The 121,896-nt window shown below is 48.6% G+C and overlaps 2 protein-coding genes across 2 annotated transcripts; one reads left to right on the top strand and one right to left on the bottom strand.

The window, feature by feature from the left end:
- Nucleotides 1-18,116: 18,116 nt before the first annotated feature.
- NR5A1 (nuclear receptor subfamily 5 group A member 1) lies at nt 18,117-50,240 on the top strand. The gene is made up of 6 exons (XM_056860397.1): nt 18,117-18,221; nt 21,376-21,517; nt 26,030-26,682; nt 41,331-41,450; nt 42,214-42,361; nt 49,982-50,240. The coding sequence occupies exons 1-6, from the start codon at nt 18,120-18,122 to the stop codon at nt 50,227-50,229; spliced, it is 1,413 nt and encodes a 470-aa protein (XP_056716375.1). The 5' UTR covers nt 18,117-18,119; the 3' UTR covers nt 50,230-50,240.
- A 4,825-nt stretch (nt 50,241-55,065) lies between these two features.
- Nucleotides 55,066-108,127, bottom strand: ADGRD2 (adhesion G protein-coupled receptor D2). Its single transcript, XM_056860108.1, has 27 exons — nt 108,092-108,127; nt 107,252-107,447; nt 106,910-107,040; nt 105,650-105,713; nt 103,890-104,120; nt 102,234-102,872; nt 96,871-96,969; nt 95,002-95,087; nt 92,443-92,727; nt 92,223-92,334; nt 88,821-88,955; nt 88,400-88,514; nt 86,648-86,759; nt 84,509-84,564; nt 81,904-82,030; nt 81,704-81,807; nt 80,322-80,424; nt 79,899-80,052; nt 77,733-77,866; nt 76,263-76,378; nt 74,402-74,522; nt 68,921-68,962; nt 67,645-67,698; nt 65,120-65,273; nt 64,950-65,008; nt 62,399-62,429; nt 55,066-55,257 (listed from the first exon to the last, which is right to left on the bottom strand). The coding sequence occupies exons 1-27, from the start codon at nt 108,125-108,127 to the stop codon at nt 55,250-55,252; spliced, it is 3,504 nt and encodes a 1,167-aa protein (XP_056716086.1). The 3' UTR covers nt 55,066-55,249.
- Between the last annotated feature and the right edge of the window lie 13,769 nt (nt 108,128-121,896).

A 121,896-nucleotide genomic window follows, 5' to 3' on the forward strand; every position in this document is an offset into this window, starting at 1 on the left:
GGGGGGTGTGCCTGCCTGCCTGCCACACAACTGATGGCAGCAGTATTGCCCAAGTGAGCAGCTGCTCCCCACCCATCCCAGCTTCCACAGCCTTCTTCCAGGCTCTTCCCTACATCTAACCCAAGTTAATGGATCACAGAAATACATTCAGACCTCTTCTCCCTCCCCCCTCCCCCCGCAGTTTGCATTCAGAAATTCCCACTCACTCCAGGTCAAACAGTTAATTCACACAGACGTTATATGTGTGCCTTCTTTTCGCAAACACTAAAGGCTCCCATCACCTTTCCATTACTCTGGAACCATTTCCCCTGCCCTGGGATGCTGAGCTTGATTGAAAGGAAGGGGTGTATTATGTCAAGCCATACTTGGAAGGCCCTGCACAACAAAGTCCTCATTCCCTGTTCATTGGGAGAAGCTTGGCTGTTTGGAGAGGCACGGTAGTTAGCCTGCTTCCCCCGTCTGGCTGATCCAGATTCTCCTATCTGCAATCATACAGCCCAAGTCTGCGTTGGTCACTAATGGCACGCTTTAACTGACCTGTGGAAAGCAGCAGTGGAGTCTCCCATCTTGGCAGGAGACTGCATGGCTTGTGGGACCACACAGGTTGAACAGAGTCTGCTGCTTCCTTGAATAGTCTGCAAGGGATCTTAAGGAGGCCCAGCCCCAGTGGCTGTTCTATCCAGCTGCTGCATTGGCAGAGGACAGCAGCAGCCTGATGGTGGTGGTAGGTTAGGTTTGTTTGGTATGGAGAGATGGCCGATGTATGGTTATGCTTCCTCAGACTCTGATGGGATTCCCTTGCTGAGTTAAAGTATCCCAGGCAGAGGGTGAATCCTTTTTCCTTGTAGCAGAGGCAGGGAAAGGCCAGTGGAGAAAATGCCACTCCCAATGTAGCTTTTGGATTTAGGAATCTGTTGTCCAATTAAATGGAAATTCCATAAAGCCCTCTCCGGCCTATCTAGGCAGGGCTTTCAGAAATGGTTCCCCTGACAACAAGGTCTGCATTAGAACCATTGCCATGGAGATTCAAGTCCTCCTTTCTCTTGGTTCTCCAGGAAGCATTGGTGGCTGGCCCCCCAAATGTACCATGTAATAATAACTTCACGCTGCCAAAAGCTTCAAGCCACTCCTCTCAGTCAGCTCTTCCTCTCTATGGACACATTCCTGTCTGTTGTGATGCTTTTGAGCTAAAAAATGTTCTCAAAGTTCCAGGTCACCTGAGAATTTTGAAAGAGGATCCGGATTGTGTGAACTGGAGTATTGGTCAGAGCCATTTGTGTGCTGGAACCTCAAGCAAAACTTGCCGGTTCCCTTTGCTTTTTCAGCATTTGGACAATAGTTGAAGTAGGATCCTGACTTCATTTTCTTTTCACACAAGTGATGGCTGTTTAACAGAAGCAGCAAATCTATAGCCCTACTCCCTCCCTTGAGTGGGACACCTTGTGCAGGTGAACATTCTCCTTCCAGCAGTACCCTCCATCTTTCCAGCCATCACAGAGTAAAGAAAGTCTTCAAGAATGTTGGGGGTTTGCTTTTCCCAAGGCTAGTTTACAATCCTAAGTGAATTGAGAGGTTCTGTATTTGCTCTGAACTTGGAAAATTCCTTGTCACTTATGCTATTTTTTAAGACAATCCTTTTTTTCTGTTGTAAATGTTCTGGTGGGGAATTACAGACAAAGGAGGTAGGCAGGATGATGCACCTTTCTCACTTCCTTCAAAGCCCATTTCTATTGCACAGTGCCTTTTGGTCCAACTCCCCTTTCCAGCTGATGCAAAGCCTAAACACGTCACTGGAATGAAGCATATTCTTCTGTTCATCGTCACTTCTCCTAACCCTGTACTGTATGAGGTTATATGCTCTGCCGATGTGCATGGCTCTTCACAAAATACAAGTCAATGCATACTGTGCCTCCAAAGGACTTGCATGCCAAAACTTAAAGATAATGTCAAAGGGGAGGAGGGAAGTGTAAGTGGGGAGAAATTGGGAAGAATTTGCACGTGCTTAAGCTGTCTGATACATTATTCTGCCCTTTCTCCAAGATGTTCAGGGTTGTACATGTTGAAGTCAAGACATAAAAGTCATCATCCTGGAGTGTGACTCAATTCTCCTGCTTCAAGATGAATTTGCAAGATCTCACCACTATCCATGCTCTTTAGGCTTGTCTTTAGCAGCATGGATCTGCCTGGATGCTTCACGGTGGACCCTGGCTTTTAGTGGTCAACTTCCATTGGGTCTCTTTAGGAGGCAGCACAGAAGTGAGACAAGACCCCACACTCGTAATTCTCCTTCTGCCATTTACAGATTAGAACTCTGTGTTGCTTTCGTTTGGTTGGAGACAGCAGCCATCCGCACATTGCAGGGTGCTGGCGCAATGGTTTACTGCTGAAGGCCGCTGGTGCTGTGATTCCCAAGCCAGGGGGTGAACAAATCAAGCTGTCACCCGTGTCAGCCTCGTTAACCTGATCTTTGGTGGATCACCAAATGTCAGCATTGCCTGGAACATCCATTATCGTGCCCAAGGACTTACTTGAAGCATTTGTCAGGTTGTTCTGTCACGGGCTCATCCTCTGACCTTCAGAGAGGAACTTTCAAGGAGAGGCAGCTGGGGAGGGGGGCATGTTTGCCTGGTGGTCTGTTCCCCCCGTTTCACCCAGCTAGCCTTTCCACCTGGCCAGTCTTCCTCATGGCCAGGGTATATGACTCACTTAGGCCTAAGTTATAGGTGATGATTTGACAGACAGTCTTACAGCAGACTGATTGCCCCAAGAGAACTGAGGAAGAAAACAAATGGGTCCCTTCCTTGCAGGCGAGGTTTTCAGGAGTGGCTTTTCACACACAAGACCCAAAGACCTGTGAGCCACCCAAGGGGTTCTTGTTTCCCCTCTTAACGGCAGCCCTTTTTGTTTCTCCTGCTTTTGAAATCGAAGAAGCTGCCTCAAGCAACTGCAGCCTGGGCTGGGGTTGGCTGCTCCAAGGAAAAAGTAAAAGAAATCCCATTGAGCACTCACTGGCCCAGGCACCTCAGTCTTTAGAACCCTAACAGACTGTCTGCAACAGTTCAGATAGACCCGCCTCTACTTCCAAGGAGGCTGGGTCCATCCTGCCTATCCATTTCACCCCACCCTTCCAAGAAGTTCAGGAATATGTACAGTGTTCTCTCTTTCTCCCTGCCCCAAGTTGTCCTCACAACAATCCTGTTAGGTAGGTTAGGCTGAAAATGGTCACTGTCAAGTAATAAGCTTCAAATATCTGCCTGGGGATTAGAACCCCGTTCCTGCTAGTTCTAAGCTCTACCAATCCACTGTGCTTTAAAGTACAGCTGAGACACCCGTGGAGGAAGAGCTATCAACACAGTGGATATATAACCATATTGGAATTCAACCATCTAGCAGAGAGGAGAATTTTTTACCTCATGTTGGAAAACCAGGAGAGCAGTGGAATTCCCCTGACCAGGAGGGCCGGTGTTGTAGCTTAACCGTGCAGTTGTGTATTTCCCTCTGCCTCCAATTAATTATCTGTGTTTAACCATAATTGTTCAAAATACAGGATGCCTCAAACTTAAGGCCTCTCCTCAGGAAGGAGATGAAACATCTGCAGGCCCAGGAATCACAAGGCTGCTGGCCTGACCCCTGGTGGCTGCACTCCGCTGGCAGCAGCCAAGAAGAAACTTGAGCAAAACTATGTAGCTGATACGTCCGTGCTCCCTTGGGAGCAAGACCACCAGCAGCAGCCGGATAGGGCAGCACCTAACTACGGGGCCTGGGATGCAGAAGAGACAGATCAGCCCAGCGCATGCACCTGGACCAAGGCTGTGGCATCTGGAGAGCCTGCACAGCCTGAACGTTATCACCAGGAGGTCCCAGAGTCAGGGACCCGGGCCTTGGCAGTCAAGTAGTGTGAGAGTCACAACCAGTAACGTGGGCCACACCTGCTGCAGGCACGCTCCAGGAACGTGGCAGAGGCAAGAGGCTTGGCCCTGCCAGAGATAACTGAGAGAGGATGACGATAGGCCTTATCTATCTCCCTCTTGGGCTTTGTGAAGTATCAAGGCTGCGAGAGGCGGAGGGGCGGGAATGGATCCTGCCAGGCCCTCCTGGAGGCTTTTGGGAGATTGCTGCTGAAAGGGCTTTGTTTAAGTGCATCCACAGACTAGGGGAAGGGTGTATGCTTCTGAACGTATGCAGAGTGCATTTCCCAGACCAGTTACCAAGGTATTGTTTTATAAAAAAAAACAGCATCAGTGTTGGTCTATACCAAAATAAATGCTAGGTAATACCTTTTTATTAAGCAAGACAAGCCAAAATAACAGCGTGTAAGTTTTCACGTTCTCTGGAACTGTCTCAGGCTGAATATTCAATCAATTGTTATGTTTCTAGCTTCCATGTTTTGATTCTTGTTCCCAGCATGCCAAGGACGTAACCCAAAATTGGCCTCATTTTGCCCACCGAAGTCTGCAAAACATTATATCTAGGATGCTGGGGGGAAAAGACCTTAAGATTGTGGTCAGAGAGATTTCCTCTCCCTCACTACCTTTAAACATACAACCTGATGCAGCATTCTGGAGAACTGGAAAACTTACACAGTGGTATTTTGGTTGGCCTTCATCAAATGTATTCCATGACTTTTGTTCACGGTACACTTGGAACTCAACAAGGGCTGGGAGGTAGAACTTGAGGAAGTCCATGTCCATGGGACTAGCAGGGGCAAGTAAGGTGTCTATGCAAGGCCATCTGCATAACTAAAGTAAGGGGCCCCCTTGCATCTCCTGGAATTAACTTCCAAATGCAACTGGAGATGGGGAGGAGAGATTTCAGCCTGGTGCTTCCATATTGGGGGCTGTTTTTTTCCCTGGAGAGACTTGTAGAAGGAGAGTGAGACCTTACATAATGTAGCATTCAGACCCCCAGTCTTCAGTTCCTTACCTATGGCAGGCCCACTTTAAATTAGTATAGGGTGAGAAGCCCAGCACCCCCTGGGAGCCTGCAGGACGTGGACTGGCTTTTCCTCCACCTGGTTTGTTGATCATGACAGGAGTTTGGCACTGCATAAAATACCAAGAGTCAGCCCTACACCATTCTGTTTCTTGCACATGCTTATACCCACCCTCCTGATTATTTTATTGCAAGCTCTCCTATAGTTGGACGTCCCCTTAGCTGTCCACAGAAAAGCCACAGCTGCAAATCTCCAGCAGCATTTGCAGCACCCTTTCCGCCCTACCCCAAGAGGCTGGGGTGGGGGTGGCATTACTGCACTTAACTTCAAGGGCTACCTGATTATGATTTAACCACTGAATGGCTGCTAAACTGCTGCAGCTTACCCAATTATGAAGCAACACCCATTTGCATCTATACAATGGTCAGTGAGGGATTGTGGTGGACCCATTTAGAACCACAGCAATGCAGCTTTTTAACATATAGAAAAGGCTCCATGCTCCTATACTCTGCCCAAAACATTTCTGCTGCTCCACTGTCCACCTGTTTTTGCAGCCCACGCTAGCTGTAGCTTTCTTTGCCACATGCAAATCCCAGGAATCTTATCAAGGGCCATGTAGGGCAAATGCCTCCCCCACACCCCCACCCTGTCCCAACTAAAGTAAGCAAGTTGAGCATCACCTGGCTGAGGAATACAAACTAGATGCTTCCTTCTTGACCGGTGTTTTGGGAGCAAGACTCATCCAACCAGACCCTCATGTTTACAATGTCGAAAATAGTGCCCCTGAGTGTGTGCAGCCTGTCTCATCTCAACAATGAGAAGCCACAACCCCAAGAGGCATGGCTTCTACCCAGCCTCTCATGCATTCTTTCCAAAGTTAAGGTCTAGTAGCCATGAACTGAGTGCAGCCCTGCTAGGTGGAAGGGCTTTTCTTCCCTCTGGACAGCCAGCCAAGTCCTTGGAAAAGGGAAAGCACTGAAGGACACCAAGGACGTATTTGCCCCCCAAAATCCCTCATTTCCAAAAATAGTAGGCGGCTTACAGCCTGGCTGAGGAAGTGGCCACTTTGCTTAGGACCTTCCCAGCTCCTGCATACTCTGCCGAGCAGCTGAGGCAGCCACACCCACCCCAGCCGAGGCCTTGAACCTGCCAGAGTTATTTCCCATGACATTGGCATCGTCTTCGAACATCTGGCATTCAGCTGATAATTGCCTGCGATTCTGCCGGAAGCTCAATTCTCTCTCCCTTCAGTGAGGCAGCCAGAGAGAGGCCTCGGGTCCCCTTTTCTCGATGGTTTGCAAGCTGCCAGAAGCCCCTGCAGGCTGGGAAGCTGGCGATGGTCCTCCAGTAAGGAGCGCAAGACACTCTGCACAAACTCTGAGGCCCTCTCCACCCTGGCCAAGCTGGAGCTACAGCATTTTCAAAGGAAAATGGATAATACCAACAGGAGGCTGGCTCAGCTTTGCTGAAGTAATGGTTATCAGGGAGCAGGCAAAAAGACGGACTTTGCGAGGACAGCACAGGCACAGTGGAAAAGGGGTCCAAACGAGTTGGCAAAGTCTGACCAAGGAGAGGTGTGGGCGTGCCTTGAAACTTTACACAGAAAGCAACCATTCTGCTGTCCATAAGAACATAAGAAAGGCCCTGCTGGATCAAACCAAGGCCCATCAAGACCAGCAGTCTGTTCACATAGTGGCCAAACCAGGTGCCTCTAGGAAGCCATGAACAAGATGACTGCAGCAGCACCATCCTGTCTGTGTTCCACATCACCTAATATAATGGGCATGCTCTTCTGATACTAGAGAGAATAGGTATGCAGCATGGCTAGTATCCATTTTAACTAATAGCCATGAATACCCCTTTCCTCCATGAATATGTCCACTCTAAAAGCCTTCCAAGTTGGCAGCCATCACCACATCCTGGGGCAGGGAGTTGCACAATTTAACTATGCGTTGTGTGAAAAAAATACTTCCTTTTATGTTTTGAATCTGTCACCCTCCAGCTTCAACAGATGACCTCGCGTTCTAGTATTATGGGAGAGGGAGAAAAACCTCTCCCTGTCCACTCTCTCCAAACCATGCTGCCCTGTGACCCCGTCCTTCACAACAGTTCGCCTTCACTGGTGTCCATTTATTTTATTTTTTTAATTCTACTTTTTATCCGAATCACAAAGCAGCTTACAAATATAAAACCTCAACTAAACTTTTTTTTTTTTGCCGTCAAGTCACAGCTGACTCATGGCGACCATGTAGGGTTGTCAAGGCAAGAAACGTTCAGAGGTGGTTTGCCATTGCCTGCCTCTACATCATAACCCTGGTATTTCTTGGAGGTCTCCCATCCAAATACTTCCCAGGGTGAGAGTGTGTGACTAGCCCAAGGTCATCCAGCAAGTTTCCATGGCTGAGTGGGGATCTGAACCTGGGTTTCCCAGATCCTAGTCTGACACCTCAACCACACTGGCTCTCAAAACAGCATAATATACCTAACAAAATCCCCAGCTAATCAATGGGGGTTACCGCACTTGTATTCCCAGCGATGTATTAAGAGTTTGAAAATGTTATAAAAAATACTGTTCGCACTTTCTGTGTATTCCCACCGATTTATTAAGAATTTGGAAACATAAAAAATACTGTTCGCACTTTGTTTGGCCCCTTTAGCTGTGAAGGCGTCTTCCAATCTTTATAAGCCATTGTATCCGAAAACCCTTTTAAAGTGATGTTTTTTATAACATTTTCAAACTCTTAATACATCGCTGGGAATGCAAAGTGCGATAACCCCCTTTGTTTGGCCCCTTTAGCTGTGAAGACATCTTCCAACCGTTTATAAGCCGTGGTATCCAAAAACCCTTTCAAAGCAGTGTTTTTTATAACATTTTCAAACTCTTAATACCTCGCTGGGAATACAAAGTGTGGTAACCCCCAAAAACAGCAGTAGAGTCTCAGCCCTGCAATAACTCCCCCTCCCAGCAGCTCTAGCTCTACCAAGCAGAATGGTCTTTATTAGCCTCCTGAAGGACAGCAAGCCTTGCAGGGGTCAGACTTCCATAATCCTGGTGACACTGCTGAGAAGACCCTGTCAAATGTGGTGAAGCGCAAATGCAAGGCCTCTTCAGATGGCTTTGGTATGCAAGCACGATCCTAGAAGTAATCTGGCCCCAGACCGTTTATGCCCTTTAAAGGTTAAAAGCAGTTCTTTGAATCAGAAACAGACTGGGTCAATGAAGATGCGTCAAAATGGGTGTAATGACCATCAGACCAGCTTGCCTCTTTAACAATGTGGCAGTTGCATTGTGGACCAGATGAAGTTTCTGAGAAGTTTTTAAAGGCCCTGCAGAGAGTACTTTACAATAATCCAGCCTGGCTGTCACTGGCATATGTATAACTGAGCCCTCTAGGTCTCAGATTTCTCCAGGATGTTGCAGCTGGTATATCAACCTGGTCACTCTCACCATACAGGAGTGAGGCTGAGTCTATCAGTACAGCCCAGCTCCATCCAAGACAGGCTGCATGCCTCCTTCAAGATCAGCTTGGTCTTGTACAGTCTTTCCATAGGGACAGGAGCTAAGGAAACCCCTGGTTCCATGCTCAGCTCATTGGGACTGGGTGGCCTGAGACAAGCCTACTGCCCCTCTGCTCAGCTCCCTGTTCTGGGAATAGGGGGTAGGAGGAGTTTGGGACAAATGTCTCCAAAGTGGCTATCAAATAATAATAAAATACTACAGATTAAAATAAATCCCACAAAGGAAACTGCTAATAAAAGCAGAACAAAAGCAGAGCCAACCAGAGCAGACAAACGCCATCAGCAGCAGCACCAATTTCTTACAGTTCTAAACAACACAAAACACCCAAAATCCCTCTGGAAAAACTGCCTTGGCTAGCAGGAAGTGGACTCCCCAACAAGGAGAATGTCACAATTCCAAGGTCTCTACCAAAAAAGGCACATAAGCCACCTGCCATGCTTCTGACAGCAAGGATCAGGGCCTCTCATGCATATATGCTAATCAGCAGCTAGGTTCACATAGGAGGAGGAGGGAATCCTGGAGAGATCCTGACCCATACCATTCAGGCTAAAATTTGGAACTTCAGGCAACTGGAAGCCCGTCAACAACCTGGCAGTCGTATTTGGAACCTCCTGCTGCTTCCAAACACTCTTTAACAAGTGGTTCTGGCAGGTTTTGAGGTGATGGGCATCGAATGCTTAAGAAACAATCACTATAAAAGCCAGGTATTAAGAGCTAGCAGAATGCCAGCTAAACTATGGGCCAGCGACTTTGTCCCCCAATCAAATCTTTTGCCATTAATTCATTAGGTAGCCTTACCCATCAGCAGGGTCTACCTTTCAGTACTGTTGTAAGAATGTAAACTTGCAAGGACAGCTTATTAAAAATCCCTACTTTCAAACAGCAAGCCTGTGCCTTGGTCCAGTTTCTAATGGGTAGGGAGAGGAGAACATTTAGCACATGCTAAATGGTGTTGCTGATGGAGCATCTAAAGGCCACCAGAGCCAAGAGATATCTCTCTTGAATACCCCCAGTTCCTCTCTAGCTGCAAATAGTTGGTCCACTAGGGCTGCAATTGGACAGGGCTTCTTTCTGACCTCAGACAGCCCCACCATGCCCAGCAAGCAGAAGGAAGGAGAACGTGGTGCTAGCCACAACATGATATCTAGGGGCAGGTTTGAACAGGACACGAGTCAAGTCTTAGAGATTCTGGGGCCCTGGGCAAAAGTCCAGGATGGGGCCCCAGATAATCACTGCCACTCTACCCTGTCCCCAACAGGGCAACACCAGGCTTGAACAAGAAGTGGACCTTGCCCCATTCAAGGTGGGTGGGTGCCCGGCAGCTGCACTGTCTGAGCCCCAGGGGTGGTGGGGGTGGCTGCAGCTGCTGCCTCAGCCCTGGGGAGGGCATGCAACCATTGCAGACACTGAGCCAGCTATCCAAAAACCAGAGCCTGCCTGCTGTTTTATTTCTTTCCCTTCCGTTAGAGAGGTGGGCCTTGGGTGGTCAATCCCTGCCAGCCTGGGGTATCTGCCCTGGATGCCGTGTAGCTAAGACCACTCCTAGGTCTGAGCCAAACCACAATGAAAGCAAGCAGACCACAGCCTGCGCCAGCCCTGACAACCTAACCCTTTCTAGAAAGAGGTGAGTACATCAAGTTGTTCTGGGACCTTCACATGTCAGGAATTGCCACCTCTGGGAGGCTTTTTAAACATACCAGAGCCACATTTTTAAAGGGGCATAGTCAGGCCTGTCAAAGGGAAATTGTGGCGCATACATGTAAATCTGCTCTAGTGTAACCACTCCAGATTAAGTCACTGGATGGGACCAAACTACATCTCTCAAGGGAGCAGTGTGTGTGTGTGTGGGGGGGAATTGCTGTGCTGCAGGGGAGATCTCCTTCAGCAGGGCCAGGCAATAAATCAGGGACGGTCCCTCTCCCTCCCTTATTTTTTTAATGAGCCCCTTCCCTGGCCATGCGAGGCCCCCTCCCCAACCATCCTGTAGCAAGTTTTCTTCTTCAATTGCTCTCTCTATGGCAAAGGTCCCACATTATCTTCTCAGCTGCCACATTCTAAAACTGTGGTGTGTTTTTTTTTTTAATGAACAGCATTTTGTATCTTAATTTTTTTATGTGGTCACGTGGACACAGAAAGCCAATGAGGCACCTGGTTTGAGCCCATCTTGACCACCATTTGGAGGTAGGGAGTGGCTGAGAGTCCAGCAAAGTCTGTGACTCTGGACATGGGCATGCCCACATTTATACAGTTGGGTGAGAACGGGAAAAAGAAACCACTGCCAGAAAAACTCCGCTCCTCTGATGTGACTCCATCCCGATTAAGAATCACGTCCAAGGATCTGTCGCTTGCAGTTCCTACAGGAGACGCATCTGAGAGTGCCGTGGATAGAGAGACTTTCCAAGTAAGTGATTTATAGCGACAGCTGCCAACCTTTTTTTCCTGCGGTTTACTTCTACCACCCTGCACTCTGTCTTTAGATCAAGAGAATCAGCAAAATGTTCCGATCGAAGTTATCTGCGTGCCCCTTACTTGGAAGATCTACCCCCCCTGTTCTGAACTATGCTTGGAGGAGCCCTCCTGGGTTATCTTCCTTCCCCACACGTGTGTTTATCTTGCCACTTTCCTACAGTCTTTGCCTTGGCTGTACCTTTACTACTCTCCAGCAAGACAATATGCATGTGGGATTGGGGCCATGAAAAGCCACCTGGTCTGGTCCTTTTCTCTGCAACAGATGTTGGTCTGAGCTGCAGTGTTCAGCCTGGAGCAGACTGTATAGGATCAATCTCTGTTCCTATCAGGGCTGGATCTGAACAGGGGCTTAGGAGGGCTTTGTTCCTACAGTTGTTCTCGTACACAGTGGCCCTGAACAGGGCACCTGCCTAGCCACAATCAGCCCTCCCATTTCTGGGTATCCAGGCAAAGGGCTTAGAACCAGCCCCTCTCAGACTCATAGGGGGCTGTAGCAGCACAAATTCTGGGGGTTCATAGCTCCAAAGTAGCCCATCTTGGGAGACTTCCCCCAATCCATTTCAGTCTCTGGTGCCTTTTCTTTCCCATGTCACATATTCTGTGTTCACTTCCTTCCCTGCCTTTCCTCATTTTAAAGAGAACAATATCTAGGCATGTGCAGAGTGCAATTCCCTCATCAGAATGGCTAGGGCTTTCCTCTGTGCATCTAAGTTTAGGGGAAAGGGCTTCCAGTTGAAAGGGTGAGCACTGTCAGCCTAACCAACTATCAGCTGCCCTGTGGATGCAGGAATAAAAGACTTCTAAACAGAGAGGTGCTGGGTCTCACGTCCAGAAGCCCCATCTTCTTAGCCAGAGCCTTGTTCCAAATTGCAAAGATTGGTCATGGCTTTGCAATATCCTTCTGGCCTCGAAATAGATTATTAATCAGGAAGCTGAGAAGACATTTAGAGGACTTCTCTCAGTGCTGCACTGGGTGATGTTCTCTTTTCCCCTGTCCCAAATGTACAAGACTGGTTGTGTTTATGCACTGCAAAGATGAAGCATCCTGCATATTTCCAGAAATCCTTTTATTATAAAGACTTTAAATGGAAACTTCTTCTATGTCAGGCCATGGATCCATCTAGCTCAGTATTGTCCAAGCTAACTAGCAGTAGCTTTCTAGCTGAGAGAGGTGCATTAGCTAGAGATGCCAGAAATGGAACCTGGGGCCTTTTAAAGGCAACGCTGGTACTCTGCCGGGGCTGGTCCCAGTCACACAAACGAGGGCACAGGGGGAAACTGTTGCTCATGAGTATATGGAACATTTGTCCCATCCAGCTCAGTGTTACCTATGCCTCAGACAACAATGGTCTTTCCCAACACCTAGGATCCTGCATCTAGGGATGCCAGCAATTGGTACTGCTGCATGTAGATCCATAACTCCTCCCCTTCATAGCGTGTATTTCATTATTCAAGCTACCCTTGGCATCCTCTGTAGTAATGGAGCAGTTCTGCTCCCTCTGCAAAAATGGCCTTAAACTCTGCTCTCCACATGGGCCTAGGGGATTCCTACTGCTAGCAGTGCTGGCTCCAACCAGTAGCCACTGTCCAGTCCAGTCACTGTGCCTTGGAAAGGCCCTGGACAGCCATTTCCCTCCAGAAGACAATAGCCCAAGCGCCACAGCTATTCTTAGACGCAAGAGGAATCCCTCCCTCCCAGCAGGCGTCTGTTTCCTGCTTCCCAGTTTGCACCGATGGCCCGTCCCAAAGTGGAGGAAGCCACAGCAGCCCAAACCTTTGAATTCCCCTCCATGCTTCTGGGCACTCACAGCAAAGCCATATGCTCAAGCTTTCCTGGAACATACCACTTCGTCCTAGAGGCAGTGGTGTGTGGCTTTGAACGCTCCCCCAGTGAAGAAGCCTTCTTGTACATTTTTAAAGCACTACCAAGTCAAGGAGAAGTTTAGTTTATGACAGGCAGATTTTTGTCCTGTGTTGTGAACAATTCAAACATTCAAATCCTTTACTCTTCCACCTCCCTCCCTGAATGCCACCATCCTGGTCAGCTCTACCATATGGTTTTGCCCATTGTGGAAAGTGACTGCTTTAGGTTTCGTGGCACATCGCCTTGTTTTTGCGCAGCCTCGGATTATGCTGCTGTCTCTGGCTCTGGAGGCTCATGCAGGTTCCCCCCTTCCCCAAAGTCTGCAAGGCCTCTCTTTGTAAAGGATTACTGCCCGCCCGCCTCCCCAGTTCCATGAGCTGAGAGAAGACCAAAGTTTCAACATCTCTGGCCTTGCTGGATTCCGTGCATAGAGCAGCAGCCACCTGGCTTGCATTGACACCTGCCAGCCACAGCCTGCCTAGGGCCTGCTTCACACATGCAGAAGAACCAGGAGGCAGAAGGGACTGCGGGGCTTCAGAAGGCAAGTTGTGGATTCCTGCTCTGAATAGTCCTTTAGTTAAAACAAAAAATTATGCAAATAGAAACCTTTCTTCAATTTATTAGCTTGCTACCCTAATTTTCTTTCCCCCCAATATTAACATAGGGGACTACCCTAAAATATGGCCCTTCACTTGCATTGGTGCAGTCCATTCTACCCCATCATTCGCTGGCTGTTTTTTAATTGTTGACCTCCCTCACTTTTTGGCTCTGGGGGGGGCTTGCCGGTTTTGCTTTTTACTGATGAGGGAGCAGCTGCGGCTCAAACACATGCAGCACCCTGTCTGGGAAGTGCCTGGACGGGGGAGTTCCTACACCTGCCTGCATCTGATGGCTTTGGAAGAACTGGCATTCTCGCCTCCCGCCCCTCACCTGGGGAACGGGCTTCGGAGGCGTCCTGCCAGCTCCACCCCAGTCGCTTGGGACGCCTTCTCCGTGGGAGCCCCCCTCGGCTGCCCCTGCTCCGAGGCCCTTTCCGCAGTAGGAGAGGGCCCCTACCCAGCCTGCGCTCTCCCCCCCCACCTGGGGACTGGAGAGGCAGTGGCCTAGCCTGAGCCTACGGGGCGTCTCCGCAGCAGGAGCACAGCCAGGCAGGGCTAGTTCACTAGGCGGTTGCCTAGGGCGCAGACCTCAGAGGGGTGCAGAACTGGCCTGAGGGGCAGTTTTAAACCGATTAGTTTATTGAAAAAAAATGCAACTGTAACTGTAAATTTATATTTTTTATTTTAAGATAAGTACCACAACGGTGCTATGGAATATAATTAATTATAATGTCTTATAAACAGTTTTATTTTTCTACAAGACATCTGTTTTTGAACATTGGATAGTCATGGAGGGGCACAAGTAGTTAGCCTTGCCTAGGGCGCAAAAAGGACTGGCACCGGACCAGGAGTCGCTTTGCACAGGGAGATCAAGCCAAAGGGAGCCGAAAGGGCGGCCGGCCGGGGGTCCGGCTCAGGAAACCCACCAGCGCTTCTAGGGCGCGTCAGTCGACCAAAGCTCTTGGCGCAACTGGGCTGGCCGCAGTCCTTCCAGCAGCCCCGTGGGGCACAGGGCAGGCAGGGGTGGAGGCTGCGAAGGGTGCCGGCCACTCAGGCCAGGGCAAGGGAGTAGGCAGGCCAGGGTGAGCTGGGAAGGTCGAGGGGTCGGCCCTGGTTAGTCCTCCGGTGGGAAACGGCCAGGGAAGTCCCGCGTCTCCCCCGCCTCCACGCTTGCCAGAAGTCGGCAGCGACTCGAGGGCACTCAGGCCATTTATGCACGGGAGGTTTTGCCCTGGATTTGCAGTTGTCTAGATGCACATTTTCCCCCATCCGAATTCTCAAAACTCTGCACGGGGGCTTATCGTTGAGCTCTGGGGATTCGGGTGAGGAAAATGTGCATCTACAGAGCAGCAAATCCAAGGCAGAACCTCCCGTGCGTAAATGACCTCAAAGACGTGAGCTGTGGCTCACGAAAGCTCCTACCCTACCAGAAAACATTTTCGTTAGTCTTGAAGGTGCTACTGGACTCTTGCCCTTTTCCACTACTGCAGACAGACTAACACGGCGACCCACTGTAAATGACCTCAGTTAGTCTGACAGGAGACGTTTGATTCGGGACCTCTGCGCTGAGCCCCCCAGAGTCTGCAGCAGATGGACTTCGAACTTTTCTATCCCCCCGGACACAACGATTCCACGCAGGCGGGAGAGAGGGAGGGCGTGGGCGACTGGGCCGGGGGGAGCCTCGGAGGAGCCCCGGGCGGGATGTCCTAGCCAGGCCTGGGGGCAGACTCGGTGGGGGGCGGGGGCGGCGGCCCTGCTCCGGCTCATCGTCCGGCGCTCCAGCCTCCCAGCAGCTCCTGAGCTCCGGCGACACCCTGACTCCGGGGGGCGCGGGAGGGGGACGAGGCTGTTGACACGCACGGGAGTTGACTGCTGTGGTACAGCCCCCCTGAGGCGGACGCGAGGACTGTACCACGTCCGCCTCCAGATGGGGCGTTCCCTTGCTCTTTCATAGGAGAAAAGCTCCCAGGTACCTAGAGGAACAGGGAGGCCCTTTGTCTTAGGGGGTTTGCTTGGTTTTGTCTTTAAATTGCGAGGATTAAAAACAGTTAACAACAACGGGCGCTTTCACACAGGCTGAATAATGGAATTTCATTTCACTTTCAATGCACCTTAACGATTGTTTCCAAGTGGGTTTTGCCATTCCACACCGTAAAATCCAGCTGCAAAGTACATTGAAAATGGATTGGAAGTGCATTATTTGGCATGTGTGAAAGCGACCACAGGCAGCTTTCAAAGAGAGCGAGCGCCCTTACCTTGCCTGCTCACCTTTGCACCTCGTTATTCGGCCGGGGCCAGACCAGACTTAAGTGCTGGCTGAGTTTAGGAGCAGAGGGAGATATTTGCGGGGGTGGGGGGGAGAGAATGACTCCTGCCCTCACCTTCCTAACCCCGAATGCCTGAGTCAGCTGCCACTCCCGGGGGTCAGTGAAAGGCTTTCTGCCCGGGCTCCCGCTTCCCTAGCGATCCCCACCTTAGACGGCGGAGGGAGCAGATTAAGCCCTGGGGAGGGGGCTTCGAATGGGCCTCCTCCAGGGCAGCGCAAGCCTGTCTGGGCGGAATCCCGACAGAAGGCACCGACTGCCCGGGACTTTAGTCTGGGCGGCCGGGCAAGAGAAGCCACCCCGGCCAGGCTTCCCTCCTCTGCCAGCTGGCGGAGTCCTGCTTGCCTCGGATCGAGACCCACTAAGCACGAGGGCCTTGACCTTTGAGTCAGGTGCATGGACTTCCGAGGGGGTTTACGGAAGAGGCTCTAAAGTTCCGCTGTCAGCTAGTGGGTAGAGTCTCTCTACTTAGCATCCCTGCGCATCATTGCAAGCAACAGCAAGGGATCCCGGTCCCACTGGGCAAGTGTCGCAGTCTTCACGTCTGGACGCGGGTGAATTAAACACTCGTGTTCTAACTGTGAGAGCCGCGTTGCTTCGACTAGAGAGAATACCCCCCCCCCACACACACACACACACGATATTTAATAAGGCTTTGGAGAAAACGCGTTGCGGATTGAGATCCCTCGCCACGCAAGTCCTACTTGGCCCAGCTGTTTCGAGTACCACTGGAATACAATTTTCCAGGCTTCGGAAACGATTATTTCTCATAAATATTTCCAGGTAACTTTTTATTTTCTCCAGTACAAGCACCAATCCCACCAGAGTCCCCCCCCCATTAAATATTGTTACGAATCCCCCCCATCTCCAATAATTTGTTGAGAGGGTCGGTAGAATTTAAACAAAAATCAGTAGGATTCGTATACAATTTGATTCTTCACTCCCGATTTACTCCCCATTCTGGGATTAAATTCATGCGGCCGAATTTTTGCAGGAACACACCCCCCCCCCTTCAATATATAAAATCAAACTTAAGAAAAGGTGTCCCTTTTAAATTGTTTACGTTTGTATCCGGAACGACCAGGACTGCCGGCCCTCTTTCTGGAAACCGGGGGGGGGGGGAACACATCGGGACAGCCTCTAAACAAGAAAGAAACAATTCTGGGGTGCTGGGGGTATTTCCCCCCTCTTGCAAAGATCTCTCCCCCTTCTCAGAATAGACGGCTGTGGCTGGTTGAGCGCATTTTACTCGAAAGCAACTCCTCAGCAAGGACGTGTTTGCCAAGGGGGGGAAAATACTGAGAATTCCAGAGGAAAACCTGAATATCTGAACTTCAGTTGCTTGAAAAAAGAAGGAAACATGTTGACAAGCCTCTGGGATTAACGCGGTTCTTCGGCGGGACTCCAGAAAGCAGTCGGGGACTTTTTTCCTGCCCCTCCACCGCTTCTCCCCGGCCTCAGGGGTACGTGTGTGTGTGTGGGGGGGGGGCAACCTCCACCAGGGGGGTGGGTAGAATCCGGTTAGGAAGGGAGGACGGGCTCAACAGTCTTCCGAGCGCAAGGCCCAATGCCCCCCCCCCGGCCAGAGCAGACTGACAGGGGCTACTCTTGGAGGGAGGGGGGGGGGCTTTATCCTCCGCTGAAAGTCTGTGCACGGTATTTTAGGGACCTCCTGACCGCTTTATCCCGCCAGCGCGCGGTTTCCACGGCCCTAACGCAATCCAGGGCTGTTGTTGGGGTGGGGGGAGGGAGCCGACGCCCCCAGAGAGACGCCTTGCTGGAGGAGGGGGAGGAGCAGGAATGGGGCACTTCAGACGTGGCTGCTCCTTCTGCGGAGAACAGGGGTGGCTGTCGAGGGGCCTCCAGCTTGCACGAGGCAGAAACCCAGTAGTAACTTCAAGTCTCTCCTCTCCCCCCTTCCCTTTCCCCTACCATTCCTGCTCAACCCCCAGGGGTTCTGCTTGGCAGCCATCCGCCCCGTCGAGGCTTGGGGGGGGGAAGCGCTCTGAAACCGGGTCCAAACTAGACTAGGGGAGGGGAGGCGTTTATCCGCTTGACATAACAGGGAGGGAGGGAAACTTCTCCTTAAGGGCTGGCTGGGGGGGAGGGGAGGAGCGCTGCCCCAATGGGTGGGGGTCTGGATCCGAGCAGCCCCACCCCACGGGCGCAGAGAACTAAGTAAACTCGCAATTCCCTCCTTCCTTGGCTGGTGTCGCCCCCCCCCCCCCCGCACATCGAGCCCTCCACGCTATAAAGGCGGCCACTGTCCGCGGCGGCGCCTCCCTCCCCTGTCCGCCGGTCGGTCGGTCAATCGGTCCGTGCCCGAGCGCTGCGCCGGTCGCCCCCCTTCCCCGCCTCGGTTCTCAGGCGCTGCCCGGCTCTTTTCCTTCCCGCAGGCCCGGCGGAGGTGATGGATTATTCCTACGACGAGGACCTGGACGAGCTGTGCCCCGTCTGCGGGGACAAGGTCTCCGGCTACCATTACGGGCTGCTCACCTGCGAGAGCTGCAAGGTAAAAGGAGGAGGAGGAGGAGGAGAAGAAGCCGCGGCCCGACGGGGCGAGCAGGGCCCAGCGGGAATTGGGGGGACGGCGGCGGGAGGGGAGGGGTCAGGGCAGGTGAAGGCGCCGGCTGCTGGAGGGTCGAGGCGGGAATCATCCCCCCGCTCAGTCCGACAGCAGGGCGGAGGCCCCCCTCCCCCGAATATTACTGGACGGACATCCACCCCCCCCCCCGGGCGCTTCCTTAAACGGAGCACGGGCTCTCTTCGGGGAGGGGGCGAGGGAAAGGGTCGGATGCCAGGTCCAGGCGCTTCCTTTCCAGCCTCGACGACCCCCCCCCCAAAAAAAAGGGTTGAAGACGGCAGAGGGGACGACCCCCCCTAGACAAATTAAATCGCCTCTCACCAACCTTCAGACACAAGTAAAGAAATACTTGGAGCCCTGTGGAATTCAAACGGGTTTACTTCTGAGTAAACCTGTGTCGGCTTGGGCTGCGTGCCGCCTCAAGCAAGGACCGCCGGCCGAATTGTCTTAATCGCCGGTGGCTTGTAGGCAAAGCGGCAGCCCGTCCCGCACCGCGGAACCGCCGGCCTTGTGCCGGAACGGACCGCGCTCCCTTGCGCGGCCCTGCCGGTGGCGGTCGGGGGTCGGGAATCGATAATGGTTAGGCAGACCACCCAACGAAACGGTGAGGAAACGGGGCGTGTGCTTGTGCGTGTTAGGAAGCGCGCTGAACCTTTGCACAGCTATGGTCATAAATAATGTAGATTTATCACGACAGCACCAGAAGACGCGGTTATTACTGATAATAACGCGGCGCAACGCATCATAATAATTACTCTTATTACTAATAATAAACGAGGCCGTGCTATTTATTCGAATTATTATTCGGAATCCCGGAGTCGGCGGGGAGCTCTGCTGGCTGCTCTCTGCGGCGTTTCCCGAGCGGGATTGAGCCCCCGAGCCGCTATTGCCCGCAGCCCCCCGGGGGGCGCGCAGACCTGGGGCCGGGGGTCCTGCCGGCCTCGGGGATCCGTCGCGCCCGCGGCAGGGAAGCGGCTCTAAGCGCCCTCCGCTTGGCCGGGCTTCGGCGCTCGTTGGCCCGTCTCTCCCGCAGGATTTGAGGATCGCGCTTTCCCCTCCCCGGCGGTTTCCTTGGCCTCCCCCCACTCCTTTCGCCCCCAAAACTGTTTGAGTTGACCTTCCCCGACAATACTCCGCCTCAATTCGTTTTGGGAAACGGGATCGCGAATCAAAACCGGGTCCACTCGAGTCCAGATTTTAATCCCCGTTTGAGTTTCGGTTTGTTTGGGAGCCATTGAAACGGCAGCCGCGCCAAATTCGATGTTGCTCCGGTTCTTAACTGAGAATTGTCACGAAACGCGCCGGAGCGCTGCAAAACCGCCGTTCCGGTTTTGTCCTTCTCTGGCAGCCCTTTGGGCCACGAAACCTCTCCGAAAACGAGCTGCACAATTTATCTAAGGCATACGCTAAGCACGAATTAGTTAAGAATATAAATAAATCGGGAATTGGTGGAGAAGAAATGGGATCAGTTCCTTCTCTCCCAAAGCCGGACAAGCGGAGTAGGAGGCGGCGGCGGCTGTTTTCTTTCCAGCAGAGAAAATTATGTCGAGCAGGAATATCTTCGAGGGTCTCCCACCCCTCCACCCCCACCCATATTTTTGTGAGCCGATTTCCAAAGGAGGGAGCCGCGGGGAGAAGCTGGAGTGCATCCGCCTCCCGTGCTGGGCTCGGCGGGGCGAACCGAAAGTCGCCCCGGACACATCTGGCCCTTTCGATGAAATCTCGGGTGGGATGGGGAAGACACGAAATGGGCTGGAAGAGGCCCGCCAGTCGCACAGTGGGATCTCCACTGGCCGGACTGGGAGCTGTAGCCTCGCGGGGCCAAACATCTGCCAGATGTTTTGCTCAGCCAGGGCCCCCCAATTCTAGCAGAGGGTGGGGGACTGGCTGGGTAGGGGAAGCCCCGCGCAAAGACCTACGGAGACAGGGGGTCGGCCGAGGGGGAAGGGGGTGTCAGGGGCTCAGGGGTGTCAGGAGGCGGTTTCCCTTTTCACCTTCCAGGAGGCTACTGCCGGGGGGGGGAGGGGGGAGAAGGATACCACCCGCCGCACACCCCTCTTCACAAATCAGAGGAACTGTAGGCTGACCCGCTTGCCCCGTGTGGTTTGAGGGGTGGGGCTAGAATAATTAGACGGGGGTGCTCGATTTTGCTATTTCTCCCAAGGTGTACGACCCTCGACCCCCCCCCCCAAGCCAGCTTAAGGGCTGATTTATTAACCGAAAGGATTTCTCCAGCAAATAGGGGCGCTGGGAAGTTGTGTCTCCCTGAGGAAGCCACGGGTCACTTAGCTGCGCGGCGTCAGCGGGGTGTGTGTGTCAATTCCCCATATCTCCTGCTTGGCCTGACCCTCCCTCCCTCCCGCCTCTGCACGGTGTCTTCATTAATTTCTAAAGAGAGTTCTGAAAAGCCCCCCCCCCACTTTGCAAGACGAAACTATGTACACTGAATTGTGCTCTTTGCATTTTCCCAGAGGAGTGTCTCCGATGCCCTGCTCCCGACTACTGTGCGAGGGAATGGGGTACAGTGGCGCAGAGGTGAAGGAAAGGCACCCTCTGTGCATGGTCAGTGACCCTTTTGATTGCCAGTTTACACTGTCTAGGATTCAGCCCTAGTAAGGGAGCCACTATACTGAACCCAGGTAAACGACCCTGGCGTGTGTTTTGAACGATTTCGCCAATACAAGACCATGTGCACTGAGCGGCTGTGGAAAGCAGGGCATTCCCGGCGCCCCATGCCGCCAGGCTAAGGGCGTGAGACGGTTGACAACAGCTCTGTGAGGTTGACCAGTATCTTCATCTCCGTAGTGTAGAAACCAGAGAGAGAAGCTACACAGAGAATGGTGGAAGTGAGGTTTGGACCGGTGGGAAGGGATGGGGTGCGAAGTTGTTGTGCCCCCCCCATCCATGGGTCTGAGCACATTCCAGGAGGGCAGTCATGCCCTGTCGGAGGCTCCTGGGCTGGCAGATTCTGGAGGGCGGGGAGAGCTCTTCTAGTCCCCTTGATCGCAGAGAAGCAGCCGCCGCAAACCTGCGAGTGACACCGGGCTCTTAGCTCAGCCGCCTTTCTCCGTCTCCCTGGCAGGGCTTCTTCAAGAGGACCGTGCAGAACAACAAGCACTACACGTGCACCGAGACGCAGAGCTGCAAGATCGACAAGACGCAGCGCAAGAGGTGCCCCTACTGCCGCTTCCAGAAGTGCCTGACTGTGGGGATGAGGCTTGAAGGTAAACACGCGTGCACCCCCTGCCCTGTATTCGAATGTATAAAGTATCAGACTGCAGGTGGTCTTTGATCCGGAGGAGCCAGGCCACACAAACCCAGCGCCACATTTTCTTTTTGCCCCGGGGAGGAATTTTCTGTGTGAAGGCATTCCATGGGACCTACATATAATATTCAGGGCTTTCCCCTTTGCCCGCTAAGCTTGCTTATTTTAAAAAATTATTAGACGGGATAGGGACTGTACTTCGATGTTTCCCTTTTTCTTTTAAACCAGTTTCTCCTATGTTGACCCAGAAGGCACCTTTTACAAGGTTTCTCTTCTGCTTTGCAAGGATTCACAGGTTGGCAAAACAAATCCACGCAGCCTTAAAGGGCTTTTCAGCGCAATGTGTGAAAACACCTATCCTGTGTTCAGGCCACGCTTTGTTTATGCTGGGCCTCCTCCCACTAGAATTCGCCTCCCGCGATGCTGGGAGAAGCACAGGGTAGCTCTTACCTCTACAGGAATATCTCTGGCAAAACACAGGTTGCCAAGAGCCATGGAAACAAGCAATGGGGAACAGTGTGCAGATGCTGCTGTTCGGAGGCAAACTAGAATTTTTAACACACGCTTGCGCGCGCGTGCACACACACACAGAAGATTTGTTTTGCCTGGGTGTGTGTGTTTCAATTTGACTCGGGTCTTCCTAGGGCTTAGCCCCAGAACCTGGTTTAATTTCCAGGGCTCAGGCTGGGAAACAGCTCCTAACAAAGAGAGCATCTTTGTACATGTGCAAAGTGTCTTTCCTTCCCACAGTAATGAAAACCGAAAGGAGGCATTGCAGGATGGAAAGCTGACTTTCCGTTCACTTTGAACGCCCCCCCCCCCGCACACACACGCACACCCCTCCAGCTCCTCTCAGGTTAGCTGGTAAACTCAGACGTAAGAAAATATAATTATAATTAAATTATATATGTAAATATAAAATAAATTGGCATCAAAATGTGTGTGGGGGGGACGGTTGCTGAGGAGACCGGCTTCCGAGGAGGTGCTGGAAGGATCCGGTTCTTTGGCCTGGAACAATAGAAAGTGAAAGCGAATTCCTAGGCGGGGGGGGGGCGGCGCTCGCAGCCGGGGAGAGTCGGCTTGTCTGATCCCGGTCGCGGCCCCGCTTTGCCCCTCCGAGGCCTTTCAGCCAGACTGTGGCGATTGCGCGGCCCTTGGGGGGAAGAGACGGAGGGTCTCCCGGTTGCCTGCAAACCAGACGCCCAGCTTAGGCGTCCCAGGAGAGGCTACTGCTGGGCTGGCGGTGCCGAACCGGTCGGCGGTGGGGCTGCAAAGGCACTCTGCGCATGATCAGAGGCGCACCGTCCTAGGCAATAAAAGAAGGGCCGAGCATTTCCCACTCGCCCCGATTCCAGTGAGGGGAGAGACAGCCCTGCCGAGGAGCCTTTGGGAGCCCGGCGCCCTTTGCCTGCTTCTGCTGCAGGCTCCAGGCTGCGTTCTGCGGGGAGGAGAAAGGGCCGCGTGGCAGGCTCGGTCGCCGCAGAAGCGCAAAGGGCTCCCCTGGCCCCGTCGAGCCTCGCAGATTGATGGGAGCAGAAGTCTTGGTCGGCTCCGGCCCAATAAATCTGCGAGCCTTTAAGCCTCCGAGTGCCACGAGATTCCCGTTCGCGGTTGGAAAAGGGACCGAGAGAAAACGCCGGGGAGGACTGGGCTGAATGCGGGGCCCGAAGAGAGAGGAAGGGAAGGAAGGAAGGAAGGGATCCGGCCAACCTCCCTGTGTCACCAAGCAGAGTTTCTGCCAAGGGCTGGCTTTCCTCTTGGCCACCACGGCCGGCCGCTCCCCGCACCAGATCAGCCCCCCGCGTCGGAGCGCGCCGGGCCAGGGTCGGGGTGGGAGGAGCGGCAGGAGGCGGGGCCATTGCATCACCTGTCCAGGGATGGGGGTCGGGGCATGACACCCCAGATCTGGCCGGTCTTCTTGCCTGGAGCAAACGGGGGTGTCGGGCCATTTGTGCCCGGGAGGTTTTGCCTGGGATTTGGCCCTCTCTAGGTGCGCGCTTTCCCCATCCAAATTCTCCAAAGTCTACACCGGGGCTTAGTTTTGAGTTTTGAGAATGTGGATGGGGAAAATGCGCATCTAGAGTGCTGCGACTCCAAGGCAAAACCTGCCGTGCACAAATGGCCCTGGGGTATTTCCTGGGCAGGCAACTCCGAAGCCCCCAGGCAGAGTTTCGAGAATTCGGATGGGGCAAACGGGCCTCTAGAGAGCGGCAAACCCAAGGCGAAACCTCCTGTGCGGTTTGGCCCTATATTGGGGGAAGGCTTGGGTTCCAATGCAGGCTTAGTCGTAGGCTCCCTGGGTAGTCTAGGCACCGCCCTCTTGGAGGCTCAGTTCGTCTCTGTGGAGTGGGGTCAGGCCTGTCCTTTGGGTCAGTCGGGCTGGACCCCTTGGGGGGGGGAGCCCGCTGAAGGGAGAGTCCCTTCTGGCGAAGGAGGTGGGCAAGCGCAACGCCCGGAGCTGCGGGGGCTCCCGGCCCTGCTGCGCGCTGCTCGCTTGGGAAGAATGCGGGAGGCGGAGGCGCGTCCGGCTCCTGCCTGCCTCGACGGGGGAGTCTCGCCTCGCTGGCTTCCTCCTCCCTCCGCTTTCGGCCGGGCCGGGCTCGGCGCTGGCGGGGGAGAGGGCGGGGGGGGCGACTTCAGCTCTCCCCCCAGGAGCCGGAGCGCGCAACCCTCCCGAGCCCTTGGAGGCTGTCCGGGGCCCCCCAACCCAAGCGCGCTGCAGAGAAGCACCTGCTCCCCGACTCCCCCCGGACACATTCTGGGGCTGGCCGAAGGAGGAAGCCGGCAGACTCCGGCCAAGGGGGCCGCATGGGCTGCAGGGTTGCCAGGTCCCTTTGCACAACGGCGGGGGGGGGAGGCTTTTGGGGCGAAGCTTGAGGAGGGCGGGGTTTGGGGAGGGGAGGGACTTCAATGCCATAGAGTCCAATGGCCACAGCGGGCATTTTCTCCTGGGGAACTGAGCTCTATCGGTTGGAGATCAGTTGTAACAGCAGGAGATCTCCAGCCACCAACCCTACCCGGGTGGGACCCACAAGGCCACGCGCTCGCCCCCCCCTCCCCACGCGACCTGCGTTCTCCAGCCTCCTTTTCCTCCTCGCTTGACACCCCCCCTTCACTCCCCAGCTCCAGGTCTCCTGGGTCGAGAAATCCTTCGGGGTTGCTAGGCAACTTCCAGGAGGATTCCCAACCAGCGGGTTGCCTGGCAACCGCAAGGCGCTTCCTTCCTCCACCCTCCCCAGAGGACTGTCCAAACTAACCCGCCAGCTACGGACATTGGGGGGTGGGGAGAGACCAGGGTGCGTGTGAACGGAGTCCACGAGATACACGCCCCTGCCAGGCAGGGTGTGAACGGCGCTGATGATGCAGAAGGCCGCCTGGGGTTGCCAACCTCCAGGTACTAGCCGCAGATCTGCTATTTTAACTGATCTCCAGCCAATAGAGATCAGTAACCCTGGAGAAAATGGCCGCTTTGGCAATTGGACTATGGCATTGAAGTCCCTCCCCTCCCCAAACCCCGCCATCCTCAGGCTTCGTCCCAAAGACCTCCCACCGCTCACGAAGAGGGACCTGGCAACTAGGGTTGCCAACCTCCAGGTGGTATAAAAAAGGATATTTGTGCTGAAAGGATGAGTACAGCAAAAAGGAACAGAACAGTGGCCAAGGAATAGAATATCAATGACAATGCAACAAATCATGCATATATAACACAATGTATTGAATGAGCACAACACTATGCCAGTTGTGCCAATATGTAAGTCCTAAGCTAAGCAATAAATGAGCTAACAAGCATGTCAAAGGACAAACAGTAGAGGGTAATATACATATCTTCACCAATGATGAATAAGCAAACTTCCATAGTGTGAAGAAACAAAGGAACAATGTCCAAGAAGGGACACGAAAGAACGAATGTCCAATAACAGACGCAAAAGGGTAAGGCTGGCTCCTCAATCCCTTTCCAGCCATAAGCTTCAGTTGCTTTGAGAGGTGAAATTGACACGTACCTGTTCTGATAGTTAAGTAAATTTCCATATAGGATATTTAGCACTTAATGCCACAAACTGAAAAAAATTTAAATTGCAAAAAACCAAAAACCAAACAAAAACAACAACAACTATGTTGGCCTCATTCAATACATGTTGGTGTTATACATGCATGATTTATTGCATTGTCATTGGTATTCTATTCCTTGGACACCGTGCGACTCCTTTTTGCTAACCTCCAGGTGGTGGCAGGAGATCTCCTGCTATTCCAAATGATCTCCGGCCGAGAGAGATCAGTTCCCCTGGAGAAAAGGGCCCCTTTGCCAATTGGACTTTATGGCATTGACGTCCCTCCCCTCCCCAAACCCACCCTCCTCAGGCTCTGCCCCCCACACCTCCCGCCAATGGCGAAGAGGGACCCGGCCACCCCAAGGCCGCCAGAGCCGTCCCGGGGCCCTGCTCTGATGCCTGGCTCTTCTCCCTGCCTGCAGCCGTGCGCGCCGACCGCATGCGAGGGGGACGGAACAAGTTCGGGCCCATGTACAAGCGGGACCGCGCCTTAAAGCAGCAGAAGAAAGCGCTGATCCGGGCCAACGGCTTCAAGCTGGAGACGACGGGGCCGCAGATCGTGTCCCCGGTGCAGGCGGACTACGGCCTGCCAGCCGCCCTGCACGGCGTGGCCCACCCGGCCTCCAAGGGCCTGCCGCCCACCGCCATGACGCCCGTCGACTACGAGCGCGGCCCCTACGGGACCCCCGGGGCCATGGGCGTGCCGCTGCCGGCCCACGGGCCGCTCTCCGCCTACCACTACCCGTCCTTCCCCAGCCGGGCCATCAAGTCGGAGTACCCCGACCACTACGCGCACCCCCACGAGGCCGCCCCGGCCTACGCCTACCCGGAGGCCTACCCCAACAGCTCGCCGCCCGCCGCCCCCGACGTCCCCGACGTGATCCTGAAGCTGGTGCAGCTGGAGCCCGACGAGGCGCAGCTCAAAGGGCGCATCCTGGCCTGCCTGCAGCAGGAGCAGGCCAAGGGCCGCCACGACAAGCTCAGCCCCTTCGGCCTGATGTGCAGGATGGCCGACCAGACCCTCTTCGCCATCGTGGAGTGGGCCCGCAGCTGCCTCTTCTTCAAGGAGCTGGAGGTAAGGAGCGGGGCCAGGCGGGAGGGGGGGCTGCCCGCGTGCTGCTGGGCACGTGCAGAGCGCCGCCGTGCGCCCAGACGGTCCCGAGGAAGCGAAGCGACCTGTGTACGGCCATTGATGGATGCGAGGGTTTGCCTTGGATTGGCCGCTCTCTAGGTGCACATTTCCCCCCTCTGAATTCTCAAAACTCTGCACGGGGGCTGATTGTTGAGCTTTGAGAATTCAGAAGGGGGAAATGTGCATCCAGAGAGGGGCACATCCAAGGCAAACCCTCGCATCCATCAATGACCTGTGTGTACGTTAGGGCTGAAAGGCGTGCTTGATGCGTCTTGTGTCTTGATCCGTTTTTGTAAATTCGGGGCTGGCTTTCTGGGTCCCACGCCCGATTGGGAAGCGGTGGGCAAGTCAAGGGCCGTTGATGCACGGGAGGTTTTGCCGCTCTGCAGAGGCACCTTTTCCCCATCCGAGTTCCCAAAACTCTGCACGGGGGGCGAGTTTTGAGAATCGGGATGGGAAAGTGTGCCTCTAGACAGCGGCAAACCCTCCGGTGCGTAAATGGCCAAGAGGCCAAAGCAATACGCCCGCGCTTTCCCTGCCTGGCTAAGCGTGAGCTGCGGCGGAGAGACAGGCCGCTCGTGGTCCCTTGGGCAGCGTGATAGATTTAAAGCTTTCTCCCCAGCGGGGCCCAGGTGTTGCTGCCGCCAGTGGCGCTGGAAGCCGGAATTGAAAGCGCAAGAGTTACGGCGCCGACGCACGTCAGGCTCGCAACGCGTGGCCATCAAGACTGATGGCCTCGTTGCCTGCCTGCGTCATCGGCTCGTTGGGATGAATGAGCCCCCCAACGCAACCCTCTCGTGCCCCTGCCCCCCCCCCTCTGGTGCACAGGCTCTCACCAGAGGAGACCCCCCCGCCCCCAACCCGGCTCCTTGGATTGCAGCGTTCTGGGTGTGCCAGAGCGACATCATAACATACTTGCGCAAAGGAGATGGGAGGGGGTGGTTAACGACTGTATGTGATGGGACAGGAGGGTCGAGGTCGGTGTGTGTGGGGAGGAAGGCCTTCCTCCGTCTGATTTGAATATTTAGATGAGCGCAAAGAGTGGAGGCGCTTGGCCTTTGGACGGCATTAAGCATCGTTGACCTGATTGGCGCCTCTGGGAAGAGCACCATCCACCCCCTGGGAATGGAGAGTGAACTAAACCCTGATATTTTCTTGTTCGATATTGGAATACTGGACTGGCATTCGGTCTCGATTAGGAGGGTTCTCTCTAAGAACACAACCAGCAGGGTATTTTTTATTAGGCCTAACCGAATGACCCATAACAGAGCAAGCTTTTGAGTTCACCAGAGCTCTTAGTCAGGCAATAATATCGGTTAAAAAGGATTTGGGGATGGGACATAGTGTTAAGCCCTGTTAAAGCCTGCATTGTCTGTCAGATGCAGAGCAGATTCAAATGGAGCTGGTTTCAAGCTACTCCAAGCCAAGAGGCAACGCAGTGAGTAAAGTTCTTTGCTAAACAAGTCCAGCAGAATGTCACTGATATCTCTCTAAACCAATGAGACTCAATATCCCTTTTTGGAAGAGAGACTCAAATCACTTGGCAGTCAGGGTATTAACACAGATCCTATGCAATGGACAAGATCATTGGTTGATTTCAGTCCTTTCTTTGCCACAGTCTCATTCTTCCAACCTTGAGCAAGGTGCTCTTTCTTGCTGGTGCTTCAGGTGTGAATTCAGCCTGAGCAGATGGGGATTGTCCAAGGCCACTCGCTGAGCCGCATGAAGCTACAGCCAAGCCGAATTATTTGTGGTGGGTGGGTTTCCCAATATTGTGTGCAGCAATATTGTGCACAATATTGTGTGCAGCAAGTAGCAGACTTTTGGTTTCCTAGAAGAACAGCTGAGTTCTCTTTTTGGTCCGGTCTGCTCTCATCCAGACTTCCTTGTACCATAAAAGACAAGTGACTCACCTGCGCGTTAAATTAGTTAAATGAACTCTCGCCAGTGTGGCTTTTACAGAGTCCCAGTACAACTGCTAGCAGAGTATACAACTGCCACCCCAGCAATTGATGGGCAGAACTCATTTGAAGTAGGACTAAGTGTGTGCATCTGTAGAATGGGCAGAGGGGTTGCTTGCAGCTGCCAGTTCCTCTTTCAAGCTGCAAAATGCTGCCTGGTGCCAGGTGTGGGCTGGGGCCCCCTTTGCGGTTGGCTCAACTGTGTATCTCTGGCTGCTAATTCAGGTCAATTCTGTGCTGGAGGTGCATCCATTTCTCCACCTTAGCAACCCATGGAATTTCATGTCTAGTTTGGAGATACTATTTTGGTGCTCTCCATACAGTGTGAGCAAAGGGCATAATTTAGTTCAGAGCAGCTGTCAGGGTTTAGGGGCAGTATCTGTAATATTAAGGCTCAACTCTTGAACGTGCAAAATTGCAGTTTAAAACACATCAATAAAATTGCAATTAAAATACATGAAACTGAACTCTATAGTACAAAAACCTAGACCAAGAATAGCCGCATAAGTCGAGCTCAATAATTTACCTATTCCTTAGCCTCCTAGACCTGAATAACCTAAGAGTTCCTCATAAAAAGGCCAGCGTCCAAATGGTCAAAGATGAGAAAGTAATCTAGCATCAAAAAAATGAAATCTATTGATCAGATGTCACACCCTGGAGTCCTGTTGGAATAATGCCACCATGTAACTTACTAAATCTTGTTGGAGATGGCATTCTATTCACCTTCTCTGACAAGGCATATTCCACAAACTAGGAGCAATTACAGAGAAGGGCGTGGCCATAACAGAAGACAGAGGAGCCTCCTGAAAAGAGGGAAACGCTAACAGATGACATTGTGCCAATTTTAACGGGTGCGCGGGCTTATATCAGGCGAGATAGTCCTTCAAGTATTACGGATTTTGTGTATTAGCTCCCATTAAAAATGACAGTCACTCTCTGACAGCAGCTTGTGTCATTTCCAGACTCTGGTTATTTTATTTTACTGGGGTACATGCTAGTAATCATGCTTCCTTTTTTGAAAGAGAATTTGTTCCTAACAAGTTTGCAGGAAAATGCTTGGTTTTCCAGAAAACCCAAAACGCAATTAGAAAATTTATATTTGCTCCTCCCTAATTGTTGGTAAGAATGCTTTGAAGAATGATACATCCAAATTTGGGAGAGCATGTGCACCCTCCTTCAGAGTTAAAAATCCTGTAGAGTCAGACTTTTCCTACTGAGTGTGTGATGTTTATGCTTCCTAATTTTGTCTGGAAGATTGTAGGCTGTCATAGATAAGGGGAAAAAATAAGGACAAGACAGATGAGGTTCCTCTTCAGTGATTGAAGGACAGTAGGGCCACTAAGAGCCTTTCTGGGGCCAGGAACTGAACTTTGAGGTTCAGATAGTTATATCCCAGCCATAGGCTAAACTGCTGCGAGTCCCTGTTTTTTCTTAACTGCTCAGAGGGAACACGTGCAGTAGAAGGTTGACAGTGCAGTGTGGAGGAGAGGGCAGAGTATGACCTAATCTGAAGAGAAGGATGTTCTGTGGAGAAGAGGTGACTGAGGCAAGAATATGGAAGGACGATGGGTGATGTGAAGGCACTTATGGGGCTAAAGGAGTTAAGGAACTATGGACATTCGGATAGACCTTGGAAGCTGTGCTGGAGAGCCAGAGGGGCATGCAAGGCACAGTGGGGTTGAGGAACTGTTGCACGTGTTGATTAGAATGAACCTGATAATCTGGTGGTGATTTTATTCTTAGCCGTGCTGTAGGAGCCAAGGATTTTATGTTCTTTATTTACAACATTTATGTCCTGCCTTTCTGCTCAGTCAGGATAACCAGGGCAGCTAAGGATGAAAGTTGTCTTGGACAAGAGTCAGAGCAGTTGACCATGGGCCCTCCTGGCTGGTTCAGAGGGGCTCACTTGGGGCTCTTTTCCTGACAACCCTGCCTGATTGCTCTTTGCCCCAGGGACTGCAGCAGCATCTCCCCATCCCTAAATTCAGCAGTGGCACCAAACTTCCAGGGGGATGTTGACAAAATCCCCATGGCTTCCCACCCATAACTGTTGGTGCTCTATTATGAAGGACAAGGGAAGAAGAAAGAGCCGAACTGCCGGGGTCTAATTGGCCTCTTGACATCGGTTCCCATGTATTATTTGCCCCCCACAAGCCCTAGGGCAGCCTGATTGGAAACAAATTTAACTTCCCAGATATATCGTTTCATTTAAGGGCTAGTAATTCTGTCAGTCCCGGGCTGACAAACGAGAGCCTGCCTGCCAATCTGCTGGCAAGAATGATGCGCTGGAGTTCCTCTCGTGTCACCTGGCCCGAGAGTTACAGGCTCCGCTGGCCTTCGGAGGCAAGACTAATAATGCAGCCTGGCCAGAGGGGGATTTGGAGGCCGCTTGTTTATGGAGGGAGGTGTGTGGCGAGGGCAGGCGAGCTGAAGGGGGAGAGGTCAGAGCTGACACCCATAAATACCGACTCTAAGTGAGTAGAGATGAGATGTGTCAAGGCTCCAGAGAAGATTTGCGGGCAAGAAAAGTCTGGGCAGGGAGGTGAAATAAGACTGCCTGCTTTAAGCTACGTTGCTTTTCAGCTGCAATATTTAACATATATAGTTAATTGCATAAAAGCAGATGCTCTGGGCAACACAGTAAGGATGGACTGTGACGTTGGATGGTGGAGAGGATCAACTAATTGTTCAGGCCGCTCCATTCTGAGCCTCTCGTTCCCCCCAAAATGTGAACGGACAGCTCTTTGTAATGCCTCAGCTCCTGTTAATGCTAAAATCCTGTTAGTTGAATTGCACTCTCAAAGCAACAGCATATTAAGACAAATGTTTAGTCGAGCCACCTTGAATGACAAGGAAAGGTGACAAGGAATGACAAGGAAAATATATATTTTAATAAATAAATAACACTAAGCCGCTAACAAAAAAAAAATCAGTGCTGAAATCACAAGCCCAGCCCAAATGAAAGCATCTTTCTTGCTGTCGTCTCCTGGATATTTACTACTCTGAGGAAGCAGATCTTTCGACAGGGCCCCGTAGCCCCCTGTGCAAGCACCAAGGACACACTCGTTCTGTACAGGAGACAGATCTGCATTCAGAGCTCCACCCCCCAGGCACAGCTGGAGAAACCAAAGGAGTAGCCACAAGGGAGTCTTGGGTGGGTGGTGCTCTTAGTAGGTACGTGGAGGATTTAAAGAAGGAGGGAAGTAACGTGATTGGAACAGGAGAAAAGAAAATGGTTATCAAGGATATTATTAAATAACTAGAAGCAAGTCAGCAGGAAAAGAGATCACAGTAGCCTCTCAACTAGGGTTCCCACCTCTGGGGTTGGGAAATACCTGGAGATTTTGGGGGTAGAGCCTGAGGAAGGTGGGGTTTGAGGAGGGAGATCAGTGGGGTATAAAGACAAAGAGTCACCTTCCAAAGCAGCCATTTTCCCCAGGGGAACTGATCTCTGTCACCTGGAGATCGGTTGTAATCCCAGGTGATCTCCAGCCACAACCTGGAAGTTTAAGCAAGAAGTGCACTGAAGTCAAAATGAGGAAAATTCCTATTCAGGAAAATTAATTATCAGCGCACAGCCACTAATTCCTGAATAGGAATTTTCCACAACCTGGAAGTTGGCAACTCTACACTCAACCAAGAGGAGGCCAAGAGGTGGGCAGCTGCTCTGGCGTTGAATTTAGAGGTCAGCCTTCTCGGTCTATGCTGACTGTAAACAGGCGTGATGATTGCGTTTGTTACCGCTGACAATTGTCATTGCTGAGTTCTTGTCACTGTTCTGTTTCTCTTTAAATGGGATTACTGGGCTATGTTATGATTTATTTATATATTTCATTTATATCTCATCTTCCTCACTAAGCCTCAAGGTGGTTTAAAAATATAAATATTTAGTCAGGCAGCATAAGACATCCTATAAACAGTGCAATAGGACTAGGATTCCACAATTTAAAAACAATGCAAATGGGAAACCATCTAAGGCATGACCGACCATTGACAATGCAAACCGATGAATACAAACGTGGAAGATGCTAGTGGTTGGCACAGAAGTGATGCCAGAAAGATACCACTGCAACCACTGCCAGAATTTCCAAGGAGAGGGGCTGTGGCTCAGTGGCAGAGCACCTGCTTGGCATGCAGAAGGTCCCAGGCTCAATCCCCGGCATCCCCAGTTAAAGGGACTAGTCAAGTAGGTGATGTGAAAGACCTCTGCCTGAGACCCTGGAGAGCCGCTGCCAGTCAGAGTAGACGATACTGACTTTGATGGACCAAGGGTCTGATTCAGTAGAAGGCAGCTTCATGTGTTCATGTTACCTGGAAAGCTGGAGCCTTGCTGTAGGGATTGCTCAGAAGCCAAGGCAAACTGCATCAAGTTACCCAGCATGCACTGCTAGCCTGATGCCACTTCCTGGCTCAGGCAACGGTTTCGTGAGATTGCTGTGGTTGGTTCCTTTCCCCTGCAGCTCCCATCATCCTGCCTGTAGCCATTTTTTGATTTGGGTCATCATGACCCCGATTTCTGATTCGGTGCCAGGGTATTTTTGGCCGCTGCTGTCACTACATGGAGAAATGGCTTCTGGCCTGACGTTGCCGTTCTGGTAACCAACCACGTTGCCTCTTTTCTCAGTAAACTGAAGCTTGTTAGGAGGAGCAAAGAGCATCCTGGGAGGAGTTGTTGCTTTCTGGCAAAGTTCAGTTCCCAGGCTGCGTGAGGGCCACGACCTGAATTAAGAATGGCTTCTTTGCTCCACCAGTAGCTCTGCTCAACTGTTTTGTGACTGCTCTTCAAACTAGCCAGTTCCTGTCCTCTGCTGCTTTGCCAGCTTTGTTAAAATTCCAGCTCAGCAGAGAGATAATTGTGCAACAGTACAAGAAAGGGCTTAGGCCATGGTGAAGATTGTTTGAATTCTGTGCCCTGGACATTTCCCCCTGGTTTGGAGCTAGAGCTTCAATCAGAAGAGCTCCTACCACTGTAGTATTTGTGGGCGATGACTGAGCTAATTCTGCAAAGCCCAGCCATAGGTTCCTACGGATTTCCTCCCCCTCACACATACATACCTGGGTTTCAAGGATGGTTTAGGAGAAGAGTTATCTTTACTTTGTCCGGAATAGCTGGTGAAGGAGCTGTGTTTTTCTTGGTGTGAGGGTCACATGAACACATGAAGCTGCCTTATACTGAATCAGACCCTCGGTCCATCAAAGTCAGTGTTGTCTACTCAGACTGGCAGCGGCTCTCCAGGGTCTCAGGCAGGGGTCTTTCACATCACCTACTTGCCTAGTCCCTTTAACTGGAGATGCCGGGGATTGAACCTGGGACCTTCTGCATGCCAAGCAGATGCTCTACCACTGAGCCTTCTGCATGCCAAGCAGATGCTCTACCACTCAGCCACAGCCCCTCCCCTCAGCTATGAAGTCTCAGCTATGAGACTTCTACTCTCAGCACAGGGCTCCAAACACAGAGGATCTGTGTGTGGTTTGGTTGAGAACCAGAAGAGTGCTGTGGTTCGGGTGTCAGACTTGGATCTGGGAGACACAGATTGGAGTCCCTGCTGTGCCATGGAAGCATGCGCCTTGGGCCGGTCACACACTCCCAGCTCAACCTATCTCACAGGGTTGTTGTGAGGAGAAAACCGAGGAGGGGAGAATGATGTCATAAGCCGCTTTGGCTCCCCAATGGGAGAAGGGTGGGGTAAAATAAATAAGTTAAAATGTCACACATGAGTGCCTGGTAGAGAGAGAGGTTGCCAGGCCAGGGTTTCCAGTTCTAGCCCAAGTTTCCTCCCCTTGCCTCTGGGCTTTCTCTTTCCAGAAGGAGGAGTAAAATCTCAGGATGTGGAGCCAAACTCGAGGAGAAATCTTAACTTCTGCTTCACCTTGGGACATTTGCTACTCATGTCCTTCTGGCTCTTCCTGAGAGGCACCAGGCACTGATTCAGGCTTTTCTCCTGATCCAACAGGTGCTATTAGATTCTCTTATCTCACTGGCTCTGCCCTCTGATGTGCCAGGTGTCACCTCTTAGCAGGCTTCTCCCACGATCTTTGGGGCCTGAGTCTTAGCAGATCAGGCAGCCTTTAATGGAGAACGGGACAACTGTTAGTAAATATTAATTTATACACCGGACTATCTACCACAAGAAGTGGAGACAGCCACTGGCTTTGTGGGGATTTCCACAAATGCATGGATGGCAGGCATAACTCACAGTGTGGAGACTGGATCCCAGTTGCTGGGGGGCAGTCAATGTGGGGGGGATTGTTGCCTTCATATCCTACTGGGAAATATCCCAGAAGCCTGTCTGGCCATGGGATGCTGTATTAGATAGACATGTGCTCTTATCTGTCAGGACCCTTCTTAAGGCGTGAGTATAAAATGCAGTGATTTGAAGGTACCAGATGAACTTCAGATGTATTGGGAGCAAAGTTAATTAAAATGGGAATCTTTTGTTGTTGTTACTTCAGGTAGCAAAAGCCTTACCTTTAACCATGCATGTTGCAATGCTTCAAACAAGCTCAGAGACCCAGGGAGTTGCAAGCCCATGTGACGATGAGCTGACAGCTAGGCAATAGGCAATTAAGCCATTGCTGTCTTCTTGATTGTCTTGGGGGAAGGTGGGGCCCATCACTGTGGCATCTAGAAGGGTTGGGCTGTTATTAACACCTTCAACTTGTGAGTGATTCTGAGTGTTCTCTCTTGGTCCTGATCTTTCCCTTCTCAATTGTCAAGGTGACACCTCCAGTCTTCACCAAATAATTGTGTCCCCTCCCTCCAATTGTTGCATTTGTAGCCTCTTAAAGGGCTTGGCGAGCAAATTCATCTTGACTTAAGTGCAGCGCGCAGCCACACAACCAAACTGTGCCAGCTGCAGTCTGACACGCAGTTACTTGAAGGTAAGGTCTTTCCCAGCTTGGTGATGGGAAAGGCTATTTCTGCCAGTCAGGTGGCTGTTAAAGGTGCAAGAACAGTGCAGCGACCTGGTAACCCATTTCCCTGATCAAAGTTCTCTGTTTGCACCAGTTGAGTGAAGCAGGCCTGGTTCAAATGAGGAGCTGCTGAGTCCTTGGGGACAAAGCAATAGGGAGAGCTCTATTGCCAGCATGCTGACAAAAGCAGGGGATTCCACTGTGCACCCTTTCCTTCTCACTTCACATCCGGGCTGTACAGTCATGTCTGGGAGTGCGCAAAATGCTGCTTTGTGGAGGCTGCTTCCTTAATTGTCCAGTCAAAGACAGCCTGCCATTGTTCTATCAAGTAAACCTGATAAATGTACACCCTCCCCCTTAGTTGTGCACCACAGTTATTCTCAAGGTTTGCACATCTTGTGTTGTTCTTCTTGAGCAGTTTGTATGTTGGGGAGAGAACCTCCTCCTGCATCAGTTTTGAACTCCTTTGCCAGCCAGTGCTTACAGTCGACGACCCTGTTATCTGGGCCTCAAACCAATTTGCACCTCTAAATAGTGACTCTGGGCCCACTGGTCATTTGTTAGAGGTGGCTTGTGCAGAAATAACTTCTGCCCTTCCTTCTGGGGCTTTGTGTTGCTGAGGTCATGGGTCACTTTTCCCCTTATTTATTTATTATTTATTTATTACCCTCAGCTTTTTTTTTTTTTTCTTGCAAGATGTATGCCAAGCAAAGAGCAATTATGTTAGCTCCGCTTATGGCTAACTGTCTAGCCCATTCTGTGGGATATAATCAGTTAAACCTCCTTGTGGGGTCTGACAAGAGGGCTACAAAAACAGTAGCAAAATTCATTAAAACATCATGACCGAGTCCTGAAACTACCCTGACTGAGTGGGTTCAGAGGACTGATCTAATGTTGATAGTGGCCTTATTGATATTTTATTTAACTTTCAAAATGTATTAGTTCCATCCTTGTAAGATGTAAACTTTTCAGTTTGACATGTGTGCATCTACACATTGTATTTCACTGAATGTCTGTATTAGGCCTAGCCTGAGTAAGTCCAACAGGTCATTGCACTTTAGGGACTAATTTTATTGAGAATAAACTGGAGGAGAAAAACCAACCTCAGCTTAATGCAAGAAAGATGCTTTCTATAATTGTGTGTGCAAAGTGCCTTCAAGTCGCAGCCGACTTATGGCGACTTTTTTGGGGGTTTTCATGGCAAGAGACTTAACAGAGGTGGTTTGCCAGTGCCTTCCTCTGCACAGCAACCCTGGTATTCCTTGATGGTCTACCATCCAAATACTAACCAGGGCTGACCCTGCTTAGCTTCTGAGATCTGATGAGATCAGGCTAGCCTGGACCATCCAGGGCAGGGCACTTTCTATAATTGCCAAGGAGCTAATAGCTTGTCTGCTTCTAGTATCACCATACTAGCCATGTAATGGACATCACTCCTTGCTATATTGTTATCAGGGTCGTGAAAAGAATTCAGGAAAGACAGTGTGGTCTCGAGCCTGGTTTACACACTTCTGCAAGACAGCGGAGGCGCCTTTCTGGGCTGTCCTGGATCTGCTGCCAGGGAGCACATAATCCCCTTGGGCTTGACCTCTAAGCAGTCCCCCCTCCCATCCAGCCCCCAGTTCCTCCTGCAGCCATTTTCCAGGTCAAGAGAGCATTTGATAGGCCAGCTCTGTTGGGGAGCTCTAATGTTTTTGATACCCTTGAAGTGATCCCTTTTTTTTCCACCTCGAAGAGTCAAGGCTTTTTGCCTAAAATTATGGCACACCTTTCAATAAAGATATTTTGAGAAGAACAAAGGAGAAGAGTGGTGTGGACACTGGGAAAATGAACAGGCATTATAATGACTTTGGAAAACAAATCTGTTTTAGTGGAGGGGGGGTGTAAGAGCTTCTAATTAGCCTAGGGCTCATTCTGAAAATGAGAAGCAAACAGCAAAAGACTATATATTCATCCCATGCAGACTCAGCAGCTATATATTCATCCCATGCAGACTCAACAACGTCCTTAAAATTCAGTTGAACAACCATGACTTCACTGAGTGATCTGAGATATGAACATTTTCCCCTGACTCAGTTTCCAGGATGTAAAATAAAAACAATGGAAGTTCAGCTTTGTCAGGGGGACTTCTAATATTCTCTGAGGTTGAAGACAGGAACTGGTGGCCAAAGAGTCTTGCTGGTTATAAGCATTTCTGGGAATACCAGTGGGTTGTTGTTGGGAAGGGCCCGGAAGGAAGGAGACCCCCACAAAGAACAAGGCAGAAGGTACTCAGATGAGCATTCATTTCTGGCCCTGCTTCTGATGTTTGGCCTCAGCCAATGATGGGGGGGGCCCTCACTTAGACTCACTTCATAGCAGCAGCAGGAGCAACAACAACCTCCCTGCACTGTTGTTATACAAACAGATGTGACAAACTCCTTGTGGATTCGAAATGCCACAGGAACCTTAGCTTGAGGAGGCTCCCAGGATTTTACATAGGCGATGGCAGCAAATCCAGGGCTGGAAATTTCTAAAAGTGCTCCTTTCCTTTTCGGAGTCCTCTGTTTCATTGCTGGGTAAACGACATCAAAGCCTTTTGCTTCCAATCCATAAGTGTTGCTTTATTGCTACTCTTTGCTGGGAATTCGTGGCATTCTCTAGTTCCTCAATGCCACATCTGTCTTCTTTCTGTTAGAAGTGGCTCACACAATGGCGCCAGAGGCCCGGACTCCATGAAGACGGTGTGTGTATGTATGTGTATATTAACCATAAAAGGCTTAGCTCCCCTGTTGTTGTATCAAGGTGTCTTGTTCTTGCTTAGCTACATGTGGAGCTGTTTCCACCAGAGGGTGAAGGGAACTCTCAATCCCTTAGAAAGTGACGGCATAAAGAGGGCCGTCTTTGGAGCTAGGAAATGAATCCAAACTCCCACGTGGCCGTCTTTACTCGTTTGCCCTGTGTAGGGATCGTGCCACATTGCTGAACACTTGCATCAGCAGGTGCTGTGACTCAGCCCCAGTGATCTAATTTCTTAATTGACCAGCGTGATGAGTGGGCACCGGGGCTGAACTTGGAAATGTTTCCGCTCCGGAATCTGTTTATTAGCAATGAAGGGAAGAAGTTTCTCTGAACATGTGCAGAGTGTGTGTTCCACACACACCACCGGGCAGATGTTCCCAGGGGACAGACAGGCTGGTGCCAGAGGAACTTAGGAGCTAGTCAGGTGTGACTCTGCAGCGTCTATTGGCGGTCAGCAAGGGATGCTAAGCCAGTAGGGTGGGAATGTTGTGGAAGTTTGGCTTGGCTGGATAGGTCACCATACCCAAGGAGGCTGTTGGAATTTGTGTATTCATTCGGACACTACAGCAGGTAGAGACTGAGGTCAGATGTAAAGAGGGAGGGGTGGGGACTTCTAACTGGCTGTGTGCACCTGTGTGATCATTCGGAATTAGGACAACCAGATGACTAAGGAATTTTCAATTGACCAACTGATTACATTTACATTCCTTTGAAATGTGGCGTTGGAGGAGAGTGTTACAGACCTCCAAAAACAACAACAACAACAAAACAAATCAGTGGGTTTTAGATCAAATCAAGCCTGAACTGACCCTAGAAGCTAAAACGACTAAACTGAGGCTAACGTATTTTGGTCACATTATGAAAAGAAAAGAGTCACTGGAAAAGACAGTCATGCTAGGAAAAGCTTAGGGCAGCAGGAAAAGAAGAAGACCCAACAAGAGATGGATGGACTCAATAAAGGAAGCCACAGACCTCAGTTTGCAAGATCTGAGCAAGGCTGTCAAAGATAGGACATTTTGGAGGACATTGATTCCTAGGGTCGCCATGAGTCAGAAGTGACTTGAGGGCACTTAACACACACATTACCAAAACTGCTATATAGATGCCATTTGGAGATACTGATGCAAATGTAAGATAAAGTACAGTTTAATAGGGAAAAATCACTACATGTTAGAAAGGAAGTATTCCTTTTAATCTTTGCTTTTTAATGCTCAATTGTAGAAACACACCAAAGCAGCCTTAATTCATCCACCCGTCCATGGCCTCTTTTCTTGCTGCCTTGCCAGATTTAAAATCAGCCTCTGCTAGCTGATGTAAAGCTTTCGTTGATTAAATCACCTGCTGATTATACATGTTTATGGGGTGTAGCGGTTAGACTAGGACTAGAAAAACCTAATCCCCACTTGGTGATGCAACTCACTCGGGCCAGTTGCTTTCTCTCAGCCCAACCTTCCACACAGGATAAACTCAAGGAAGAGAGAGCCGTATATGTCATCTGCGACTAATTTTCCAGCCCAGATTGCCCTTTTAGAATGGGCTTGTTGCATTCTGATTTTTGTGTCTTGCCCAGTTTGCAATAGCTTACCCTCTTTTAACTTTGTAATACTAGTCAAGGACTACAATAAATTATAATTACATAGCTTACCCTCTCAGGGCATATCAGCCCCCCCCCCCCAAGTTCCACCTCTTCCTTCTTCCCCCCATCACTGCACCACACTGGCTATAAATTTCAGAGGATGTGTGCAAATTGGGGGGTCACACATGTTGCCTTCATTCCATAAGCTGCTTTGGGTTCCTGTTGGGGAGAAAAGTGGAGCACAATTATCTGAATAATCAGGCCACATGGAGGTGAGGTTGGTAGTGGAGTCTTCCTGGCACCTTCTGTTGGCCACCAGACTATGCCTGTAGTGCTGCAATAAGAAACAGGAGCAATGGTAACATCCCCTCGGTCCGCAGTTTTAATGCCAGGCAAGTGAGGGTCCTGTCTGGCACTAGGGGGGTTAATGAAGGCTCCCTGCTCCACATTCCAGCAGGGCGGAAGAACAAACACTGTATTTCTGAGAGCAAAATGTATCCAGAGCAGCACCCCGGGAGACAGTGGCCCTTTTGTGTAGCACACAACGGGGTGTTCTCCCTCTTCTTGCCTGTCGACTGGGGGATGCGCCCAGAGACATTTTGTTAAGAGTTTGGTGAGATTCTCGCCCTGGGGAGGTGACCAAAGCACAGATAGGAGCGCAGCTGAAAAGAGCTGGCTTGTTCCGCGCTTCCTCTGGGGCGAGGGAGGTGTCGGCATCTTGAAAGCAGGCCTGGCAGCCGCAGCCTCCGAAGCCCAGCCCTCTTTTTCAGAGGCGTGGGAGCTGAGACATGTTGCACACACTCAGTACTGTCTTGTGCATAATAAAGGAGAATTGGGATCCAGATCCCAGAATGGGTTACGGGGCTACCAATCTACATCCCCTTCCTGTTAGAGCCTCCTGTCAGGTCCTACTGGTCACATCCTCCCGCCCTCCTTTTGTGGACCAGTCATGGTTGTTTCTAGCCAGAAACACGTCTGATCTCAATGGTCTATACCAAAGAGCTCAGCTGTCTCTCCTTGGCCAAAGCTGCACTTTGAGTTCCACTGGAGTGCAGACCTGTTCATAGCAGGCTTTCCTGCAGGGATCCAGTGGTGCCACAGCAGCAACCCCCCCTTTTGTTACAAAGACCCCCTCAGTTTTCTCAACAGAATCACTTGCACATAGGATGTTAAATGCTCTCCATCCACAACTGCCCCTCAGAGAGCTTCAGTGTTGCATTTAAAACCCCAGGGGATAGTGGTGTGACCAATGTGGGGAGCGGGGGGTGGGGAAGCTGGGGAACTTACTCTCGTTTGCTTAGCCAATCAGTTCCTCTACTGGGAAGGATGCTTCTCAGCCACTGCTTCTTTCTCTCCAGGTGGGAGACCAGATGAAGCTGCTGCAGAACTGCTGGAGTGAGCTGTTGGTTTTTGACCACATCTTTCGGCAGGTGCAGTACGGGAAAGAGCACAGCATGATGCTGGTAACGGGCCAGGAGGTATGTGCGTGTGTACACATGTCCGTTGGCTGGAGGTGACTGTGTTCTCTTTTGTGATATTCATAATATGTTAAGGATGAGTCACACCAAGCAGATACATCTAGTCCAATGTTCTGTGTCCAACAGCAAAGCCACAGGCTGCTTTTCTCGCCAGAATTCAATCATCAAGCAGAGTAAATGTGAGGATGTTGTTCCTTTTGAGGAGCAAGTACTCAAGAGGTGTGCTGCCTCCCAGCATATTACGACTGATGGTCATTGATGATCCTGTCCTGTATGGATTTGTCTGTGCATGGGATGGATTACAAATCATAAGAATCTGATCCATTAGCCACAGACTGCTCCAAAACTGAAATTTCGGACCAAGCACAGATGGTTTGTAAAGCCAAACTTTCCATCTTGCTTAGCATTGAGTTACTTTGTCCATCGAGGGAAAACATTGCTCATTATTGAATTTGAAATGAATTTTAAAATGTCAGATTTGCATTTCAGATACTGAATCAAACGTGTGAATTTGTCCATTTCATCGAGATGTTTGTCTACTAATGAAGGGCTGGCATTCTTTAATACCCTTGTTTAAATAAATTGTACACTTGTCGAGTTATGTATTCTCCAAGCACTATCTGTATCTAGAGAGGATCCTATTTATTTACATTGGCTGATGAATCAATCACCAAGTTCTAAGCAAAGTTGGAGGCCTGCTGGGCCCTCTCTTGGTTCCCTCCAGAGATGTAACTTGAGCTCCATCTCTCTCCTATGCTTCCAGGTGGACATGTCAACGGTCGCTACACAGGCAGGGTCTATCCTGAACAACCTGGTGCTGAGGGCACAGGAGCTGGCCCTCCACTTGCATTCCCTCCAAATAGACAGGCAGGAGTTCGTCTGCTTGAAGTTCCTCATTCTCTTCAGTCTTGGTAAGTGGGGAGGGGAAAGGAAGGAATGGGGAGCATCATTATTATCTGGAATGTGCGGAAGGGAGAACATAGGGGCCAGGAAGTACCAAAGACTCAAGTGCATGAATCATCTGCACGGCAGAGTTGTTGCTCTGCAGGAACTGTTCTGTGGCATACCTGTTCTCTGCCTATGGTCTGGTTTGTGTGGGTTGATCTGTGTGGGTGGGTGGCCCCTGCCTTTACGCAGAAGACTGTCTCTTTGTGCTCTTCCATCTCCGTGATTGTGAGAACGGGGGGGGGGGGCAGAGGGAGGGAGATGCCTGCTACAATTATCCTCTCTTCCCCTCCTGTGTTCTTCTGCACCACTTTGTAGCTTGGTTGGCATCTTCGGTTACCAGGCCCTCGCACCCTGTAGAGTACAGTCTGTGCCATGAAGCCTCTCTGCTTCTTCCTGGGTTGATGCAGCTGTGGCCACAGCAGGGGCTTCAGAAATGGCTCCCATGGCAAGATTCTCAGGGAAAGCCAGTTGTGTTGATTCTCCTGCAAGTTTCCTCGTGGGCTACTTTTCTGCTTCCATCTGTGACTTTTATGTCCTCCCCAAAAATTGCCTGTACCTATTGTACTCCAAACATTGCAATTCCTGAATGTTGCAGTCCCCCCATCTACAAAGGTTGTATGTTCCAATGTTTTACTGTTGCTTGTACAGAAGTTATTTCTCTTGGGGTTTTTGGTTTGTGGAAAGTGTTCTTATGGTTTGCTAGCGCCCACCAGACTGGCATGACTGTTTTCTATAGGCTATGTAAAATCTGCAACTGCCAACTGGGGCACAGAATCAGCAGCCCGTGGCAGGAAATTCCTTGCTATTTGGCCCAGATAATCCCGGTTACCTCCTATCAATAAGCCTCCAAAGAAAGATTTGTTTGTGTTGAATGTTTGTTGCCGAAACTAGTTGATATGGCCTTTGCAAAATATAGGTGTTGACAGTCTCTTGCTGCCGTGTTGGTGGGGGCAAAGGCAGACACTATCTGGTTGGATTTGCGTCAGAGGAATTCAGGGCAGCCTCCAATGTGGCGGGCAGTTGCAGATTACTCGAGATTAGCTCTGTGGCACAGTTCACACATTCACTTTTTGGCTAGACAAAATATCTTTGGGGAATTGGGCTGGGCTCGACTTGCGCCCCTTCTGCTCAGACGCTGATGTGTGCCAATGCACGGACCTGTTTGGATGGATCCGGGTAGCCTGCAAAAATGTTTCCACTCCTGCTAGTGGCCAAGCAATCAGGCCACCAGTGACATGAACAGGAAGGAGCCTTCATGGGCATTCCAAAATGGCCAGAAATGGAAGGTGGATATGTGTGCTTCATTCCCCCCCCCCCCCCGTTTGGACCTCTTGGATGGTGACACTGATGGGAGTATTCTGGTCCAGCGGGTGCAGCAGCACAGTAAAGGATTCCACAGTGTTTTTCCCAGAGGGCCACTTTGCAGGGGGTGGGGGAGGAGATCCCTTGTGGGTGATACAGCCATGGGTCTTTCAGTTTCTTCCACTCTGGTGATCCGGTTAAGCTACGGATATTTTCTGCATTGCACTCCACCAAGAAAAGCCAATGGTTTTCTGGAGATCTGTCAAATCCCAAGCCTGAGCATTGTCAGTGAATATTGTTAAGGCTTTCTGTGGAGGGGTTTGTGTGTGTACTCGATGCTAAAAAAATAATCCTAGTTCTGCACCCAGAAAAGCTGGTTCTGCACCTTCCATACATTATGCAAATGATGTAATTCATTCTGCCTTGCTTTTTTTCTAGTTGTGCTGTTTAAAGGGAAGGGGAAGGGCGCTTCGCATGGCTTTGAAATCTGTCTTTTGCACCTCTCCCTGATTGCTGAAAACCTTGTGATGCAGAAATCCCTCTGGTTTTTGTGAATTCACCAGCACCGCCCTCACATTTACCATGCATGTCTGAACAGCCATAAGGACTAGTAACATGCTTTGCTTTTTTTAAAGATCAGCTGGATGCTGCATGGTTTCTGTCCTTGTACAAAGTCATGGCCTGCCTTGGTTATGTTTGGAGAAGGCTACTGCCGTGTGCTTAATATCCAGCAGCATTCAAATGGAAGATTTAAAAATATTCTTATCCTCTTTAGAATGTGGGGTTCATAATAGTGCATAATATTATGTTGTTCTCCTTTTGAAGTAGACCGTGGCTGTGGAAGAAAGGGCACTCTGCTCATTCACAAAGACACTTTTTCTAGCATATGGGAGGACTGCCTCAGCACTTCAAACAAGCTGTAGCTATGCTTTGGTGGGCCCTGGCTCACACCTGGATCCTGCTTCAGAGGGAGGGAGGGGAAGGTTTTCAGGAGGAAGCAAGCAGTACCCGGGGCCTGTTTTCCTCCCTCCATTCGGTAGCATCACACCCCAGGTCCAAAAGCACCCTCTCTCATCCATTTTTGCGCATTGCATTAAACTCCTGCCTTGCTGTTGCCCTTTCCCCTTTGCCGAAGCTTTCTGGAGAAAACCAAGAACAAAAGCTTACCATTGCCAGCGCTGCACCGCTGCCCCAAGTCCAACTTTTCTCTCTCCGTACCGCAGAGCGTGTCGGGAGCCATTTGCCCTTCACAGGCTCAGCTGTACAGAGCTGCCTCGCTTATTATGTGTAGGATGTAATTGCCTTCACGAGCGAATTTTCACATTTCCCTCTTGGCTGTAGCACAATCGGAGCTAAACTGCACGCACACACACACACACACGTTTGTTCGCACACGCAAGCACAAGAGGCTGCCATTTGAGCCTAAATAGATTTCTCTCCTGAGCAGGTAAAGAGATTTAATTAAAATTAGGGCTTCTCAAAATAGCAATATTTATGAGGTTGGCACACAGGTTAGCTTTGTTCTCCAGAAGGGTTTAATAGGGCCTTAATGGATTGACCCCTACCGCGGCTGCCTGACTTCCATTCACCACGCAGCCACTCCAGGGGAGGGGAGCAAGAGCGGCTTTTATAAGCCTGCATTCCCTTAAGCGGTTGCAATTTATCAGAAGCCTCCGGCAAACAAAAGGAGCCGTGAATAGGAAGAACACTTCAGGGCATAGAAATCGTCCCCAGCAGCTCCGCCTGTGCGAGGGGCTGCTTTGTCAGAGGACGGAGTCCTTACAGCCGCTGCGGCGGCTCTAAATGAAGTGAGTTGATGTTATTTGGACAACATTCTTTATGCCTTGCAGGAATGAAAAGATTATTCAAATATTCAATTAAACTGTGAATAGGGTTTCTTTTCCAAACCAGGTGAGTCGTTGAGGAGAACGTGCTATTGTGGAGCCAACTCAGGGTAGAGAGTTGACATTTAGCAATGTAACTTCTAAATGCGACAATCGCAGTAATATTAGGCGGATAAAGAGATTTCATACTGACATGCCTGATGATAAGGGGAGGGTGTTGCCGTCTCTTTTCTCCTGAGCTGGAGCTGAAGACCCGGGGCTTTTCAGCAACTAGAACAGGCTGGGAGTGACAGGCGAGCCTTGGACTGTGAATGCAGAACGTGACGCCAAGCGGCTGGGGTTGGCCGGGCAGTTTGCTGCCTCCCAAACCAACTTATTTGCTTGTACTGCAGGCGGAGAGGTGGTAGGGTTGCTTCCCCACAGCGAGCACCCTCCTTGAAATGCTGCAGCAAAGGCTTCTGGCAACAGAGCATCCACATGGTGATTTCCCCCTTGCATTTTGCTTGCCCCAGCCTTCTGTGGTCACCGTCCCACCCCACAGCATCAGGGGGCTTTAAAATAATCAGTAATTGACATATGGCTGTAGTGTTAAGCTACAGCGCTATGCCAATTAGGGATTTTAAACTGTAGCAACTTTAAGAAGAAGAGTTGGTTTTTATATGACAACTTTCTCTACCACTTAAGGAAGAATCAAACCGGTTTACAATCTCCTTCCCTTCCTCTCCCCACAACAGACACCCTGTGAGGTAGGTGAGGCTGAGAGAGCTCTAAGAGAGCTGTGACTAGCCCAAGGTCACCCAGCTGGCTTCATGTGTAGGAGTGGGGAAACAAATCCAGTTCACCAGTTTAGTCTGCCGCTCATGAGTAGGAGCAGGGAATCAAACCCGCTTCTCCAGATTACAGTCTACAGCTCCTAACCACCACTCTTAACCACTATACCACGCTGGCTCTCTTAATTACATTTGGTAACTCGCAATGATATGCCAGTTACCAGAAGTAAGTTACAAATCGCTGTAACTTAACATCTGCTGTAGCTCTGCTGTAGTGATATGTCAGTTAATCCCCCCCTTAAAAGTCTGACAAGCCCCCTTGTGGTGCAGGGGGAGGGAAATGGAAGTCACAGGGGCTCGGGCAGGAAAAATGGCATCGATGTGGCTGGCGACTGCAAAAATGTGCCCCTTCCTGTCCACACCACGTGTAAACACACTTTGGACTGTGCTCTTTCCCAAAAGCTTGTATCCAAGTATGGGAAAGATTAGGGCAAAGCAAGCAAAAACTGGGATAGTGGATGATTAGGGGACACAGTATTGTTCCAAAACAAAAAGCCCCACTCTGCTGCAGTCTGATTTCTGAAACAGAGCAAAACCTTCATGTGGAAGCAACCTTCATGTGATTTACTTTTAACAGCTGTTTGGGCCTAAAAGATCAGGAGAAGAGTCCATGCATGAAAAATGGGCCCCCAAGGAAGGTTTCTAACCCGTCTCCCATGTTGATTCATAATGGCTGAATCACACATGATACTCGATTTTTCAGTGCTCGGTGTTGCAAATACGTTTGAAGAGGCTCCGCCCCGTAGCACAATATCTGAGTTGCATGCAGGACGGTCCCAGGCTCAGTCCAGGGCATCTCCAGTTAAAAAGATCTCAAGCAGCCAGCATTATCAAAGACCTTCCTCTGCCTGAGATTCCAGTCAGAATGTGCTGGGTAGCTCGTGGTCTGGCTTTGAATAATGCACCTTCCTGTGTTCAGTCATACACAATGGCTCAGTCCCATGCGCCGGTTACCCCTTACGAGATGATGGAGTATGATCTTCAGTCATGCAGCCTGGAGAAATATCACATTGTGGCACCAATCCCCTCTGGTTCTTTAAAAACCAGAGGGAGGCAGAGTTGGAGGCACATTTGCATTCCCCCAGCTGGCCTGAGCTGCTCCACCTTCCACTAGAAAGAGCGGCATAGGCTGTCCTTGCATGGCCCATCTGAAAGGGCTGGGGCAGGCCACCGAGACAGCTTCAGGGTGGTGAGACAAGCAGATGGGAGAAATCAGAAGGCTGCTGAGCAGAGGGACACAACAGAGGGAGGACAAGCCTTGTGTGTCTCTTTGGTCTCTCAGGGGGTATTGATTGGTTTTGTGTCTTGTTCTTCTCTCTGTGGAAGAAAAACTGCAAAACTTTTATTCCTCATGTTTAGATCATTTAACTGTGTGTGTTAAGTGTCGTCAAGTCGCTTCTGACTTATGGTGACCCTGTGAATTAATAACCTCCAAAATGTCCTATACAGTGACCTATTTGCAAAGGACTCTGTTCCAGTTGAGCAGCTCAGTACCTGCTTAATTTGCTAGCTAGCCTGTTCAAGAAGCTTCAGGGAAGAATTAGCACACTATGGGCAAAAATGCACAGGAGGTTTTGCCTTGGATTTGCTGCTCTCTAGATGCACATTTTCCCCAGCCAAATTCTCAAAACTGAAAAATAAGCCCCCGTGCAGAGTTTTGAGAATTCAGATGGGGAAAATGTGCATCTAAGGAGCGGCAAATCCAAGGCATAACCTCCCATGTGTTTTCCCCCTATGAAACCGGAAAGCTCTACCTAAGAAAGGCCATTTGGGTATACTGGCATGCCAGAAAGCAAAATTGCCAAGAACAGCTAGAGAGTCAGAACCTGGAGGGAAGAAGAGAGGGGGAGAGAGAATGCAGCTTTTGGGGCCCATGGAGGTTGCTGACCCACTCCAGTTGGCTCCCGGAAGCTTCCACATCCCCCCCATCACTTCTTTTCTTACTGTCATTCGCTCATGCTGCCTCAGCTGAGAAGCCACCACAAGCAGTAGATGAGTAAATACATGGGGCAGATCAGCAGGTAGGGCTGACCCACTGCACCGTGCAGCCTCAGCCTGGTCCTCTTATTCCCCTGCCCCCACCCCGAGGCCCAGGCTACAAGAAGACAGAGCAAGGCCCTTGCCTGCCTTTTCCTCTCTCACCTGATTGGGTCGGAAAGGTTTGCCTCCCCAGGCAGGCTGCCAGCTTAAGGGGGGATCTGCTTATCACTTCGCATCCACGCCTGCCAACTGCGCCTCTCGCTTCCAAGGAAGGCGTCCCTGTACGAAGGGCCCTTCTGCTGTGGGTTTAGTAAAGCCGCCTGCCAACGTCTGCGGCAGCTCCAGACATGCCAGGGATAAAGGTTTCCATGTCGCCTGAGCCGCGTTGCCACTTTGGAGAGGTCGGGGCAGATTAAGGTGATCTCTTCAGGCACTGTTCAGAGAGGAACACAATCTGTGGCCTCACACGGAAGGTGAGAGAGCTGCAGGTGCCCAAAACACACGGGCAGGAATCACAAATAGCCCTGGGACGAATTTCCGCAGCTGCCTGACATTCGAACTGCAAGATCGGCTGCGTCTTTTCTGTGTTCCAAAGTGTGTTCGCTGGCCGGGGAGGGCGGGATATAAAAGTGACAAATAAATAATAAATACAAAAAGAAGGAGCATGTTTTGGGCATCACGCATCTTGTGGATGCTGGAACATGCATCTGTAGGGATCCCCCCCCCAGTTTTTAAAAAATATAAACAAGGTTCGGACTGGAGCTAATAGGGATTCTGTGGTTATTTAGTTTAAGCTTTAATAAAAAATCTAAATTACAAATGCATTCTCTGCTCCAATGAATTATTGTATTCCTGCTGAATCAAACGGGACTAGCCATACAGGAAATGCAAACTGCTTTTGGGTGTCTGGTTTGGATAATGCCTGTTCTATTGCTGTGAATCTAAACTCCCACTGTTGTTCAAGTTAATCAAACAAACCTTTAACAAGATGCCTATAATTCAGCCCCCCCCCCCCGCCCCAACCATCTTGTGAGTCTTTCTGGACCACAATCCCCTGTCCCAGTATACTTGGCTGTCCTTGCTGACAGCGTGTCCCTCTCAATCCTGTGCGAGATTTTTCCATGGTCTCAGTTTTTTCCTTGGCGGCGCTTTCCCTCAGTTTCCTACATCCTCTCTGCCTTGAGGATCTGTTTTTCTACCCACCATTCCTTTTAGTCACTGCTTCTTCACCCACTGTGCTCCTTCTCCGTTTTCTGGACCTCCTTCCCACTCAGTTTTTCAGGTTTAACAGCAGCACTGGGTGCGTTCTCTTGTTTCTGTGTTGTGTTTTTCTCTATTAGCGTCACTACTTGTTGACATGCTGTGTGGCCCGCTGTTTCATGCGAGCAGTTGGAAAATCAAGAGTGATAGTGAACATTCCGTGACATTGCAGCAGATTGGTGAATTCCTACAGAGGTTTTGCAGGCAGCTTTTGTCAGAGTCTGCATGAGTCAGCCAGATTTCTTTGGCTCTCGCAATTTGGTTCCTGTTTCGCTATCCACCTGAGCATTCAGGAATAGCTCTGCACCCCATTAGGCGTCGCCTCAACAGGGGCTCATTTTGTCCTCCTTTTCTTGTTTTGCTGCAGATGTAAAGTACCTGGAGAATTCCAGTCTAGCAAAAGATGCCCAGGAGAAAGCCCATGCAGCGCTGCTCGAGTACACCATGTGCCACTATCCTCACGCCACGGACAAATTCCGGCAGCTGCTTGTCCAGCTGGCCGACATCCGGTCTCTCAGCATGCAGGCTGAGGAGTACCTCTACCACAAGCACCTGAGTGGGGAGGTGCCTTGTAACAACCTTCTGATCGAAATGCTGCATGCCAAGCGGACTTGAGCGCAACCGAACCCCCCTCCTTTCATGGGAAGAGACTCTGGTGAAGGAGATGCAGGGGCAGTGTGGGAAAGATGGTCGGGTGAATGCCTCCTTGCCCGCTGGCCATTCTCCTCAGTAGTTCTGTTTAAACCAAGCCAGTGAAAAGCTCCAGGCAGCTTAATGTGAATATACAGTATCTGTGGGAGCTTACGACTCTGAAACTGTAGTTCTTCTGCATTCAGTGTGGCCTGCCCTGAGTTTTAGGGGTTTTGTTCCTTTTCTCTTCTGGAGAGTATTGTATCTGAGAGCTTGAGGCTTAACAACATGGGGCTGCCCTTCGTTGGCAGTTTAGAGGCTGAAACTGGTAAAGAACGGATGGGCACACTGGGTAGAGGTGGGGAGCAGGGAGGGAGCTCTGTTGTCCCAATGTTGAAGGTGCTTGCTTCCTCGAGTTCACCAGGCCCAGTCCACGCTGCTCTTTCTGACCACAGTCTTTGTCCTCACTGTGGAATTTAGCTCCTCCCCTGTGGCTTTTTGCAGCTACTGAAGGCAGAAGCAGTAGCATCTGTGCACCATATAGTACAGTGAGAGCTTGCAGGCCTTTGGGTGCCCTACAACCAAGGAACTCCCTTTCCCTGGCAAAAGATTGAGACTCCGCATGGTTGAAAGATGGTGCCAGAACTTTCTCTTTGGTCTTGAGGTGGGAGTTGAGCCATTGAAGGGAGGGCTTCATTTTTATTTGCCGATTAGGTCAGTATCTCTTTTTTTTTTATTTTTAATGGGCTGCAAAGCACATTGCATACCCTGAGCCTTCAGCTGGTGTTAGGACACAATCTTAAACTACTAATTTAAATGTGTGTGTTGTGCTGCCGGAGAGCATGTCCTTGTAGCAGATGCTCAGCGCCATCCTGGGGGCATGAATGCTGTTGCCAATGCTAGAGGTGCTGCCCAGGCAGGTTAAGCCAAGCCAGCCTCTCTGCCCCTTGCATTGGCTCAGTGGCCCATCTGCAAGTGCTTCTTCTCCCTTACAGACGAGAGCAGTGTAATGCAGATGAGGGGACATGGATATGTATACCCATCAGCCCACATCAACCCACCCTACCCCTAGCTGCAAGGGCTGCCGCTTGGCACCAGGTGCCTGTGGCCATCAGGGTGTCTCTCTGGTGATGGGCTGCAGTCCTGAATTTGTAAAAGGTCCCTGCATATAACTGGAGTTTTCTCCAGAGTTCCCACAGGATGTGGGCCAGTTTGCAGTAACTCCCCTTTAATAATAGATGGTCAAGGGGAAAGGTGTGTACGAAACTCACACAATCTACCCCAGGGGATTTGCGCCTTTGGGAAGGGGGAGAAGTAAATGTATCCCCTCCCACAGAAGACAGGGTAGGTGAATTCATGGCAGCAGTGTGCTCAGGGACATCAGCACACAGGATCACAGTGTGTGCTTCGCTATGTTTGGCCTTGGACTGAGAGTTGCTGCTTCGGATGGTATAGGCAGCCTTCCCTGGATCGGATCAGCCAGCAGTACCTCTGTTCTTCCGAGGCCATCTTAAATCCATACAAGCCTCCTGAGTCCTGGCTTCCTCCTCTGGCTGGATGTTTGAGAAAAGAAAGATGCTTCTACCCGCGTGTGTGGCTTATCATTGGCAGAAGTCACTTTTTTCATTCCCAAAAAGTAGCTAACCTTGGGGATGTAATCCCACTGAGCACCCCCCACCCCAAGTCCCCTGGACCAAGCAGGACTCAAATCCATAGTTGGGCGTGCATGTGTCTTGGTGTGCCAACTGGGCTTTTAGAACCAGCTTGCCTTCCACTTCTTCAAGGCTGGATCCAGACGGAGGGAGCATTCTGCATCCAACCTCTTTCTTTCCCCCTTCTAGAATGCCTACCCTGCTGTCTCCCCACCGTGCTCTCTGCAATTAGTGTGTGATGTCCCTTTGCCCCACTGTGGCTTAGATGTGGCTGTGATTTTGAAGGGGGGGCTGCCTTTGGGGCTGCTCCCTTGGAGCTGGGCACCTGCTACTCGGAGCTGCTTCCTTGCCTGGCATCAGCCTGCACGGCAGAGCTCCGTAACAACTTTGAAGCCTTTGGAAGCTTTCAAGCTACTAGTCTGGTTGCTTGTTTCTGCATTTTGACGACATATGTTGCTGTGGTTTCTGCTCCAGATCTGTTGTTGGGATTTCTCCCCCCACCCCCGTGTGTGTGTGTTTTACGGGTCAAGAGAGTTGGAGAATATAGTTCAAATGTGACAAGCTGTTTTTTTTTCTTCTGAAAACAAAAAGTGCCCTTATGTGTGTGTGTGTGTGTGTGTGCGCGCGCATCTCTCTCTCTCTCTCTGTTTTGTTCAGTTTCTCTTCCTCCTAGTCCTCCTGAGGCACAGAGGGGAGAGATGATGGAACTATCTTGCCAAATGAAGACATTCCAATAAATTTTGCAATTCACTTATAGTCAGTGGTGTTCTTTCTTTTAAGCCAACAAAACACACACAAAACCAACCAACCAGCAGTGGTTTAGGATCCTGGCAGGTCCTCGGCTCCCTGGTGCCACTGCGGGTGAGTTCACAAGTGACAGCTGGGCACAGCAATTGCCCGTGTAGCAAACCCGCCTGTGCAAAGCGCCTTGTTTAGTAGTCACGAAGGACAGTCGCAAAAACTTTGTTGCTGCAAATGACGCATCACAGCCCGCTGCAGCGACCCGGAAGCTCATGTCCCTGCTACTCGATCTCGCCAAGGAGTTGATGTTCACACTCTTTTCGAGGCAACTGTTTCCAACCACTTTTAACTTAGCTTCACCAAGAGCTCACTCACCCGGAGAAGAGTTTTCAGCATTATTAAGAGCCTCTTGAGCAGTAAACGTAAATGACTCTGGACGTTTTCCTAAAACGTGGCTCTTTTTCCAGCCTAGCTGGAATCAGGCAGCAGCCTCCTTTCTAACTGGGCCAGCTGTGTTGCTGAGGCAGGGCTGGTGAGCATCTGAGTCGCCGGCGCTAGTCCGTGGTGTGACAGGGGTAGCCTATCGCCTGACCGCCGCCCCCCCCACTACCACCACTATTGGTCTCTTACAAAAGGCATCCTTCCTTTTCAGTGAAGACATTTCAACCTTTTTAAAGGTGTGTGTGAGACGTATGATCGCCTTTTCTTCAAAAATTCCCCAACCTGCAAAAACACTGACTTATGCTTTTCTTGCTAGATGTTGCCAGGGATGCATCCCAGGAGCACCCCTGGCCAACTGAAGGAGCAAAAGGCTCTCCTGTTTTCAGAAGACATTAAGAGTGGGTTGGTGTGGTCAGGGGATGTGTGGGGCTTGGGAGAGGGACGATTCCCTGCTTGGGAAGAAATCTGGGCTAGGAAATTACCAAGAGAGAGACAGACGACAGAGAATATCACCAGGCAAGAAAGCAGCATTCCTAAGAGTAAGGAGGTACCAAATATGCCAAAAGGAGTATCCAGATGGGGTTTTGGAGAACCCCCATTCAAGTCCCCCTGCAGCTGTTAAACCCTGAGTGGGTTGAGAGCAAGCTGTCCCTTCCTAGAGGGTTATTTGGGATGGGGATAAAAAGGAGACATCGGTGTCTTCTGACTGAGGTCTGAGCAGGGCCCCATCCTGTCTATCAGTAAAGCAATGGGTTCAAAAAGTCCCTTCAGGCTCACTCAACAGACGCTGGATTCCAAGTCTTCTGCAAGCAGGAAGCTTCTCATTTACACCAGCACTGACGACAATACATCCAGGGCAGGAGGAGGATTGATTTGGCAGGAATTTCAAGCCAGTCCCCACAATACAATGTGCTTGTGAGATCTTCAGCACCGGCATCTCCCAACTCAAGTTTTTAGCATAACATTTCCAATTATGGAAGATGCTAAAGCCAGCTGTTGCAAGACTCTTTTTTTCAATGTGAGGCATGGTAGAACGGACGTTTTCTTTCAATGCTGGCTGCATTCCACCTCGCAAAGGGGGGCTCTGTATTACAGAGTACATTTTAAAATTAACAGAGATTATTTATTTTTTAAAAAACAACAACACATTTAAACCATCTTCCTTCTTGAAAGGAAGCCCAAGGCAGCTAATTAAACCACAAAATACATTCATTAAAACAATGTATTCACAGTAATACAATAGAGCAGAGTTTTAGAAAAGCATAAACGAAAAGATGTGAGTTTAACTCATATCCCTCGTCTAAATTGAAAAATGACATCTTTTTGCAGATTTCTACTGTTACATCAGTTCCACGGGCATCTGGGCATTTGCAGGGGGAAAGGACAAGACAGGCAGACACCAAATCCACAGAGAGGTGGCGTTAAACACAGCTTTTAATCCACCAATGTCACTGATACAGTCAGAGTTGTCCACACCAACACATGGCCAGGGGAGAAAGAGACAGAAGCCTTGGGGGGCAGAAAAAAAGGGGCAAGACAGAGCGGCACAATGTCTCCTGGGCCTTAGCAGACATACCACTGGCATCGGAACAGGAAGGGTCCCCTAGGACCCCCTTGCTAGGAAATGGATTGCAGGCTGCTTTGCAAGAAGGAAACGTTTTCCAGAGTCATGACAGTGGTCAAAAGGGCAAGAAGCCCTTTGACACAAGCCCCATTGAAATAGATGGGAGAAGCACGCAGACACAGTAGAACTACCTGCTCATTTCAATGGAGCTTGTGCAGGAGAACTTCCCCAGCAGATGATGCCCCCAAAGTGTGACAATCAATCACTGACAAGCGAAAACCCATGACAGATTTCTTACAGAGGCACAGGGGTCACCTCAGGCTCCTTGCCCAGGTAAATAGCTTGGTCTCCTTGGTCCATGACCAGTCAAGCCCAGTAATGCCACCCAAGAAGTTGCTGTCAGTACCATCAGGGAGGGGGGCAGTGTAGTGAAGACCATCTGCCTGGTTAGCTGTAAGCAAAACAGTTTCGCTCGTTTGCTGCCAGATCTGGAAGAAACTGAACCTAGTCACTGGCGGCTTCCTTGATCCTGTCTTCTGCCTGAAGAAATTCTTCTGAAGTTGTGCTACCTTGGGGTGGGTGGAAGGGATAATTGGAACACCTCTTCTCAGAAACCTGAAGAGAAAAATGCATCATCTGAGCCCAGAACAGTAGAATATATGCAACCTGTACTAAACAAAGTATTTTATATCTGGGGCTAGAAGTGGGCCTGACCCTCTCCCTGGTAACCAATAATTCAACAGTGACCAACTGAGTTACTTAAGAACTTCCTCAAGGGGTCTTTCATGCTGTTTAAATAACAAGAAATTACTGGCTTCGATCCCATGACCACTCACACTTCTCTCTGCTGCGGTAGCTTTCCTCTGCTTTGGTGCTCACTTCCTCTGCTGCTACCAAGTTTGCATATGCAGAGGGTCCTTTAAAAAACTGATCTTCTGCACAAAGAAGCAAGTGCTGCAATGGAGGAAATTTTCTGGAGCAGCTGGACAGAAGCTTAAGGGCAATAATGTTATAGGATCTAAGCCACTGTCTCTAGGGCTCACTTATCCACCTGTAAAATGGGAATTGGTAATGCCCAAATTTACAAGGATGCTGGGGTGGGGTGGGTGGACAAACAATATACTTGGTAAAGTGCTAAAAGTGAGTCTCTTTAGGTTTGGCAACCTGCATAGTACCTAACCAGCCCACTGGTCCACTGAGGTCAGGATTAGCCACTAAATTGCAGTGACTCACCATGTGCTCAGACAGAGATCCTGAGATCTCTGGAGATGCTGGGGACTGAACCTGTAACCTGCTGAATACAAAGCAGAATTATAGCACGTAAAGCTGTATTATACTACATCAGACTACTGGAACCTTTTACTTAGTGTCCTGTATTCTGAACAGTACTTGCTCTCTAGTGTCAGGTAGAGAAAGGTCCTTCCCAACACCAGTGACCCCAAACTCCTTTTAACTGGAAACACTGCCAGGGACTGAACCCGGGACTTTCTTTGACATGCAAAGAAGGTGCTGGATCGCTGCACCTCAATCACCGCTCAAGAAGTTTGATGGCAACTTTCTCATAACTGCTGTCAGAGGACTGCGGGGGAGTTAATGATACCCTATAGTTAAACCTAAAGCGAACTGGTGGATCAGGAAAAATCCAGTTCAAATTTGCATGCAAAATTTAAAGCATTTTATTTTCACAGCGCAATTATTTCTACTGTTGGGTTTGCGGCCGGGTGTGTGCATGCACGCAAGAATTTTTTAAAAAAGAAAACAGATTGCAAATCTGGCAAGTCGGGTCTGAACTTTTAGTTGCAAGAATTAGGACAACAGAGTGTTTCAAATATGTCCTCCATTTAGAATCTTAAAAACAAAACCAGAAATTGCAAAGGAAAAACAGATAGGCTCAAACTGCAACATTTCCAGGGTGCTTGGATGGGGCATGAAATAAACAGAGCACTCAGATTCTGCTAATCTGAACTGCTGTCACACAGAAAGAACAACACAAAGATTCTAAGAGGACACCCCCCACACACAATTTCTGCTAGCAAGACCCATCTAGGGCACCCTGGTTTTCATTTGAAAGGCAACTTTTAAAGGGTCTCTTTGGCACGCTGCTGCGACTTGTCGGAACGGGCTTCCTAATACTCCTGGAGGTGCCCAGCTGTGGAGACCAGGAGGCACATGTTGCTATGCGTGGCTTAGCAACATACAAGATGTATTCAAAGTGGATAATGAAATTATCACAAGGAAACAATAGAGCGACACTCGAGGAGACGGGGGCTGAGGCGATCGCCTTCTTCGCCAAAATGAAAAAGACGCTTCTTATTGTCTGTGCAAATATGTGACAACATCCCCCCACACTTTCCAGGGGCCTCCCCTGCCCACATAATGGGGTGTAATGAATATTGACAGAAGATCATGTCTCCATAAAGGAAGCCAGAAACTCATTAGAGGTGTGTATGTTTGGGGGAAGGAACATGTGGCCTCTTGTGTGGTGAATGGGGTCCAGGAGCTTTGAAGGGGGGGGTCCCTTAATATGGAGGGGGAAGAGAAGAACCTTCCAATACAAGCACGGAGCACCTTTGTATTGTGCCAATCCTGGCTGAACAATATGCCTGCCTTTAGTGTAAAGTGGTAGTAGATATCCAGGAATAAAATTAAAACGGTGTTTTTTGCCAATTAATATAGGTGTGAAATAAGTGATAGTTTACACATGAGTAGCTTATTTCCCTACAGCTATATCTATGTGTTGTTGTTTTTTAAATCACTGATATGATTTTATTCTTTTCACTGAAAATTTCATGCCTGTGTTCAGATGTCACCTTGGAAAAGCAGTGGATAAATAAGGAAAATAAATAATCAGTGCCAGGGTTCCCAATGAATAAATATCACACCTTTCCTTCAAAACAAGGTCTAAAAGAGGGTGGTAATAATAATAGCAACAACAACAACCATAACAACAACAACAATAATTATTGTTATTATTATTAATAATAATAATAATAGAAGTAGAAGAAAAAATCAGACCACTCTTTACCTACCCAAAAGAGCAATGAAACCAGAATAAATAATGGAGCCCAGTTTAAAAATTCTAGGTATATGGTCAGACACTGCTTAGCCATCTCATGTAATTATATGTTTGCTTGTATGTACAAAAATAACCCTAGAAATTAACCCCAGAAAATATGTAGAAAGAAGAGAAACACAAGTGGTGGGTGGATATGCAGATTTGGGTGGTGGAATCCCATTAGTGAAACTATGTGGGAATTGGAAGGATTAAACCCCTCCGCCTGATGGCCCCAGTTGGAATTGGGGCTCTTTGCAGCCTTTTTAAAATGCTGTAACAATCTACTAAGGAACCTTCCATCATAATGTTTATGTTGACACCTCTTAGACAGTTATGCAGCTATAACTTTTAAACATGCCTAGAAGGAATGTGCACCAGAAAAAAATATTTTTCAGATATGGAATATTGGGGGCGGGGGCATAATTATCAGGATTCAGAACTCTGTCCTGTTGCCCGGAAACCCTGTAGAAAGCAACCCCCCGCCCATCCAGTTTGGAGCTTTAAAATGCCAGCCCCAGATATTCCGGAATATTTCTGGGAATATTCAGGATTGGGATACAGCTATTGCCAAGATCCCCAAATATCAATCAGGATCCCAAATATATCAAAAAAATGCTGATAAGGTATTTTTGGATATATATTCAGACTGGATATATCTGAGTGCACATCCTAATGCCTACCATTACATATAGAAACATGTGATTGAAACAGGAACTGTAAATACTGAACATATCAAAAGAAGCACATCAGTTTAACGACTGGATTTACAGGACAAACCTAAACAAACATAAACCCTTCCAAGCCCACTGAGTTTAATGGATGTAGAAGGGTGTAACGTATGTTTGGGATTGTACTTCTAATCTTCTAAATTCTGTCCTGTCAACCAAATACTTTGCCATATATCTTAAACATGGAAATGTATAAAAATCCTTGCCTATGAAACATGCATTTCATGGGGGGGAAATGTGCAAACGTGAAGACATTAATACCTTTGTAACACACACACACTCAAATAGAAGGTCTATAATCTCAAAATGTCTATGATTAATTCAGCCTTAATTAGTGGACATAAAACAGGGTGGCAGCAGCTTTGTTGTATGTGAGTGATGATGGGTCAGGAACCCCTTAAGTGCTCACAGAACCCACGGCTCACTTTTCTCTCTCCTCTCCACTTGGCCTTTCAACTCTGCACGGACGGCAAAGGTGCTGAAGAGGGACCAAAGGAGACGGAAGAGCCTCACAGGATCTAGGCCCTGCTCATGACTTCAGGTTTGCTGATGGGTTAAAATGTCTGGCCTAACACGGCAAGTGGTCCAGGGCATGCTGAGACAGTGGTTTCTCACCTGGTGGTTCAAACCTCCTAGTTGGTGAGCTCCAGGCATCAGTTACTACATGGAATTAACATGATTAGGGCATTACCATGGAGGATGTGAGCCCTGACCTGGATGGCCCATGCTAGCCTGATCTCATCAGATCTCAGAAGCTAAGCAGGGTCAGCCCTGGTTAGTGTTTGGATGGGAGACCACCAAGGAAGTCCAGGGTTGCTATGCAGAGGAAGGCACTGGCAAACCACCTCTGTTAGTCTCTTGCCATGCAAACCCCAAAAAGAGGTCGCCATAAGTCGGCTGCGACTTGACGGCACTTTACCACCTCTGTTAGTTTCTTGCCATGAAGGATGTGAAGAGGAACAATAAAGATGACAGCATTGGGCCAATCAACATATTACTGCAGGGGTCCCCACCATGGTGCCCATGTTTTTAGGAACTGGGTGGAGCCAGGTAGGCCTTTTGCCCAGCAAGGCTTCTGATTGACTATTGGAGATTTGATTGGCTGTGCAGATTTTTTTAAAATGTTGCTTTGGCAGCAGCTGCCAGCACAGCACCAGGATCTACACTGTGTCACTGAAGTTAAGCTGTGGCAGTCATTTTGCAGCTGGCTTCGCCGCCTGTGGCAGCCATTTCATTACCGCATCCACCATGCTGTGTCAGAATGCCAAATGTGCCTGCAGGCTCAAAAAGGTTGGGAATCCCCTGCACTGCAGCGTCCACTGGCCCATGTGAGACTGCCACAAGAATTCTGGATGAGACATGTGCCTGGAATTCCCTGCTGGGAACTCAGTTCCCAGGTGCTCAGGCAGCCAATTCTGATGGGGACTGCAGCACTTGGGGAAAACCAGTTTTAACCCCTACTTTATGGTGTTTTCCCAACCTGAAACAGCCCTGGGGAGCTGCCGTTCGCCCACTTGGAGAAACATACCTGTAGCTATCTGTACATACAAGTTTCCCCAACAGGCAGTCAGCAATTCCTTGTTGCCCTTTCCAGTTAGGAAAACAGTGCAGGAAAACAGCTTAAGCAGTGGCCTCGGCCTGAATTGGGCCTGGACATCCCTGGGAATTATGTGGCCAGTAGGGAACTCCCAGAACACATCTGTCGAAAGTCCACGTGTAAATCAGCCCTCTAAGTATCACTTTGGGATTGGGGGAGAGGGGTTCCAGGGCTCAGGGAGCGCTTTCCAGGCAGATCTCAGTCCCTGCAGTTCTGACAGGAAAAAAAGGAATCCCACCTCTGCACCCATTGGCTGCTCCACGTGGCTGGGGTAACCAGGAGGAGGCAATCCCCCCCCCCGGCAGTTTCCCTAACAACAGAGAATCATGAGCTCAAAAAGGCCACGTGCCATGATGGAAGCACTCGTTTGTGGGGGGAAGGGGGCTTCACCACTAGGTGGCGCAAACAAGCCTCAGAGGCAACTGTCTGCCACCCACCAGCCTGGCGGAATGAACGGCCCAAAGCATAGGTCCAGATTTATGGAGAGCATTTTGCACTCTGCTTGCGAAATATTTAGGCTGGAAGGTTATTCTGGAGGGACTCGATGACAACAAAGCTCTCTGCATAGAGATATTTTGTTTTTGCCATTAAAAAACATTGGGGGGGGGGGAGGTGCCATGATTCCAAACGGTTGCAAGATCTGGGTATAGATGTACTTCTCCCTGCAGCACATCACTTAAAATGCTTACTTGAAGCGCCCAGAGTTGCTTGTTCTGCAGGCTCTCTTCTGTTGCATAACTCGCTTGGGGCAATTGCAGTGTCTCTACTGCATACCTTGACTGTGGCGGGGGGGGGGGACTGCAGATGGTCCAACTCACAGCAGGAAGGAGAGCCTAGACTACAGAGTGATCCCTTCCACCCTCTGATTCTAAGCCAAACAGAGGCACCAGGCAGCTGCTTTCCTTATCCTGATGCCAGCCATAGCGCAGCCTGTGTGTGTGCGTGTGCCCACCAGAATTCTCTTGTCTCAGCACAGTCTCGGGCTGATGTTTCAGATAAGAGAAGAATCCTTCTGCATTGCTAAGCGAGCCTGGGAACAAGCGGGCACAAGTGGCGTGGAATTTGTAAGCACAGCATTTCCCCTGCAACAGATGTCCAAAGGGATGCTCCCCCAGGCTGGCCGGCACAGTGGCTTCTCCATCTCCCGGGGGCTCTGGCCTTGAAGACGGGGTGGCGTGGGCCCTGCCGAAGGAGACCCCACACTGAGGGAAAGGCACAGAAAGCGGCTCCACAAGGTTGTGGTTCAGCAGGTGCTTCCGTCCTATCAATTGGCCAGGACACCTTTGCTTGTATTCTAAAAGGGGCTGCATTCTCTGGTACTCCGTGTGTGTGTGGGGGGGGGGAGGGGGCAGGTGTGGAGAGTTGCTAGAGCTAAATAAAGCCATGAATGGCATGGAGAGAGAAGACAGCGAGAGATGACTCCCACGCTCTGGAAAGACATAGTACTCATGCAATGGTTGGAGCAAAACTTTTTTGCAGCAGGATCAACAAAGAACAGGCATGAGGGAGGGAGGGGGAGCACTTCTTTTTTGGGTGGTGCCTGATTAAGTCATGGAGGCAGTGCTAGTCATTAGCATGGCTGCCTTCTCAAAATTAGATACGCTGATAAGGATAAGGCTGCCATTGAGCATGATAGCTAAGAATGAAACTTCCATGTTCAGTGGCAGTATACCTCTGAGTACCAGATACTGGGGACAAACAACAGGGAAACGGCAGACACCATGTGTAAGCCTTCTTGGAGCAGTTGGCTGGCCACAGCTGAAATGGTAGCACTGGCCCAATTGGACTTTTACAGAACATCTGCCTTATTTAAAGAGTACAAAAGGGCAAGAGTCCAGTAGCACCTTAAAGACTAACAAAAATATTTTCTGGTAGGGTATGAGCTTTCGTGAGCCACAGCTCACTTCTTCAGATACAGTTAGAATGTGAATCCATCTGTCTTTAAGTAGAGGAGAGTGAATTCAGACAAACATTAGTATGTAAATGTTAACAGTATGTAAATGTGAATAGCAGGCGTGATGGGATTAGGTGTGGTAATTATTTAAAGAGCACTGTGATGTTTCAGGCGGAGGAATTCTATCTGATTCCCATGAAAGCCTCCTTAGGTGGGGAAAACTGTATGTCTTAATTAACCCTATACAGTTCTTTAAAAAATATCTCACAAACTCACAAGTGTGGTGTAGTGGTTAAAGTGTTTGATCAGAAAGGCTCAGGTTCAAAAAAACCCTTTGCTGTGGAAGCTCGCTCAGCCTAACCAACCTCACAAGGTTGTTTTGAGGATAAAATGAAGGTGTGGAGAATGATGTTGTAAGTTGCTCAGGAGACCAAGAGAACCAGGGAAAAGATACTAACGCATAACAGAAGGAACACAATTACCTGACGATTTGAATGCAGTCAGTTGCACAGCCTGAAAGAAGGAAAGTCAACAACAACAACAGTGTATTTATTAGTAAAAGTTTGCAAATCCAGAGAGCCCCCAACAGGCCTCCCCTGCAGCCTACAGTTAGTCATAAGGCTGGTTGATGCCTATAGCGAGGTTCTCTTCTACCGGTAAGAAAGACTCTGTCCATGTGTAGCAACCTCTTAAGATCACCTATCAAATTTGCTAAAATAAGTTCAGTCTTTAGGCAGCTCCCCACCCCCCGCCTTCCAAGGTCACTGTAAGAACTCAGTAACGCTAGAGATGCACATTACTGTTGGTTTTAATATTTTCAATTCAGTGGAAAGTTGCGTTTCTTGCTTTGTCCCAGACACCTTTTGTACAACATCAGACCTCGACAGCATGACCTACCTGTGACCTAACTGAACCTGCTGCAGCTCAGCACCTCCATGGTGAGACTGAAAAAACTGAAGCTGTGGGATAGCCATGGGATAGCCTTCCTATCCCACGAAATGGTTATGTGTTATGCCTTTAATTCCTCCCCAATCCACACTATGGAAGAATCAGCATGCCCCAGAGGTTACTTCTACTGTTTTAAACACAACGGCCTGAACAGAGACCTGGTTGCCTCGCTCTACATTTTTTGGTGTGTGCTACCAACAAGGCTGCTAAGATTGATTAACAATTCCATGTCAATTTCACTCTACTTCTGCAAAAGTGAAAAATTGTATGAAACTGACAAATAATTTGTGTCGCTCTTCCTACACACCAAGGAAATAATTGGAAACTTTAGGCAGCCCCAGACTTTGCCGTAGCCCATGGCTCCTCACAGTGTATTTTCTCCCCAAAATACATTTTATGACCAACCTAACTTCTGAGAATTTTGCAGAAACCACACCCATTTTTCGGGTTCTCTGCAGCAAGTTGGAGGGCTGAAAACAGGCTTTGCTTTCAAGAAGGAGGTTCAGGGTTTGAGACAACCTTTTTTAAAAAGAGCTCTCTCAGACACAGGTCAGAAAGTGTAGTCGTTTTTCTGTGGTTATGCTAATTCTTATCAGGGTGACCCATGTGGCAACCGAGACCACAGAAAAGACATGATTAATCTTCACTGGACAAAATCACTGGCCGAAAACTTGCAATTCCAAAATTCAGAAACGGATTCCAGAAGGCATCTGGAGATGGTCTTTGTGCCAGTTTCCAGCCTTTAGGTAACAAAGGTAGCCTGGAAAGCGTGTGGGTGATGCTTGGCAAAAATGAAAGCCGGAGTGGGGTGAGGGTAGCTGTTTCCATTGGCTCGAAGGGGAGGGCTCCCGTGCCCCCCCGGGCATCTTCTTGCCTCTGCCTGTGATTTGAAAATACAGCCTAAGTACATAAGCAAGTAACCATGCTGGATTGGTATCGTCTGAAGTCCAGAATTTGGGCTGCACCGGGTTGATTAATTTTAGTGCCCTTTCAACACAGCCCAGCTGGTATCGTGCCACTTTGACCCACTGTCAAAGAAGAGAAGCTGCCCCAACTCAGAGTGCAGCTGATTCTATCTTTGCCTCTTAAGACCAGCAGAGGGAAACATCGTGGCCTTGGCATTTCAGAAATCCACCCCAACGTTAACTGCACTGGAAAACTTAATCTCTTTAGCCTGCACCTGAGATTGGGTGCCCAGTAGCCTAGCAATGACATGGATCCAACAGCTGGGCTCAGAGTGCGAATGACTGGCCATCCTGGGCTCTCCTTACCTGGAGGGGTCTGTCTGGCTGCTGCAGCTAAGTCTACTAAAAAAAGAGCCCCACATTGCTATGGGCACATTCCCAGGTCCCCTCTGGGGGTCAAAGTGCTGTTTGGCTGTGAGGCAACCGGTGTCCTTGGATGTCAAGCAGAAGGAACAAGGCATTATCCTTTTCAGCACCAGGGACATACACATGGCAGAAACGCAATCAGATTTTTAAAAATATTCCCTACTCCACAGAACGCTTCGTTCAGACTGCCTGTCTCGGAGTCTGCTGCTAACTGCCGTGCTAGGGGAAACAATGAGTGAGCTGCTCTCCTTGGATGGAGTCACACCCAGCTATAGAAAGAAATGCCAGCCCTTCAACAACACGCTTGCTTTGGGGATGGCTCAGTAGCCGTGACCTTTGCTGCTTTTAGCTGGCTTGTTGTCTTAGTTCTTCAGGCTCTTTGGAAGAATGCCTGATTTGCATTTGTTTGGTTCCCCCCCCCCTTACATTCAAATGTCTGAGAAGCCACTGGTATAAAACTCAGGATGCCAAGCAGAGGGGGCCTGGTGGCCAAGGGAGGAAGGGACAGGTTGTTTCTTCCTACAGGGTGAGCACAGACAGGGTGCCGAATTGGGGAGTTCAAGGATCACAAGAACTTGTCTTAAAGCGGGGGAGTCCATAAAGGGCTAGAGTTAGCGCCAGTGAGCACAAAACTGAAAAACTACATGCAAACATATCCCGGATCAGTAGTGAATTTTGAGTTCCAGCCTCCTGCTTTGAGCCAGTAGGTGGCACTGACCTTCTCAGCTACCCCAGGAAGGAATTAGCTACATACCGGTCTCTCTGCTGACATAACTGAGGAAATCCCCATTGGGAGTTTGGCACTCAAGTTCCCTGAATTAAGAAGAAATGAGTATCAGTTGGGATGTGAAACACGAGCTAAGACACACTTATTGCTCAAAAAGGCATCCAGCCCTGAGAGCAGAGCAAAGGCGATCTCCATACCTTTGTTGCCGATGTTCTTGTGGCTGATGTCCACTGACGGGGCTTTCTCTACAGTGGGAACGGTGGTACTCTCTGGTGTGGAAGGGCGGAACTTGCCCATCTCCCAGGATGTGTTTCTTGGACTTGACAGATAATTGATGGGGTGGGAGCAGTTCTGAAAAGACAAGGCAGTTGAACAGCACCCAAGCACCCATAGAGCCTAACCTGAACCTGGGAAACCATCCGCATCAATCAACCAGCTTGATCTTGCTTTGTGCCCCCCCATTCCAATGACAGCACTTTCTAATTTGGGCTTTTGCACAATATCTTTGTGCTTTTGGCACCTTCCAGGTTTTTGCCAGCTCTGCTGCAGCTCCCAGCTGCTTTGGCATGATCGTTCTGGGAAGATCATACCCAAAGCAGGTTTGTGGAAGGTGTGGATAGGAAGATGCAGATTTCTGAATCTCCCTGCCCACATTCAGTGTTGTTTCTCCTCATGCCATCCGCACCCCACTCCCCAGCCCGACTGCCAATGGACTATTTGCAGGTTTTAAAAAAAACTGTTGTAAATATATCGTTTTTCCTACTGGCAATTTAAAACACCACTGCAAAAAGCCCAACTTACATGTGACCACTCTACAATTCTCGACTATGTAGCAACACTATCAGTTTACCTCTTTTGTGGGATTATTACACAATCTACACTTGAAGATGAGTCAGGACACAGAGTTTCTAGGACTGCACCATTTCTAAGAGCAGGCGACAGGTTGTATGTTTGAATGCTTCCTCTGGCACAACACAGTCTTTGCAGACAACCAGTGTGTCAGGAATAAACTTAAGCTGGAACTCAAGTTCCAGCATGGTGTAGTGGTTAACAGCGGTGGTTTGGAACAGTGGACTCTGATCTGGAAAACCGGGTTTGATTCCCCAGTCCTCCACATGAGTGGCGGAGGCTAATCTGGTAAATTGGATTTGTTCCCCCACTCCTACACATGAAGCCAGCTGGGTGACCTTGGGCTAGTCACACTCTCTTGGCCCCACCTACCTCACAGGGTGTCTATTGTGAGGAGGGGAAGGGAAGGTGATTGTAAGCTGGTTTGATTCTCCCTTAAGTGGCAGAGAAAGGTGGCATATAAAAACCAACTCTTCTTCTTCTTCTACCTCCTGTGTAGAAGGCTAGATAGATTTGAACCGACTGTGGTATCAGATTGCACCTCTAGCCTTCTGGGAAGAAGGGAAGGCAACGATTGTGACCATTATGGTGTGGTCTATTACCAAGGCAGCAGAAAGGGCTTCTTGCTCCTTAAGTGGTAGAGAAAGTCGGCATATAAAAACTCTTCTTCTTCTCAACATGATACACATTGTCCTTGGGCAGCAAGATTTTAATATTGGGGCTATCCAGAAGACTGACTGTCCACACCAAGATATTATGGCCCTGCAGGAATTATACCCCAATGACCTCTCTGTACATACAGCTCATCCCTGTGGGTGAGGCGTTGCTCACCATTGGGTTGAGACCTATCAAGAGCGCTCGCACAAATGTGGCTTCCCCAACTCATCCCTTTTTGTTCGACTGTTCGAAAACAGAAATCCACAGGTTCCCAGATAGATCAGCGGCACAGCGGTTACAGTGTTGGACTAGAATCTGGGAGACCCAGGTTTGAATCCCTACTCTGCCACTGAAGCTTGCTGGGTGACCCTGGGCTAGGCACACAATTTCCGCCTAACCTACCTCACAGAGCTGTTGAGGGGATTAAATGGTGGTGAGGACAACAACGTAAGCAGCTTTGGGTCCCCCATTAAGGTAAACAAATCAAGTAAGTCAAAAAATAAATTAGAAAAGAACCAGAAGGCCCGAGTCAGCCACATGCTAAGGAACAACAAGAAAATGATCAGATCATTTGAATGACAAATGAAATTTATTTTATAGGTATATAGATGCTTAAGGCTAAGAGAAATACATTAAGAACCCTTGCAACACTGAATATATTTATTAAGTGTCTTAAAATGGAGAACAAAAGGGGGAGAAGTTAAAGAACTTGTTAAGAAATCAAAGTTGGTAATCATAGTATGTAATCTGTTAAATTTATTGATAACTTAGTAGCAATGTCAATTCTATAACCCATACTTAGATATAATTACAGCTGTGCTTATGTTGTAAACTTCTATTTTTACTGCAGACGGATTTACCTTATACTTATCCCATTGTTCTCTCCCTTCTTTTTTCTTTTGTATCCCATTAAAACAAAATTAAAAGGAAAAAAATGTGATCAGATCAGCAGTTTGGGCCATGGATTTGAGGGATAAGAGGCAAGCTGGGAAGCAATATGTTCCCTCGTCGTGGTTGTCAAAATTTAAATTGCTGTTATATATTTGAGCTTTTAACTCCTGTTGTTTTCAATCTGTCTAAATAGTTAAATATTTCAATTTGCATTGTTTCTTATAAATATAAAAATGTAAATAAATAAAATATAAATATAAACAAATAAGCTACTTCGAATGCTAGGAAATGGAGGTATAAATACTTTAGCTATATTGGCACCCACCGTGAATGAGAGAGCTTTCTTCTTCTCCTTCATCCGCTGGATGGCATTTCGCACCTACAAGTTGAGCACAGACAAGAAAGCAGCATGCCCTTCACCTCCCTTCAGCACCCCCAAGAAAAAATGGAAGCGGGGAAAACATGACAGCGCTTGGTCATGCCCACCAATCTGGTTTTGCCATGACCAGAGGATTTCTTTGGCTGTCACTGCATGAAGTGGATTGTTTGACAGGGATGGACTCTGCCAACTTGCTTGAAACATGACACTCACTGAGCCCATCATGTGCTGGACCCATTCAGACAACCGATTTGCACAGAATTCCCACCACCCATTGATTACAGAAGGAATCAGGAGGAAAGGTATGTTGGAAGTGAAGGACTTTGCGCTGTCTCTTAACCTCAGACTCCAGAGGGGGACAAGACTAGAGAGTCAGAGAGATAGAGGGGACAAGACACTGGGGCATCCTTTCTCTACTGCTCTGACCTATCCCTTTGATATGTAGATTGCTACTTTTAGGGAAACTTCCTTCCTTCCTGTTTCTTCCCCACCTCCTCACACACACTGGCACTCTTCTCCATCTTGCCACCATGAGGGAAGGACGCATGTCCTGGATCTCCCTCCATCCTAGTTAGTTAAAATAGATAGGCAACTATACTTTACTCTATCCTATCCAGAAATGGATTTCCAACAATAAATGAAGTATAATAGTTAAATAGACAAAAGGCTTCTAGCAATTTTGTTCCTGGCACACACAGAGGTTTGGATGGGCTTCTCTGCGCACAACAGCCTTTGTGCACTCTGCAAATTTAACAGGGATTTGGGCATAACAAAGCCCTCACAATCCAACAAGGTAGAAGTCACCAAGCTTGACTTTTGCTGAGTTCTAGGGGAAGAGCCGTGTTAGCTATATAGATTCTGCTCTCAAAACGCCCAGCTCCTGTCCTGTCTTATAGTGTGAGTATGGATGTATAGATATATGCCTGCCTATTTTGCACCTCTTATTCTATTTCTGCTTATCCTCAGGAGGGGAGAAATGTTGGAGCTGCAATGCAGAGTACTGAAGCCTCTTCCCCAAACTGTGGGGACTTTGGCGCTGAGCCCCTTCTGAGTGCTCAGTGCTGCCCACATGTTCCCAGACTTGGTTCCAAAGCCCTGAGGACCAGAATCATAGGTTTTGATAACATCAGAACTGTAATTCCCTGCTGCTAATCCTAACCTCGCACAGTGTGCCAAACGAGCACAAGATATCTGTAGCTCCAGCCAGAGACCCCAATCTTACCTCACTGTTGTAGATTGCATAGACCAGGAATATGTAGAGACCCTGCAAAGGAACAAATATATATATATATAACCAAAACAAACAAATGTATGTGTGTGTTTGTATATATATGCAAATAAACAAATCTAGAATTTAAAAAATCAGCCTGTCCAGAACTGTTGCTTTTTCAACATGCAAGGCTACAGGATATACGGGGAGCCAAACTTCCATGCTGTTACGCAGTTATCATTTCAGAAGGAAAATTCTTTTCCCGAGTGGTCTCTTTTAGGATTGGTGAACACTTCAACAGACTGGTCAAACATCCATTGAATGCAGCCAAACGTTCCATAAAGCCAAGAATGTCACTGTATGGGTGCAGAACCAAAAGCCACTTTTTTTCCATAAGTGGCGGAGATGCCATGTTTGCAGGTCATGATCCTACTCAGCGTGGTGGAAGCCAGCGTGGTGTAGTGGTTAGGAACGGTGGATTTGTTTCCCCATTCCCACACAAATGAAGCCAGCCTTGGGCAAGTCACTCTCTCTCAGCCTCACCTACCTCATAGGGTGTCTGTTGTGAGGAGGGGAAGGGAAGGTGATTGTAAGCCGGTTTTATTCTCTCTTAAGTGGCAGAGAAAGTTGGCATATAAAAGCCAACTCTTCTTCTACCTCCTGTGTAGAAGGCTAGATAGATTTGAACTGACTGTGGTATCAGACTGCACCTCTAGCCTTCTGGGAAGAAGGGAAGGCAACGATTGTGTCCATTATGGTGTGGTCTATTACCAAGGGCAGCAGAGAGGGCTTCTTGCTCCCCTGGCTCAGTAGCAGTCTGGGACAAACCTAGCAGCATAGCAATGCTCCTCCTACTGGCCACCTGCTATAACTGCAGCCTGTCCAAACTGGAAGAACTGGCTTCGCACAAGCTGCTTTTAAAAATTGTTGTTGTTTTGTACTCATTTTTTAAAATCTGTAACTGCAGGCTAACCCTAGCGTTCCAGAATCAAAGCCAAAGAGATGAACTCTTCAGTGATTCATTCACATTTAGAAAAACCTGACTTAATATGGTTAGAAATATGTTGATTTTTTTTAAAAGTCCACGTCGTTTCACAATATCTGTGAATCAATTTGTTTCTTTATAATGAGCATACATTACAAAGCTGTTGATTATTAAAGGGTTTTTTTGGTCATTGTTCCAGTAAAGTTAGTGCTTTGGAAAACACGAGGCCAATATCTGACCTGTCAATTCCCAATTGACAGATTATTTAATTGCTCTGGTACCTCAGATCTATCATAAGGGGGCAAGGAAGGTTACCCCCTCCAAATGGCCCTAAATCTGCACATACAAACTTCAGTCACCATGTGAAAGGGTGAAAAATGTTTGTTTTCTGACCAAGGCTGGAACAGACGTGCTTTTTTAAAAAAAGAGTTTGGTCAGGGTTCACTGGATTCAACTCGGTTTCCCTGCTACCACGTAGCAGCTGTGGGAAATGGCTTTTTACAAATAAAGGAGAGCCTGTTTGGGCTCAAAACATTGCTCTGGGGTGGGGGAGAAGGGCTCCTGCCTCCCCCGAGCCATTTCCCTGCTACAAGACAGAACAAGGGGAAGTTATTTCACCATATTTTCTGCTCCATATGGAGTATCTTGTGCATATGGAGCAGCAAAAATAGGAGGAAACTGCCCCCAGGGCTGTTTCAGCATCAGAGAATGGATGGGGGGGGGGGAGCCCGTCTCCCGGTGGAGGCGTTTCAAGCCCATTTGGGCTATGGTTTATTTTTGAAAAGCCATCCCCCCACCCCAGCTGTTGTGTGGCTGTAGGGAGCAGTGAATTGGGACCAGGTACTCTTTAAAAATAAGAATGTCTAGTTTGGTCCCCCAAGGCTTCACCAGAAAGGTTCACGTGACTTTGTTTTCAGAGATATCCTCATCTAGACTTGAACCTGTGAGATGCCCCCAGGCCAGCCATCTTGAAAATGTAGGAAGCAAAGAAGGAAGTTTAGGTCAGTGCAGATCAGACAGAAATCTTCAATCCTCCAGACTTGTCTATTTGCCACCAAGTTCAGAAGAGCCGAAAACTGGGTCCTGGAACATTATTGGACTATAAAGGCTGCCATCTAGGGGGCTAAATCTGGCAAAGCTGCCCTGGGTTTGATTACAAGGCTAAAAGGAAGGTTGTTTTCTAGTGACAATTTTCTCCCTTGACAAAACTTGGCCAGATCTGAAGAGCAAGAGAAGGGGAAGTTGCGCGGTCAAAAGCACAGCCTTGGCCTGCCCTGGAAAGCTCCTGGCAGGACAGAGGTAGCAACAGTCCGTGGCACCGTGCCAGGCTTCAGTGGCCACTCTGCTGGCCACTCCCACAAAAACTCTCAGTGGCCACTCCCACAAACGGGCCAACTGAACCCAAGGCAGGCCCTCCTTAGGCAAACCTGCAATGCGTAAAACCAGACTGTTTTGTGTTACAATAGCAAGAGAAGGATCATGCCTTCTCTGTTGCAAACCAGCCACCATCTCCAGCTGGAAAGGAGATTTGCAACAGTTATCTTCTGTGTCCTGCAGGACAGCTGACTAAAAAAAAAAACACCTTTATGAGTAACTTGCACACACAAAAATCATTGCAGTGGTGGGATTTGAATAGAAGCCATTGCCATGAGTGCCTGGAAAACTTCTGGTCTAATCCAGCACAGTGCCCAACACAAGAAACAAAGTCTAAAGTCTGCTTAGCACAAGCTCTTTGTGCATATGTCCAACACAGGTTGAATTTATGCTCAAAGATTTGCCATCTTTGTGAGCCCCAAACCTCCTTGCTCCAGAGTATGTAAATTGGCATGCAAAGCAGGTTTGCAGAACTCACAATGAATTCTAATACAAACAAATAAATCTCCCTTGAAGGAAAGTCCAGAGAGGCACCCACATGGCAGCTAAAACATTCTGATTCCTCTCCACCTTCTGGCTCTTATTTGGCTCTCTGCATTGTAGAGAGTCTTTTCAACGTAATCTCCATTGGCAAATGGGAGGAGATAAACCAAGAGGACAATTTGCAGGATCTGAATGCAGGCCCATGTGGGAGGCTTTGCAATTTGTGGGGCCAGTGGACACTAAAGTCTTGTTTAAAGAAAAAGAAAGCAGCAGAAGAGAGACAGGAGGGTTGGAATTTCATCTGTCAAGGATGAACAGGGGCCTTTCAAACTACACTTGACCTGCATACATTACAAGGCCCCAAACTGAGCAATGTCTCCCCAATCCAAGTCACTGAGCTACTGTGCTGAAATGTGTTTTCTAGCCTAGCAGTCTTGCTGTGGGAACATCACCAAAGAGGGCAAGTGGGGTCCCCTGGCCTGCAACGTCTGGCCCAGTGGGTCATGTATCTTTCAGGAACCACGATTCTTCAGTGTGGTCCAGTACAGAGAAACTGTGAGAAGCCACCTATAAGAGAATGCAATACCCTTTCCTATGGAAAGGTGACTCAAAGTAATGCATTATCACATTCCTAAATTAGGAATGTGATAATGCATTACTTGAAAACTCCAGCTGTCTTCTTGCAACACTGTCACTTAAAAGATTGTCCCTCGTAATCCCAGAAGATGATTATGATAAAATCCCTGCAGAATTTACTTGCAGGATCAGTCACAATTACATGGAGTGAGAGTGCGTGTATAAGGGCATAAGAGCCAGCGTGGTGGTTAAGGTGTCAGACTAGGACCTGGGAAAACCAGGTTTGCACCATGGAAGCTTGCTGTGTGACCTTGGGCCAGTCATACACACTCAGCCCTGACCCTGGCTAATATTTAGATGGGAGACCTCTAAAGGAATACCAGGGTGATGGGGAGGCAGGCAATGGCAAGCCACCTCCAAAGGTCTCTTGCCTTGAAAACCCTATGGGGTTGCCATAAGTGCCATAAGTCAGCTGTGACTTGAAAACAAAAATAAACATGCAAGGGATAGGACAGTGCTTCCAGATCCACATACAAAAGCCCTTCTGGATCAGACTGAAAGTCTATCTAGTCCACCATCCTGTTTCCAACAGGGACCATCCCAGATGACTCCAGGAAGCCCCCAAGAAGGCTTAGCAAGGCCTTTTTAACAACCTGTGCTCCTTCCTCCAGCATTCTGAACATAGGAGACTCCATTTAGCCATCATGCTTATGGCAGTGAATCCCCATAAATTCGACAAGTGAGGTATGGAACAGGAATTATTTTATCAGCCCTGAATCCACTGCTCTTGCATTGCACAGAGAGAAAATTCTCTCTTCTTAGAATCCTCACTTGAGACACAAAAGTGAACCCCAGGAATTGATAACAGAATGCCTACAGACTCAGGCCTCTACAGGAATTGTCTAGCATGCCCTTAAGCCCCCTGCCCTCCTCTTTGCTGGGGAGGGGCCTTAGATCTCGCCTCTCACAATCAGATTGCCCATCACTAAATCATGGTCCAGGAACAGCTGCTCCAAATTTACACCCTTGTAGTGTGTTTCTTCTTTGCTCTGGGAGGGATTCACTTCCTGAAGGTTTTTTTTTTTTTGGTTTTTTTTTTTTTTGCTATCGCAAAGCTTTGCACTCTAATTGTGGCCAACTATGAAACAAACCTGACTCCTACGCATCCCGGGGAGAGGGCTGTACACTCCAGTGTTGACATCACACCGTGCAGATGGGGAGGGTCATTAGAACAACCCCTTCTGTGTTTCCTCCTGTCGGTAAGCTGGCATTCATGTGTGCGCACCTGGGCCTTATTATGGAACAGACAGAACTAACTGGGGGTGGGGGGTGTTGCTTCTTTTGGCAATATGTATGCATTAGTTTCTTCCCTTGGTTTTCTTTCCCTTTCTTTTCTTGGAGTATCACTGGATGAAGGGTGCAGCCCCGATTGCATTCTCTGATGCCAATGCTCCTTCATACTCTATTGAAGACAACTTATTTATTCCTAGAGTATTTCTGTTATGAAGACAACAGGCTAAGAGCTGATTTTCAGTTTGAAGGGGAGAAGTCGGATGGATGTGCAGATTAAGATAAGAACACTTGGTCTCACTTGCTCAAGTGCAAAGTAAACCAGGGGCAAAAGGGGTTATTGCAGGATGCCCCAAGCTGAGCTAAGCAGAGGAGGAATGGCCACTGAACAAAGGTGGATGGTGCATGGAAAGGGCATCTCCACAGATGGACATTGTCAGTGTCTGCTTTGCTGGACTGTGCTGGATGTTGCAAGGGGCAATTCTGCACTGAAAAAATCTCTTGAACCATTTGCAAAAAGAGAGTTGCTGCAGCTCAAAGCAATTTTTTGAGGAGGAAACTCCCTCCCCTGTCCTCCTTTCCAACCCACAGATTTAAGGAATGGCGGTAGTGAGGAAAAGACACTCTGCATGTGCTCAGAGGAAAACAAATCTTGGCTTCTTTAAGGTCGAATCTGCAGCACTGAAAACCGGTTCTGGGGATCCATCCTGTTTAGGAAAACCTCAAATGATACCAGGAGGAAACTTCCTCCTTAGAATGCAGCCCTGTTTTGGAGCAAGACTCACCTGGAGGGAATTCAGCACAATGAAGATGTAGGCCCAGGTGATGCTGAGGTGTACCAGGACACCGCACACCCAGGTGAGACCAAGGACAGGCAGCAGCACCAGGACAGGCTTGGCGGTTGCCCTGGCAAAGGGCAGGAGGAAGGGGGAGAGAAACATACCATTAACTTGACTGCATCCAAAACCAAAATGTGGGGAAGGGGGTTGCATTCGCACCCCCAAAGACATATTCTACAGCTGAAAATCAAATTTATGCAGGTCAAAGATGTCTTTTTAAGAATGAGCAGTCTCCAAAGTACAACTCAGATACATCTTTTGGTTTGTTTTGTGCCTGCTGCTCCAAGGCTGATATATGAGGGCTTGGTTTTATCCCAGATATGGGACGCGGAGACACTTTTTCTTATTTTACCCAGGTTGGGGGGAGCATTCCCCCAAGCTAGTATGCCCCGTGTTGGTCTTGATCTAGGAAAGTACAACTGATGGGGCAAACCTGGACACTTCAACAAGGAAGAGAAGCCAAAACAGAAGCTCCTCTGCATGCTGATAGCACCAGTGTCGGCCATACCAGCCACCATCTTCCCTTCCTAGCCAACCCTGCCTTCTGTTTACAAACAGGGGTGAGCTCAAGAGGAAGCCTGTGACATCACCAGGCAGGGGGACATACCGCCTCCCCCCCTCCTCTGTGGGGCTGTGACCATCAGATGTCATCCTGCCCTCCAATGCCAGGCTACGTCTGCAAATTTAGTAGCATTTATTTATGCAACTGCAGGAACAGTGTGTCTCTGGTGGTTGCGGAGCGGCGCCGTCTTAACAGCAACAAGAGATTTTTGTTCCGGCGGCTTTATCAGAGTTTAGGGAAAGGTCCTGCAAGACTGGGTGATATGGAGGTGACTGAACACAGGAAAGGCTTCTGAAGAGAGATGGAGGTGCAAGCCAGGACCAGCCTTACCAGCGAGGGACATGGAGCCGTTGTTCGGGGTGGCAGGATCCTGGATATTTGCCTATGTGCATCAGGCAGAACTGCACACAGGAGGCAAGGGGTTATTTTGACTTTGCCTTTTTCAAGATATACATGAGCCCCATGGTGCAGAGTGGTAAAGCTGCAGTACTGCAGTCCAAGCTCTGCTCACGACCTGAGTTTGATCCTGACGGAAGTCGGTTTCAGGTAGCCAGCTCAAGGTTGACTCAGCCTTCCATCCTTCCGAGGTCGGTGAAATGAGGACCCAGCTTGCTGGGGGTAAAGGGAAGATGACTGGGGAAGGCACTGGCAAACCACCCCGTAAAACAAAGTCTGCCTAGTAAACAAATTAGTTGTTGCAGGTCCTTTATTAGGAAGTGGCATTCATGACGTCTCACAATAAGTAATAAATATACACAGGAAGACCCTGTACAATGGTTATAGTACACCAGCATAAATCTGTGCATTGTTTGCACTTGGATTACTGCCTGCAAATTGTTCACCTCTATCATTTCCCTTTCTGTAAAGCATCTCCAAGAAACCCTTTAGTATCTTTGCCTGCTATTTCTTCCACTTACTAGTTATTTTAGCATCCCACTTACTCCTCCAATCTACCTTAACATTTCCTTTTCTTTCTTAAAGAGCCGCAATTGGTTTTGTATTGACCACTTTTAGCTCAAGAGCTAGAGTTTGCAGACCTCTGAACTCTTGTTCCATGTCAAGAAATCTCACTTTTTATAAAAAAGCCTATTACTAGGCATGTTGGTCCCTGAATTGGACCCATGGCATGAGGGGAGGGTGGTCTTCAGCCTGCCCCTGCACCATTTTCCTGATCTAAAATGGTTCCAGGGTTTCTATTTGCCCTGTTGTCAAAAACCTGTTAACCAGTTGGGTTGTCCGACTCACCAGATCTGGATGCCGATCTGCTTCTCCAGGCTGCTGTTGGGTGTCAGCATTCTTGAGCGCCGCCGTGCACTGGAGACTGTCACCATCACCACACGGAAAAGCACAAAGGTGTTCACCTGCAAGGGATGGAGGCCAGCAGTAAAGGAGGGCTCTTTCTGGCAGCACAGCTCTAGATCTGGCTCTACAACACCCAGGATCCTCCTCTACAGGGAATATGCAATCACCACTACCACACGGGGGAGCCCCATGGCGCAGAGTGATAAGCTGCAGTACTGCAGTCCAAGCTCTGCTCACGACCTGAGTTCAATCCCGACAGATGTCGGTTTCAGGTAGGCGGCTCAAGGTTGACTCAGCCTTCCATCCTCCCGAGGTCGGTGAAATGAGTACCCAGCTTGCTGGGAGTATAGGGAAGATGACTGGGGAAGGCACTGGCAAACCACCCCATAAAACAAAGTCTGACTAGGAAACGTCGGGATGTGACGTCACCCCATGGGTCAAGAATGACCCAGTGCTTGCACAGGGGACCTTTACCTTTACTACCACAACATTGAACATTGATATGGCATTCTAAGTGCTTTGCTAAATCTGGTGGCTCCTCCCTGGTGGAATGACCAGAATGAAAAGGTCAGGAAGGCTCCAACGCTTTTATCATTCCACAAAATGCATAAAACCAAATTGTTCAGGAGGACTTTATGTTAATAAAAGTAATAAAAATATTGTAGTTTTAATGTCTGGAAAAATTAGGCCGTTTCTTTTTTCCCTTTTGCATGGTTTATTAGATGTTTTTTTAACCAACATCAGAAGGATGGAAGGCCGAGTTAACCTTGAACTGGCTACCTGAAAGGAGTATATAGCCAGTGCAAGGTTGACTCAGTCTTCCATCCTTCCAACGTCAGTAAAATGAGTACCCAGCTTGCTGGGGGTAAAGCACAGATGACTGGGGAAGGCAACGGCAAACCACCCCGTAAACACAGTCTGCCTAGTAAATGTGGCATGTCAGTAACGTGTCAGTAATGACCCAGTGCTTGCACAAGGGACTACTTTACCTTTTTTAAAAGTTCATTGTTCTCTAATTTTGTAATCCAATTTTATTGCACTGTTTGTTACAGGTACTATGTACATGTGTTAAGTGCTGTCAAGTCATACACGTGTTAAGTGCTGTCAAGATATATGTAATCTGTTATATTATTAATTATAGCAAAGACACATGGAGAGCACCTCTCTACCACCACAAAGTAGTCAAAAGCATTTTCACATATCTGAAATTAGTATGGCATGAGACAAAACCTTCAGGCAAATCTATGCCTTCACCCCTTTACATTTCATACTGGAAGCAAGACCAAAAACGTGGCCTCCCCAGTGCTCACCTCTTTCTAGGGTCTCCCCTCCACCATCTCAAATACTAAATATCAAAATATCTTTAGCACAGGATCCACAAGTCATGCTTTGCAAACAAGCTCTGATTCTTACCGTCAGAACAAAGAGGACCGGCCCAACAAAGGCCCAGATGATGTCTGTTTGCACATTCAGCCAACAGTGGTTGTCTGCCACATACTTGTTGAATGATGTTGCCAAAGTCACCCCAACAATAACAACAGGAAGCCCTGAAAATGCAGGTGGGAAAGACAAATGCAGAGTCATGTGTGTTTCTGCAGATAGTCCAACACATGGCTTGGGGGGCTCCTGAGCTGTTGGTTGCAGGGTCCTGTGAGCTACAGAAAGAAGACTGTAGCCTTAAAAGGCCTATGAACAGACTTCACCTTTCTTTGCCAGGTTGGAGGGCATCTGTTATTGGTCAAATATAACAACGACCAACAAGCCAGAGGTACTTCACTATTATTTCTTGGTCTGCCTTTCTCAGTCTCCCATCAAGCTTTGCCCATTCCTTGACCTCAGTTGCCACACACAAAGTTGCCTAACCCCTGAATGGTCTTGGTAGCAGATCTTCTTCTTGCTACCACCAACTTGCTAGGCACCAGAACCCCTCCCCCAGTGAAGTGGGAGGCAGAAATCTACCCATCAACATGACTTCTAACCAGATACAATGTACAATTGGAATGTTTTTCAGGAGTGGACAAACCACAATCCCAGCACAGGTTACAGCATTTGAAAGGTCAGCATACCAAAATGACCCCTCATGTTAGCTTTGAATGCTGCATCCCCTTTCAAAATCACTACAAAACTCAGCTCTTTGCTCCACAAAAACCTCTTGCCACTGACAGAACCCTTGCAAAGGTTGTGTTTACGTGTCGTACTTTGATACTGTTCATACAAATTTTTTATGAACAGACACAAACTGCCCACCATAAGGACATAAGAAAGGGCATGCTGGATCAGACCAAGGTCCATCAAGTCCAGCAGTCTGTTCACACAGTGGCCAGCCAGGTGTCTCTAGGAAGCCCACAGACAAGACGACTGCAGCAGCATTGTCCTGCCTGTGCTCCAAAGCACATATAATAGGCATGCTCATCTGATCCTGGAAAGAATATGTATGCATCATGACTAGTATCCATTTTTACTAGTAGCCATGAATAGCCCTCTCCTCCATGAACATGTCCACTCCCCTCTTAAAGCCTTCCAAGTTGTAAGCCATCACCACATCATAGGAACATAAGAAAGGCCCTGCTGGATCAGACCAAGGCCCATCAAGTCCAGCAGTCTGTTCACACAGTGGCCAACCGGGTGCCTCTAGGAAGCCACAAACAAGACGACTGCAGCAGCACCATCCTGCCTGTGCTCCACCGCACCCAAAATAATAGGCATGCTCCTCTGATACTAGAGAGAACAGGTATGCAGCATGACTAGTATCCATTCTAATTAATAGCCATGAATACCCCTCTCCTCCATGAATATGTCCACTCCCCTCTTAAAGCCCTCCAAGCTGACAGCCATCACCACATCCTGGGGCAGGGAGTTCCACAATTTAACTATGCGTTGTGTGAAAAAATACTTCCTTTTATCTGTTTTGAATCTCTCACCCTCCAGCTTTAGCAGATGACCCCGTGTTCTAGTATTATGGGAGAGGGAGAAAAATTTCTCCCTGTCCACTCTCTCCAAACCTGGCATAATTTCATAGACCTCTATCATGTCTCCCCTTAGCCGCCTTCTTTCCTGGGGCAGGGAGTTCCACAATTTAACTATGGAGGAATGATGTGGTGAAATGGCATCAAGACAGCCCAGATTTCTCCTTGCAAGTGGCACAGGAGTAGTGAATGTTACTTCACAGTCACATGACTGAACAATTCAAGAACAGGGCCAAGGATCCTGTACTCTCATCATCTATTGCTTCAACCCACTCATCTTCCAAGGAGCTCACAGCACTGTACATATTTCTCCTCTTCCCAACTTCATTTTCACAACAGTCCTGTAAGGTAGGTTAAGCTGAAACAGTCATTGGCCCAAGGTGACCCAGTGCGCTGCAAGGCTGAAAAGGGATGGGTCTCCCTTGTCTAACTCCTCTTACCAGGGGAGCTTGCTAAGTCCTCTAGCAACAATGCAGAAGTTACAGCAGGAGGAGGGTTCATTAAGCTAGATCATGAATTCCCCAGGAGCACGGACAGGGAGAAGAAAGCCAGGAAAGACATCAGCCTCCCCCGCCCATTCTCCCCCTGCTTCACTTGAACACAGGACACAGACCCCAACCAGTCACGTAATAGAACCGCATCCGCCGATCCTCGCTCATGTTTACGGCAACCACTTTGCTCCAGAGGAGAAGCCCTTCCACCAGCATCCAGGCAAAGGCAGCCATGAAGAAGAGATGGAGGAAGGCCGTGACAGCAAAGCACACTCCCTGGGAAGGGGGCAAAAGAGAAGGTTCAGGCAATGTGCAGAGGGTCGTCTGGTAAAGAGCTGGACTGGAATAGTCAGACTGCTCACCCGCCTCTGGCCTTCGGCTGCCTCTGAGAGGAAGGGGGCGAGCAGGACAGCATTTTGGGGGCCCTTGTCATGCACAGACAGGTCATGCGGTCTATTTTCACATCTTGTTTGGGCTGCGGCTGGGTGATGTGAGGAGGGCCCAGAAGGAACGGCCGGAGCCCTGCTGTTCCCGCCCCTTCCTACCTGGTTGGTTTTGGCCAGTTCACTGAACATCAGCAAGGCTTCTGCAGCTGCCAAAGCAAAGATCAGGTTTTTGTGCACAGTGGTCCGCTCGCTCTTGGGAACGCTGCAGGAAGGAAGGGATGCAAGAGCCAGTGGTGGCAATGCTTCTCTAGAGCCAAGCACTGTTGTGTGCATCTGCTTGCATCCAAGGAAGGAGGAGGCTGGGGGAGGGGGTCGTGCAGATAGGCTGCGAGAGCACAGGGGACAGAACCTTGCAGAGAAATTAGCCTCTGCCTCTGAGAACCCTCCCTCTGTCCAGCACACATTTCTCAGGAACTGGAAGTACCCTGCAGTGGCAACGTAAAAGTCCTCCTCTTGGCTCTATTGGGGCCTCGGCCATTGCTCAACAAGCCCCACAAGTACTGATTTCACTTCTCTTTGCTATTTGCTGAACAGGTGCCTCCCTGCAGCACATGTGATCCTTTACCTGTAGCAGACACTGGCCTGGGTTATACAGGTAGATCAACGGGATTCTCGTAAAAGGACTCAGACAGAACTCTAGCAGGAAGGCCCGGGAGATGGTGGCTCTTGGCCTTTGCCCCCAGGCACTGGCTCTGGATTTCTATAGCTGAAGGGCAATTATGAATGAGGGGATGGAACAAATTGTGAGGGAAGAGGATTGCACAACCCAGCAACTCCCACAGCTCTGCTGCTATTGCCAGCTATCTTCTGCTGCCTCCAGTAAATAACTCGGAATTCATCCAGAGACATTGGTCTTTTATGCATGGCTCACGTTCGCCCCACGACTGACTCAGTTGTTCCTTGGAGTTATGCATGAGTTTTCCGTCCCGCAGATATGACCTCATGCCCAGCCCTTACAAATTCCATTTTGGGAAATTGTTTTTAAAACGGCACTTGGGCTTCCGCCGGGGGGAGGGGAGAGAGGGGAACTGGACGTGTTTCTCACAATAAGCACTACAGCCAATAACAAAGCAGTGTTTTCAAGGGGTGGGGACTCAGACGCTTCCGGATTTGAGATGGTGATTTTGTTGGTTTATAGCATTTTTTAGAATTCGCAAAAGAAAAGTGTTGGTCGAGCGAGCATTGAACCCCAGGTACAACTCCCATGCATAAAAGACCTAAGACGTCAATGAGCACAACAGTCAGAGGAATTGTGGAAGGGTTTGCTGGATCCTCAGATTATTAGCTGTAGAAACCGTCGGAATGTGACGTCACCCCATGGGTCAGGAATGACCCGGTGCTTGAACAGGGGACTACCTTTACCTTTACCAACCTGGTACACATGTGGAAGCAGTCAGGTCCTTTGGCATAATTGCCCCACATCTGCAAGCTGATCTGGAACCTTGGCCCCTAATACAAATCTTCCCACCCTCCAGCCTTACCCGACAGCCAGGAAGAGAATGAAGGTGACAATCAGGGCACAGAATGAAACACCGCAGCCAACGAACGTCAGGGTCTTCAAGGTTGATTCCTCTTCTGCACTCCTCTACCCCGGCACAGAAAAACAAGCTACTTAAGCCGGTCTGCCCTTAGTGGACCCTGCCCTCCTCCCCCACCACTGGGCATTTACCATGTTTCTTACCTGCACCTCGTAGACCTGCAGCAGCACTGCAAAGTTGGTGGTGTGGTTGCAGGAGCAGGTGGTAAATTCCATGTGGGAGGTGATGACCGAGCAGCCTGCGGAGGACCAGCCTCCACCAGCCTCAGGACTGGTACGAGAGAGAGAAAGAAAACCCTGGTTGTACACACTTAAATCTTTACCTTGAGCTGTACCTACCAAAAGGCAGAAAAGTGGAAAGCACTATAGCAATTAACTGGAGGGACTCGAGAACTCCATTGCACCCAAAAGGCTAATAATAACTAGTCTTCTCTTGGCCAAATGAGTGTCCAAGCACACCAAAGAAAAGAATAACAGGGGTGGATTCTCGTGGTCCCACGCCTCCCTTGCCACAAAGCTGCATCTGCCACAGCTCTGTTCCCCCTCAACATAGCTGCTCATGGATGTATCCAGATGTCTGGATCATTAGAACTCAGAATACATGGGGTTAGTCTGGTGAAATCTTAATCGACTGAGGGAGAACATAGGTCTGTTATAGCTGTGTACTGAAGTTAAGAGGGAAAAAGTGGTTTGGAGTTCTCTAGCAGACAGAGAAAACAAGAGAGGAATCAGAGCACGTTTCCAATGCTTCCTCTACAACAGAGTGGCTCACAATCCAGCAAGCAACAATCACCCTGAAGGCCCTTTGGAGTAACCTTATGATAGAATGAGGTCTTGCATTCCCAGTGTGGTGTAGACAGCCAGTGGGGTGTACTGGTTAGAATGCTGGACTAGGATCTAGGAGACCTGGGTTCAAATAGCCACTCAATCTCGGAAACTCTCTGGGTGAGCTTGACCCAGTCACTCTTAACCTAGCTTACCTCACAGGGTTGTTGTGAGAATAAAATGAAGCAGAGGAGAATCATGTAAGCCACTTTGGATACTTACTAGAGAGATAAGCAAGGTATGCATATCCTTTCCTTTTATTTCAGGCTCATCTGACCAGAAGTCTTGAGCACAACGTGCATGGGATAAAATACTTTTAACATTATAAATTATTAAAATGTACAACAGAAGTGACTTTAAATTCTTAAAATGCTTGAAAGACATTAAAATAACAATAACCAAAAATTGAGTTACTTTACAAGCATAACAGTAACTACAATAATAATAATATCGCTAGTCAACAATAAGAGCCCTGTGGCACAGAGTGGTAAGCTGCAGTACTGCAGTCCAAGCTCTGCTCACGACCTGAGTTCGATCCCGACGAAAGTCAGTTTCAGGTAGCCGGCTCAAGGTTGACTCAGCCTTCCATCCTTCCAAGCTCGGTAAAATGAGTACCCAGCTTGCTGGGGGTAAAGGGAAGATGACTGGGGAAGGCACTGGCAAACCACCCCATAAACATAGTCTGCCTCGTAAACGTCGGGATGTGACGTCACCCCATGGTTCAGGAATGACCTGGTGCTTGCACAGGGAACCTTTACCTTTACCTTAGTTAATAATAGTTTGACCTTGTTGTGCCTTTAAGGAAACTAGTGTTACCAGATATTTCACGACACATTTGGTTATTTTTGGGTCAACATCACCCAACAGAAATGGGACCACCCAAGAGTCAGAAGTAAGATGATGTCTTGATAAAATGGGCGACATCCAGGTGGCCCTGGGTATCACCCATAGATCACAGAATAACAGGAGGTGATCTATTGTCTCAATTGCTCCTGATGTACAGACACATCGCCTATCTGAAAATGGGGTTTTATCAAACTGACCGCTCAATTCAGCTGTGGGAAGGAGGTACGCATATCTAAATTAATTAATTAAAATAAAATAAAATCAGGAAACTTCCTGTGCCTGAGCTGCATACAGGGTAACATCCAATCTAAATTCTAACAGCCAAACCAAACATCTCTTTGCTCTCTACTCTGCGATAGCGGAGTCTGGTTTCTGAGAAGTCACCAACGTACTGCCTGCCCGACATCTTTACACTTACTCCTGCAGCCACTAAGACCGATCCCAAATCTACTGACAGGGTCCCCGGCCCACTCCTCCATACTCCAGTGACTGTGTAGCACAATCATTTAATCTCCTGCTTTTGTGACCCACCATGCAGAACTCCAGTTGCCTTCTGCAGGCTTAGAATTCTGGACCTGCAAAAGATACTAGTTTGGGAAAGCAGGTTGGTGCCTAGAGGCAAATCTCTGTCAGGGTCCGAAAATCCCCATCATGTTGCTCCTCAACGACACCACAGACAGGAAAACAACATCTTGGTGCCAGCTGATATTTACGATGGACTGAGCATCTGCATTCCTCATGGGTCATAATTCTCCCAGTGCCTCTTCCCTTTCCCAGCTAGGAGGCATAATTAAGGGGGGTCTTCAGCAAAGGTCACTTGCTTTGCAAATAACTTTGCCAAAGGAAACCTCCCCAGCAGGGCAGGCTCCTTCTTGCAATTTGGTTTGTAAGAACAGACACATAACAGTCAGTAAATCTCAGACAGGAGAGTGATTGACTGACTCTTGGAGGCCTTATGACTTTGTCTGCACCAATACTGGAGGAAAAGATGTCAGCTCCCCTCTCCCATCCCCAGCAAGTTGCACACGGCCCCTTCCTAGCGGGGATAGGAGCCGTCCTCCCTCACGAAACTGCCTACCTTCTGCTGAAGTTCCAGAAGGCACACACTGGCTCCAGCAGCTGCTCAGGCAGACCCTGGAAAGAGTGTCAAAGAAATAGTCTCGCTCAGAAGGAGCCCTAAGCAGGCCCTCTGATTCGACTCCAGAAAGAATCCGCTCCAAATCTGCAAGGGATGATGCTAATTTTTGGGGAACATTGAAGATCACACCTTGACCTCCCACATAAAAACCGCATTCATTGGGTTTTTCTAAATAGAGGAGAATCTTGTTAGCGTCTCTCTTGCTGGCATAAGAGAAGAATCATAGAATCATAGAGTTGGAAGGGACCACCAGGGTCATCTAGTCCAACCCCCTGCACAATGCAGGAAATTCACAACTACCTCCCCCACCCCACATCTAGTGACCAGAAGATGGCCAAGATGCCCTCCCTCTCATCATCTGCCTAAGGTCACAGAATCGGCATTGCTGACAGATGGCCATCTAACCTCTTAGGGTGTAGCTGCAGGTCAGTTCTGTGTAGACTCTCATGCACACAGTGAAGCTGGTCAGGGGCATTGTGTTGTGGTCTTCAAGACTATATGTGCAGTGTTTGATGCCGCCAGGAAAACGAATGCCTTCCCTTCCAACATACAACTTGCACCTACTGAATAATTCTTAGGAAAAAAATCCTGTGAAAGAGGTCTTAGAAAAAAACACATTTTGGGTACTCCCGATATCAGCTTTCCTCAATGATGAGTGGCTACTGCAATTGAGAGTCAGCATGGTGGAGTGACGGGCAAGGATCTGGGAGACCCAGGTTTGAATCCCAACTACCACAGAAGATTACTGGGTGACCTTGGGCAAGCCACTTCTATGCAGCCTAATCTACCCCGCAGGGTTGCTGTATGAATAAATCAATGAGGGGAGAACAATGTTTGTAAGCCACTTTAACACCCCATCGGGGAGAAAACCAGGGTATAAATAAAAAAGAAGTGCGTGGCACACTGACCCACCGAGCACTGCAGCAATTGCCATGCTGACCACTGCTAGATTCAAACATACCAGCAGGGGTGAACAAGAACCATCACACAAACCCAGACATGGTAGCTTCAGACCACAACAGTTTCAAGTACAACTTTGATGTTGCATTTCCTCTAGTGGCTATCACTGCTGGACCAGCTGACCCTAACCCTCCTCTCCCACACACGTCTTTTTTTTTTTCATGAAAGGTCGTGCTTCTTGAAAGAGGTGACCAGTCAGGCAGAAGCTGGCCAGGAGTACCAGAGGGTGAGAGATTCAAAACAGATAAAAGGAAGTATTTCTTCACACAACACATTCTTAAATTGTGGAACTCCCTGCCCCAGGATGTAGTGACGGTTGCCAACTTGGAAGGCTTTAAGAGGGGAGTGGACATGTTCATAGAGGATAGGGCTAGCCATGGCTACTAGTAAAAATGGATACTAGTCATGCCACATACCTATTCTCTCCAGGAGGTGCACACCTATTATCTTAGGTGCTGTGGAACAGAGGCAGGATGGTGCTGCTGCAGGCGTCTTGTTTGTGGGCTTCCCAGAGGCACCTGGTTGGCCACTGTGTGAACAGACTGCTGGACTTGATGGGCCTTGGTCTGATCCAGGATGCCTTTTCTTGTGTTCTTATGGGACCCCCTCCCTGGATTTTCATGATTGGACCATACCACCTTTTATTTTTTCCATTATACTCTCAGCGATCCCTCAGTGTTAAGGCCGAACTAGACATTACCTGTAGCATGTGATCACCACAGGGACTTACTGTAGGATGGCAGCTGAGAGTTCCCCATGGGAATTCAATTCTGAAGCGCAGGGGTTTGATTCATACCGGGACCATGGCATGGCTGGAAGAGGGGCTTCGGCCTTCCTGACCCAAAACAGCCCTGAGGGTGTAATTTGCCCTGCAGGGGGAGGGCACAGGCACACTAAATATGTGCATGTGAAAATAACTCTTCCTGGGGCCAGGTTGGGAAAAATGGTGCAAGAGGAAGGTTGAAGCCCATCCTTCCTCCACGCCACAGTCCCTATCCAAATTGGGCTCTTGCGGCCCTTCCAAATTGTGTTTCCATGGGAAACTCACAGCTGCTGTCTTGCTGCAAGTCCCTTTGACGACCTCATGTTCCACGTGTCTCGTTTCGAACTATTCCTCACCTGGACTTGTGCTTGGTGCCGGAGGCGGTAACGCACGGAGGTGCTGATCTCTTCGTAGTCACTGACCACAGTGGAGGAGATGATGGAGGAGCCCACCTGAGTACTCAGATACCTACGCAGAAAGCGACACAGTTTGTTGACTGCAGCATGTTATGGCAGGGTGATGAATGGGGACGGATATGTGTGACATTGTGGTGGATAACCTGGCAAAACTAAAGGCGGCTCAGACCTTGTAAGAGCAATGGGATCCCCAATGTAGGATTCTGATCTGCCAAAGCCACAGGATTCAAAACGAGTCCGTCCCATGCAGCGCTGATCTTTCACTTTCAGGAAATAGACTGACATTTTCACCTAATGGATGTTCTTGCATACTGCCCGCCACTCATTCCTAACTGTGACCTGACTAAGGCTGCCCACTCTGGCTGGGGAAATTCCTAGAGTTGGGCTCAGTGGCTGTGGAGGGGGAAATTTGGGGAGGGATTTCACCTAGAATCTATGGTGTATCATACAGTCTGCCCTCTGAAGCTGTCATTTTCTGCAGGGGAACTGATCTCTGCAGTCTGGAGATCAGGTATAATTCCAGGAGAACTCCAGGGTCTACCTGGAGGTGAGCAATCCTAGACTTGACCCTATTGTTTGGTCCGTCTACTACTTCAGTTACTTAGCACTAAGAGTTTCCTACCCAAGTCCATTTCTGTCCTGAGCTTCCCCACACAAACATTAACATGGGAAGAGGCCAGTCTGTCTCCATGCTGGTGATGCAAAGGGTGCCACTGCCACCTAGTGTCCAAAGAACAAAACAGCATGCCAGGCCTTACCACAAGCTATCGCTTACTGTCACCGTCTCTACCTTCAAGATGCCCACCTGGCATTCCACAGAGTGTGTGTGTCTCTGCAGAGCTACCTGCTTAAAATCCAGCCACTTGACAAAGCAAACAGCAACTTCACTCATCTGAACAAAGTCTTCTGAAGGTGCCATCCTGCAAACAGGTAATAACAATAGCTGTCCACTCAGAAGCATTCTCTGCTGTGGCTCTGATCTGATGAAATGTCCTGCCTGAAGAGGCCAGGAAGGCTTCCTTATTTCGATCATTCTGCACAATGTGCAAAACAGAATTGTTCAGGAGAGTCTTTTAATAAAAGGAATAGCATTGTAGTTTTAAGTTTAGGATTGTGATTGAGAGGCAGTGTGGTGTAGTGGTTAAGAGTGGTCGACTCTAAGCTGGAGAACCGGGTTTGTTTCCTTACTCCTCCACATGACGCCTTTCGGGTGACCTTGGGCTAGTCACAGTTCTCTCTGAACTCTCTCAGTCCCACCTACATCACAAGGTGTCTGTTGTGGGGAGAGGAAGGGAAGGTGATTGTAAGCCTGTTTGAGACTCCTTTCGGTAGAGAAAACTGGGGTATAAAAAACAATTCTTCTTCTCCTTAATGTCTGTGAAATCTGTTTGATGCAATTGCCAGTCACTGCTGTTGTGCTGCATTGTTCCTCTAATTTTGTAATCCAGTTTTCATGCATTATTTGCCAGTATTATACTGCTTTTATTGCCTTTTCCCAATTGTGTAATCTGCCTTGAATCTCCGTGAGAAAGGCAGACTATAAGTGCTATATTGGGCACACAAGGATTTTTTCTTCAGCATATATATATTCCTAACCCCTCCCCTAAACACAGGGTAAACACAGCCAGAGGCAAAAGGCATTGAGTGCTACAGACCCATGTAGGGCAGACAGCAATGATCCAGGCAACCAACCTTCTGCCTCCATCCGACACGGCTGCATCTTTGAACACAGCACTGCTACTGCCTAGAAGGTGCTGGAGGGAGCCATAGCTGTACCAGGTGTTAGTTACCGTGATTCGGTGCAGGCCTGGACAGAAGCAAACACAGGCAACTCCTCTTGAGTGTGAGCAAAATACAAAAGTACTACAGCGAAAGCAGTGATTGGGCCAAGGGGCCAACTCCCCCCTCCAGTGCCACATCTATTCCACCCCTATCAGGTTCTGACATAGTTTACTTTCATCTTTCAATCCAAGCTGTCTCCCTCCAAACCTCACCAAAATCTGGTTTCATGGAGGATTGAAACTTTCTTGGTGCTGCTGTAATTCCAAAAGGCAGAAGGGACGGACAGCTCAGACACCAGAAAGGCTGCACCCTGTACTGTCTCCTTTCATACCTGTCATACTCAGCCTCTCCATTTCTTCTGCAGGAACCTCGATTTGGTCAGGCTTGTCTCCCTGTTGGCTTGGCATGATGTATGCAGCACGGTCAGCCACAGCTGCGCCAAGTTCGATACGTCGAACTTCAACTCCTGGGAAGCCAAGAACGAGGAGGAGGATAGACTCACAATTTAATGGGCCACCAAATTAATTTCTAATCCTAAGAATTGTTTGGAGGGGGTGGGAGGGACAGAGGAGGAGACTGGGTTCCACTGAAAGCATACAGTAGTAGGGTTGTGCTGTAATAAAACGGTTCAGAAAGATGCTTTGGTAAAGGGACAGGGACTGTGGACTATGCTACTGTGCATAGTACATACTGTCTGTTGCTGTAAGTATGATCCTACTATGTAATTTTTGCATCTTTTAACTTGTCATGTTAATGCTTATGCCTTGTTTCAGCTCTGTTTCAGATTTCTGCTTGGTTTCAGTCTTCTGTAATCCAAATCCCACTACATTGTTTATTGGATGCCCCATCCTGTTGATTGAATTGACTTACACTGTGTAATCCACCTTGAGTCTCAATGAGAAATGCAGACTATAAGTAATGTAAATAAATAAATATCTGGATCATTTTCCTGCTGTGGTGTGAATGAGCAGACTGGATGTGCCCCTTTGAATCACCCTACTCCCCTAGCTGCAGCTGTTAGGGGGCAGAACCGTCTTGAAGGGACAACGTTTGCAGTAGTCATGAGCAGTTTGGACCTCAGACAACTCACTGCCTTCAGTTTGGCCTAGGGCTGACTCGCTGTCCTTCGATTATCCATGCTGCTGCTTTTCCCCGGTTTCTAAGCTGCTGCTCTGTTATTTTGCTTGCCTGTTTTATTATACTGTTGTACTGGTAACTTTTAATATGTAGTAATCTATCTGGAGGTCACTTGGTGCCATAGGATGAATGTAGCTGGGGGACCCCAGGGAGTGAGCAGACCAGTCAGGTGAAAACAGACACAGGAGTGGAGGGGATGGTGGTGCTAACAGTAGGGACAGAGGCAGGGCCAGACAGGGGACTGCTGACCCCAATTGGCGAGCAGAAGATTAGGAAGAGGCCCATAGGGAGGGGGTGGCCCAAGACCAGTGCCATGGGATGAGGCTGGTTGACTGTTGCTGCAGCCATTGGGGTAGATGGCATCCCCTTGGAATTATCCTGGGCTTGGGAGAGCCAGGGAGAGGGTGGAGCAGGTTCAGATGCTAGGATGAGCTTTAAAAGAGGTAGTCTGGAGGAGCCTGGGGAACAGAATGAGGCAGGCTGAGGCAGGGTAACCAGAGCTGGGAGGAGAAGGGACTTGTGAACGCAGCTTCGAAAGACTGATTAAAAGTTGCTTCTTGCAACCTGGCTGGAGCTAAGTTTGCGGCAGGATAAGATTAACCAACGCCTGACCCCATGTCTGCTGTGCTCTCTGCTACTCCAGGTAGCCTGTGGCTCATTTACCCCACTTACAGTGAGACAAGAAATAAGAACATAAGAAAAGCCCTGCTGGATTAGACCAAGGCCCATCAAGTCCAGCAGTCTGTTCACACAGTGGCCAACCAGGTGCCTCTGGGAAGCCCACAAACAAGACGCCTGCAGCAGCACCATCCTGCCTGTGTTCCACAGCACCTAATGTTTTAATACAAATAAATTATCCAGGATCGAATTGTACATTTTTGTCTACACTTGGGCAAACGTCTTAATTTAATTCACATCATTTCACTCGTATACAAATAATTTCTGAAACTGACACAAAACCACTTCTCAGGCACATGGTGAGCAGCATGACTCACAGCACTTAGAACAGAATCATAGGGGCTTAACGCACGGCCAATTTGTCTCGCTTTTGTGCCTTAATAGTAGCGAATCTCCATGGTCCACACGCACGACCGTCCAAGGGCTGCGCATCGGACCCACCTTAGTCGCGAATTAAGGCAAAAAAACCCGGGTTAATCAATCCCTGGTTTATAGCGATCTTTTCGGTTCTAATCCGCTACTTTTTTTTAATTCCGCTACATTACCGGAACGCCGACGTGCGTGTAATTACTCGGCTAGCTCGCTACTAATGCTCCTTACCGGTCTCCTCCGTCCCGCCCCCTTCCCTGCACAAGCAATTGCCGCTTCCCGTCCCCCGTCCCGCCCCCTTTCCTGTGTGAGCAATCGCTGCTTCCGGTCTCCCGTCCCGCCTTTTTTTAATTGACAGGTTGAGACGATGGTATACCGGAACGCTGGCGTTCAAAGAAAAAAAAAAGGGGGAGAATCGCCCTTTGATTGGATAACTCCTCAGCCAATCCTTGGGCGATGTCACTCCCCTGCTATCCCGCACTGCGAACTATCCCACATTATATGGTTGGTTCAAACGCACGGGGAGCCTCCAGCAGCTACTTGTTTCAGACTTAATGTGGGATAGGCTGGCGTCATGCGTTTGATTATCCAGACTTAAATATTGTGGGATTAAAATATTGTGGGATAACAGAGGAGCGAACCAGGAACATTCTGCCCATGCGTTAATGCCCATAGAATCACAGAGTTGGAAGGAACCACCAGGGTCATCTAGTCCAACCCCCTGCACAATGCAGAAAACTCACAACTACCTCCCCAGTGACCCCCACTCCATGTCCAGAAGATGGCCAAGATGCCCTCCCTCGCATCATCTGCTTAAGGTTATAGAATCAGCATTGCTTACAGATGGCTATCCAACCTCTTCTTAAAAACCTTCATGGAAGGATAGCTTACCACCTCCCGAGGAAGCCTGTTCCACTGAGGAACCGCTCTGTTAGAAAATTCTTCCTAATGTCTAGACGGAAACTCGTTTGATTTAATTTCAACCCGTTGGTTCTGGTCCGACCTTCTGGGGCAACAGAAAACAACTCAGCACCCTCTTCTATATGACAGCCCTTCAAGTACTTGAAGATGATTATCATATCCCCTCTTCAGGCTTCCTGTTACCTCCATGGGAAACACGACTGTGCCCAGCTAGGCCTGGAAAGGCACTGGTGACTGCAGCTGATGAGTTATCTGGTGCTGAGGCGGCCAGCAGACCCACCTCCTCAGGCTGCCTGTACAAATCACCACCTGCCTCACAGGATCAAAGCAACAAGGCAAGGCTGCCACCTGCCCTCAACCTGGAGTGTAAGACAGGCTACAGGTGTAACCAGGGCTGCATCCAATGCCCACTGGATATTGTGCTCTTATTGCACAACAGCATTCATTCACCACTGGGCTATCTTTTCCACCACAAGAAAATCCAGTTGTAAATAGTTGCTAGCACAATGGAAGTGCAACATTCCAAGGACATGAGGATGCAGCTTACATGACAGACTTTTTAACACTCACATTCCTGTGTTGCATTCCTCTTGCGCCGAGAGTGCCCCAGAGTTCCCCCTCAACTCACCAATGTTCTTACTCTTGATGGTCAGTTGGGGCCTCTCCGTACTCAGAAGCTGCTGAAGGCTGGACGCCATCTTGTCCATGTTGTCCACAAGCGTCATAGGTCCACCAATGATCTAGGGAAGCATACAAACAGCTGAAAGAGGCCTCCGTGGCAGTAGAGAGCCCACAGCTGCCCTGGCACACCCCTGTGCCCATCAACCCTCCACTGCGCCTCTTTTTACCGGCTGGATCTCAGACCACTCCTTGGCGTTTTGCTCCTCCAGAATTATCCCAGCAATTTCCACGTAGTGCTGGCCCAGCTGTTCCAGCATTGGTAGCTGCTCTGGCTCCTCGACAGCTTCAAAGTCAGAGACCTTTCGCAGCAATTGGATGACACCCAGGAGGGCAGCTGTGTCCAGAGTGGGCTGCTCGGCCTCCATCAGGACGGTCTCCACGACCTCCAGGAATTCAGTGGCTGCTGAGAGATTCAGGCCTTCAGCCTCTGCCTGGAAGATGCTTTCAGGAATCTGTGGCAGGACAAAGAGCCCTAGACTAGAAAGGTGTGTCTAATTGGGGGGGGGGAGAGAGGAGGCTTGCTGCAGCACTCAGGGCTCCTCCCTAAATTCTCCATCCGGGTATAAATTTATGCCATTTCAGGAAACGCGTTTCTTTCGCTTCCAAGACCAACAATACAATCCTAAGCAGAATCATACATTTCTAAGCCTACTGAAAGCAGTGGACTTAGAAGGGTGTAGGATTGCAGTGTCAGAATCGGAACATTTGGGATGGCAGAGAGAGGCCTGCACATTAGAAGAAAGGGGAGGGGAGGCATCAATAAAGAAAGGACAAACAGAGCAGTGGGGAATTTATGCAAAGACAGAGGAAGAGGAAGAGGAAGAGGAAGAAGAGTTGGTTTTATATGCCGACTTTCTCTACCACTTAAGGGAGACTCAAACCGGCTTACAATCACCTTCCCTTCCCCTCCCCACAACAGACACCCTGTGAGGTAGGTGGGGCTGAGAGAGCTGTGACTAGCCCAAGGTCACCCAGCTGGCTTTGTGTGTAGGAGCAGAGAAACAAATCCAGTTCCCCAGATTAGCCTCCGCCACTCATGTGGAGCAGTGGGGAATCAAACCCGGTTCTCCAGATCAGACTCCACCGCTGCAAACCACCGCTCTTAACCACTACACCACCCTGGCTCTCAAAGACCCCTACCCTGAGTACGCTATCAAACACTCTGTCCAGCCCAGTTAGGGTCTTCATCAGAAGGTTTTGTACAGTGCGGAGGGTGGAAATTTGTTCAAACGGAACAAAGGCTCCTGTGATGTAACTGGGTGCCCACAGAAGCAGGGAGAATGCATGGAACTGCCAGCAGCATCCAGAGATTCCACCCGTTCAGCCTGAGGGATCAGGCAGCTGCCTGAAGCCCAGATGTGCTTTCAGCCAACTAGGTCAGGATTAGGTTTCAACCCCCCACCACGAACCCCAAAATGACCTGGCTTCTCCAGCAACACCTCCTTGTGCTCCTCCCCATTTATTCAGTTTACTTCATTTATACCATGCCCAGTGAGGACTTAAAGCACCTTATATCAGTCTCCCTTCCTCTTTTTAAACCTTGGCATACTGCACTGATATGCCTGCCCAGCTGGGCCAAACTATGGATTCAAGATACTTTGGGTACAAGTGAAGATCTTCCCTCTGATTGAGACTGTGAATGGATCTTCCTAGCAATTTTTTAAAATTGCGACCGTATTTGATTTGGGTTGTTTCATAGGGGAGGGTTTTTTAAACCCCCTCTGCCATTTTCACAGTCTGTCCCTGCCCCCCCCCCCCCACGGGGACTGTTATAAGCCATTCATAAAGGTGCCTGCATTTTTCCCAGTAGGGCACCGAGCAGCCTGGGGTAATCTAAGATCAATCTATCTGTTACACCTTCCTCCAAAGAGCTCAGGTCAGCATATACAGTTCTCTCTTCCTCATTTTGTTTCCACAACAACCCTCCAATGCAGGGGTGTTGAACTCAATTAGGAAGAATTTTCTAACAGTTAGAGCGGTTCCTCGGGAGGTGGTAAGCTCTCCTTCCCTGGAGGTTTTTAAGGAGAGGTTAGATGGCCATCTATCAGCAATGCTGATTCTATGACCTTAGGCAGATGATGAGAGGGAGGGTATCTTGGCCGTCTTCTGGGCATGGAGTAGGAGTCACTGGGGGTGTGGGGGGGAGGTAGTTGTGAATTTCCTGCCTTGTGCAGGGGGTTAGACTAGATGACCCTGGTAGTCCCTTCCAACTCTATGATTCTATGAATTGTTACGAGGGCTGGATATGACATAAATGTCACTTTGTGGGGCCGGGCCATGCCTCGCCAGCCCAGATCGAGAGGGGGGGGCTGCCTTGGTTGGCTCATGGGCTGGCTAAGAGCTCTCAAGGGGCCGCATCCGGCCCTTGGGCCTTATGTGTGACACCCCTGCTCTAATGTAAGCTTAGGCTGACAGACAAGAGTAACTGGGCGAAGGTCACACACTGAGCTTTATGAGATGGTGGGGATTTGAACTTGGATCTCCCTGATCTGAAGTCAATCATCACATCACACTGGTTCTCTCACAAAAATGACATTGGGGGGAGGGAGTTAACCTCCTCCAGTAGCTACAATCAAAATATCCTTATTAGCTGCAAGTTACCGGGGGGGGGGGGGAGGAAGTGAAATCTTCCAGCATCTTGCCTAGTCTGCCCCCCCCCACTCCCCGCCCAGGATGAGACCGTTAGTGATAAGAACTGGAAAGTGAGACAGATACTTGACACTCACCACTGTGGCATTTGCCCGCCTGTTAACTTGGGCTATGAACAACGGGTTGGAGTTTGACTGCATTTCCTTCAGCTGGTAATAAAGATCTGAGAAGGAAAATGCAACAGGGAGGTTTTAATTTGCTTGGGACGATGCTGACCAAAGACCCGTTACCAGCGGATAAACACAGAAAAGGATGCAAGGAAGACACAATAAGTTGTGGCCAATTTAGACATCTCTTTAGGCATGTTAGGAAGGGAAGGGAAGCAAAGCACTCTGGATTACCCTTCAGTTCACGCAAACACAAAATACCAGTGAATTGTAAAATAAAAGGAAATTGTTGGAAGTGAAGGCTGAGCATTGTCTCTTTGTACCAAGCACAGCAGTACTCCAGAGAGGGCAGTAGAGCTAGTAAGATGGGGCAGGTTCGATGCCTCTAACCTTCCACCTGTCCTGTTCTTTTACCCAGAATGCTAATCTCAGGGACTTCCTTCCCTTTGGCGGTTCCCTTCCTATCTTTGTGCTCTAGGGTTGCCTTCTTCCAGGTGGCACCTGGTGTTCTCCAGCTGACCTGGCCTGTAGACTACGGAGATCAGTTGCCCTGGAGAAACTGGCAGCTTTGGAAGGTAGACTCTTGGGCACCACATCCCTGCTGAACTCCCTCTCCCCTTCCCAGACTCGACCCTCCCCAGGCTCCACCCCTAAATCTCCAGGAATTTGCCAACCCAGAGTTGGCAATCCTATTGTGCTCTCTCTGGGATCACCAAGCGAGACACACACATACCCCTGCATTGTTCCCCATCCTAATTTAGTTAGTTGGAATGGTTCTCTCTCCTTTCATATCTCAGTGTGACTTTCTCTAACAATGAGCAGGACCCATTTATTTTCTGAAGCAAAAAAATCCTAGTGTGGACTTTATTCTCAGGGTTGCCAACCTCCAGGTGGCACCTGGAGATCTCCCACTATTACAATTGATCTCCAGGTGACTAAGATCAATTCCTATGGAGAAAATGGCTCCTTTGGAATGGGGACTCTATTGCATTACGCCCTGCTGAAGTCCCTCCGCTCCCAAAACCCCACCCTCCCCAGGCTCCAGCCCCAAAATCTCCAGGAATTTCCCAACCCAGAGCTGGATACCCTATTTATTCTAAAAGCAGCCTCCACCTTCTGCTAGCGCACAGCCAGCTTCTGCTAACAGACACAGCAATGCAATCCTAAGAAGAGTTACACTGTTATAAAGAACATCTAATTTTGCCCCATACTAATTTAAATGCAGTTTTAATTTTGGGGGCTTCTCCCAAGGAATCCTGGGAATGTAGCTTGGGGAGAATATTTGAGAATTATCTGTTAGAGATCCCCTGGTAGTGCTGCTATACCCATGATTTTTTAGGAGGAAGCGGTAACAGTGAAAGTTGGTGGTGAAAGTTGGTGGTGAAGGCATACACACACACCAAGTTGTGGCTTAAGGCCATTCTCTTGAAGCAAGCCAGAAACTATCCGGGAGAAACAGCAGCCTAATGAGAGAGCAGATGTCAACACACACACACACCACCAAGATCAAGCCAGAACAACCAGAAACCCTGAGATAAAATTGTCTGGAGCTTGGAAAGGGAGCTTGGGTGGTGCCTTCAACACAAGGAGGGGCAGCAGCGACTGTGGCTCTGCTAGAAGGCAGTGGCTTGAATGGTCAGTGCAGGCATCTCGGTTGTTTGTACAAGGGCTGAAATAACTGCTGATGCCTCTGTGCTTCCTTCTGCTCCAGCGTACAGAAAAGGCTAATAGGAGGGCTGTGCTTCCCCACCCCCAGTGCTAGGAGATGGGGATGCTTGAGCTGGGACCCCCTGCATAAGATGCAATACCTATTGGCGTAGACAGAACCAACAGCCATACCTTTTCTGTAGCGGCAGACAAAGGGCAACGGCTGCAGGCAAGAGGCATAAGTGAGGACTCCAGGGGCAACTCTGAAGACATGGCACTCCTCCACAGGCCCTGTAAGAGCACACAAACACACACCACATATTCCTTCAAGAGAAAGCAATAGCCTTGCAGGAATTTTGCCTACACCTGTGGGCTCACAGAATACCCATGCTGACCCTTCACTATTTGCTATGCATCCAGAATCAGTCTGTTGTGATATCTTGTCCTTTAAAGGGTTCAAACTGTCTGTGTGCTCCCTGTCGCCTACATACTATTGGCTGTGCTGCTGTGACATCATGAAGTAGTCATGAACATTATAGTTCCAGAAGGTAATAGGAATGTGTTGCAACTGAATGACAGAATGAAGTAGCTTCTGTGAGAGAGTATGTGGCAGTGAGGAACAGGGGAGAAGCATGACATCGTGCCCAGTAATAGAAAACACTGTGTGCTGTTGGCAGGAACGTAAGGGACATGTTCAGGAATGTTGGCTGGGGAGGGAGGCTGAGAAAGAACAGCATCCACACACACCTGTTCTTGTACTGCTTGCGGCTGCTGCTACCTCTCACCCCACCCCCTTCCCTCACTGCAGTGGCAAAAAAGTACAAGAGACAGTGATTGTGCAGGTCCCTATTTGGGTCAAAAAAAAATCCTTTCCCCTCACCTTTACTATCCATGTTGAGCTGTGCTGTAGCATTAAGGGAATGGCAGGTGAATGGGGGAAAGCCCTTTAAAGGGCTAAAGAGTGCAGAAAATGGTTCATGGCAGTGAGCTGTCCTACAAGTAGAGCTTAACTTCAAACCCCTTCTCATAGCCACAATAGAGAGAGGTTCTGGATAGGCATTCCCCTGCAGCCACTCTGAAGATTCCCATTGGAGAAAGGATTTGTTTTTTCTCCAGATTAATGGGGAAAGCCCTGGAGCTCTAGTTGTCATCTGACATCTGTGGACAATCCACTTTGATCTAGGAGCTTCCCCTTAAAGCAGCACAAAGGTTGGCCGGAGTGCTGACCTCGAAACACCTTGCACAGAGCATGAGGACAGGAGGAGCTGTGTGCTATTGGCAGGAAGAGAGAGCGTCACAGGCTCCTGTCCTCAAGGGCAAACCGTTCATGTGAATCCATCTCCATGAGCTATGCTTTGCTCATCAGTGGCACATGACCAACTCTATGGATGTTCTCAGTTTATTCCCAGCTGCCTGTACTCATGGTTTACCCAACCTATATGCCGTGCAAGGGAGAAACAGCCCCAGCTGCCTGGGCTCCAACAAATCTCATTTGCTACTAGAATAACTGATACTCGATATAAGCATCCTCTCTAATGCTACAAAAACAATAATCTGTACGGATTATTCTGATGGTTGTAGTGCCTCACTGGTTTTTCCACATAGAGGGCTTTCATTGCCATGCCCAGGGTGAAGTAATCAGCAGACAACATCACTTACAACACAATCTCAGCCGTGCACAAAGGGACACAATAAACAGCCTCAGAACAATTCTGACATCATAATCAAAGAGGCTGACAAAAGAGGGACAGCTGCCATCATGAACAAGTTAGACCAGGGGTGGGGGACCTTTTTTCTGCCAAGGGCCGTTTGGATATTTATAACATCATTCGCGGGCCATACAAAATTATCAACTTAAAAATTAGCTGACCAAGCCCCAAGCAGGCAGCTGCCCCAGACGACCCCCACACACACATGGGCAAGCAGGCAGGAATCCAACCGGTGGTGCCCTTGCCCACCTGGTGGCACAGGATGGTCTGTTGCATCAGCCGGGAGTAGCCGTCCAGCCACACGCCGGAGTTGCTCCTGCTCCACATGGCCGGGGCCGGATTCTACACCCGGCTCCTGCTACCTCCGCCTGCAGGGATGAAATGAGAACACTGGCTAAGAACTCCCCACCCCCCAGCGAATTCCGGCCCTGCCCCCTTTAACCCCTTCATTGTCACTACTTCCGTCCCTAGCCCTCTTGCAGTACAGAGGGAATACGTTTTTCCACGGCCCGGGTGGGAAACGGTTAATCCAGTTTCTTGGGCGGTCCTAGCAGCTCCATAGCTAAGGACTCTTCTGCAAGAAGGAAAAAAGGTTCCTTTCCTCGGCAAAACAAACTTGCATCCGCCTTGAATAGAGGCTATTCCTGTCCGCGGGAGGGGCAGATTGCCAGTCTTAGATCCTTCTGAGCTAGAGATCTGCCAAGACCCACGAAGGGCCAGACCAAATGATTTTGCAGGCCATAAATGCCCCCCCCCGGGCCTGATGTTCCCCACCCCTGAATTAGACTATATAGAAGTGGCTGAGAGACAACTCTCCTACTCACCACATTTCTACAAGCTACTATCTTTAGACCCTGCGAAGTAATACCAGAAAAAAATTAAATAAAACAATTAAGAAATTACCAACATATGCACAGCAACTCTATATAGACACACCCCCAAACCTCCTATCTTCCACCTAAAGAACACAAGCCCGGCATCCTGGGACACCCACTGTTTCAGGCGTTGGCACAATCAACATAGAGGTGGGCTTTACATTTGCCATCCTTGTGCTGGCAACCCCTGGGAGCATTTGGGGGCAGAGCTTGGGGAGGGGGAGTGTTGCTAACATTACGGCATCTGCACTATCATCCCCACCAATTTTCTACCACTGCTCCATCAAGTGAGTGTGGGGGATGGAGTGTGGGGTGGGAAGTTGCCTGCTACATGCTAGCAACTTCTTAGCCCAAGTACTCTATAATCTATTGAACAGAACTCTATTATTTATTGAGTCCTGCTCAAGGTGGCTTACAAGTAAAAACAATACCATATTATCATAAAGACACCATAAATTATTAATATAAACAACCCACAGAAAATAAACTGGGGCATAAAAACAGCATGAAACAATCCAGCACCCTAAAAATATAATTAAACAGGCCTCAGACAGAAGCAGACAATAAACCACTAAAATGATAAACCCCTTTGTTAAAATCCTGGCCAAAAAGAAATATTTTTAGCTCTGTACCATCATCACCCCCAGTTACCTGTAAGGTACTATTTAAAAAAGGTAAAGGTCCCCTGTGCAAGCACCGGGTCATTCCTGACCCATGCGGTGACGTCACATCCCGACGTTTACTAGGCAGACTTTGTTTACAGGGTGGTTTGCCAGTGCCTTCCCCAGTCATCTTCCCTTTACCCCCAGCAAGCTGGGTACTCATTTGAATGACCTCGGAAGGCTGAGTCAACCTTGAGCCGGCTACCTGAAACCAACTTCCGTTGGGATCGAACTCAGGTAATGCGCAGAGCTTGGACTGCAGTACTGCAGCTTACCACTCTGCGCCACGGGGCTCCTAGCAAGGTACTATTTACTTCCTGAAAAAAAACTGAAAGCCACTGACTGAGGAAACTCAGAGAATACAATCTTGGCCATTATAGACATGGGGGCTCTATATACCAACATCCTCCCCAAAGACATACTGTGGCCCAACAGTAACATTACCCCTGATAAAAACATTCTACATCTTGTTACCAGACTTTGTCAAGCTGCCTTACCCATAATTTCTTCAGGTCTGGCAACAGCTTGTATCTTCAAGCTAAGGATACATCCACGGATACCAGCCTGACACCACAGTATGCAAACATATCTATGGCTGTCAGAGATGTACTTACCACCTACTAACACCTCTTCCGTACTTGAGATTTATCAATGACATTTGCATCATCTGGACATATGGCAAGAAAGATCTTTTGACATTCCACACCAATCTGAGCCTTGACCAGTCCACACAACAAGGTCCGTTTTCTGGACACCAGTGTACAACTACATGATGGACGAATGAACACCACTTTATACCAAAAACTCACCAAACTCTACACATATTTACATGCTTCCAGTTACCACCCTGAGCACATCACACAATCCATTGTCTTACAGCTAAGCACTATATTGCACTGGCATTTGCTTCAGTTCCTGGGACAGGAACTCACACTTGAAGTATTTATAGCAGGAATTCTTGGGACAACAATACCCACCCTATGAAATGCAGAAACGGTGATGTAAAAGTCACTATACTTCTTCAAAAGACCTTCAATGCCAACATGAAATGGCTGAACTGAAGGTTCATTAAAAGCTTTCACACTACCTTCACCGGGCATAAACAAAGATACGGGGCTGGATCCTATGACTTCCATCCGCTAAGTTGGATCCTATGACTCTCTTCCATTACATATTCCTTCAACAGAGGAACACTTTTTTTGATGATAAAAGGCTACCTCTGATGAAGAAAACCTTTCTTTGTTGAAGGAAGCCTTTCTCTATTGGAAAACTTGGTGAAAGAGAGTCATAGGATCATACTGGAAGGGCGTCACAGGATCCAACCTTTGGCATTGGACTCTTCATGGGCATTAACTATCTGAACAAAACCTAGGAGTTATAATTAGCTTAGCATAGTTTGTGAATGATCTCTGTACTTTTCTTGATTGAATTTGATATCCCTATAATTTTAGACCTTGCATTTCATGGCCACTTGACCAGACTGTTTTTTTCCCCTCACCCTCCTACATAAAATGCCTACATGTTGGGGATCCACTCACTGCATCTGTAGAAGTAAGCTCTACACAAAAGCTTATGCTACAATACGATTTTGTTAGCCTTTAAGGCAGGGGTGGGGAACCTCAGGCCCGGGGGCCGCTTCAGGCCCGCAAAACCATTTGGTCTGGCCCTTCGCGGGTCCTGGCAGATCTCTAGCTCAGAAGGATCTAAGACTGGCGACCCGCCCCCTCCAGCGGACAGGAATCGCCTCTATTCAAGGCGGGTGTGAGTTTGTTTTGCCGAGAAAAGGAACCTTTATCCCCCTTGAAGAAGAGTCGTTCGCTATGGAGCTGCTAGGACTGCCCAAGAATATAGCAGGCTAATTTTTAAGTTGATAATTTTGTATGGCCCACAAATGGTGCGGTAAATATCCAAATGGCCCTTGGCAGAAAAAAGGTTCCCCACCCCTGCTTTAAGGTGACAAAAAAAACCCCTCCTGGTTATTTTTGAACACAGGAAGTTCCAGAGGTGAGTTAGAGACCATTATCAGAAAACCTCTGCTGGAAAGACTGCCATTCCAAGCTGCTGCCCAGAGGCAGGATGCTCTCTTCCCTACACAGCTTCACTATAGACCAACACGGTCAGTCTCCATCTCATAAGCAGAAAATGGGAGCACTGCGGAGAAGGTGCCTGTTCACCAGTAACCTTTGCTCAGCTTCCTTTCCTCTTAGGCTGCTTCCATGTAGGAATTCCCCCCACCATGGAAAGCAGAAAGCCCCTAAATTAAGCAGTGGATGGCTACCAACCAGAGTTGCAACCCAAGTGAGCTTTACCTGGACAGGTGAGCTGAAGCATGACCTGCTGGACGCTGACTTCAACATCCAGGATATCAGCGTTCCAGCCAAACACCAGCCCTTCCTCAATGGAGATGCAGGAACGCACTTTCTCCATCTGCTCCCTGCTGAGGACTCTCTGCCAGACATGCAGGTCTGTGAGGTTCCCACTGAATGACTCTTTCTCCTTGAAGGCACCACCCAGGGAATCTTGATCTTGCCCGATAATAAAAGTCCCCTGGCCATAAATGGCCTGTGAAGCAGAGAGCCCCACGGCAGAGGCCTTCTTCTTCCCATCAGCATAGATGGCCCATGTGCCATTGTGAAGCTGCCACGTGACACAGAAGTGGTGCCATTGCCTGTCACTGCGAAACATGGGCAGGTATGGCGAGTGATGCCCATGGAGGATGATGGCAAACCGGACGAAACCGTCTTCGTCCACAAAGCCACGCAACTGGAATTCATTGATGAAGGCCGGGACTGCATACGAGAAGATGGTGGAGATCTCCACAGCCCCAGGATCCCACTGGATGTGGGCACAGGCGCTCACAGCTGGCATCACTGGGAAATCCGCCAGGACCTTCACAAACTTTGTGTCTGTTTTGTTTCTGAACACCAGGATTGGCGTGGAGTGGGTTCCTGAAGAGTGGAGCAAGATGAAGAGCTGAAAGGGGGAAGCACATGGAAGACTGGACATTCACAAACAGACATATGTTAGTGCGTCACGGATTGTTTCAGATTTGGAAAAAGGGGCAACACGGATGCACTGTGGCACCCTTCAAAAATTCTGATGAACTGGCCCAGGAGGCACTGAGAGAGTGGCCTCTTCTGCCCCCTATTATAAAGGAACAACTTTTATGTTTGAAGAATCTTCAGGGCACTCGGGGCAAGCAGCACCCTCTCTGCACAGGGAGCTTCCAATCAACATAGCAGGCTCTCTTCTGCATGGCACCCAGAGCTGATTGTCCACTCAAGAAGCCAAGGTGAGCCCTAAAGGTGCACTGAAATATGGCTGGGGCTGGCAGCAGGAAGCAGGCAGGGCTAATGACCATCACTGGCCTCTCCCACCCTCCCCTCCCCTTGAAGGGTGGCCGCCTGTGTCGCTCTTACTGTAAAGAATCATAGAGTTGGAAGGGACCACCAGGGTCATCAAGGCCAACCCCCTGCACAATGCAGGAAATCCACAACTACCTCCCCCTGTAGAACGAGATTTGTGCGCCATCTGTGATTAGGATTTTAAAGTTAATTTTATTGTTTAGCCTTATTGTTATTATCATGTGATAGTTAGATTTTAAATGATGTTACCTGCCCTGAGCCGGCTTGCTGGGGGGAGGGGGGCTACAAATTTGAAAACTAACTAACTAAATAAATCATTGCCTCCTGGACCCTTGCAGCCACCAGCCAGGCCGATGGCAAGCCCCTGAGGTACTGGTAGCAGTGCTGAGATCCAGCTGGCTCCCACTGCGTCTGATCAGACAGAACCCTCATCTCTTCCCTCCCTCTTTTCGACATATCTACATTTTCAGAGACAGATATTCTCTCCCCCCCACCCCCCGCCAGCACTCAGGCCAGAAACATTGCCTACTTCTCTACTAAGCTCACAGCGACCGAGGCATAAAGGTTCACCTGCCAACCCCGAAACGTGTTTCTACTCACGCCTCTGCTTGGGCCTCTGCAGGAACGCCTCCTCGTCATTTAACCAGATAGTGTTTCGGATTTGGTGGGATTGCAGCTTTTTGCTGAGAGACGTCAGCTCACCATCCCAGATCTCTGAGACCAACTGAGCAAAACGCTGTTGGCAGTACCTGTCTGCGTGCCACCAGTCTAAAGCTGCAGGCGTGTATTCGTACACATGTTCCCAGGTCTCAATGATGAGGGGGACGGGACCTGGAAGAGGAAAGTGGGTGGAGTGCAAGAAGAAGAGTTGGTTTTTATACCACACTTTTCTCTACTGTTAAGGAGTCTCAAAGCGGCTTACAATTGCCTTCCCTTCCTCTCCCCACAACAGACACCTCGTGAGGTAGGTGAGGCTGAGAGAGTTTGGACAGAACTGTGACTGGCCCAAGGTCACCCAGCAGGCTTCATGTGTAGGAGCAGGGAATCAAAACCCAGTTCTCCAGATTAGAGTCCACGGCTCTTAACCACTCCACCATGCTGGCAGAAGCCTCCATCCCACCTCAGGACTTTAATCTTTAGTTGACCCTTGCATAATGGCTCAAATGCAGCCTCTGAAGATGTGGGGGACAGTGGGTGGCAGCAGGACTCAACAGGGGGAAAACTAGGGGACACATAAAGTCCCTGTCCTTGGAGGGAGGCGGGAATGAGGCATAAACACAGTCTCTGCACCCCTTGTTTGCAGCGCTGCCCTTCCATAGTGCCCTCTTAAGGCTGGAAGTCCTATGTCTAGGGAGAATACACACCCTACCCATGATGCCCAGAAGACGAATGTTTATTCTTATGGTAAAAGGGACATCTAACATGTTTGCCGCACATAGGAGATGAAATTTTGCCTTTCCATCTCAATTTCAGACAACCCATTTAAAGCCAAGGCAGGAATCCTCCATCATGGATACAGAAAAGGGAAAAAGGACTGTGTTGGTCAGTAGTTTTGTGCATCAGCTATCAAGCAAAACAGCTGGATTGAAACAAGGTCTTTTCCTGTCCAGCAATACTAGCCACTCAGTCTACTCAAGAGTAGGCAATGGTGCTCTGCTAAATGGATTCAGTCCGCTCTAGAGTAGGCAATGGTGCTAAGCTAAATGGATTCATGGTTTGGCTCGGTGGTAGGCAACTACGTGCACTCAGATAGACCAGGTGTCTGCTGCCTACGGTTCTGGAGCCAACTTTGGCTCAGAATGGAACCAACTATAGTTGTTTAAAAAAAGAAAATAAAATCTTTAAGCTGAGGTACATTGAAGAGATACCCAGGATGCCAGAATAACCAGTAAGTAAAGGGAATGGCAGTAAAATATTTTTATAGGACTAAACAGCTTCTCAGAGCTTAGAAAAATGAGAGGCAATGAGCTTAGAAAAACAGCTTAGAAAAATGAGAGGCAATGAGTTGCCAGTAATCCAAGTGTAAATCGGTGCAGACTTATGCTAGTGTACAAAAACAATTGTGCAGGTTGTGAGACCCTGTGAGCGCCATTGTCTGATAAAGGATTCACAACAACCAGTGTTTGGGTTACAGAAATTTATGGATTATTAATCAACATGTCAATTATCAGCAATGTTAAGTTGTATAGATTCGGTTATGCAAATTAATTCTCTTATACTGGCTGTTCGTTGATCTCATGCTCTGAGGGGTTTTTTAAAAGTAGTTTGGCTCTTTGCAGACTCCTGAGAGAGACAGATTTTGACATTTCTTTAACCTACCCTGCACATAAATACATAAAGGCAGAGATCAAAACACTAACCTTTTGAAGTGTGATTTGCAGCAGGTACAGTGAAGCCTAAGATGTTTCTTGAGGGAAGGCCAACCTGTAAATGTCGTATTTTTAGTGCACCTCTTTCAAGTTATCAGTTAACCGTATCCAGAAAAAAAGGGTGCTAGGTAGGCTTACATTCCCTTCTCTTAGAAATTAAGCATGGAATACACTTCATAGGCCCTTATTTTTCTGCACAAATACCCAGCAGGGACCACAGTGTCCATCAGAGACATTTTATGCACAGAAGACCCTGTCCCTGGTACATCTAGTTAAAGGACCTCAAGAAGCTGGTTTTACTCTTTTTGAGACCCCGGAGAATTCCTGACACAGTGAACAATAGCAAGCCAGACAGACCAATGGCCGAAATTGGTATAAAGCAGAATAATCATATACCATAGTTTTAGTTGATCAAACTCAAAATCTTTAATTTTGCCTAGAAAGCTACAGTGCTAAACAAACCCAGAAACAACGAAGTCTTCGGCCTTTTATGCATGGCCGTTTCCCTTGCATTCACCCGTCTCCCAACTACTTTGGGGCTTTGTTTTGATTATGCATGCATTTTCTGACCTTCAGAGGTCACTTCTTCTCCCCACATGTTTTGCAGATTCAAAACAAAGCCCCAAAGTAGTCATTGGGGGGGGGGTGACCTTAAGAGAAACAGCCATGCATAAAAGATCTTAAACAGTTCCTCAGAAATCCACAGTAGTTGAAAAATGGCCCCACTGTCTAATATTAACGCAAACTGACTTTGGCCCACTTTGCGAGAGCGAAAGGCAGGTTATAAGCAGGCTAATAAGTACAATTCAGACATTCAGAAAATTTACCAGAAAGCCAAGAAGCCAGTAACCCCATATCCTGGGTCTGCAGAGCACGCCGATTGGTATGCAGACATCCATTCTCTGTGTGAACGAGAAACATGTTATTCCAGGGACCGTACAGAACTTCACAAGAAAACACGTCTGCAATAATTTACTACCAATTTAGAGGGGGGAAATACTTAGCAGGCAGCATTTTTCAGGGAATTAAAGCAATGCGATCCAGAGGCAAGAAGAGCCGACCCCAGCCCAGCAGATGCTCCGAATGACTCTTCAGTCCCCAGATGTGCTGCTTTCAAAGCAAGCACTGCATTCATTGCAGATGTTTGGGAGACGGCTTCCTTTTTTGCAGGGGGCTCTAACAACCCCTGCCACACTAGGCCTTGAACCTGGTCTCTTCTCTTTCTGCATTTATGTGGCTTGGCTCCCTTGCCCTGGCCATCCGAAATGATGGCACCATCCCTGTAAAAGATAAGTGTTTGTTCCCGCTCTCTCCTTGGGGTTCCCCAAAATGCTCAGAAATTACGCCCAGCTCCTCTGAATTATGGGGCCCCACACGTTTTTCTGGGGCCAGGGGATAACAAGGGCCAAATCAAACGCGATGCCACCCTTCCGTCCTCTTGCCCATGGCTAATTCCACTCCCGTTCTAGCTTCATGGAGAGCACCAACGTGCCAACTGCAGAATAAATCCACAAGAGTTTGGAAGAAGCAGAACGGGGAGAGAAAAAGCAGGGGAGGCCATGGGGGAGACCCGACCACCCCAAGGCTGCTTGCCTCTTCTGGCGCTGCGTCGCTCCTGGGCCCCGATCCGCGCGCTCCGTCCCTCGGCGGCGCCTAGAGAGGGTCCGCCCCGAGGCTCACCGGTCCCCACGCCGACGGACCGAGCAGGCGGTCCCTCGCCGGCCGGCCATCCCCTGCGAAAGCGGACCCCCGACGACCGCTCGGCTGCAGGGGAGGCGCGAGAGAGACCCTGCCAGGGAAGCGGCCAAGGGACGAGAGGGAGGGAGGCAGGCGGGTGACTCATGGGGGGGGGGCAACTTTCAATGTCAATCCCTTTCTCGGCATACCATCAAGCAGTCCATCAAATAAAAGCAACCCTCTAAACATCATTTCACCTCCATATTTGGCAGGCATGGGCAAGATACTGTGAAAGTGAATTAAAGCTGGGCAGGCTTAAAGGTTCTATTTTGACCAAATTCAAACGGGAGAAGTAGAAATATCATTAAGGATATTGATTTAGATTAAAAGAATTGTGATTAGATGGATATAAGGACTACACTATAATGAATTAGAATTTAAATGCAAGGGGGACAATTAAGTTATCAGATAGATAAGAGGAGGGGAGAGGGGGAGTCAATGAAATACTGACGTTAATTAGTTATTTGGTTAAGAAAAATAATGTTTATATCATATAACGATGTTGTTGAATGATGCAAATAATTGTGATATAAAAAAACAATATTTTTTTAAAAAAATAAACATCATTTAACCTCTGCCTCTTAACAATTTCATCAAAAAATTTAGGCACAGATGCAATAGTCTCAGAATCTCTGGAGGAGAACAACAATTTGAACTTAATATCATCAGCAACTGAGAAAGCCCTTCTTGGCGTACCCCCCTTTCCACCGTGAGCAGGGCTGGTGCTCCCATTAGGCGAACTAGGCGATCGCTTAGGGCGCAGACCTCAGAGGGGCGCAGTTTCAAACAGAGTCGTTTCTTGGAAAAAATGAAACTGACAATTTATATTTTTTTATTTTAAGATAAGTACTAGAACAGTGCTATGGAATATAATTAATGATAATGTCTTATAAAAAGTTTTGTGCTTTTATTTTTCTACAAGACAACAGTTTTTGAAAATTGGTTAGCAATGGGGGGGCACAAGTAGTTAAAAAGGTAAAGGTAAAGGTCCCTTGTGCAAGCACCGGGTCATTCCTGACCCATGGGGTAACGTCACATCCCGACATTTACTAGGCAGACTTTTTTTTCGGGATGGTTTGCCAGCTCCTTCCCCAGTCATCTTCCCTTTACCCCCAGCAAGCGGAGTACTCCTTTGACCGACCTCGGAAAGATGGAAGGCTGAGTCAACCTTGAGCCAGCTATCTGAAACCGACTTCCATCAGGATCAAATTCAGGTCGTGAGCAGAACTTGGACTGCAGTACTGCAGCTTACCACTCTGCGCCACGGGGGTCCTTGCCTAGGGCGCAAAAATGACTGGCATGGGCCCTGACCGTAAGGCAGGCAATACTTTTTCAAACAGGGTTGGGTGTGGCTACAGAGAAGCCAGCCGCCTGCTTTAACCGGTTTGCAGAAGAACTACCCCCCACATTAAAAAAACAACAACCTTGTTTGCTCAGAGGCAGAACCAGGTCAAGCATTAGCACCGCATATGGCTGCATCCATATAAACCTTGGATATTGCATTTGCCTTGGCTATAGCAATCGCTTCCCTCCTGGATTGCTGCACTCCAGTGGCTAATGATTGCAACAGGGCATGCTGTAGTAGGGACAGTGTCAGACTAGGAACAGAGACGACCATGGTCCAGTCACACACAATCAGCCTGACCTACCTTACAGGTAGGGTTGCCAACCTCCAGGTAGTTAACAAAAAAACAAAGCAGCACACAGGCTCTATCTAAACACTGTAGTGCAAACAATATGTACTCAAAAATATGTGAATAAGTGAAGGTGAGGTAACTAAAACACACATATAATGCAACAATCAATCTAGAGCATACTTTTACAAATAGTACATCTATAAACTGCGTGAACACGCTGATAACATCCGGCTTATATTAATAGCCCTGAAACAACATGCGGGTGCAAATTCAACGGAACACATGAATGGTCCGCAACACGGACCCAGTCCAAGAGGACGGACGCGAATTCTATATATTTCCAGCGTTTCGATGATCTTCTTCAGCTGTCCGTTGTAAGATGAAATGGTACAGAAACTGTCTCGTACATCAAAATACTAAATGCAGACCTGAGGGTTCTACCTGCTGGCTTCCAGATGGATGCAATGATGCCAGCCTCCAGGTAGTAGCTGGAGATCTCCTGCTATTACAACTGATCTCCAGCCGATAGAGATCAGTTCACCTGGAGAAAATGGCCGCCCTGGCAATTGGACTCTATGGCATTGAAATCCCTCCCCTCCCCAAACCCCACAATTGAGAGACTGGGAGGTTTCCCATTGAAACAGAAGACCTGGACTTCCAAATTTTCTCTCCCTTTGCCTGCAGTACTGATTTTCTATTTGCAGGAAGTGGTTTTTGTTTGTTTTAAATAGAGGAACATTTCAAAATATGGTCCTATACCTATAGTGGCACAGTTTTTCTGTTCTACTGCCTCATTTCCTTGCCTTGTAAATTGGGTCTCAGATGCATCCAGTGAAGTTTTAGGATCACAACAGGTACCACAAATTGCCACTCCAGAGTAGCACTTGTGAACAATGTCTTGAGCTGCTCAGCCTGCATGGCTGCAGGAACTCAAGATTTCACTGCTATTACTCAGGGTATGCCAGTGGGGAAGGCACTCAAATCTCTCTCCACCCTTCCATGCTTGAACCCGGAGTCAATAGCCCCACATTTCTCTTTGACCTGGGAGCAAAAAATGGACAGAGGCATAGACAGCCAAATGGCTGGACAATTTTCTCTTTCTCTTGAGGCAGGAAGACCAGAATGACCACCAGAGAATGGACTCTCAAAGGGAAAGGAGCCCTCTTCTCACATGGTTTCTGACCAGGGAAGCACAGGGCATGAACTTTACCTAGGAACTCCATCTTGTCCACATGGCAAGGAACCATGGGGAGAAGTCCCGATTCTGAGAACTTCAAAGTACTCTCCACTACATGAGGAAGCTTATGTAGAAGCTGAAGACCAACATTTCACTCCTCTGCACAGCAGCTGAACAGACAGGCAGAGCCTTGACCTCCAAGGGCATAATTTACCTTACATACAAGTCCAAAAGAATAGAGGTTAAAATAACATTTTTTTTATAGTGAGGGAGAGCAAGACAGAAGAAAAAGGAGGAGGGGGCAGGGATGTATGGGGGAAGAAACCACTGCAGGGGTGAGGGGAAAACACTACTCTGAAACTAGCATCTTTTCTATAAAAGAAAGTATAATTGGCAGGCTCACAAGGGAAGGAGGGGAGGGAGTTGGAATTCCCCGTCTTTTCCAAGATACAGGGGCTCTGGCAGTTGCTTGTCTTCAATTCATTTCCTATAGAGCAGAGGTACTGAATTGTTTCAATATCATCTAGTAACACCAACTCTGCCACAAAAACGTTTCCAGAATCCACCCTGAGACAATCTCAAGATGTACAGTTTAGTTTTGGGCCACCATTAAGTATTAGCAAGCACTGAAAACACACGTTTCAGCTCCAAAGGACAAAAAAAAAAAAGTTTGGATTTGCGAGAAAGCTGCTTTCGGTAATTAAAAAGTTTCAATTCTAGTAACAAAAAGGGTAACGGTGTAAGGATACCTAGCTGAGAAGGTATGAAAAACAGGGCCCATTCATTGGTCCCTAGAGACGTTTACATCCAAAGAAGATTTAAAAAAAAAAAACTATCGAGCAAAAGTTCTATAAGTGTGAAAAATTGTGTATTTGTACAAATGGTTCCTACAATTCATTCACTCAATAGCTGTCCCCAGAGGAAGGCAAGACCATTCAAAGATGGGCAGTTGTGCCTGCCTTCCCCCCCCCCCATCCATGCATGTCCCCCGCACATTCTTGTTCCCCTCTCAAGGGAGATGCTCTCTTTTGAGCAATGGCTGTTCAGCCTTGCTACAGTGAAAGGCACATAATTCCCACTCCTCCCCTTCGAGGGGATGCTTGCTTTCCCACTCAGACTCACGGGCAACTGCCTTTTGTCCTTCAGGGCTTGGGTTCCCAAATGTAGGCAATTACTGAATCCCAGTGCCTCCACAGACTGCCATAAATCTCAGAAAAGAAAGGCAGCCTTTTGAGGCAGCCCTCTCTGCCTCCTTAGTCATTGCAGCCAGTTGGTGAATTGCTTGACGGAGAAAAAATCTGTCTGAATAGCCGTGCACAGGGCAGCCAGTATCTCAGAAGAGCACAATGGCGGCTTTAGAGATCCTTGCTTCTGGAAACCTGCTCTGCAGAGCTGGTGAGAGAGGGAAGATGGTGCAGGAAAATACCCTCTTGCAGGCAACTGCCCTGCTCAGCGCTGAAAAAATTAACATCAGTTTGGACAGAAATCAACCAGATCAGATGTCAGTGCAAGATAGGTTCTTTAGCAGCCTCCCTCCACTGGAATTCAAGAATCTTGTACAGGTATCTGTGGTAGGGTTGCCAGCCTCCAGATGGTCGCTGGAGATCCCCCCACAATTACAACCGATCTCCAGATGACGAGATCAGTTCCCCTGGAGAAAATGGCTGTTTTGGAGGGTGGACTCTATGGCATTACACCCAGCTGAGGTCCCTCCCCTCCCTAAACCTTTGCCTCCACCCACAAATCTCCAGGAATTTCCCCACCTGGAGTTGGCAGCCCTAATCTGTGATAATACAAAGATATGCAGCGGGAACTATCCAGCTTGGGGAAATCCTGGAGATTTGGGGGTGGTGCCTGTGGAGGGAAGAGTTTAGGCAGGGAGTTCAAAGGGGATGTGATGCCATACAGTCTGCCCTCTGAAAGCTGCCATTTCCTCCAGAGGAACCGATCTCTGTATTATGGAGATCAGTTGTAATTCCAGGAGAACTCCAGGGGCCACCTGGAGCCTAGCACCTCTAGCAGCTACCCAGTTCCCAAATCTTCAAAAGCCACCTTTGATTAATCAGCTGTGAGTTCGAGGAACTTTGCATGTACTCAGAGGCATTACTTTCCATGCTCCAGGGTCAGGTTTGTGCACTTACATGCAGGCTGCTGAGCTGAGACCTGGCTAAAAGAAAGTTGGTGTAAACCAGCGATCAATCTATCTCACAATTGTGAAGTTTTTCCCAAACCAGATACTGCTGCAAAATTCAGATCCTATGTACATACAAAGTCCACCCCATTCTAGAGCTTCCTCTCTACTATTGAGCCTTCACTCCAAATTGGAAAGACTTAAGGATTTTTATGGTCATTTATGCCATCCCCGCCACATAGCCTCCCAACTCTCTCCATATCAGGGCCTCACAGATCTCTGAAAACAAAGCTACCGTATTTTTCGCTCCATAAGACGCACTTTTTTCCTCCTCAAAAGTGAGGGGAAATGTCTGTGCATCTTATGGAGTGAATGCCGGCTGGGCGCGTGTGTGTTGGGACGGCGTGAGCCGGCGTTCCCCGCCCCAACGGCCAGCTGGGAGGCGGGCGGGGCTGCACAGAGCCGGCTGGGCGCGTGCGCGTCGGGACGGCGCAAGCCGGCGTTCCCCGCCCCGACGGCCAGCTGGGAGGCGGGCGGGGCCGCACAGAGCCAGCTGGGCGCGTGTGCCGGCTCGCGCCGTCCCGACGCACATGTGCCCAGCCGGCATTCACTTCATAAGACAAGTTTTTAAAGGAGGAAAACAAGATTTTTTCTTGTTTTCCTCCTCTAAAAACTAGGTGCGTCTTATGGTCAGGTGCATCCTATGGAGCGAAAAATATGGTATGTTACTTTTCAATCAATGCAGAGCAATGGCAGAAGGAAATTTCCTAGATGCCAGGTGAGACCTCAAGTCATAGCTTATAGCAGGGGTCCTCGATGACACCTTCTCCAGTGCCCACCAGGTGTGTTTTTTTAATTAAGAGTGTGTGTGTGTACAAACACACACACACACACACACACACACACACACACATATACATACACACAGATAATATAAAAGAATAAGAATAGAAAAGAAAAATAGATGAGTAAGGTCCAATCTCAAAATCATAACTTTCATGAAGTCTGGCTAACTTTTAATAGTTTAACAAACAATTTTTAACAAATAGTTTAACAAACAATAAGCAAGAACTAGTAGACAATAATCTTCTGTACAAAATAACACAACATTATCAACTACAACATGTAGGATAAAGTATCACTTACAATATTACTAGTTGTTAAATACTTCTGGGGGGAAATTCCCTCATTTTAAAATTTTATGTCTCCCCCCTCCATATTTAACCAGATGATAGTATACTTATCGGTTTATTCTTTCCTAAGAATAACGAAAATAATATAATTTCCAGTTTTCTTGAAATTCTTTAGATGGTTTCCTGTTAACATAATTTGTAAGTCTCGCCAAGTGTTTTTTTTAGAAAGTGGGTGGAGCCAGGTGGGGCTCTTGTCCAGAAGGTAGGTACCCGCTAAAGGTGGGCAAACTCCCATAATTGTTTCCAATGCCTGCTGATGCTCATCTGGTTGGCGGGCAGAAGCAGGCTGGCGAAACGGGAGGGGATCTTTGTTGCTGGATGATGAGGTCACTTCTGGCACGTCACGGAAGCTCAGACATCACATCCGAGCAATGCTCTAACACTCACTCAGAAACTCTATGAAAACCATAGAGTACAATAAAGTTGTTTCAGGGGTAGCTGCCACCCAATGTTGGTTTTATTCTCCCTCACTCCTCTTTCCCAGTGTATTTTTAAAATTACTCCTCTCCCCACTGCACTTGGGCATCCACTGTGGATACGGCTCCAGCTCTTGTGGCAGCAGTGTTATGGCTGGCCTCCTGCTGCAGCCATTTTACAGTTTACAGGCTCAAAAAGGCTAGGGACCTCTCGTTTACAGTATTGTAGCAGAATAGGTGCTTCTGGAAGAAGAAGAAAAAACCTTTGATGCTTTCCTGCCTTCAGTTTTTTAAGGAATGAATATTCTTGTTATTCAAGTTAAAGATGATATAGAGCAAATCCTAACACTGCCTAGATAGTTTCAGCATCTCCACAAAGCTCCATTCAAACAGTGGCCTAAACTAGGGCTTGGGCTGGGCACAGAGGTCGTCTGGACTACAACGTAGTGGCCCAAACAGTTCCACTTTCAGAGGCTGGGAGCAACAAATTTGTTACCTGCAACAACCGCTGTAAAAATACAAATAAAATATTTGTTTTTTCACATCACTAGCAGGCAGAGATCTTTTCCACAATAACATTTTGCTTTTCTCAGTGATAGATACAGTAGAACTCCGAGTTTAAAGCAGTTTGGCCTTCATTTCTTCTGCTGCAGAAGAGAACAGATGGAATTAAACTAAGCCATACTGGTGCTTAGTTCAGGATTACCGGACTAGTCCCCAGAATGTTGGCGTCACCAGCAGAAAAGCAAGTACAGTCCCAAACCTTTATATTTTCTTTCCCAAAGGAAGATGCTGGTGTTGTGCTTGTGCCAGGAATTCTCTGGTGGTCTGCCCTATATTTATTTATTTATTTATTTGCCTCTCTTGTTCTCTGCCCTGGCAATCAATGCATCCAGAGAGTTTGCAATGAGTTGAAACCACAAAAAAATGCCATTCTCAGAAAATCATCTCATTTCACCAAGCCACTCCAGGTTCAGACTGGAAGTTCATCTGGCTGCCTGGTAACAAGCTGGGCACTTGGTGTGTGAAAGCAAAAATTCAAAGACCTTCAACTGGGTTGAATTTTAATCGATGAAAGAAAGCTCTAAATCAGTGAGGCGGTGTGTTCAGGGCACACATGTGTATTTTCTTAAGGCTAGTTTGGGTCTAGCACAATAGGGGGGAAATAAAACGTTGAAAACCATTTTTTTTTGTAACAGAGAATGGTAAGTCATCTCAATCAATTAGTTTGTTTTAATTGGTTAAAAGTCAGGTGATTCATTAAGAAACAGTCCTGTATTTCCATCCTAGCCCGCATTCTTGTTTTCATAAAATGTTCCTGCCTGCCTACACTGCCCAAGGCAGCCCTTCTCCAATAAGAGGTTGGCTTCTGGTCCCATGGAAACCACCATCTGGCCCTACCAACCAGCAGTGACCATCACTGATGCCTCTGTTTGCTCTCTGGATTCCTGGATCGTGGATGCAAACTTGCATTCATTGTGGGAGGGAGAACAGGGGGTAGGAGGGGAACAAGATACTGGCTGGCACTTAAGTTGACTCTTTAGATGGCATTATAACAGCCCATGACATGAAAGCTGTTAACCGAACAGTGCCCTTTAAAACCACTGTGCTAGGTTAATGCTAGGGGTAGTCTCCATGCTGGATGCCATGGGCAATATAGGGGCAATGGAGTTCCAGGTAGTAGATTATTATTTTTTTACCATCAAGTTGCAGCCAACTCATGGCAACCCCGTAGGGTTTTCAAGGCAAGAGACAGTAAGAGGTGGTTTGCCATTGCCTGCCTCTGAGTAGCAACCCTGGTGTTCCTTAGTGGTCTCTCATCCAAATACTGACCATGGCCAACCCCACTTAGCTTCTGAGATCTGACAAAATTGGGCTAGTCTGGGTTATCCAGGTCACAGCAGACATCTATTATGGGATGATACCAAATCCATATAAGACCTTTTTATTCGGGCCAACCAAAATGCACACTGTTTAGCATGCACAATATTTTGTGTGATTTTGGTCGATCCTAATAAAAAGGTGTTTCATGGATTTGGTTTCTTGTTCTGGATTTTGTGTGGGCCAGTATGGCTGGTCACAACTTTTTGTCTCCACCATGCCCTGCCCTGGTAATTTCCAGATAGGAAAACTTTCTGAAAACAATTTAGGGAGAACAGACTACTTGTTAGAGGCTGAAGAAGCCTGAAGATGAAACGCAAAGAATACCTAGGATCTGCATCTCTTGTATCCGGTTCTGAATATATGATAATGAATTGTGGTCCCCACCAGAGACTCCAGTGACCCGTTTAAGGGACTTGAGTTTTCATGAGTCACTATTAAGTAAACAAGACGGAGGAGATCTGCTGCAAGCACTGTGACAAGCCAAGTCCACGGACAGGATATTTATTAAACCAATTTTGCAAGAAGCTGTTTCTTCTCTATATGAAAAATATTGTTGGACTTGCACAGTAGCTCATTTGGTGGTGACCTACATTTGTATATTTGTATATATTGTTTGTTTTTGTTCAGCACCGACTTTTGTGTCTGCACGCATAGTATTAGATAGATAGGTTGTATTACCTTTTTGGATGTTGTTATTCTCATACAATATATGTTGTGTTTGATAATTATTGTAAGCCACATGCTGTTATTTTGTTTGGGAATTTCCAGAGGCATTCCTGGAAACAAAATTCATAGCTAGACAGACCTGTCTCTCATTTGGCAAGTCGATATCCATTCTAAGCTGCCGGAGGGATAGGTTAAAATAGAAGTGACAATCATTTAAGAAGATCAAAGAAATGGAAGATGTAACTCCACCCATGCTGTTCCCTGTGCCCAGAATAAAGATGGGAATGACAGAGATTTGAGGAGCTGGGAGTTGCGACTATGGCACCAAGGAAAAAAGGAGTCTGGCAGAAGCACTCAAAGAATGGGACAGTCCAGGCAAACTATGACCTCCAGGGGGATGGAATTAAAGTAGTCCTCAAAGCTAAATCCCCTTGCTAGAATGACTGTGGGGCCAGCAAGAACAAGTGAAGAGGAAGCGCACACAGTTTCTCCTGGTCTAGAAACTTTGCCCCTGCTCGAGAGGTGAGGCACGAAAAGCCAAAGAGGAGCTATGTATTAATAAATACACATGCTTACAGAGATCCCAGTTGCACTGTGCTTGCAGCACAGAAGGAGGGCACCATTTGAGCCTCGCTGCTGGAAAGGAAAAGCAGCTCATTAGAGCCCGGGATCAGGGCATGGCACCAATACAGCCCCAAGCAATAAGCCACAGCATCCTATCAAAATGAATCCCAGAGCAGCCGCAGCAGCTGCCCGCACAAGCCAAGGGTTGCAAGCAGCTCAGGGCCCCTGATGTGGCAGGCTTCCCATGGGTGTGAATAGATTCTTGTGCATTATTATTATTTTATTTCTATGGTAGAAAAAAATCTTTAGAGAAACACCTAGAAGTTTACATGTATGAGGAGAGCATGAGGGGGGGGGGCACTGTGAGTCACTCCTGTAAGCTAGAAACGAAATACAAAGTGGGGATTTTTGTTAGATCAGCAAGTGGTGGAAAAGACCAAAGTCTGGGCTAGTCTAACCCACCGCCCCAACGACAATTAACCAAGGTTGCTTCTGCACAGAGGTTTTCCCTCTGCTTTGGCTTCCAAATTGCAGTGCTATTGTGAGGGGGGGAGCACCCACACGACATCATGCTGTAATAGTCCTTCAATACACTCTTTCCCAAAACTGCTATGGTCTGATCTTATTTGGGCAGAGCACAGCCCAACCATGTCATCATGCCATTTGGATGGAAAGGTGCACATTTTCTTGACCAGCAAAGGTGATGCCCATGTCGGCACCATTTTCCTGCCGTCGGCTCCTCATGGCAGCCTTTTCCTCACTGCACCCCTGGAGGGCTTTTTAGAAACACAGCAATTTCTATAGTGCCATAAAGCTATAGAGCAGTGGTTCTCAACCTTTTTTGCTCCATTCCCCCCTTTTACCATTGTTCAGAATACAATCCCCCCCTTCCCAAAATAGTCTATCTCGAAAGGTGCATTCCAAATAATATGCACTTTGCTGAATAGTGGTCCCAATTTCCCCCCCTGGAACCTTAAAATCCCCCCCGGGGGGGGGATTCCCCCCTTGTTGAGAACCCCTGCTATAGAGTGTACTGCAGAGAAATATCTGTGGGCCTATAGTCCCATATTATTCAAACAAGAGAGCCACTGTACTTTTGGAAGTAACAAAGGAGAAGCGTGAGCTGCACCACCCATGCTTTCTGTGGTTCCTTTTCCCTTGCTGAATCATGGGACTAGCAGCATGTCAATTGGGCCAATCTGCAAGTCAGTTACGAACACACCAGAGGGAAGAGGTGAGCAAGCAAGGCAGAGCAGGGCAGTGACTCAGAACCTCCCTCCTGTGCTTTGACAGCCTTTTGGTTGGCCTCTCAGGTAATTTTATCTGCTTACCATTGAGGTGCACCCTAAGGCATGCACACTCAGGCAAAGCAGTGTTTTGGAGCGGAGGGAGAAGGGCACCACCCGGGAAAAGGAAAACATGTACTGTGGTCCTTTCTCTGTGTGGGATGCACCCAAATTCACCTTCAAATGGAGACTCACCATCTGATATTAGGGTTGCAGAAAAAAGCTTGCGGCACAGATCTGCCTGCTTGCCATCTGCTTGTCTCTGCCAGCCATTTCATGCCTTAGTACTGTGACTGAATAGCTCTCTGCTCCTGAACAATCATTCTTCTGGGCACAGGCTTCAGCAGTCTGAGGAGATACTTCAAGACTCTTCAGTCTCCAGCTGGTCCTTTAAGAATGCCGCAAGGCTGGGCTTAGAAGCCGAAGCTTCCACTAGTGTGGGGCTGAATGTGTCTATGGACTCTGAAGAAGAAAAGGGGAGTGTGCAGGATAGGGTTGCCAGCCTCCAGGTACTAGCTGGAGATCTCCTGCTATTACAACTGATCTCCAGCCAATAGATGTTATGTATGCAGCAGGAAGCTGGGTTATTGTTGAGCTTGGAGTTCCCCAGACTCCTGAGTTGTATGTTCTCATTGGCTCCCGAGTTACAACCGTCTAATCACAGACTGTCCTGAGCTGTATGTTCTCATTGGTTCCCAAGGTACAACTGCCCAATCACGGACTTGGGGGGCATGGATGCAGGAGGACAAGCCGGCATATAAGCAGGGGTTTGGGGCAATGTTCGCTAGTTCTGTTCTACTGTTCGTAATAAAGCAGTTGCTGTTGGAACTCCATCTCCGGTCTCGTGTATCACCCACGCGGACTTAACAATAGAGATTAGTTCACCTGGAGAAAATGGCCACTTTGGCAATTGGACACTATGGCATTGAAGTCCCTCCCCTCCCCAAACTCCACCCTCCTCAGGCTCTGCCCCAAAACCTCCCGCCAGTGGCAAAGAGGGACCTGGCAACCCTAGTGCAGGAGCAAGTTAAAATCCTGAAAATTCACAGGCAGATCCGTTAGGCCAGTTCAGTCCACCGCTGGTCAGATCTAACCTGAATTACTGCTGAAGTCATGCTGGTTGTAGGCTTCAGTAATCGCTGCTGAAGTGTCCATCATCACTCACAGAGGAGGCTGATGGCTTCTTCCTTCCTTCAGAGGGACTTTGCTGCACAGTCTGTGGACAGCAGCAAAACCAGAATTCAGAGCATGTGTGTTTCAGATTATTCTCACTCAGATGCTAATGTTCGGCCCCCCAAGCATTTCCCCTCTGCTCTAATCAAGCTGACTACAATATGCACTGTACCTTTGCATCCTTTACAAGCATTCTTTACAACACTCCTCCCACCTTCTGACTAGGATAAAAGGACTCAGAGATCTCTATTTCTACTCATGCCTGACAAAGGGGGCTGTGACTTTTTAGGCTTTTCAGCTTATTTTGAAAGACATTGGTCTTGCATCACACAGATTTGAGTCCAGTAACACCTTAGAGACCAATGAGTAGGGTTGCCAGGTCCCTCTTTGCTACTGGCGGGAGCCTGAGGGGTTTGGGGAGGGACTTCAATGCCATAGAGTCCAATTGCCAAAGCGGCCATTTTCTCCAGGTGAACTGATGACACACGAGTCCTTCTGTGAACTGCAAATGCTGCAGTCTGGTGGAGTTTATATGTGTTACATGTTTCTGAAGAAGGATACGAAACAAGTTTAACCTGTGTTTGTCATTTCACATGCATACGGACCAACATTACCGATCCTATCCAAGGCTCATACATTACAGGCTTCATTGTAGCCTTGGACACCCAGCCAGTTGTGTGGGGTAAGGACGTTTTTCACCATTTCTCTACTTTTGCCTGCACAAGAATTGCTGTGTATAACTATACCTATCAAGCCTCCAGCCAAGACGCAGGATCGTGATTCACCTCATCCTTTTGCCACTTACAGTGTGCATGCTCCTCATTGCTATTGCAGGACTTTTTTTCGACCCCGCTCTTGGAAGCTTTCCAGCTTGGCTTTTGGATACTGTATTCCTGTCTTGTTATATTGTTGTAGAGAATTTGTGTACTGTTTGATGCATACATATTGATGCAATTATGCATGTTTAAGTTGCATATGTTGCTTTAGCATCATTACCTTGAATATACTCAGCTTTGAATCACAGACTACCTGGTGGTTGGCAACCCTACCAATGAGAGTTTCAGGGTATAGGCTTTTGAAAGTCAAAGCTCCTTCCGTCAGACACTCAAACCCTGAAACTCTTGTTGGTCTCTATAAGGTACTGCTGGACTCGGATCTAACCGTTCTACTGTAGACCAACACAGCTGCCCTCCGAAACTGTCAGATTAATGGGAGGCGCAGAGTTGAAGAAGTTGCACGGGCAAGAGTTCTACATCCTGGATTTGCCTTCTGTGAACAGATGTCAATGTTGCAGCCACTTGAAAATTCATTCTGGACTCACATTTGAGCTCTTCTTTGGGCACAGACCAGTTTAAGAGCCTGCCAGAGTGACCTTGTGCTACAGAGTCTCTAAACCCTAACAAAGTTAAGGCTGTCATGAGGACTGGGAGTACCTCGATGTTCCACACATCACATAATTTAACTTTTGCTATAGTTTGGTAAGCAAACATGAGGAGGGAAAAATCATTTGAGCTGAAGACCAGCGCTTTGGCAGAGACGGGCGCCATAAAGCATGTTTTGTATACTGAAAAGTGACACGAGGGGAATAACAGTTTAACAGTAATAGGTAGTGACCCATAGCAACAAGAATTCCCTCAGGAACTCTGGGGATACAGAGACAGCAAAGGAAGGCATTGCTTTTTCTAAGGCGGATGGGTTTGAGCCAGACCTGTCCTGCTCCCCATCTCATTCCATGTGATGTGTGTGATTTTGCTGTCAAGTCACGGCTGACTTATGGCGACCCCGTAGGGTTTTCAAGGCAAGAGGCGTTCAGAGGCGGTTTGCCATTGCCTGCCTCCGCGTGGACCGAGAGGATTTGGAGAGAGCTGTGACTGGCCCGGGGCCACCCAGCAAGCCTCTCATTCCATAGGGCTCACCTAAAGAGGCACCCCCTAGTGTACACACACACAAACACACCACTTCCGCTGGCGGCACTCAGCCTAGGGACCAACAGTTGGTCCTCTGCCAGCAAAAAGCTGCTCGCGAAGGACTAGTGCGCACACTTTCCCTCTCCCCCTCCTTTTGAGTGGGGTTTTTTTGTTGAGAATTTTATTTCTGCACCTAGAAAACAAACCTCACCAGGGGCCGTTTAACAAGCTCCCATGGATGCACCCTGGCCTAATCTTTCCCTTCCAGACCCTTCTCATTGTCTGGCCTGAAAAGCACAGCACAGAGGCTCTTCCATTAATTGCCAGTTTTATGTTTTCTCATGACAGGCATATTGTCTGTTGGAACAGACTCCATTGTGCGCTCCCACAGCGTGACACCAGCTGTTGATACTACCAAGTCTTTCTGGCGGGGGGGGGGGGGGAGTGGAGGCTCTGGGCTAGGAAGG

This window comes from Euleptes europaea, chromosome 14, assembly GCF_029931775.1.
Source record: "Euleptes europaea isolate rEulEur1 chromosome 14, rEulEur1.hap1, whole genome shotgun sequence".
NCBI lineage: Eukaryota > Metazoa > Chordata > Lepidosauria > Squamata > Sphaerodactylidae > Euleptes > Euleptes europaea.

Coding starts and splice junctions, on each gene's coding strand:
- NR5A1 (XM_056860397.1), top strand. CDS start 18,120: ATGGATTATTCCTACGACGAGGACCTGGACGAGCTGTGCCCCGTCTGC. Junction 21,518..26,029: donor TGTGGGGATGAGGCTTGAAG/GTAAACACGCGT, acceptor CCCTGCCTGCAG/CCGTGCGCGCCGACCGCATG. Junction 42,362..49,981: donor CCTCATTCTCTTCAGTCTTG/GTAAGTGGGGAG, acceptor GTTTTGCTGCAG/ATGTAAAGTACCTGGAGAAT.
- ADGRD2 (XM_056860108.1), bottom strand. CDS start 108,127: ATGGGAGCACCAGCCCTGCTCACGGTGGAAAGGGGG. Junction 77,867..79,898: donor CTATTACGTGACTGGTTGGG/GTCTGTGTCCTG, acceptor CTGCATTTTCAG/GGCTTCCTGTTGTTATTGTT. Junction 65,274..67,644: donor AGAAAGCTCTCTCATTCACG/GTGGGTGCCAAT, acceptor TTGTCTTTTCAG/AACTGCTCCCACCCCATCAA.